Here is a 144,179-nt window from a genome sequence, read left to right on the forward strand (position 1 = left end):
GCAAGCATGTTCCCTTTTGATGCATGAAAGTACATGCAATGGACGAGTAACATGCTACTAATAGCGGTATACCAATCATATCTGTAAGGCAGTTACCGCCATGTTCAATCGACAACGCTAAACATGGTTTCCCTCTTTGAAAAAAAGTAATATTGTATAGAAAGCTGTAATGCAATCACATCAATCACTGGCATACAGTAATTTTTGTTTTTATTATTTATATATTTCGATAGAAGTCTAAGAGACAATTGAAGAATGCCGGCCTATATGGTACTTAGTTGCCCTTCTAAGAGCCATTAAAAAAGGCCAGGCATGGTCTTGTATACATTTCCGAAGGATATTGATTTAATAAGAGAATTGGTTAAATGCTGTGGTTTTCAGGTGGACGAGATTGAAAGTAGAGCCCAGGTTGTCTTGACGGACGTAAGGCCCATTTGATTCCGCATCTGAAGTCGGCACTTTACCAACGATATGTATGACCAATCTGAGTACACAAAAAAGCATTGACCCCGAATTCATCATAAATTGCTTCCACATGCAATTCCACCCAAATGTATGCACACGCTGCCTCTGGTGAATCTTGCGCGATGAATTAACTGTGTTTGTTGTTATGTTGGACCATGGGCTTGATAAATAAGTACTATCCATGATCACTCTTTCTAAATCTGGTTGGGTACTGAAATGGTAACTTCATGAACGGATTTGAGCATTTGGTGTATATTTACTTCAAAAGTGTCTTACTAAGGTTTCCATTGCTAGACGATAGTAATGCATTTTTACTATGCTAGATTTCACTACACTACATCGGTCTTCGCTTACAAATCTAACAATTATGACCATTATAAAACAATGCCATTGTGCCCTTTAAAAGTTGCATTGTGTTTTCGTAATCGGTTGCTTGACATGTTCCTTTTTTTGGCGTAGAGTACAGTGATGGATGCACAGACCCGCACAAGTGAAGAAACCACCTACTTATCCACTCTCCCAATGGTGTGTCCTACTGGCATGCATAAATTGATATTCTCGAGGGTTGGATCTTCCCACACATCTTGGCCCACTTTATGACAATGCTTGGAAAATGAAGGAACAAGATTCTGCATCAATTTCATTTCCAGAGTCAACATCAAGTTTGCTCGCCTATCAAGTAATTTTATTATACTGTGCTTTACGAAAATGTGTTATGCTTGCAATTTAAAATGAAATGAAAATGTTTATGTGTGCTATCGGTTAGTAACACTAAGTGGCATGTATGGGTGTACCTCTATATGTACAATTAGTTGAATCTCATTGTCACAGTTCCATTTTGCTGTTTTCACCCGTACTAAAACAAGTACTGTTTTACAGGTGGATGCTGGAACTTTGGCAACAATCACTTCATCCTTTGCAACTGGTCCGGAGTATGAGGTATGCGTACTTCCTCCCTAATGCAGAATACATTACAAAAAGTTTGAGGGCAACATTACAATAATTATGTTTTGCACAGTGAGCTCTTTTGAAGCTCATGCGCCATCTCTGAACGTTATCAGGTGCAATGTGAAAGGTATATTATGACTGTTTATGAGGGTATGTTCATACAAATGTTCTGTTAGTGTTGCAAGAACAAACCTACTTTGTGTGTAAGTGCACAGTGGGATGAAATATTTTAAATTCCAGTACAATCATTCTGTTCAAGGAATGTACACAAGGGGGATCATTACGGGTATGGCAGTAGGGGCTTAACGGCACCGTTAAGGTTGGCGGTCCCGTTAAGCCCCTACCGCCATATTCTGAGGTCCCTTAGCGGGTCCCAGCAGGAACGGCTGGTTTGACGTTAAGGTTGGCGGTGCCGTTAAGCCCCTACCGCCATATTCTGAGGTCCCTTAGCGGGTCCCAGCAGGAACGGCTGGTTTGACCAGCCGTTCTTTGCGGGACCCGTTAAGGGACCATGGAGCTAATAACGGGCCTGTTTTTAGTGCCTTCCCCATTCCCATTGAGCCGTATGGGGGCTCAAATGGGAATGGGGAATGGTTTACTGAATGGGGACTTACCGGGTCCGCATAGTTCGGAATGTCCCGGTAAGTCCCCATTCAGTGACACCGGACCCAGACCCCGGATTGGGGATAATGACCCCAAAGGTCTAGAAATTGAAGAGGATGCAAATGGACCAGAGGTAAACATAACATAATATTGAATACTATCGGACATCACATTGCATTTGGAATACATTTTAATGTTGTAATGTTTCCTATTCAATCAAGTTGGTTCATTTTGTAGATATGTACATATGTTGGTTTGCGATAAAATGAAATGTACTGGATGTACACCATATTAAAAAGCAATTTTTTTCAGCTTACTGATGTGGTGGAAAAAGAGAATGCCACGGGTTCCAAGAAAACAAAGAAAACAAGGGTAACAAACAAACAAGTTTGCTTTGTAGAACTTTTTAAGCTGTTGATATAAAGTGGTATCTGCTGTATGTGTGCTATACAGTGAACATGTTTCTCAACAAATCTTTTAGAGGCCCAGAAGGAAGCCAAGTATAAAGACACAAACAACAAATGAAACAAAAGATGTCACTTGCCAAACTGATTTCACAATGGAGCAACTACTATTTGCGGCGCAGCGTGGTCCAGTCACTAAGCACACTTGTGATGCTTATGCCCAATTTCCGGAAACTCAATGTAATGTGACCGGCGATCCGTGCAAAGTGTCCATGGACCATTCCTACCATGTGACAACTCAACAAGATGAGACTGCATACAATGAAGATGCATTGCAATTCCTCGTAGACCCCTTGAAACAATCTACACCCGCCAAAAATGTTCCACCAAAGAAACATTAGATTATGTCTGTTTCTCCAATTTGCGTGCAAATATCACAACTTGAAATAACAGAGATTGAATCTTCAACGCAACTGACTGAGGAACTTGCTAAAGATCTCGACTTCAGTTTGCTGAGTTCTTTCGATATGTCCACCACAGCCGAATCACAAACCACATTCATGCTGGATGATTGGCTGATAAAGGAGCAACAATACTTTGTATTTGAGAGCTGCCTGCTAGAGATTGTACAGATACTGAAATGTGTCCATACATTAAGGGGGAACATATGCAGGAGCCATTGGTGAATGTATCTCATGTATTACAAGGCACTAACCTGAAAATCCAAGCCAGCTGTGTCCGCCTCCATAGTACATTTTCATGGTCCACTCAACCAATGCTGGGCAAAGTGCCAGCTGGAAATCTACTATGTTCAGCAGCTTTACTTTTCAGCGGGTATACTTTCGGTAAGATTTCCAGTTTCTGTCAATTTGTGGGAGTTGAGTTCCTTGCTAAAACCCAGTAGTTCAAATATCAAAGGGAATTCTTGTTCCCCTCCATTAGTGAAGCCTGGAAGCTGAACAGATATCAATCCAAAGCACATTATCTGGCAAACGTTTTTGGCTAGCTGGCGACGGACAGTGTGACAGCCCAGGATGTTCAGCAAAGTACTGCATATACCATTTTCAAGACATGGAAAGTAAAAAAAATTTGAGTTCGGATATAGTGCAGGTGTCCGAATGTACATCTTCTGTGGCCATGGAGAAATGTGGTTTCATGAAATCTGACGAATTCTTCAATCGAGGGGGATGTAAATAGAGCTGATAGCCACTGACAGGCATGTTTCGATAGCCAAGGCTATGCAAGAGCAGTTTCCACACATTTGTCATCAATTTGATGTATGGCACGTTGCCAAATCAGTCAATAAATAAATTACCGCTGCTGGTAGTAAAAAGGGTTCTGAAGAAATCTTAAAGTGGTGTCAGTCTATCAGCAACTATTTTTGGTGGAGCTCCAAAACTTGTGATGGGTCTGTAGAAATTCTACTTGAGAAACGGCATTCATTGATGCACCATTGTTCCAACGTACACTCATGGACAGAAAACCAAAATGTTCACAAATGTGCAGATGGACTTTTATCTGAGGAGAAGAAACAAAAAAAGAATTGGTTGGTGCTATGTTCACCTCTACACAAAGATCTTAAGAAGATTGTCTACAATAAAACACTTTCCAGAGACATGAAGGGACGCACAGAATTCTGTCATATGGGAGATTTGGAGGTGTTCTACAATATGTGCCTAAAGTACAGGCCCAAATGGTTGCATTTTGGCATAGACCGTATGGAGGCCAGATCAAGACTAGCTGTACTTGCGCACAACGAGAACGTTGGGAGTGAACAAGCCAAAACTGAAGGACATTTTGGGATGTACCGTTACCTCAAGGCCTTCACATAACAAAGCAAACAATGGGTGGTTAAGCCAATATACCAGGATATGAAATTCAAATTTGTGAAAGATTTGACATTGTGGGGGTAATTCAAGGATTATTTGCGCCGAAAAAAACAGGATTTGTGCGCCATTCTTCCTGCAAATCCCCATTTGTTAAACAGGGATTTGCGGAAAGATTGGCGCACAAATCCCGTTTTTTTCGGCGCAAATAATCCAAGAATTACCCCCTGAATGTGTTGGCCATGCACACTAATGGAATCAATCCAGATTTTGTTCCTAGAAGACATATAGTGCAACAAAACATTTCAAGCAAGTTGACTTCCCGATATAAATAATTAGTAGCTGTCTTCACAATCTGCTTACAATAACATTTTTGAAATGTTCCCCAATGTTTGTACATTGTACATGAACAATTGAATGCTATTACACTAACTTTCGATGCTACAAATGAAGGAGCCCCTAGGGGACCCTCGCGTAGTGGAAACAAGGTAAATCACCACACACGAACTGACACGTCAGACACGAGGTTGTATTCCCAAAAGCTAGGGTTTATTGCAAAGCAAAAAAATCTCAGTTGGCCAACTCGGTCTCACGCCCCGCGACGTATGTCTCCAGACCTCGAGGGATGCAAGAGAGCAAATAACGTAAATCAGTTACATATATACAAAATGGACATCCTGCAATCAGTCATGACATGTTAATTATGCCCATTGTATAGTTTCTTTGAACTGGGTCTGATGATCGACAATTTCGACGAATATGACACCTTCAAACATCTATTTTAGCAACAATATGCAACATTGCGAGTCTAGAGACATATTTCTTTGTTGAACAGAACACAGTGCTTCTATTCTTGCAGGCAAGCTGCGTACGGGGGAAGAGTCACATTCCAGGCCTTGCTATCTCCTATTTGCTATTCGTGTCCTGGGAGTCAGCTCGCTCTGCTGGGTTTAGGAAAGGGGGGCCGTAAGAAAAGCATAATTCAAGCCTTTAGCTGTTTCTTTCTAGCATTTCTACCATATTAACGAGACTGGCTGGCATCAGTGAAATGTTTAAATGCTGTGTTGCTCTCCTCCAAGGCTATATGCAGGAGGGGATTGGGCATTCCTCTCTGGGGCTGTCTACGTTGTTTCAACGAATAACTCCCGGCCCTGCGGCCTTGCTCTTTCGCTTTGATCAACAAGGTAATCAGTGAAGCAGAATAAGCAGAATAGGCAGAATAAGCAGAATAAGCTTTCAGCTAAGCAGTTTTGAACAAAAAGCAATGAGCAAACGTTAGTGAACAAAATGGCAATTCTAGCTACATCAAAATGGCTGCACATTGGTCAAACTTGTGAGTCTGTATTTCTGACGTTTAGTGCATGAGACGGTTGGTCGTCAGCCAATATGATACATTGCCATTGGACGTGAGAGGTATCTATTTTTCTAGACTGACAAACCCCTCCTTTTGGCCGATTGCCAAACGCCTTTTCCATACATTGCATCCTCCTCTGATGATGTGTCTGAATTATCTGAATTTGAAGTTGAACCTGAATCTTCTGCTCTAACACAAAACGTGATTACTGATGTTTTGGATGGTGGAGACAATCTATATCGTCGTACAGGTTTAGGCGTAGGTTTTTGTATTAACATTCGTGCTCTATGAAATATAGAACAGCCTACGGGTCTCATAATTATTTCCTCAAATTCATTCATGTTTGTTTTATCTAATTGACCCGTATCACTCTTATTCCATTTCCCATAAAATAATGCACTCAGTGATGCACTGCATGCAGAACTTAATCATAATTGCTGCACATACCAACCTATACCCTTCCCAGCATGCTGCAGTAAATGGGCGCAAACCCAACAATAATTTTTCTTTAAAATTGCATGTGTCATGTTCATTATGAGCAATAGGGTATTATTCCCATATCCTTCTCTGTGCCTCTCTTCCATTGGGGACAAGGTGTAAGTTATTACATGAACCGGGCTTTCAGTGGTGGAGATATGAATTACCGGCAAGAGCATATTCAATGGGTGCGTTACTTACACGTACCATAGTATCAATGCTGTCATTATTGGTGTTAACATACTCATAACACACATAACTATCGTTAAGATCAGCATACAGTTTTTTCGACAATGCATTTCTTCTAACTTTTCAGTCTTTATACCTAATTTGTTATCAGCAGCGGTGCAGGAGGAGGCTAAAGCTGGTTCTGGCATGCTCTCTCTCACAGTCCTTCTTCTTCCGCAGTGGTCGTCGTGAATATCTCTCCTTGTGGCACTCGTCCGAATGTCAATAAGTTCGATAAATGTCAACAGTTCATTCTGCCAGCTCTTAGCAGCCTGGATTGCTTACTTGTTTAGGCAAGATCATTATGCATTCGCATGTTGCTCAAAAGAACTCCAGAGCAGTTTATCAATTGCCTTTGTACCATGTGCGCCCCACTGTTCACTCGGGTTCCGGACACATGGATTTTTATGATCGCACCGAGGAGCCGCGAGTCTTGAGTTGCCCAATTTGCACAACTCTCACGCTTCTCTCCTCTAGACCACCAGTTCCCTCTCCATCTGTGATGGGAACCAGAGGCAATGATGAAAGATCAATGAAATGCAGATTCGATCACTCCTTCTTTCGAAGCCGCAGATTGTACCATTTAGCTCCTGGTACAGTGTGGTCAATGAATAGTGCCGGTGCACTCCCAGACTCAAACTCAGAGTCTTGTGGTGCAATAATAAGTGGCTGTGGGCGCTGCAGCGGTGATGCAGATTTCGTTTCAGGCAGTGGCACAATGGCAGATGCTGGTGGGCGCCAAAGTGGTACACGCTTTGTGTTGGCCCTCAGTGATGCAGATTCAGCTGACCAACGTTGGGGCACTCTTTGCCCTTTCTCCTTTATAGCAATCCTTCCAGGCTTCGCTTCCAGCTTCACTTTAGGTTTAGGCAGATTCTGTAGTAAGGGACTGGCAACGGTTTCTTTCGATTCTAGAGTTGCTGTTTCTTTCTGGTTGTCTCGGTCAGGCAAGTCTTTCAGCGTCAGTGGGATCTTTTTAGCGTACGTGGTATGGATCCACGCCTTCCTCGCATCGACTTGAATCACCGTTTGCGTTGCCAGAAGTACTTGATAGGGGCCACGCCATCTGGGTGCTAACAATGTCTTTCGTTCAAAGTTTTAAAGTAGCACCCAGTCTCCTGGCTCCAGCGCGTGCCCCGGACCAGTATACCTCACGGGTAAAGCCTCCTGCACCTGCTGATGAATCAAACGCAGTTTCTGTATTAAAAGTCCACAATAAGTGCTAAGCACAGGATGCTCAACTTCGCAAAGTCGCTTAGGCTGAGGTGCGCACCAAACATTCGCCGGCCTCCCCATGACAATTTCATACGTGGAGAGCCCAGTTCTTGCCTGTACTGTCGTGCGCATGAACAATAGCGCTAATGGTAATGCATCCACCCAACTCAACTTGCTTCCTGCACATATCTTACTGATCTTAGATTTTAAGATTCCATTATGGCGTTCAATAAAACCGGCCAAACTCGGATTTCTCGAACTATGGAATTGCTTATCAATCTGGAGACGTGCACATATCTGTAATATCACTGCGCCCACAAAATGTGGACCGTTACCTGGCCATATGACACGGGGCAGGCCGAACTGAGAAAAATATTCCTTTAGCATTACTTTTTCCATGCTCATTACCGTGCAGTCCTTTAAAGGATATGCTTCCACCCATTTGCTGAATGCACATATTACCACTAGAACATATTTCAAGTTTTGGCATCGCTCCATTTCTATGAAATCAAAATGGATTACCTCAAAAGGCATAGAGGGAGGGCCAAAACTTCCTGTCGGAGTCACCGTTCCCTTTCCTACATTGTGCTGTAAGCTCGTGATGCAGTTCTGGACCAACCTCTCTGCATTCTTTTTTATGTTTACATTCTCCCATACTGTAGCTAGATGCTGGATTATTTTATTGGAACATATGTGGGTAGGGCTGTGGGCCATTGTGACCATTGCATTTACATAGGAATTAGGCAACATCCAATTTTTAGTTCTCTTGTCCACCCAACAACCCTCCAAATTTAATTCAGCAGAGCCCCCAGCCCACCCTTGTATCTCATCAGTAGTAGCTTTCGGCCTGCATTTCTTTGACAGTGGAAATCCCTTCTTCTATCATGCGAGGCACTTCCTCAGACTGTGCTGTCATCATTTTGGTATTTAAATCAGTGGCAGTTTGTTTCACAATCCTGTCTGCAAATGCGTTTTCCTCTCCCACTTTACATGTCACTCTTTTATGCGCCTTGCATTTCACTATTGCTAGGTGCTTTGGAAACGTGAGTGCAGACAGCAATCGTACAATCAAAGGGCCATGTTAGATTCTGGCCCCATGTGATGTCAAGAAACCCCTCTCCGCCCAGAGTCGGCCAAAGTTATGAACCACGCCAAAGGCGTACTGGCTATCAGTATATATGTTCACGTTTAAATTCTCAGAAATCTCACAGGCTCTGGTCAAGGATATTATTTCTGTGGCTTGTGCCGAGTTGTAGGGGATTCTTTTGCTTTCTGCAATGCTCTCTATGGTAGTGATAGCGTAGGCGGCATTTGATGTGCCATCAGGTAATTTAAAACAAGAGCCGTCACAAAATAACTCTCCATCTGGCTCTTTCTGTGGGGTGTCACTTAAATCAATTCTCCCATTCGTTTCTTCCTCAGTAAACATTAAACAATCATGGGGAGGTGATTCGTTGTCACCAAGTTCCTCAGTGGGCAGTGGCATTAATTCTGCTGGATTCAAAGCGCTACACCTCATAATTTGGATGTGGGCCGCAAATAAGATGATTTCATATTTAGTCAGTCTAGCAGAGGTGCGGTGTTGCGCCTGTGTTTTATTTAGTAGAACGTCTATGGCATGTGGCACCATCAAAATGAAAGTGTGCCCCAATACCATCCCTTCCGTTTGTTTCACTGACGCAGCAGCTGCTGCAACAGCTCACAAACATCGTGGCAGTGCGTGCGCTACAGGGCCCAGCGCGGAAGAAAAATAGCCGCATGGCCTATTTCTTCCACCTTGTTCTTGTGTCAAAACAGCCAATGCACATCCTTCACTTTCGCATGCAAACAGTCTAAACATCTTCTCATAATTTGGTGTGCCCAAAACTGGAGCAGAACATAATGCAATTTTCAACAACTCAAATGCTCTCTGACATTCTTCATTCCACTGCAAAGGCATCACAGCATCCTTTTTCGTCAATGACACCATTGGTTTCACAATGAATGCAAAGTTTCCAATCCACGGCCGGCAATAAGAAGCCATGTCTATTATGGCTCTGACTCCATTCTGTGTTTTTGGGGAATAGGCATACCAGAAATGCTCTCTATTTGCTCTGGTGTTAGTCTTCTCCCTTCTTTCGAAAGTAAGTAACCCAAATACGCCACTTCCTTTCGACAATACTGACATTTTTCAAGCTGGCTTTGTGACCATGCACTGCTAAGTGTGTTAATAGTAAAATGGTACTTTCTTTACAAATCTTCTCTGTGTCTGCAGCAATCAACAGATCGTCTATATATTGTAGCAATACACAACCTGTTGGTAGCTCTAGCATATCTAGTTGTTCCTTCAATGCCCTGCTGTAAATACTCAGACTTTCCGTGTATCCTTGTGGAATGTGAGTGAATGTGAATGACCGTCCTCCTAAAGTGAACGCAAACACATATCTACTGTCCTTGCTCACTGGAATGCTAAATAAAGCATTCTTTAAGTCAATCACGCTAAAGTATTCTGTTGATGCAGGTATCATTGTCAAAATGGTGGTGACGTCTGGCACTAAGGGAAATTGAGGGTCGACTACCTTGTTTAACGCACGCAGATCAATTATGAAACGATAGGGTACCTCGTTATCTCCTTTCTTGTATACCGGAAGAATGGGGCTGTTGCATGTACTACCTGCAATTTCCTCAATTACCCCTAATTTCACCAAATCTGAAACAATCCTTTTCAATCCTTGCTCTCCGTCAGCTGAAATTCTGGACTGTGGAATATGTGGCAGCATGACCCCTTCTTTCAAAATCACTTTTTCTAGCTCTATCTTTAAGCATCCCACATCATTGTCATTTATTGCCCATATACAGATTGGCACCTTACTCAACTCTCCTGGCAAGGGTTTAGACAAAAATTCAGACACCTGTGCATCTTGTGGCCAAATTGTTAAAAACACACCATCGGGAGTGCAATGAATAACTGCACCTAGTTTTTTCAATAAATTCAATCCCAAAAGGTTTTCTCCACAATTATCTGTTAAGATAAATGGACAATGCTCAGTGAATGGACCTATTGTTACTGGGACTGATTGGGACACTGGGTTAATTACTGGTGTACCTGTGAACCCTACAGAAATATTCTTTTGCCCTGACAGTGGTATATCTGGAACCAAGTGATGATCTCTTGAACACTTCTGCGCTCCCGTATCTACAAGAAAACGGTGCTCTGTATCCCTGACGCTCATCTCTACATAGGGTCCTTTCTGATTCACGGGAATAGACACTGGTTCTGACCCCTGTCTTGGGCTATCCTATTGAGGGAATAACACATCGTCCGATGTGTAATCACTGCTATTGCTGTAATACGCATTTTGTTGTGTATCGAAAATGTTTCCATCCCTTCCTCTAGCTCCCCCATTCTGGTTATTCCCATGTTGTTGATTATTTGGCCCTGACTCTGGTTGGTAGTGTTCTGATGCTGAGCTTGATTCTGACCTCCTTGGTTACTTTGGTGCTGCTGCATATTATTTCTATTCGGTCCATTTGCTCCTGGGTGCCCCCAGTGCTGTCTTCTCTGACCTCCTCCAGTTCTATTTTGCAAATGTGGGCATTGCGCTCTCCAGTGCCCTTCCTCTTTGCAGTATGCACACTGATTCTGCCCCAACGGTCCTCCATGCATATTTGAAATACTCCTTCCTTGTGCGTTCCCCCTCCCTCGGTTGTGTCCAGCTACTTGCTGAAGTAGCACTCTCGTCTTCAAATTTACTCTATCTTTTGCCTCTTTTTCTTTCTCTGCATTTACCCCGTTCTCATAATATTGTGCCATATGTAATACTTCGCCCAGCGTTTTTGCTTGCCACGCACTTTAGGATGTCATTATCAAATTTTGAATTGGAAGAGTTAACCCCCTCACATACTTATCAACAAATAATCTTTTCCCCGCTTCTGAACTCACATCCTACCCACTGAAGTCTGTGAATACTTCCTCAAACCTATTAAAATAATCTGTAGCTAGCTCATCCTTGCCTTGCACACATGCAGTCAACTTATCCCATTGGATTCGTTTCTCTGGAACAATCGCTTTAAATCTTTGTATAATTCATCCTGGTAATGCTACCATGTTCGCCCCTGGGTTCCTCCAACCTCTTTATCCCTGTCTTCTTTTACTAAATCCGCCCAAGTGGCGCCATAGGCCGTTATATCATCCACTTTTCTTATCTGCTTCCATATGTCTGCTGGCAGGATCACTGGGAATATTAAATCTATGTCAACCATGGTAAGCACAGATGATTGCAGACAGGATTCTACTTCTTTGTAAAATCCTGCGGGATTCTTTCTTATATCAGGAATCATCTGTTTTATGTTTTTCACTTCCTGCCTGGAAAAGGGGGCATGTACATATTGGGCAGTATAATGTGCTGGCGTCGCCTGCACCGCTACAGTGCCTGCTGCAGGAATTTCTACTTTGGGCACCTCTCTCATTGGAAATGCCGCACTCACTGTTCCTCCCAATTCCCTCATATGCAATAATATCCCCAAGGCAAGCAACAAAGCTGTTTCCCCTGTCCCTCGTTCCAGTGCCCTCTTATATATCACCATTATTTCGGGGGGCTGACCTTCTTGTCCTTTATATCTTTGTCTATTAAATGTTCAGCCATCGCCTACAGTGCTTTTCTTTTCATGAGCATGGTATATTCATCGAATATGTAATGTATTTCCATTGCAGGAGTACTAGGATCCGACATCCATTTTAGCGCCTCTCGTACACATACTTTTAGTTTATCACCTATCTGTATTGAGGATGACGAATGCCGCTGCTGTATGTAAGGTGATGCTACATTCTTCCTATCCCTCCTGATATCCCTACTCCCGTACTCAGGTGTGGTAAACATTTCAGCATATTCATTATCAAGTTCATTTTTAAGCTCCAAAAGTCCATATACATTTTCGCTTACTTCTTCATCTCTTTCTCTACAACGTGCTAATGCATTTAAATCTAACAATCGTTGTGGCAGTAATTTCCCAATTAACTGTTTCCATCTTCTCACTAAATATTCACCCATGCATTCCAACACTACCTGTCTTTCATTGCTTCTTCGGAAGTCATACATCGAGTCCAATGCTGCCATCCCATCGTTCCCATCTATGTACATCTCTGCCTGACCTTGCAATTCCCGCTTCCTCTCCTTGCTGATCGCACTGCGGGTCACTCTTGTGCATCCACTTCGTACAGTCCCATCTCTCGCCTCCGTAGTTTCAAGTGGGATGGACGGGACTGTGTCTGTTTCTAGGGCGGGAGGTGCGGATGGGATAACAGGAACGGGAAGTGACTGTTGTGGTACTGGCTGGCTAATGGGAGGTGATATGTGCACAGTCTGTGGGTGTGCTAGGATTTGAACAATTGGGAGGGGTGTGGGGGCAACAGGTGGGGGCTGAACAGTGGTTCCTGACGTGTTTGTTTTATTTTCTGGTCTTGGACCCCGCTTTGTATCAGTCAACATTTTTTCTATTAAATCATCTGCTATATGCAGTTCTCGTTGTGGGTATATTCTTTCTATGTTCAACTGTTCGCATCTACCTGTCCTTCTCAGACTCTCAGTCCACTCCTCCTCCTCCTTTTCTTCCGCTTTCTCAGTTTTTGATTTATGCCTGCGCGCATGTTTCTCTCTACTTTTCCAACGAAGAATAGCTTCCCTTCTCCAGTACCTAATGATATTGAATGCTGCGGGATGTGCTTTCTTTCTTATCAACACCTTCTCCAAGTTATCTATTCTCTCAATCTCAAAACTCCCATTAATCGGCCACTGAACATCTTCTTGGTTTCTGGTTCGCTTATGCCAAATCTCACAGAACATTATCGCACCCATACCATGCTTTACATACATCTTGTACGCCGGCGTTCCCCCAGGTGGCGCAACGTGGCCATCTTCCAAAGATTGTCTACCGCAGCGGAAAAACCCTGCTAGGGTGGACAATACCCCAGGCATGTTTTAACCTTACCCTTGGCTAATCAACCTTACACTCGGCGTTTGATTTTGCAAAGTCAACTCTCAACCAATATCAGGGCTATTTTGAATCAGGGTACGACTCACCTGATAAGTCAATTTGTCTTCCAAGACACAATTCGTCCATATACTGACGCAACCAATGACGTTGTGTCTGCGTCTCTTGGCTCAGCCTCGTTTCGGGACCCTCGCCTCCTTGTTCTCTGGCCGGGTACGTCGATCAGGGATCAGATGTGTGCAGATCTGCATAAGAGTCTCATCACTTAAACAGGGGCGCCCCAAACACCTCTTGATCCCGGCTCGATCGTCCCGTCCTCGCCATTCTCTCCGCCTTTCTTATTTTACAACGTACACGATGGAACAAGTGGGGGAGGGTCCCTATTCGGGCGCCATCTTGAAGGGGCCCCTAGGGGACTCTCGCGTAGTGGAAACAAGGCAAATCACCACACACGAACTGACAAGTCAGACACAAGGTTGTAATCCCAAAAATTAGGGTTTATTGCAAAGCAAAACATTCTCAGTTGACCAACTCGGTCTCACGCCCCGCGACGTGTGTCTCCAGACCTCACGGGATGCAAAAGAGCAAATAACGTACATCAGTTACATATATACAAAATGGACATCCTGCAATCAGTCATGACATGTTCATTACGCCCATTGTACAGTTTCTTTGAACTGGGTTTGATGATTGACAATTTCGACGAATATGACACCTTCAAACATCTATTTTAGCAACAATATGCAAAATTGCGAGTCTAGAGACATATTTCTTTGTTGAACAGAACACAGTGCTTCTGTTCTTGCAGGCAAGCTGCGTACGGGGGAAGAGTCGCATTCCAGGCCTTGCTATCTCCTATTTGCTATTCGTGTCCTCAGAGTCAGCTCGCTCTGCTGGGTTTAGGAAAGGGGGGGCCGTAAGAAAAGCATAAATCAAGCCTTTAGCTGTTTCTTTCTAGCATTTCTACCATATTAACGAGACTGGCTGGCATCAGTGAAATGATTAAATGCTGTGTTGCTCTCCTCCAAGGCTATATGCGGGAGGGGATTGGGCATTGCTCTATGGGGCAGTCTACGTTATGTTTCAACGAATAACTCCCGGCCCCGCGGTCTTGCTCTTTCTCTTTGAACAACAAGGTAATCAGTGAAGCAGAATAAGGAGAATAAGCTTTCGCCTAAGCAGTTTTGAACAAAAAGCAATGAGCAAACGTTAGTGAACAAAATGGAGATTCTAGCTACATCAAAATGGCCGCACATTGGTCAAACTTGTGAGTCTGTATTTCTGACGTTTAGTGCATGAGACGGTTGGTCGTCGGCCAATATGATGCATTGCCATTGGTCGTGAGATGTATCTATTTGTCTAGACTGACACAGACAGTATTAAAACATATTTAATTATACAGATTAAATTTGGTGTAGGATTCACTAATGTATTTCATTCACCTTCCCTTCATTTATATTTATGTTCCTCAAATGATAAGACACATGTCTGAGGTTGCTATTCGTGACATATTTGAAAATGGAATTGCCCTAGCACATCGGTGCTGCACTGCCCATTTCAGTTGCCAAAATAATGATGGGCAAAGCAGATATTAGATATCAGTCAATGGGACACTGAGACTTGGTGTCTGTCAAACCCTTAATTCTTGACCCAAACCACATAAACATATGCAGTGCTTGGCACTGGCACTAAAAGCCTACGGTGGATAAGATTTTCATAGCAATGATCAATCGACTGACCTGTGTCAACCCTCTAACTTCCAGAACGTTCTGCCTTAGCAGTTTTAAAATTTTATTAAACACCTCTGTGATTAGGACCCTTTTTACTCTCTCTAATTCTATTTCAGTAGTTTGATGTGTGAATTTTTTGGGTTTCTCCATAGCTCTACATAGCACAATATTGCATCCAAAATATAATTTCCAACAAATGTATCGTCTTTGTCAACATTTTGGCAATTAGTGCCTGCTGTTGCTGTTGCTGGGTTCCCATAGAGTGTGACTCCGTGTTGTGTCCATCCCCTGTGTTTTTCACAGCCCCCCTCCAACACCATTCCTCTTCTTCCCTCTGCCTACCATCTTCCTGGTGATCTCTGTCTCTCCTATCTTTTGTAACTGTTTCTCTATCAACTACCCTGCTCTCCTCACTAAATCTTGTAGGAAAAAGTTTACGAAGGACTTCTTAGTCTTTAAATCATTAATGTTTACTTAATGCCTCTTAATTAAGAAATCTCCTTGTTAAAGTCTCCTTCTTGGAGAATTTAACATCTAACTGGATGCTTCGTGTACTTCCCCAGGACACACAGAAAACTGCTCTCCTGAGCATCCCTGAGTACATGCTTTCCAAACTTGATTCCTTCACCCCCTGTGTCTTCATCTTACTCGATCGCTACTCTGACTTTGACATGGTGAACCCTACCATCCTTTCCAACCATTTCCATGATAACTATGGTTATCACCAATCATGCCCTGGCTTGGCTGACTTCTTTACTCTCCGATCAACCCTTCCTTTTCCAACTTGGGTCCTTCCTCTACTATATCTCTATCTGTTTTTTCTCCCCCTATCCCCTGCTGATCTGTTCACTGAAATTGTGTTGGTTGCCTTGGTACTGTCTGATTTGGCTACACTTTCATCTTGGTGCCAGGTCCCCTCCCTGCTAGTTGCACACCTGCACTGCCCACCTGACAACACTTGCACTCTGGGACTGTTTCTGTATCCCTACAGCACTCTAATAGCAATTGACACCTGCTGTCTGCACTTGTCTCCACTTAACCTTGCACTTTCCACCTGCTTTACGCGCTTTTTATTTATTGGATTGCTTTATTTTTTTGGACTGTTTATCCTGTGCACTCCACTGGCCCCTCCGCCTTTCCCACATCACTTTACCCTTGCCCCACCTTCACTTTTGCGCTTTCGCAATATCAATGTCACCTGGACTAGTAAGATCTTTGTCTCTGTGTTCCCTCTGTCTCCCCTCCCTTGCCTCATCACGCCTTGAAGCACTTGTGAATATGTGCGTTATAAATGCCATATCACATCATCAAATGATATTGTGGTCTGTTTTGTACAGACACAAAAGGAATTCTAGGTTACACAAGGCTTTCAGTGCTTTGTACTATTGGTTTTACTAACCTTCAGTGTAACTGTGATCAAAAACGAATTTGAAGTCATGGCTTCCCCTGCTCTGTGAAATAAAAAGCAACTGTCAATGAATATTAGGCCCCAAGGTCTAATCTCCTTGAATGACAGTTATACAGAATACAATTCATGGTTCTATACCAATTCATAGTTCTATACCATGCCTATTATAGCTATGTGATTTGTTGCTGAGATTCACGGTAAAAAGGATAGAGTTTAGCAAACAAATTCTATGTTGGCTGGGTTGGCCTGCGCTCACCGGCCGTTTTCAGATTTTGAAAACTGATATGCCGTGAAGGGCACACCCTGCTGCAACAGTGGGAACCAATTCTTCATAGCCTCAGGCCCCTTCCTGACTTGCTCTGGCCTTCCCAAGAAGATAAGCTTTTCGCTTGACCGTCGGATTGCGTGACTTCGCGCACTACTGCAATGTTCAGCACAAGGCTACAGACTTCTCAGGTCCGTGTTTGAAATTCAGGTGAAAGAATCTGAAAAATACAGCTGATTGAGACAAGGCATAGTCGGATCATAAATACAACTAACCGGGTATGGGCAAGCAATGTGACCTGTCTCGCTTGAACCTAGACAGGGCTGCCTCAGGTGGCATAGAGAGTGTGAACGGCTGTCCCATGTTACACTCAGAACCTAAATACAAACCTCTCGTGAAAGAAGCAAAGAGATAGGTTGCAGGTTTTCACAAGGTTAACTTTATTCCAAAATTAAATAATAATCAACAAAGGTAGAAGCTGTTTGTGAACGTTGAGACTCCATATCTAATGCTTTTGCCTATGGAAAGGCCACAATGTCGTAAATGACATAACATATAGGTTCATAACACGCACTAGTGATGGATGAGACAGTATTCAAGATCGGGCGCCATGGTGTCAAGGTCAGTTCACGGGCTGATGCTTGTGGTGAAAGAAGAAATACATCAGTTCATACTGCAGCATCTTCTCTGGTACGTTTTAACATTGTGGCATTCATTCTCAAAAATTAAAGCTACCAAACATAAGTGCTGAAAACAAGCTTCAATTGCTATGTGACCTTGGAACGAAGGCAGCAATCGCCAGGCTAGAAGGACAGAAGCTGTGGTATACCTGCAAAAATGATAACATTTACTATTATGAAAGTGGGCATTGCAATATTTAGTTTCAATTTATGCAAACCGTTGTTTAGAGTGGACACTGCATGTTACGCCAAGAGAATGGAACAACCAAACATAATGTAAGTTGAACTATACATGAGATTTTTGCGATGAAAAAAGGGGAAATTGCTCTTTTTGCATATTGTGTCGTATACCGTGCCATATTTAAAATACAGAGTGCGTAACTCACGGTTTATTTATAAGTCTACTAATAATTGTTATTGGTGTTTTTATTAAGTCGGGGTGAGTAAAGGTTGGGATTTGTGGCCTGTATTGATTATTGACATTGTTATGGGTTGTTCGTTGGAGCATATTGTGACGATTACTCATGGACGAGAAAAAAGCACAACCTGTTTGCATGCTAGTGATATCGAAATGACTTTGTCCCATGGAATATCAGGATGTGCAATCAAGGTTGCATTATTGATAGGGCCGGGGTCAGAACATTTTCCAAGGGTAATTGGTTTGCTTTTCTATAGATAACATTCCCAGTTCTGTTATAATTCCATCTGTCTGTTGTCCCGTTTCTGAGTTACTTTATCCATACCTTTGGGAGCTATACCGACTTCTCAATGCTAACCTTTCATGCACATCATAGTCTAAAATAGTCCCCCATGTTGTCTGTGCATGTTCATTGTGTGTGGTTTGTGTTCGTTATTTTGTTTCATCCGTTGCAGAATTACAACATAAATTAGTATAAAGAACGGATACTAAAATATATTTTTATTCTGTTATCTACACGGATATAGTTTACCGTTCTGCGAATGCCATAGTTTCTAGCTGCCGTGGGATGGCTTTTTAAACCAGCAATGGCAGATACACCTAACCGCATCATTCAGGATTACTATAATGTGGGACGATCTTCCGGGACCGATATGCCCTTTGGCGGTACGAGCGACAGTGTATCAAGAATCTGATGCGTCAAATCCACATCTTCTCCCGAAATGAACACCATGTGCGTCATTTAAAACTTTTGCCACTCGAGCCTAAGGTCACAACAACCATTGGTGGTTCATCGTAATCAGTGGATCTCAATGTGGTTTTTGGAGTGTTCTTTGATAAATAAAAGCACTTGCGAAATTGCAGATTAATGATGTTTTCTGCAAAGTTATTGGGAGCAAATTCTATTTGGGACACGCTGTGAGAGTGTGTTGATCTTCTGTGTTTGAGCCAACTGATGCTATAACGTGGGTGAAGACTGGGCACGTATGGCTACGCTGCCCACTAACGTCATGAAAATAGGTGGAGCATTTTGTTTGGAATAGTGATGTCAGCTTCAGGGGCGGGGGATATGAGTTAGTGCTGCAGGGGCACTCGACCTTAGTGCGATGCAGCAACGGATACGATTATTACAAGATGGCCACGCCCAAATCCTTGTTTTTGCAAGTGTAACAGTGAGGAAAACCAAGGTAAGATGCATAGTAAACATTTTTACGATCGATCACTGTGTGCTGAAAAACACATGCCCAAACGATCGGGACAATAATATTTTGTGCGCACTATCCCTTTAAGAGAGCTTAACCCAATTCATAGTGGAGACTCGCAATTGCGAGGGGCATTGGTAGTTACAATACTTTTTTCCACAACCTCCCCTTGAGCTTATCCCAATTGAGCATCCAGAATTGTGGCTCTCCATCCCATAGAGTAAGTCGGAATGATTTTGCCTTTATAAAAGTTAATTAAAGGGAGGATGGAAAATAGGCAATAATTGGTCATTATTGTCCTCATTTGACAACTCAGTTGGTCTACTTTTCCTTTGAATCCTCTCTCCACAAGCAGAAAGTTTGTGTAAGTCATGATTCTAACACCCTGTGTAGGTTGCCTCCTTGCACCAAACCACATCCTGACCATTAAAAACCTGTGGCTTTTTTTAGAAGGATTACTAAATTGAAGGATGTTTGATTTGGACGAATTGATGAGGCGATTGCTTGCATCGGCATAAGTCCCTAGGGCAGAGATAAGACACCCACATAGGCAATCCAAAATACTTTTAGCCCCACGCCCACTTTTGTCTCGGGAGCATAGCTCAGTGGCAATGTGCTCGCCTTGGAAGCAAGACAACATGGAGCAACACAGTTTCAATCCCCGGGTCCGCACTTAGAAACCTCTGGGTATTACGCGCGTTATAAATTACCTATCTTATAATATCATATCATACCCTGCGACTAGCAAAAGCCTGATCTATCAATGCCTCATTTAAATCCGCCAAGTAGAGGTTGAAGAGTCAAGGGGCAAGAATGCTTCCCTGCCTCACTCCTCTTTCAGTGAATATAGGGTTACTCAAATGTCCCTGACCATCCAGCCTGACATGAATTTTCAGGTTCTCATGCAAATGGACGATTATAGATAACAAGTGCGGGGCAACCCCCATTGTTTTAGCATGTTCCACAAGCATCCTCTGTTGATAGTATCAAAGGCTTTCGAAAGGTCTATGAAAGCCCCGTAGAGTGGTAAACTATCCTTTCACCAAGCCTTTGCTCAGAAGATGTTGATAATCAGGCCATTCAAGGAAGTCAACATCCCCTTCCGGAAGCCAATTTGGGCCTTATCCAGGATACCATGGCCACCGGATCAAAGTCGTTTCACTGAACCAACTTCTGTCTGGTGTATGCATATCATAACACACATATCCTTTTCCTTGTTTGTTGAAAATGAATGGCTTGACCCAACACTGCCAGTGAGTGCGGTAATGGTACTTAGAACCTCTATTGGCAAAAGTAAAAGAAGACACAATGGACTTGAAGGTGATCTTATCCAGAGTTAATAGATGTAAGCAAATAAACCAATCTGCCACCAAATGGGCCTCAGAGATGTTCAAGAGCTGGCTCAAGGCACCTGGGCACATCTTATTCTGAAGCCAGAAATCTATATCACCCTGCCAAATGCATCTTCTCAATGCACCAACAAAAGCAAGTGTTCTGCACTCTTCATAATGCCAGAAACCTAGTGATGCAAAGTACTTTAGCCTACCTTCCGTCCACCTCATCCTTCTATGAAACCTCAGCAAGTGCTTCCCTGAGCAACACTGGAGGAACCAGTACTTTTTTCCATAGCCAATTTATTAACAGCAACTTAAATCTTCATGGGAACATTCACTTTAAATTCTACTTATAATAAAGGTTATCCCTTTTATATTTATGCCTGTACCAACATGTTACTATTTCACAAATGAAAATATAGACTCCAACATAGCTGCCATATTTCCTCAGCTTCCTGCTCATGTTTCCCTTTTCTATGACTATTAACGCTGTTATGGTGTTACTAACATCTTTTTGTTATGGTGTTTTTCACATCTTTATAGAGCGACTGTGAGGCATGTAGCCAGTATTACAGTTCCTGTGGCCTTGTTAGTGCTCTTTGCTGTATTAGGCTTTCAACTTGGTCTTGCAGGTTTATAACACCCATTACAGTCCTGACGACAGCATTATAAACCATAATATAATGTTGCTGAAGTGGGAAAATGGAAAAACAGACTCCCCTATTTCCCCTCTCGCGCCTGGCCTAAAGGTTCACGGCCTAAGCACCCGCCACAAGAAGAGTTTGCCCATCTACCAGACGACCAGATACCCTGGTACAGGAACATACGGATGTGTCCATCTGCCTGCCCAGCAGCCCGCCCTGCCCATGCCGATGCCTGCGGCATGGATCAACTGGACTAAAACTATACGTCGTTAGAGATGCCATGACGACCTAGCCAACGGATAGCACACCTGTGCCAACATACACACTGGACACTCCCGCACCAATCTACATGAAGAATATACTCAGTGCTATGACGTAGGCGACAGACATACTCACGGACGTGCATCTTTATTATTTTCCATATAGGCTTTCAGAAATGCAGAAACGCAAGACGCATCATGAACTCATCTAAAGAGCTTGCTTACGCTTCTCCTACACTTAGGTGCCGTAATGAGAATTATAACAAAGACACGATACTGGTCATAAGACAATATGAGACTATAACCTAAAGCGCCTGTGCACCAGACAGTTCCACCTATATACTAGGCCTGAGTAGGCCGCAAGCAAGAGCTCTCGTGGACGATTAACAGAACAAGAATCAGGTTGCTGATCCTGCAGAATGAGCCTGGGGAAAGCAGACAGCCAAGGTCGTAATGTTGCAAACCCACAATCCAAAAGCAGACCATCAAGGGCATGATGTTGCAACCTCGCACGCCGCGCACCAACATCAAAGTCGCACCTGCAATCAAACCAGACACACAGTGGAAAAACAATAATAATTGTGCAGAATTCTGCCCCAAACACGGTCCCATCCCACGTGACCAAGCCGAACCTGACGAGATGCTAAACCCAGGAGGAAGGAGGCGTCTGGATCCCTCGTTACAAGACACAGGCAGATACACTTGAAAGGATCAATGGACATCTGCAACGGTGGGAGTAGTCGGCCGTCCAGCTCATGAATAAGTCTTCACATTGTCTGCATGTACCAATAGTGAAACATTGTTGCAAATTGCAGGTACACCGAGAGCTGGGAACAGCGATGGTCCCAGGCTGGGAAGCTCACGGGCGCACCAATCAGAACATGGGGCTCTTATCACTGACGCCATTAACATCAACCAACCATTAGGGGTCTCCATGTAGCAATTCTCATGTATCTAATTGTAGGGACAACCCAGATATATCACCTGACTAACCCTCGGCCACTCATATTATTCTCTATACGAATGCTATACTAACCCTACCACTGGAGCAACCAATTAAGAGTGGCGATAGGTTTTTTTGTTAATTTTCTAAAGTGACGCAGGTAGCGCGTCATACTACAGTAAAAAGGGCCTGCGAGCCCCACGATTGTGTGTGTGTCAGGTCAGACGCGTATGATCCTTGACCCATCCCTGCCGTTTGTGTTTAATAAACAGCAGAGTCACATTGCTTCTTGTGTGTGTCTCATACTCTATCTCCTTTGGGATATACGGGAGGAGTTGGGGCCTCCCTGCCCGGAGGTCTGCGGACGGCCCGGCCGACCCCGGCAGAATTTCCCCCGACAAGCTGGAGGCACTGCTGAGATCTGTTTAAGATCGGCATTTTTACTTTTACTTTTCCCAGGGACTCCAATTGCGAGAAGGCCCGGCGGCGCGGCCCCCTCTGCCGTCGCCCCCTTCTGAGGACTACAGGACCGTCGCGGAACTGCGAGAAGACCGGACAGCGCAATCCGAATATTGGCCCTCGGGAGCTGGTTGAGAAGTACCCCGCCCGCGGTTGGCGAGTGTCCAGACGTGGTCCAGACGAGGGGAGGTGGCGAGCCGCTTGGAGGGGTGCACGCAGTCGAGTGGGCCCGCATCAGGAGAACTTGGTGAGCATGCCACGCACAACAAACAATGTGAAATTGTGAGGGAGGGGGGAAGAATTAAATACGGGAGGCGGGAGGTGTTGCACAGGTGAACGGCGAAGGTTTGATAGTTTAGTGTTAGAAATAGAATGAATGATAGTTGAACAAGCGCGAGAGCAGTTGGCAACGTAACGCGAGAGAAGGGGGCGGAGTACGAAAACATCACGTACTGCCGCTCGTAGAAACTGATTGGCCTAGGTCGCGACTACGTGTAAGGGTGTGTGTGTGTGTGTGGTTTCCTACGATTTGGCATTTATTGATCAATGAGTAGATGAGGATCCCTATTGTTCGAGCAAGACACTCGATAGGTAGATGACGTTTCCCTGTAGGCGGTAGCTAGTTAAGTTGCCTAAATACGGAAGATAATTGGCTAGTTAAGCCCTCCTGTCGAGGGGCGTATCACACGCGAGGCGACGCAGTGTGCGCAGTCCGATTATACTGTTGATTTGATTACCTTGTTCCAGGAGTGACAGGAAGACAGCTGTGGGGTTAACGGGGGTAGATTGCAGGTGTATTCTGGATTTAAAGAGTATATGAAGAACTTACCAGTAGCTCTACGTGATCGGTGATGTCACCAATAGGGTTTTCATAGGATAGTGCAAACACGAGGCATCCTCGTTGTGAGAGTGTTGAGGAAGAGAACGGTGGTAAGGGAGTAGAAACGGAGATAAACGGTAAAACGAGTTGATCGAGAAAAGGCGAAGCGGGGAACGTGGCTGCGCACGGAGAACGCCGGCCACGGCAAGTGTAGAAGGGGGAGGAGCATGTGAAAACAGGACGACTGTATAAGCACGTAATAAGGGGTACGCAGCCGCAGGGGGCTACGTGCGCCTCGGCCACAGGGGGCCGTAAGGGTGTTGTATAAAGGAAGAAGGGCAGAGGAAAATGTACAAATGTAACATACTATATTTTTATAATTTCCCTTAAGCAGACTATCGTAAGTCCCCAAACTTACGGGGCCAGGTAACGATATAAGGCTGTATATTGTAAACTACTAAGTGGGATAAACTGACACCAGATTAAGGGAGGGTAGCGAGTGGAGCGCTACCATGTCATACGGAACAGGATCGGGAGGGTGGGGGAACACCCTCACCACGCCACTACAATACATATGCACAACACTGCCACCCCATAGGGAGAAACTGATTAAGTATAGCATAGAATGGACCCAGGGGACGGATAACAAAATGCTAACACCGTGGCCGCCTAACGGTAGCTTCGATCCATATGCCCAACATTCACTATTAAATCATCTCCACAATACATAAAAAGGGAAGAAGTTGGCAAGCCACATGGAGGTGTTTAACTTATGGAGGATGTTCCAGGGGTCCCGACCAGGACCAAATGGAATATTCACTATGGGGGAAATACCAGAAGAAACAGAGATTAAGGAGTAATAAGAGAATGGGAAACAGGGGTATGAGGACCCAAAGAACACGGGAAACAGAGGTGAGGGAGGAGAAAAGAATAATAAAGCAGATGAAATAAAAAAGGAACCGAGCAATGATATACCCATAGTAGCGGGAGTAAAAACAGAGGGAGGGGGGTTGTACCCTTTAAGAGAATTGGGAGAAATAGAAAGAGGACAGTTAAGGGCGGCTGAGGGATACTCGAACCCGGCATACAGCCCTCCACCATATGTAGCTCATAGGAAAATGCCAGCAGGGGAAGGGAGGACTGGAGAAGACCAGACTGTGGAGATAGGAAATGATGAATGGGTAGCTGCACAGATATTATTAAAATTACGAGGTTCATTAACGGGAGAAGAGAGGGAGGTAGTGAAGAAAACAGATGAGGATAATACCAGGGAGAGTGAATTGAGGGGGGAAGAGCTGTTAAGACAAAAGGAAGAGATTTTGGAGGAACGATTAGCAAAACTAAGGGATGAACAGAATGAATTGACCAAGCAGCTTGAGAGGGAAGAGAGAGAGAGAGCGAGGAAAAGGAAAGAAGGTAAGAACGAATTGGAAAAAATAAGGGAACGAACTGAGGAGCAAAGGAGAGAAGCTGACAGGGTAAGAGCAGCAGCAGAAAGGGTATCAAGAGTAGTACTGCGGGAAAAGAAAAGGGAAGAAGAAGAAAAAGAAAAAGAAATGGCAATATGGAGGAGGAGGTTACTATCAGAATCAACTAAGAAATACGAAGAAGAGAGGGTGATGGAGAGTATAGTAGAAAAAGAAAGGGCGAAATGGGAGAGGGAGAAAGAGGATGAGAGAATATTAGAACAGATGAGAAGTGACGTGATGGAGGAGTTGAAAAGGAAGAGGGAGGAAAATAATAAGGAGATGGAGGAAAGGTATGAAGGAGAAAGAGGAGATAGGGGAAGAGAGAGTGGAAGATGGGGGAATATATATTATGACACAGAAGTAGCAACAACATCAGCACAAAGGGGAGCGGTTGACAAAAGAGAAAGAGGAGAACTGGACCTAATAGATTTACAAACAGTAACGATCAGGGGGAAAAAGACCGAGTGGGGAGTGCCGTTTATAAATAGCTTTTGTAGTGAGGAAGAGAGAGTGGAAAGTGAAGGGAGGGAGAGTGAAAGGGAAAGCTTAGATAAACTATACATCACCCGGACCAATATGGACTCACCATGGATCAGTAGGAGAAAGGATGAGATGGAGAGAAGCGAGGGGGGAAAGACAGGAGTAGAGGAAAGATGGGCAAATGAGGACGCAACATCACCATCCCCATCATCCCCATCACGCCCCTCCCCTATCGCACCCTACAGGCTCAACCACCTCAGGTTCGTTACGCAAAATAAGACTAGCTCCCTTCACAGACGAACTGACACCCTATACATGGCGGCTTAGAGACCTCCCTAGTCGCAGGCAGGAAAGGGGTGTACACATGCCTACATTAAATACAGAGGAAGATGGAAGAAGGGGAAAAGATGGAGAAGAAAGAGGTATGAGCAGGGGAAATACAAACGAAAGTGTAAATGAGGGAAAAAGAGAAGAGGAGGAAGGGTGTGAGGACTCAATATTATGGAACACAAAGGGTGAAACGGAACATAATTTAATGCCACTGCTGGAGAGAGGTGGGGTTAGACCACAGTATGTTCCTTGGAAGCATACCCATTAAAGAAAATATCAAATGTAGGCTCCCATCATTAAGTGGAGGTGCGGGTAAATGGATATATGAAATGGAAAAACACACCGCAGGACAGAAGCTAGCAGTAGGAGATGTAAAGGGCCTTTTAATATCAATATCAGGGGATAGAGCGGATGACATATGGAAAAGAGCGGGATTTCATGGGGTAACAATAACAAATACATTGCACGATGGGGCACCGTTCGCAAACTGCAGACATGCACTATGGCAGGCATTGAGGGTACAGTACCCAGACACCTCAGATATAGGAGCAATTACATCTCGCAAAATGCATGAGAACGAAGATCCTGTTGATTATATTCAGGAAATCCAAGAGAAGTGGCGCATGGAAACTAGAGAACAATGGGATAAAACACCAGCAATATTTTACCATATACTGGTACAAGGGCTCCCGGAAGGAGTTCAGAAACAACTAAAGAAAGTAGTGGGAATGGAAGCAAAACCATGGCCCGAAATACAACTGACTATAGTGCATCATTGTAGGACATGGCAAGGAAAAATGAAACAAAAGGAAGCGGACAGGAAAACGGAAGAGGCTAAACTAGTACAGAAAAAGCTTACTAAGTACACAATGGGAGGGGCACTAATAACTACACCTCCAACAATGACCCAAAGCCCCACACAAGTAGTGGCTGCACAAGATTCCTCACAAATACCACCTTCACAGATTACGACACAACAGGTGCCGCCACTCCAACCATACACGCCCAACATGGGAGGAGGATACCCAATGCAAGGAGCTGGATATTACAATTATAACAGGGGGAGAGGAGGACTTATGAGGGGGAGAGGGTACGGGTATGGTACCCAACCGCAGGTGGGAGGATTTAGAAATCCCTATCCCACAGGGCAACCAGTATACCAGGACAACACAGGGAGCTTTCCATGGCAGAATAGGGAACCACCGGTGTGTTGGAGCTGTGGACTATTGGGGCACATGTCACGCACGTGTAGAGTTAGACCAGGAACACCATTATGGAGTAATCAGGGACAACCACGGCCCGCACAAGTACAGCAAGGCATACCACAACAGCAGATGTTGCCACAAGGAAATGAACAACAACAACAATTAACACAACAACAGCCCCAAACATTGCCACAACAACAGGTAGCGATCACACAACAACCACAAATACCACAAACGCAATTGGGTAGGGTGACGGTTTTGGGACACAACCCTTATACCGGGAATGGCCAGTCGTTGTACCCCCAATAGGACAGCCCACAGACGGCCTTGGTGTGTCCCATCCTGTCAGTAACTCCTAATAGTGCGGAGGAACCACGCATAGAGGTAACGATAGGTGACAAAAAATTATCATTCCTTGTTGACACCGGGGCGACCCGGTCTTGCATAAGGGAAGGTAAATTTAAGATGTCAGGTGAGACCATGAACACCCAAGGATTCTCTGGGGCTAGAGGGTTGGTTCCCTTTACTGATAACATTCCCTTATCTATTGGAGATTACGATCTGTCAGTTCCACTTTTATATTATAGTGCTTCACCAGTAAATATACTGGGGAGAGATATAATGAACAGGTTGAATATGACGATCTCCTTTACTGAGGACAGCATAATTTGCTCTACTCCAGGGATTAACATGCTCACGGCACGGCAAATTATGCAGGCATATTGTGGACAGACAGCGATTAGGGCGGAGCCAGTAGATGGTGAACTGATCCAGTATGGAACCGACATGGCAATTGCATGGATGCCAGGGATAGAAGGGAAAATATGGAGAAGGCCAGCAGCCTATCTGTTCAGACCAGAAACACCTGTTAATGAACCAGAAGGGAAGGTGGTTTCAATGGATATTGAGAGCATTATTGCAACAACTGATTATATTGCTGTACATGCCCAAGACAAAGAAGGAAGAGCATGGAGGGCAGTGATAGCATTAGCAGAAGGATGTAGGCTCACCCAGGTGTCAGATGAAGAGCTGTTTTCAGATGACAAGGAGGAAGGTGAAATGGTGTTTATGATGAGTGTGGAAATATGGCTAAGAGTGGCCTACAAACAAGTAGCACAGAAAATTGCAATGGCACTTGAGGCACCCACATGCACCCCGGTCCCTTTCTTTAAGGACGATATGTCAAAGGTACCCAAATCATTGTGGACTACTGGCCCCTATGACGTGGGCTGCATAAAAAGTATAGGGGGAGTAAAAATAAAATTGAAAAAAGGTGCAATACTCCCCAGAGTAAAACAGTACCCACTATCAAAAGAGGCAGATGAGGGCATATATGAAACCATAACGGCCCTTATAAATAATGGTATATTGGTCCCCTCAGAATCACCATGTAATACGGCTGTGTACCCAGTGCGCAAGGCTAAAGGAGGGTCTTGATGCTTTATACAGGACCTCAGGCCATTGAACAACATAGTAGAAGCGGAATATCCCGTAGCTGCAAACCCGGCCACAATATTGTGTGGCATTCCAGCAGAAGCATCACGGTTTACAGTGATCGATCTTAAAAATGCTTTTTTCTCAATACCATTACACCCAGACTCACAAGATCTGACGAGCTTCACTTACAGAAACGCTAAGTGGAAGCACACCAGATTACCACAAGGGTATTGTGAATCACCATCAATTTTCAACAGAGTGATACAGATGGATCTGGGTAACATTGAAGTAGAAAGCACGGTGTTGCAGTACGTGGATGACATAATAATTTGCAGTAAAAACGAAAAAACATGCAGAGAGGACTCATTAAAGATGTTGACAATATTGGCTGACAAAGGTTACAAGGTAGACATGGAAAAGATACAGTACTGTCAGGAACAGGTACTTTACATTGGTCAGCTTATATCCCAACATGGAAGAAAGATCGCACCACAAAGAGCACAAGCTATTTCGGCCACTCCAATGCCACAAACTGTAAGGGAACTGCAGCAGTTCCTGGGGCTCTGCAACTACTGTAGAGCTTGAGTATTTGATTACAGTTCATATATAGGGCCCCTGCTTGAGGCGTTACGGGAAGCTAATAAAGGGGAGAACAAATTGGGGTGGACGAGGGAAATGAAAGAAGCTTTTGATGAATTAAAAGATGCGATATCAACTGCTCCGGTGCTGGCATCCCCAGACTATGAGCGGCGATTTTTTATATTTTCACATTGCGACTCAGCAGTAATGAAAGCCGTGTTGGCTCAAAAAACAAGCATGGGCTACAAACCAGTAGCATTTTACAGTGGCCACTTAGATCCTGTAATGTTAGGCCACTTCCCCTGCGAACAAGGTCTCGCCGCAGCCGCTTTTGCGGTGGAGAAAGCATCAACAATAACCATGGGGTGCCCGACTACACTATTTGTGGAACATGCACTTTTTGCAATATTGAATAAACCTAAATCCACTCTAACCACGCAAAGGGCATCAGGTTATGAGATCATTCTATCCAGAGCTGAACTATCAATTGTTAGATGTAGCACGGTCAACCCTGCAAGGTTCCTAGCAGAAGTAATTGAGGAGGGAGACTATGCCCATGACTGTACTGAAACAACTGAAATGTACTCATGTACTAGAAAAGTTGAGGAAAACGCACTAGAGGGGGGTGAGCTGTTATTTATTCATGGGTCATAAACCATCGATCAGGGGGATGGTGTGAGGAGGACTGGGGCAGCAGTGGTGAAAATGATGGAGGTACCGGTGTGTGTGGCAGTGAAATGTGTACAATTACCACAGCATTACTCCACTCAAGCAGCTGAACTGGTCGCACTGATCTTGGCGTTGAAGGAAAGCTTTGACAAACGAGTGACTATATATTCTGACAGCGCATATGTCACATCAACTGTCCACTCAGGGTTGTCGAAATGGAGAAGAAGAGGGTTTAGGAGAGCTGATGGCACCCCAGTGCAACATGCTCTCTTATTGGCTGAACTGATTGAAGTAATAAATGACCCCCAGGAACTAGCTTTAGTAAAATGTACCGCACACACCAATGGTGAAGATCACGTCTCAAAAGGGAATGCAGCAGCAGACGCACATGCGAAGTATGCTGCATACTTTGGTGAGATATGGAACCCCCCAGAGTCACAGAGAGGGAGAGGGAGGGGAATAGCAAAAGAGATGTTGTTAAGAGAAGGGTACACCCATCTCCCAGCCACACAGATTATGGAGCTACAAGCGGCTGCACCAATGGCCGAAAAGGAAATATGGGTAAAAAGAGGATGTACAATGTCCCCAACTGACGCACTATGGCGCCAGGGTAGCACTGGAAAGGTTGTAATACCATTGGCACTTTTGAACACTGCCCTGAGCCAACTACATCATCCAGCCCACACAGGAAAGGAAGTAATTGCAGCACGAATTAGGGAAGACTGGTTCTGCCCCGAGTTAAATTTGCATGTGTCGAATTTTATCAGTAACTGTATCACATGTCAACAGTTTACGGCCGGCCACACTCTAAAGGTGATAAGAGGTACCATACCCCGGCCAGAGGGACCTTTCCGGCATCTCCACATTGACTATGTTGATATGATCAATATATGTCAAGGAAATAGGTATATGATTGTAGTAGTATGCCCATTCTCTAGGTGGATTGAGGCAGGGCCCTGTTCACACCCAGATGCATTTAGAGCAGCCAAGTTTTTAGTGAGGGAGGTCTTCCCCAGGTGGGGAGCGTGCGAGGTGTTAAGGTCAGACTACGGCCCACATTTTGCAAACGAGATGTTTCAGCACATCACATCGCTGCTGAACATTAAACATAAATTTGCATGTGCATACCACCCACAGGCCAACGGTGTATGTGAACGCCTGAATGGCCTATTAAAGGAGGCAATTGCAAAGATACAGCAAACAACAAAGAAGAGTTGGTTATATTGTCTTCCATTAGCATTATTTGAGCTGAGGAATAGGCCAGGGTCCGACCACCACCTCACTCCCCATGAGGTGGTTACCGGACGTCAAATGCGCCTTCCCCTAACGCCAACGTCAAGAGCATTTACCGACCATGAAAGTACTGCAAGTGTTCTGGGTGATGAAATGTACCAATATGTGTCTTCTTTGATTACTAGTGTAGTGTTTGTGTCTCAACAGCTCGAGCGCACACGGGGCGGGTCTAATAGAAGCCAACAAGAAGACGCGGATAAAGAACTGGAAAAGGAAGGACTGTGTAAGATTGCTAAAGGTGACCACGTACTACTTCGCAACTTCAATAGGAGATGGAATGACCCACGCTTTACGGGTCCCCATCTGGTAGAGGAGGTATCAACAAGAGCAGTAAAGTTAAAGGACAAGCGTGCCTGGAACCACCTACACGACGTAAAGATCTACGACAACAGACCCGCCCCAGCGCCACCGACAGGTCCATTGAGAGAACAGCAACAACATCGACAACAGAAGAAGGAAGTTCTACCACAGCCAGCGGCCCAAGTATTACCATACCCTGTCACTCCCCAGACTCCCCAGAGACAATAATTGAAGAAGAAAGGGGTGATCCTGTAAGGATATTTGGCGTGTTACAGTACAGAGTACAGCACTACTGCACAGGTAGCAAACAGCACAGAGTACAGCACTACTACACAGGTAGCAAACAGCACAGAGTACAGCACTACTGCACAGGTAGCAATTTTTTTCGCAGCACCACCACAAGGGTGCGGTGCATTGCTATATGGGTTACCAGATTAACAAGGAAAGACAGGCTATTCAGTCAAAAACGATTTTAACATATAAGATGCAAATCTATTTTTACAGTTAAAAGCACACGTGCTCATTTAAAAATGCACACTATTTTTCACCTGAAATGCCTATGGTGCGAGAGACACATTTGAAAATTAACAGCTAACCTATTAACCATTAACCTGACTAATAAAACCTTATTTAACATAACCCACTAATAAAATGTGTTTTCCACTGCAGAATTAGGCATACTCTGAAAGCCATTTAAATGTGTGTGCAGATTTTTTTCTTCTCTTCTCTGCCTGATTCTCCGTGTTTTTGTGCACAGTAACTGCAGGAAGAAGGAAGTCAGATTTGCAACAATTGCAAATGTATAAGCGAAGCTATTGTTGAGAGTAGGAGGATGAGAGATGATGGATTTCATTGGGACACGTCATACAGAGGGCTGAGATGAAAGTTTTAGTGGGCAGTATCGGGGAAAAAGACAGGCAGACATTTTTCTGCACTACTGGGGAGAAGACCTGGCTGTGGGACTCCTGACTGAATGCAGATTCCTGCGTCCTGCTGCAGTCGAGATTGGGGAGAGCTGAAAGAAGGACCTTTCCACTGGCTGAGGCATTCCTATCTGCAAAAGCTGAGAATTCCAGGCAATGACCCCGGTTTGAGAAGGCAAGCGTTCCTTTTTGCTGGAGTTAATCTTCAAGGGAGTCACATTCACAAAGAGAACAGCCAAAGAGAACAACTAAAAAGATAAGGTAATGAGAAGTGTGGGAGCTGAGTGTGTACGGTAATATGCAGTCAGTGTAGGATTCCTGTGCGTGTCTTAATCAAATACCAATGTTGCAATTTGAGTTCTGTTCTCCGCCACGCTCTTTGCAGTGTGTCATAGACAATGCTTTTACTGTACCATTTTATTTATTTCTGTAAAGAATGAGATCGTGTTTAAATGCAACTTTTATAATACAGAAAAATATTTGAAAACAGACGGGTGGTGTATTTACTATTTACCATTACAATGCCGATGATGTGGGGAGATTTTTAAACAGTGCAATGGTCATTTTAAGACAGATGTGTGCATGTCAGAATCAGTATGAATAATTGTGAGTGACTGTAGCATAGCTCGTTGGAGGTACATGAGCCAACGGGAAGAGAGACTCTCTGAACATAGCTCCCTACCGTATATAAGGTAGTGGAAATTACCACAAGACTACCATATATAGCTCTCTGTCGTAAATAAGTCAGTGAGTTCGCCCATGGTGGCACACCAACACTATCACTGAAAAATGTGGTATTCCTAAAATGTAGGTCTGAGGTCTCTCTAGTGATCACACGAAAAATCTAAGCAAAGATAAGGGATTCTGGACATTGGGGCCACAAATAAAACAAGGGAATTATGCTCACCAAAATACCACCAACCACGTATACCAAATATGCAGGTCTGGGTGCTGAAATAATGCATGTCCATTGTATTATTGTTGCACATGGCCCAATCAGAATACAAGGAGGTATTGTTGCTAAGTTATATTTCGGCGGTAAGAAAATACCGTCAGGCCCCAAATCTCCACAAAATACCCTACATATTTATGGTGCGTTGCAGGCCGGGAAAGTGATCATAGAGTACCTACTGGGCGTGGCAAGTGTGTCTCACACTGCCATTTGCACATTAAAGGGAACCCATTTTATAATAGCAGTGTGCCACTAAAAACGAATTTCAGAATGTCACAAAGGGAAACCACATTCTCAGATCTAGTGCAATATTTAGAGGCAAAGTTATTTGCACATGGGAATTGGTCTTCGAATAGCACGTTAGAATGGAGTAACCGCATTCAGGGTGAGGTGCAGAAAGAAAAACTAGACAATATTTTTGCAGAAGGCAGCATAATTCAGGTCTGCCTTACAAGATTATTGAATGCAGCCGATAAAAGTGCAGAGAAAGACTGTTTAATACGGCTATGCGGCAAAATATGGTTTATTTTAAACAAGTCCCTGCGAATGCAAGAGAATGATACTCAGCTAATTAACAGGTTAAAGACTGAATTAGAGGGGGCAAGTAAAAATCAGGAAATGTTGAGAGCAGAATTGGATGTATGCCAAAAATACATGCAATTAAAATGCAGAGACTTTGATACTCAGTTATCCAAAAGCAAGAAACAATTTGAAGATAGTGAGCAATAATTGGCACACTTAAAAGCCTTAGTGGATCACATTAGGCAGGATAAAGATGAGGTTGTTTCAGAAATGCAGATTTTACAAAAAGAACATTGCGAAAAAGAAGGTGATCTCCAGAGTGCAGAACAAGAAATGATTAAAATGATTCAAGAAAGAGACAAGAGAAATAAAGAGTTCAATGAATGCCAAATGCAAATGTGCGATATGCAGGAGGTGATTAATAAAATGAGTGATGAAAATAATTATTTGCATGATGAAGCCAACAGACTCCTTAAAAAGTGTAAGGACTAAGAACAGCAAATGTGCATTCCCAGGTCCCAGGAGAGGCGGCAGGGTACCACATTCAATGGAGTGGAGGTGAATTCTAGCTCTGCCCAAAGAGCTAGTGCCCCAGTGACTGGGCCGGTGACTGAACTTGGTTGCAGCGCCCTTGGGGGATTTGATACTCCCATTGGGGGCAGCCACCAATCTCATACACCTGAAAACAGGATTGAATCACAAAATAGTGCAATTCCATGCATTGCAACAAGTAGCCCCATAGAAATAATGAAATCCATTAAAGCCCTGATCAAACCATTTAAAAAGGGAGGAGAATGCTGCATTGAGGATCACTTAGAAGCGGTGCATGACATTTTTAAAGCACTCCAGATACCTAGGGAACAGTACAGACAATATTTTCATTTAACTTTAGATGCCCCGACGGCCAGCATCATAAGGGGATTAAATGAACAGCAGAATATGACATGGCTGGAGTTTGAAAAAGAAATTAGGCGTCATTTTTCTCCTTTTCAGTCATTGCAGGAGGCAAAGAAAGTCGCGTACACAATTACTGCTGGACCTAATACATCCCCTCGCCAATTTTTACAAGACTTAAAAAGAGCATTCTCTCGCTTTGATGTATCTTTTGACTCAAATTCCAATGAGTTTAAAACTGCATACTTCTATGGGCTACAGAAAGACATCATATCCCAATTGGTCCGTGAATTTGACCGTGACAAGTCCCTTGAATGGATTGTACATCAAAGCACAAAGCTATATGAGGTACTCTATTGTCAGGGTAGAGAAAGTGATAAAATGAAAGATACCAGGCCTAAATCTAAAGAACCCTCAGCCACAGTAATGGAAATCAGGTCAGCCAAAATGTCCCTTGAGTCTGCTCAAAGCCAAGGTAAAAATAATGTGACACCTGAACAAAGGGGTAATCAACAAAGATCGCCATTTCCTGTACCAATGTTCCAAACACATGATCCTAGTAATAGAGAGAGCTACATCAGCCCTAGGTATTTAGGGGATAGACCCCGGGTAGGATATCGGCCTGATATGGCAGGTATGAACAATAACCAGAGACAAAATCAAGATCAAAGAAATGATGGTCCCTACCAGTCATTGGGGACACAGAGTAGGTTTGATCCCAACACCATGATATATGGTAATCAGGATAGGCCCCGATATGTGGATCGATTTACTGATAATGGAAATCAACATAGGGGCCAGTACTCACAATCTGAGAGACAGGACATGAGGCAAAACGTGAACTACAGTCCACGCCAGTACAATGATTCCCCACCAGGGGACTATAATCAAAGGATGGGTGCAACCCGCTCCCCTCCACAAATGAATCAAGAGTTCAGAAACCATCCCAACCGACATCAATCACCTGAGAGGTATCAGAATAGATCCAATCAGGGGGAAAACAACCAATATCGACCTAGGCCACAGAAAGAGGATCCTAGAGAGATGGAAAGGTTCCAGTGCCTTGAGGCCCAAGTGAAAATGTTAGCTGAGCAAATAGGAAAGCTCTATACAGCGCAAAAACAACCTTCCAAAGAGGGGGCTGATGGCCATAGCAATGACCGGGGGGCTTCCGAAAAGTGACTAAGTACTCATGATAACTGCAGTGCCAAAATGACAGATTGCTCTGATATAATTTTGCATAACGACTCTGAGATGCCTAATGGATTAAAAATGAAAGTACCAGTAAATGAAATTGTAATAGAAAGTGCAAATACTTCTAAAAAAGAGGTACGGTTTAACTTAGAACTAAATAAAACAGTAAAGATTTGCACAAATGAAAAAGAAACATTAGGAATTCCAAAAGAACAAAGGAACAGATTTAAGAAAAATGACTCATGCAAGGGGAATACCAGTGAACAGGGAGTAAGTGGGGATGCCATAGCTCCTTCCCTGGGCAAGCAAAACAATGACCAAACACAGACAGAAAAAGGAAATACTCACAAGGAGGGTACAAGTCAATCACCTGAAGAATTCTTTGAGCCACATATTTTTGAAGAGGCTGAAAGGGCTGGTATTACACTAAATGATCACAAATGCACAGAATTAAAAAATGACAAATTGCTGAATGATGTTGTTACACATGTTCAGTTGGAAGGTTGTAATGTGGTCTCTGATGTTACCCAGATGGATGGGCGAACAGTGGCCACACTCCAAAAAACCTCTGAACATGGAGAAATGAATAAAATATCTCGCACAGAAATGGGTAAAAAGGAGGGAAAAATGTCTTTTCATTTACCAATGTGCTTAGCCAAAAGTGAAAAAGATCTGAGAAAGGTGAGCCCTGAAATCAGTAAGAATTCACATTTCTTATGTGTATTAGAGGAAGTTGAGGACAGATATTATGCACCCATCACTGTAGAAGAAAAATGCCACACCTTCGCTATGATTGACACTGGCGCACAGGCCACAATTATGTCCAAGGAGCTGGTAAAGAGTATCAATGAAGGGAGGCCTCCACAGAGTCAGATCACAGTGAAGGCAAATCAAGGCCCAGTGCATAACTTTAATGGGGAGGAGGTGCCCATCATAGGTGTAACTGAGGTTGACATAAAAATAGGAAAGCACAGAATGAAACAAGAGGTATTGATCACATCTATTTGTGAAATTCCATTTCTGATGGGGACAGATTGCCTGAAAAGATTGTCTCCTCTCATAGATGGGGTGAATGGAGTGCTGTGGTCCTTAACCAAAAAACCATTGAGGCCTAAGAAACTAAAATCACAAAACAGCAATATAAATGAATGTCACACCGTTGCCAAAACAAATGATGCTGTGGAGGTATATCTCCAGAATAGCTGCATACCTAGTGTCACTGTTATATTAATGTGTCAAGACAAAATGCAGAGCGACAATGAAAAACTACCTGTACAAATATACTTGGACCCAAGGAAAGATTGGCAGACTGCCATAGATGAGCACACATTACGTTTCCTTTTAAAAGAGAAAACATGCAAACAGAATATTATTCCTAAAACAGATTCAGAAAAACACATTACCACTCTGGCAGAAATGCACATGGAAGATGAGCAACCATGGGTTCATGTTGGTATAAATGATTAACTTAAAACAATAAAAGCCACTTTAGCACTTGAACATGAAAGGAGTTTCATTAATGAGAAATTGTTGCAAAAAATTATGGAGAGGGAAGAAATCCCGAAATTTAGGATTAAAAACCAATATGTTTCTGGGTTGGACAGTCCAGACTTTGAAAACCGAATTGCAGGCAGATGCATGCTTAAAATTAGCATTGGGCAGAAAACAATTTACCATAATGTATGGATAGTGAGTGGAGCACAAAATGAATTTTACATGGGCAATGACATCATGCACAGAATGTGTATGGTGTTAGATTTCCTTAATCAAAAAATATGGTCACGCCTAGGTGGTCCGGCACCTGAATTTGAAGACAAAAGAAGGGCTTATCATTGTGCACAACTGGTTCCTTATGCAGTCGAATTACAAATAAGGAAAGATACTATTATTCCTGCATTTACAAAACAGTTTGCAATAACACTGAAATGCAAAAATGGGCAGCAGATGAAAGGCTCTGATGCATTTGTATGCCTGAATGAATCCATAAAACAGCAAGGCCTGGATTATGAATACATTCCATTGGTAGACATTGGTGAGGGATCTGTAAAAATCATGGTAAATAATAAAGGTTATCAGGATATTCATTTAGAGGAAAACTCCCCATTAGGAATGGCCATACAAAAGTCACATTATACGGCAGATTTAAATAACATGGTGATTGGGAATATTCCTGAAAAATATGTAGATGCCAAGGGCGAGTTGCCAGAACACCTGGACTCTCAGCCCAAAGGAATATTTAAAATTCATTCTGTGTATCCTTATGATTCAAATAAGACAGTGTGCTGCCATCAAGAGGATTGCATAATATTTAATTTAAATGAAAATGAAACAGGAAATCAGCCCATTGAAGTGGAAGCTGATATGCCCAAATATTTAAAAGTGGCAGCTCTACAAAAAGACACAGCCACACAGTTAGAGGAAAGCGCTGAGATTCCTTTACCAGAAGAGTTTCCAGAATTTTCCAGAATGGTAGAAGAGCAGATCTCCTTAGCGGATGCGTGTGACAGCGATGAGGATAGAAACAATCTGAGGGAGATATTCATGGAGTTTAAGGATGTATTTGCAAAAGATGCTTATGATTGTGGTTTAACTGATTTACATGTGGCCACACTACCAGAAGGTTAGAGCAGAAATCCAGTGTTTGTATGCCAGTATAGACTACCGCTGGCATGTTTAGAATCATTGGCAGAGATTATTAAAAATTTGGAATCACGGGGAATAATCAGGCCCATTCATAGCACATCCAATACGCCTATTTTAGGTGTGTTAAAGCCAAATGGTCAATGGCGGCTGTGTGCAGACTTAAGAGAGTTAAATAAAAGAGTACCAGTATCTAGATGGCCACTACCATTCATTGATCAGGGCCTAGCTCAGATACATGGTTCAAATGTATTTACCACATTAGATCTCACCTCTGGATATTGGTGCGTGCCATTGGCAGAGGAGATACAACACTTATTTTCCTTTACATTTGACAGGACTCAATATGCCTGGCTTAGAGCTCCGTTCGGGTACATCAATAGTGGGAGTGAATTTGGCATATTTTTGAGAAAGGCCATGCCGGATGCAGCGGAAAGAGGAACAATAGTTTATGTGGATGATGTCCTGATAAAAAATGAAAGCCTGAAAAGCCATTTTGATGAAATAAGACATGTACTTGGCCAATTGCAGAAAGCAGGCGCCAAAGTATCTTTGCAAAAAGCACAATGGTGCAAGAAAAAAGTAAAGTGAACTTTCTAGGGCATGAAGTGACTGAACGTGGGCTAAATCCACAAAGGAAGAAAATAGAGGCCATACAAAGATTAAAAGATCCTAAAGATGTGAAAGGAGTAAAAAGTTTATTAGGGATGACAGGCTATAACAGAAAGTTCATTGAGAATTATGCAGAAATCACTCAACCATTGACTAAACTGCTTAAACTAAATACTCCCTGGAGATGGGAAAGAGAGCAGTCTGATGCAGTGGCTAGATTGAAGGAATGTCTTGTAAAGGCACCATGTTTAGCATACCCCATAAAGGACAGGGATTTCTTTATAGAAATAGGTTTTTCTGAACATTGTATGTCAGCAGTGTTATCACAAAAACACGATTTGAATCACAAAACCATTGCATATGCAAGTAAGGCATTTTCCCAAGTTGAAATGAAATTTAATGAATGTGAAAAGGCCCTATTAACCACTGTGTGGGCGCTACAACATTTCCGCCCCATTGTTCAGGGAGAAAAGGTGATTATTGAAACAAATCATCAACCTTTGCAATTTTTAGAGAGTAAAAGAATTAGATCAGGCAATCTAGCACAATCCAGAATCACTTCATGGACGCTGGCATTACAAGGTTTTCCCGTAGAAGTGAGATATGGACAAAATAAAAAGAGCCCAATTGCTCAAGGGTTAGCTGACTTACATGATTGTGCAGCTGAACAAATACCAAATGAAATGGAAGTGGAAACTAGTTTGCAGGAATTTGAACAATCATCACACAAAGCTTTTGATGAAAAAACATGCAAGGATTTGCCAACTGTACATGTGGATGGTTGTGCTTTTCACATTGAAAATGACAGTAATAAACAGTTAGTGGCAGGAATAGGAAATGTCTGGTTGAAATGTGAAGGCGTCCCCAGTATAGGGATGAGGATTGGGGATAGGAGCAGTCAGGTGGCGGAATTGGCAGCCATCTATAAAGCAATTGCTACTGCAGTTGATAAAAAGTTCAGTGAAATTGTCCTGGTGACTGATTCTGACTATGCACGGAATAGCTTTGTGGAGTATTTGCCTGGTTGGAAAGCAAGAGGCATGGTTACATACAACAAAAAGCCACTTAAACATGGAAAAATGATACAAGCCATAGACAAATTGGTGTCAGAAAATAATTTAACAATATACTGGAGAAAAATTTGTGGGCATTTAAAAACACCAGGAGAGGATAAGGAGGGAAATGATAAGGCAGACCATCTGGCTAAGATTGGGGCTGTGATGGGAGAATTGCTACATATTGATTATTTAATGGGTGAAATACAAATTGATGCAGTGACACGTTCTAAAGCACCAAAGGAGGTAGATCAACCGGTGGTGCAGTGGAGTCATGACACGCCAGACCAAGATTTGATTGAGGCACAAAAGAATGATCAAATTTTGGGAATCTATTATAATCATTTGATAGATCCTGAACAAAATCCTTTAACAGAAAAAGATTGTATGGGAAAAGAAGAGTTGAGGGTGTTATTAAAGAACAAAACACGAATTAGATTACAGGATGGACTCATGATTAGAGAGTCCATAACAGGGCAAATACAGTGGGTAGTACCCCTTTCATTCAGAGGACTAATGCTACACCATGCACATGATGCCATAACTGCAGGCCATAGAGGTTCACAAAAAACATTAGAAATACTAAAAGATTATGCTTACTGGCCACATATGTCCCAAGATGTGGAATTATATACTAGAGGATGTCTAGTATGCGCCCAATTTAAACCTGCTTCACCAATGCATAGAGCACCATTGATGAAAAGAGGCCTAACTCTCCCATGGTCAGATTTGCAAATAGACTATGTAGGTCCTTTAAAAAGGTCGAGCAGGGGACACCGTTATATTTTGAGTGTGGTATGTTTGATGTCAAAGTGGATTGAATGCATTCCTGCACCAGATTGTAGTGCGCAAACAGCAGCCACATTGCTGGTGAACCATGTGTTCTCAAGGTTTGGGTTGCCACAAAGAATTGAGTCAGACAGAGGATGTCATTTCACAAGTACTCTAATGAGTAAAGTATGGCAAATACTAGGTGTGAAAAGGAAACTACATATCGCATATCGGGCGGCGTCTTCAGGTACAGTTGAAAGAAGCAATAGGTCTGTTGTGGATATTTTAAAGAAATTTGTGGCAGAAGCAGGTTCCAGCTGGGATTTGCGTTTACCATTGGTTTTGATGGCAATCAGGTCGACTCCTGCCAAAGCAACAGGTGTTAGGCGGCATGAGGTCTTAACAGGTAGGAAAATGGTGTTACCACAACACCTACTATACAGAACACATGAGCAAACCCTTGTGAGTGCATCCACAGTTCATGAATATATTGATGAACTGAGGAGGCATTTGCAACATGCATTTGCTTTTGTGCAGAGAAATCTGGAAAGAGCTGCTGACAGTGCAAAGTCATATTATGATAAAAAGACATCAGCAAAGGAATACAGTGTAGGGGATCAGGTGTACAAGTTTCATTTTGGAAAAAGTAAACAGAAAAATTCTAAATTTCTAGCAGCCTGGCAGGGGCCATTTCGGATTATAGATAAGGTCTCTCCTGTAGTGTATAAAATTTTGAAAAATGAAGGTGAAACAGCAATAGAGCAGTTTGTCCATGTAAATCAAATCAAACCATGCCATCCCAGACATGAGATCAGGCGGCTTGAGCATGTAGAAACAAATAAAATCCCTTGAACACAAAAAGAGAAAATAAATGGGTACAATCAGGAGGCAGTGACAAAGAAGTTAAAAAGTTGATTGTTATGATGGCACATAAACACTGTAGTATATGTAAAATATAATATAAAATAAATATAAATAAATAAATAAATAAATGCACATATAATGGAAGCTCATGGTTGGTGTGCAGAGAGAAAGTGTGTTAAATATTGAATATCTGCTTGTTTTCTTTTAACTTGTGTTTAATTTCAGAAAAAAAAAAAATGAAATATTTTTACAAAGCATGTTTTATTTTTGGCAAAAGGATGAAGTTAGTATTGTGCTATGTACTTAATCTGTTTATTTTCTATTTTGATTTAGACAATTAACATTATTTGGTCGGAGGTTCCGGGATCAGAGGCCACGGGAGACGATGAAGTCCTGGAGTCCCCTGGATGAAGACCAAAAGATGCCTGCCTCCAGGTGGAGGTGAAGACAAAATAACCGGAATGCCAAAAGAGATGACTACTGTGGATTCAAGATTGCCAAGATGAAAGAGTACTCGAATGAACCGAATAACATCGCTGGTTGGGACATACCAAAAGAGACAAAACAAAAGTTCCGGCATATGAAGTTCCACGTATTTATTATTTTAATTATTTATTTTAATTTGTTATATTAATTATTTGTTTTAGTTAGTTGTTTTATTTCGTTGTTTTTAATTGACTTGGAAAATTTAAACTTAAAGTAATGCCACTTCAACTGAGAAGGCAAATGTGGAACATTTTATGAACTGATGGACTCAGATGAAATGTTGATTGCAAATTTTCATTGATGCACATGAATATTCATTTTGTTGGATTGCTATATTGTAAAAAAAAAAAAAGAACAAGTTGTTTTTAGGAATTGGCTTGGATTATAGCCAAGTTCTAAAAACAAAAGGAGGGTATATGTAAGGATATTTGGCGTGTTACAGTACAGAGTACAGCACTACTGCACAGGTAGCAAACAGCACAGAGTACAGCACTACTACACAGGTAGCAAACAGCACAGAGTACAGCACTACTGCACAGGTAGCAATTTTTTTCGCAGCACCACCACAAGGGTGCGGTGCATTGCTATATGGGTTACCAGATTAACAAGGAAAGACAGGCTATTCAGTCAAAAACGATTTTAACATATAAGATGCAAATCTATTTTTACAGTTAAAAGCACACGTGCTCATTTAAAAATGCACACTATTTTTCACCTGAAATGCCTATGGTGCGAGAGACACATTTGAAAATTAACAGCTAACCTATTAACCATTAACCTGACTAATAAAACCTTATTTAACATAACCCACTAATAAAATGTGTTCTCCACTGCAGAATTAGGCATACTCTGAAAGCCATTTAAATGTGTGTGCAGATTTTTTTCTTCTCTTCTCTGCCTGATTCTCCGTGTTTTTGTGCACAGTAACTGCAGGAAGAAGGAAGTCAGATTTGCAACAATTGCAAATGTATAAGCGAAGCTATTGTTGAGAGTAGGAGGATGAGAGATGATGGATTTCATTGGGACACGTCATACAGAGGGCTGAGATGAAAGTTTTAGTGGGCAGTATCTGGGAAAAAGACAGGCAGACATTTTTCTGCACTACTGGGGAGAAGACCTGGCTGTGGGACTCCTGACTGAATGCAGATTCCTGCGTCCTGCTGCAGTCGAGATTGGGGAGAGCTGAAAGAAGGACCTTTCCACTGGCTGAGGCATTCCTATCTGCAAAAGCTGAGAATTCCAGGCAATGACCCCGGTTTGAGAAGGCAAGCGTTCCTTTTTGCTGGAGTTAATCTTCAAGGGAGTCACATTCACAAAGAGAACAACTAAAAAGATAAGGTAATGAGAAGTGTGGGAGCTGAGTGTGTACGGTAATATGCAGTCAGTGTAGGATTCCTGTGCGTGTCTTAATCAAATACCAATGTTGCAATTTAAGTTCTGTTCTCCGCCACGCTCTTTGCAGTGTGTCATAGACAATGCTTTTACTGTACCATTTTATTTATTTCTGTAAAGAATGAGATCGTGTTTAAATGCAACTTTTATAATACAGAAAAATATTTGAAAACAGACGGGTGGTGTATTTACTATTTACCATTACAATGCCGATGATGTGGGGAGATTTTTAAACAGTGCAATGGTCATTTTAAGACATATGTGTGCATGTCAGAATCAGTATGAATAATTGTGAGTGACTGTAGCATAGCTCGTTGGAGGTACATGAGCCAACGGGAAGAGAGACTCTCTGAACATAGCTCCCTACCGTATATAAGGTAGTGGAAATTACCACAAGACTACCATATATAGCTCTCTGTCGTAAATAAGTCAGTGAGTTCGCCCATGGTGGCACACCAACACTATCACTGAAAAATGTGGTATTCCTAAAATGTAGGTCTGAGGTCTCTCTAGTGATCACACGAAAAATCTAAGCAAAGATAAGGGATACTGGACATTGGGGCCACAAATAAAACAAGGGAATTATGCTCACCAAAATACCACCAACCACGTATACCAAATATGCAGGTCTGGGTGCTGAAATAATGCATGTCCATTGTATTATTGTTGCACATGGCCCAATCTGAATACAAGGAGTGATTGTTGCTAAGTTATATTTCGGCGGTAAGAAAATACTGTCAGGCCCCAAATCTCCACAAAATACCCTACAATCCCCATCCAGCCCACCCCATGATCACACGCTCAAAGAGTAAAACAACGCCCACCTGTTGAACCCAAACACCCCCTGCCCACCATCCACTGACCCCCGTACCCATTACAGTAGTAACTGTACTAAAGGACATTGCCTCGCACAAATACACATGTAAACACATGAATGCTCTCTTTTCTTTTCTCTCGCACATGCAGGAACCGCGTATTATTGTATTGCTAAGAAGTAGATAACTAACAAATTCACTGCCCAGGAGTAGATGGTACCCTCAGACGATAACTACCCAGAAGAATTGTCACACCAATTTGTATATGAAATAAAAAGGCCAACGTACCTGAAAAGGAAAAGAGTACGAGTTTACTACAAAGCGTTCCTTTTGGCCATAGAATATTCGATGCCCCACCTCCACCCATACTTACCTGCCCTAAGAGATAGATCGCTCAGAATAGCGTGGGAACAGCTCTTCGCCTGGGCACTGAATGACTATTTGATAGGGAGAGCTTAACAACTAACATTAACCAGCATATTAAGAATTTTCAGGCGGGCAACTCTAACATCGCAAGAATTCGCTGCCGGACTGCAGCAAGGTAAGAGCAAAATGCCGGTGAAATTAGCATATGTAATAAAAGTAATAGGGATTTTGATAATCACCGGGTTCGTGGCTGCCTCTGTACAGCTATGCTACCAATATTATTGCTGTACCCAAACCTAACACACCCCCATCCCCAGCTGCAACAGGTGTTACGTCAGGTGATATTAGCAAAATTGCGCACAAGCAGAATAGAGTACAACGCAGCACATACTCAGATAATAAAGGTATTGACAATTATATACAAGATTCAGCACACGTCTCAAACAACATATGGTATCAACACATGACCCGCATTGGTAAGCAGACAACAGAAGACAGCTGCTACGTTTGCTCATTAATACCATACGCTATGAGCGCTTCTCGAACATTTGTTGCCACAGAAATAGACGAAAAAACGGCACGGTGCATAATATACTTGGCACTGTTCCAAACGAAAGGAAGATTTCAAGGAACAGTGGTGCATATGACGTGGAAAACACGAGACTCATACCCATACGAAAACAACTTCCTCAAGACTTATTTGAGTTACCACAAAAGCAGTTTACATGCTGAAGCATTTAGATACATAACAAGTGGTCCTGCAAAAGGAGAAACAAAGAAAGTAACACTGCAGTATTTATCATGTGATTGGTACGCCACTGAAGTCCCTGGTAAATTAGGATGCTGGGAGAGGCCACTGGTGACGATAACGGGGAAAGTATACTTGGACAACAAATGGGAGATAGGAGTGGTTGGCAGCAACATGATAACAAAAGAAACTATTTCAACTATCGATGCGCACAATCACAGATGTTGGACAACTTGGATCAAATACGTGCCCATGCTCACATGGATAGAAACGGATGAAGACCCGATAACAATACTGCCGTTGACTGCGCCTAAAGTATGCTACCAACATAAAGGAGAGGTGGACGTAGGATATAACACCAATTGTGGAAGCGTGATGGAGTTACCTGAGGGGGGAGCAGGAACAGCAGTGATAATGGACCATTACTGGGCCTGTGGAGAAAAGGCATATCACACGCTGCCCCCTCTGTGGAATGGTGTATGCACGATGGTGCACGTCAATGTACCATCGCTAGTGGTACCCCAGAAGCATGTGAATGTGGCAAACTTTCCCAAAATGGATGAAGGGGACAAGAGAAATAAGAGATCTGCACCGCCTCAGGGGGAGCCAGGGAACAGGACCAACGGCAATGAAACTGTCCTAAACAGACGGAAAAGACAAGGGGAACCTCTGACAGGAAATTACCTATGGGGAAGGTCGGAAACGGCACTCACTTCGATTACGCCAGAACACAGACTATTCAGCAGAGCAGCAATGTTCTTCTCCTCAATAATACATCCAGGATTGCAGGCTTACGCGAACGCAAAATGGCTCCAGATAACTAGATGGGAACTCATGATGACCATCAATTCTACAGTAAACGGATTCAACGCAATAAAAGAAGAGCTGCGAGCAATAAGGATGGTAGCACTGCAGAACAGATATGTATTGGACCTCCTCACTGCCATGGAAGGAGGAGTTTGCGCAAAGATAGGACAATCATGCTGCACATTCATTCCTGCCAATGATGCTGACAACGGTACACTGACAGAAGCAGTTTCACAACTGGCCCAGTTACACTCCAAAATGGTGGATGAAAGTAAGGGTGTGAAAAAGGATGAGAGCTGGTTTTCGCTATTATGGTCATGGATGCCATCTTGGCTGTCAGATGGACTGAAAATTATAGTTGGCTGTATTATTTTGGCTGGAGCTATCCTGATCATAATAAGATTTTGGAAAGCCCGGAAGGCACGCACCACTGATGAGTTGCTTGAAATGGTCGGTATGCACCCACTGATGCCAGCAGATGACGGCCAACACACAGGCATAATAATACAAGAGAGAGAGAAATTGCGCAACCAGATCATCACCAACCATCTGGACCCACCATCGGTGAAGGTCGAGAACCCAAGAAACCCCAGGAGTTACATAGGGAAATGGGTATACTGTACTCCTGGAGGAGCCTGTGAGTATATGTATTGGTCATTTGAAGATCATGTTAACCATTATGGACATTTAGGAGGAATAACTAAAGTGTGGAGAGTAAGAGGAGATAACGAAAAGGATATGTTTGTGGTCGACAAGTCGACCAGAGGGGGGACTGAAGTGGGAAAATGGAAAAACAGACTCCCCTATTTCCCCTCTCGCGCCTGGCCTAAAGGTTCACGGCCTAAGCACCCGCCACGAGAAGAGTTTGCCCATCTACCAGACGACCAGATACCCTGGTACAGGAACATACGGATGTGTCCATCTGCCTGCCCAGCAGCCCGCCCTGCCCATGCCGATGCCTGCGGCATGGATCAACTGGACTAAAACTATACGTCGTTAGAGATGCCATGACGACCTAGCCAACGGATAGCACACCTGTGCCAACATACACACTGGACACTCCCGCACCAATCTACATGAAGAATATACTCAGTGCTATGACGTAGGCGACAGACATACTCACGGACGTGCATCTTTATTATTTTCCATATAGGCTTTCAGAAATGCAGAAACGCAAGACGCATCATGAACTCATCTAAAGAGCTTGCTTACGCTTCTCCTACACTTAGGTGCCGTAATGAGAATTATAACAAAGACACGATACTGGTCATAAGACAATATGAGACTATAACCTAAAGCGCCTGTGCACCAGACGGTTCCACCTATATACTAGGCCTGAGTAGGCCGCAAGCAAGAGCTCTCGTGGACGATTAACAGAACAAGAATCAGGTTGCTGATCCTGCAGAATGAGCCTGGGGAAAGCAGACAGCCAAGGCCGTAATGTTGCAAACCCACAATCCAAAAGCAGACCATCAAGGGCACGATGTTGCAACCTCGCACGCCGCGCACCAACATCAAAGTCGCACCTGCAATCAAACCAGACACACAGTGGAAAAACAATATTAATTGAGCAGAATTCTGCCCCAAACACGGTCCCATCCCACGTGACCAAGCCGAACCTGACGAGATGCCAAACCCAGGAGGAAGGAGGCGTCTGGATCCCTCGTTACAAGACACAGGCAGATACACTTGAAAGGATCAATGGACATCTGCAACGGTGGGAGTAGTCGGCCGTCCAGCTCATGAATAAGTCTTCACATTGTCTGCATGTACCAATAGTGAAACATTGTTGCAAATTGCAGGTACACCGAGAGCTGGGAACAGCGATGGTCCCAGGCTGGGAAGCTCACGGGCGCACCAATCAGAACATGGGGCTCTTATCACTGACGCCATTAACATCAACCAACCATTAGGGGTCTCCATGTAACAATTCTCATGTATCTAATTGTAGGGACAACCCAGATATATCACCTGACTAACCCTCGGCCACTCATATTATTCTCTATACGTATGCTATACTAACCCTACCACTGGAGCAACCAATTAAGAGTGGCGATAGGTTTTTTTGTTAATTTTCTAAAGTGACGCAGGTAGCGCGTCATACTACAGTAAAAAGGGCCTGCGAGCCCCATGATTGTGTGTGTGTCAGGTCAGACGCGTATGATCCTTGACCCATCCCTGCCGTTTGTGTTTAATAAACAGCAGAGTCACATTGCTTCTTGTGTGTGTCTCATACTCTATCTCCTTTGGGATATACGGGAGGAGTTGGGGCCTCCCTGCCCGGAGGTCTGCGGACGGCCCGGCCGACCCCGGCAGAATTTCCCCCGACATTGCCATTAAAACATGGGGTGCAGAAAAAGGATGCCAACTATGGCCGACGTTCTGACACTGAAATAGAGGTGCCGATAGCAACGTACCAGCACCCTTTCCGAACCGCCAAACTGCAAGTTTGCCAGTAGCGGCACGGTGCTCCCAGCAGGCCTAACCTGCTGGGAATTCAGGCCCCTACCAGCACTGTTTTCACTGAAGCACTGGTACTGTTAACAACGGTGCCGGTGTTTCAATGTCCCCATTCCCGGGGAGTCCTAAGGGACTCCCCGGGAATGGGGAATTAGCATTCTGCTGCTGCCCATCATGGGATATCAGGCAGCGGGCACAGTATTACAGGGTTGCCGGTAGCCCACCACCTACCGGCGGGTTTTACTATCGACCTTGTAATGAGGCCCACTGTTGTGCCAAAAATGTTTTAATAATGTCTGTGTGTCCTGTTTACTGCATTTTCAGACTTAAAAGTTGCCTTTGACCAAGTAAAGAGGTAAGCTATGGACTCACTAACAGTGATCCTATTTAATGTATAAGAGCTAAAGTAGGCTTACCATGTTCAGTTGTAGTAGCCATAATTACATTCCTACTGACATATCAAATACATGTCAGGGAATACTTTACTGAAGGAGTAGTAGGACAACAAGTTTTTTTCGCTGAGAAGAAATAAGTGAGATGATATGTTGATATTCGTAGTTTTATTTTGGATTCCAACACATTTTACTATGAACAGCCTATTTCATGTATTTGGCAGAAAAAGAACATCAAGATCAAGTTGACAGAAACAAGAACTCAAGATAATGTACAATATTTGAAGTGCAAAGCAATGGCAGTCGAAGGGTAGTCACACATGTGGATTTAGAAACACATTTATATTCGATATTCTTTACCAGTCATCACAAAAAGTTATTCATATAATTTAGATTAAACACAATAGAGATGAGGGAAGAAAGAGCCTATATCTGAAAGTATCTGTAGAATATTAGATAAAGCAAGGTACTAGAATCACAGCACCATCTCATCATAGCATCTACTGGATTGAAGGTGGAAATACATTGGTGCATTGGTTTATTTGCTATGCCAGAATCTCCAATTGAATCTGAGAATGTTTGGAATAAATGCTTGAGAGGGGTGAAGATATGATCATGCCGAGTTTTATAGCAGTTTTGGAAGACTAAGGCCCTCATTCCAACCCAGGCGTTAAGGGTTTAACGGCGCCGTCGGCTCCGTTAACCCGAAAACGCCTGATTTCCACCTTAACGCCTGCTTTTAGCAGGCGTTAAGTACCAAGGCGCTAAGCGTCCTTGGTGCTAATTACGGCACAGTAATTTACGGTGCCGTAATTAGCGCCTTCTCCACTCCCATTATGCCCTATAGGGCAAAAATGGGAATGGGGAAGGGTAAATGGGGATTGGGGATTTACCGCCCCACTCACCTTGGAATGGGGCGGTAAATCCGCCATCCACCATGGTGTAAACAGAGTTTACACCATGGTGGTAAAGTAGGGAACTTACCACCTGGGTTGGAATGACAAATAAGGTATCCTTTAATGGTATACCATTGTTGGATAAATATAAATATTGTTTTGGCGTATTCCTCCAATTGTGAGTGATGTATCACCTAGAACCCACAAGCATGCTAATGAGACTGCCTGTATGCTTTTTGATATAAATCTGATGTAAATCTGTGAGCTTGTAATGGAAGAATTAAACCAGATCAACCGGCAGAGGCAACGTATGTTGGGCATGCGTGTAGTTCCAGGATATCCTCGTTAGTATTAATGATTGGGAAGCTGTGGCGCATTGTGAGGTTCTAATGTGCACAGAAAGTGTCCATTACTCAATGTACTGTACTATCTGTGAACTGGGTACACTCAGAGATAACAATGTGCACGCAGAGAGAGCTGCCGTCATTAATTCATCCATACAAGCAAGGAGCTGTATAAAATGGTCCAATATTAATCTATCTATTGTCAAGCTTAGCATAGCAAATATGCTCCTGTCGAATCCTTTTTGATCATCATTTACTGTGAGCAAACAGATGGCAACAAGGTACTAGCAGCTAACAATGAGTTGGTTAATTCCTTATTTTCCATATTTACCAAACCAACCAGGATGATAAAGCAAGAAACTATGATGCGCAAAGGTTGGTTCGATGCAGATTGTACAGCCGCCAAAAATATGTTAATATATTATCTCAAGAACTCACCAATTGTTGACAAACAAGAAGTTTGAGAAGTCAGTACGAAGTTTGAGAAGTCAGTACAAGGAAATCATCCAGGTAAAAAAGCTGAGAACCAATGGGCACATTTCATACTAGCCTTCAATTTTAGTGATTGTACAACTTTCTGGAAACTGGTTGCATGCAAAGCATCAAACACAACAGGAATTATACAATGCTCAATTACCCCTAACACATGGCTGTCTCACTTTGGTGAATTATATAGGGGTACATAGGACAATAAAGAACAGGGGTAGCTGAGGGAATTGATGTATTGATAATGGTAGGGGAGGTCCAAGTTGCAATTAAGGAACTGGGTGCTGGAAAAGCCTTAGGTCCAGAAAACATTCTTATCGACCTCTATAAGGATGAGATTTCAAGCTGCGTGCCTAGTCTTTGTCGTGTTTTTAACTCAATCCTTAAAACTGGTGAGATTCTGACAACATGGAGAGAGGCAGATATTGTTCCTATCCACAAAAAAGGCGACAGGATCCATTCCTGGATCTAAAGACCTATTCCCCTGTTAGAATCTTCAGGAAAAGTATTTGCAATGGTGCTGCTTACAGTTGCTAAAGGCTTGGCTTAATTCTTGCTAAATATGTTACTCTTAGCCGTGTCAAAGTCTATGTGATATGTGTTGACCGACGGACAGCTTTTGATTGTGTCCCACAAAGATTATTGTGGGATCTTCTTTCAGCAAAGGGTGCACTAGGGTATTTGTTAAAAAATATTAGATCTCTGTACACAAATAACAAGGCTGCAGTGAGGTGGGGCTTGAGGGTGGTGAGCTGACTGATCCTTTGGCTGTAGAAAGGTAGGTCTGGTGCCCCTCCTATTCTGTCTCGACATTAATGAGATTATCGAAGCATTTGTGGCCCAGAGTTCTGACCCCCAAGGTTGGGATTGGACAGGTTCCCTGTGTTGTTCTTCACGGACGATGAAGTCATCCTGTCCACCTCACCTATGGGCCTAAAACATAATTTAGCCTTGAGTTAACCATAGGCAAGACTAAACATATGGTGTTCAGACACAAACATGCAAAACACCCTAAACTAAATATTGACATTGATGGTCTTGTTTTGGAACAGGTGACGGCATACGATTATCTAGGGATAAGATTCATGGAGTGCCTGGGATGGACCAGTCACCATCCTAAAGCAACAGTAACTTTGGACAATTATTGTGGAGGCATCAGGAGGTTTTTTAACACCCATGGCAGAGGAGCAATTTCTACCACCTTGAATTTATACAGAGCACAAGCACAATCAGCGGTTCCATATGGCAGTGAATTGTGGGGACACATGAGGGCACAGTCCCAAGGTTGACTGGAAATAATTTCTTAAGAGCCCTCCTGATGCTTCCTTCAGGTGTGCCCATGGCTTCCATAAGATGGCAATGCAATATGCACCCCATCGCTGCCACCATGAGAATAAATAAAATCGTTGCTGTATTGGGTACGTATTGGGATGAACCCAAATCTCTCTAGCTATCGTCTTGCCCTGGAAAATGTGCTATCAATGGCGCACAAGCGCTCCCTTGGTTTAGATTTGTGCATACCGAGTGTATAAGATTACATTTAACACAGTTATGGAGCTGCCCAAAATCTATTAGCACTAGTACTAAAGATTTGGTCAAGCAAGTGAGTCACAAAAACAAATACTGGCAAATGCAACTGGAGTGCATGAAGCATAGTACGGGGTATCAATATCTAAGCGTAAAACCAGCTGCAGGTTATGAGGCTTACTTAGATGTGACCGAGCCAGGGTATGTGCGACCCCTTTCTATTCAATTGTGAACTAACTGCTTAAAGGTCAGCTCCTGTACTGCTAAATGGAATATTTTAAGTGACTCTAAGTGCCTGATGTGTGGAGAGTTGGACGGGACAGTTATCCATGTATTATTGTTTTGCTCTGGTTTTGTAGATATGAGAAAGATGTATCTCTTCCCCTTGCTCAGGCTAAGGCATATTAGGAGCATACATATCTCTTCCCCTTGCTCAGGCTGAGGCATATTAGGAGCATACATATCTCTTCCCCTTGCTCAGGCTGAGGCATACTAGGAGCATACATATCTCTTCCCCTTGCTCAGGCTGAGGCATATTAGGAGCATACATATCTCTTCCCCTTGCTCAGGCTGAGGCATATTAGGAGCATACATATCTCTTCCCCTTGCTCAGGCTAAGGCATATTAGGAGCATACATATCTCTTCCCCTTGCTCAGGCTAAGGCATATTAGGAGCATACATATCTCTTCCCCTTGCTCAGGCTGAGGCATATTAGGAGCATACATATCTCTTCCCCTTGCTCAGGCTAAGGCATATTAGGAGCATAAATGCAGCAATGGAATTTTGTAAGAACACTAGCGATTTGAACGCTGTTGTTTACATTGTGAAATGTTTACATGTGTCATGGCTAAGAAGGGCAAAACAGTTATAATCAAGGAGGCACTGTAAACTGTGATCCACTCAATCAGTGCAGTGTGTGTGAAGCTTAAATTTATTGGATGAACATGTTGCAAAATATCACATTCTTTTAGCTGTTGGAGTTTTAAACAGAATATTTGCTAGTATCGTATTTTGTATGATATTATTTGTATCCTTTTATTGTGATGTTTTGATCGTGTTATGAATGTAATGATGCTTTTATGGCAATCGCCAAATAAAGTTATGTCATGTCAATATTGTTTTGTAATGTGTGCTCTCCCCATACTGAGTATGGATCTGTTTTATATTAACTATGAACTTTTTTATGAAGTTTGATTTTTAATACGTCTAATAAGTAATTTCCTGTGCTATCTTTACAGAACTGAATCTATGATTTTGAACAAGAAGTGACATTTTATGTATGTGCTGATTATGTTTTTGATCTTGTTAACTCATTTCTAACTAAAATAAACTATGCTTAAATTGAATAATTAACTCATGTTCAGAGATATGTTATACAATTTACACAATTTAGAAATGTTGTACAGATGCTTGAAGTGCATTACGTTTGAGGTGATATTGTATCAATGTGAATTTTGGGGAATTACTTTTACATGACATAGAATGTATGGAAAGATGCATAATTGGCAACAACTGGCTTAATGCTCTAGCATCAATATTCCTGAAAGATGTCTAGGTAGCAGCACCTAGAACAAACTCAAACTCGGCCCATCTCCTCTTTGAAAACTAATATGATTTGAAAAAAAACAAAATTCCTGTGTAGACTGCCAAGAACGGATAAGGTACATTCTCGATCCAACCGCAATTGAAGATGCATGCACACATCACCCGCATTCGATTCTGCACCTTCTAATTCCAAAATATAATCAGTATCGAATTATCTGGATGTTCACAGGAACATGTTTACAAGGTTAACTTGATCTGAGAAGATACATTGTGGTGTTACATATTTTGTACTTACTATTGTATTAGTCTATTGCTTATAAGTACATTTATTTATTTATTGAATACACATTTAGCAACAAGCTTTGTTTATACAACATATAAAATATACAACCCAAACATTAATCTTGTTAAACTCCATACATTTCATAAAAACATGTTATACTTCATGATTTAAAAATGTTCAGGTATTGCCAAAATCTTTAAGACAATAAAAAGGAAATTAAAAGAACGTAGTCAGTATTGCACATTTTTAAGTCAATATCTTCATGATGTCTGTGCATTTCCAATAAAAGCTTACAATATAAAAATATCAAATTAAAATCACATCCTTTGAGAAATGCAGGCCATAACTCAGTAAGGTCATCTATGCAAATGCTATTATTATACTGGTTTAAGTATTTCTAAATGAGCTGGGTAAGGCTTTCTCAGTCTAAAATCAAGTGTTCAAGATTCTTAAGAGTATAGGTTCCACACAGCCTACAATACTGTCTGCTATGCGGTATCCCAAACTGGGAGCCCTGGGTCAATAAAGCAAGGCTCACTTTAAATGTAAGCCTTATATATTGCCTTGCTATAGCACTGTTTGTGCACGCTGTTAAGTATTGAGGCTTGATGTCTTTCTTCAAATTCCAAAATAAAAGCAATATCGAATTCTGTGGATGTTCACAAGAACATGTTTACAAGGTTAACTTGATCTGGGAAGAAACAATGTGGTTTTAAATATTTTGTACTTACTATTGTATTAGTCTATGGCTTATAAGTACATTAATCAAAGAAAGATCCTTACGTCAACAACATTACTTAAACAAATAATTGAACTATGCTTGTCCTCCAGTTGGCTGTATTGATCACAGGATTATTATAGCCAATACAATAGCCAACATATGTGTCACCCTAGAACGAATACAGTATTTATCAATACATATTAATTCAATGAAAAATGATCATTTGAAAACATTTAAATGACAAAACAAACATAAAAGCAAAAATAAGCAATAGCAAAACAAATGAAAATTAGTACAGTTTGTTTATTTCATAGTGTCGTGAATAATGATAGTAATCAATATATTGATTTAATGAAGTATTAAGAAGCACAAAGTAAATTTAATCTGTGAAAGCAGGAGATGACCTGCAGTGTGCGCTCCTGTCACTGCTGCCGCTTGCTGGCACCAGTCAGCTGCCTGGGCACTTGTGAGGACTCTGTCCCCCTGCCACCAGGCCATCACTGATGGTGACTGTGTTGGCCTCGTCTCCCGTGACGAGCTGAGTAGTCACATGTGGTCACGTAACAGCTACATCAGGAAGCTCTCCTGGACATTGGAGTTGGCGCTCTGTGAGAGCAGGAGAAGACCTGCAGTGTGCATTGCCCTGCACTCACCACTGCTGTACCTGCTGCCACCGGACTTCATCTGCGGTAGAACCTCTGAACATTATCAAACAGTAAATTCTCAAGATGGACCACACTCTAAGCTTCACAGAGGAGCAAATCAGCGACATTATCCATGGTCCCACCCTGTTTAACATGCAAGGGGCAAACCAACTGATCGCTGCCACCACATCAGGGGATGAGTTACTAAAACTAAAGAAAAAATGTTTTAGAACAGAGGTCCATGGGCACTTTCTATGTGAATACCTGAGAATTAACCTAGTACCCATTGGACTGCTAGTCAGGAATGAACGGGCCCTTTTCTTGGATGATGAAGAATATATGCTAGGGTTCAGTACAATTTCCAGTAAAATTTCCACCAAATGTAGCAGGGCCCTAATCATAACAATGGCAAGAAGAATCCACACTAGAATCCAGGAAGAACTTAAGAAGGAGGAAGAAAAGTTCCTTTCAAACACGAGGCTGGATAATGCCAGAGAAAAACTGAAAGAAATCAATGCTGTGATGGACCAATTCACAGCTGAAACCTTGGAAAAAAAGCATAAAAAGTTGGCAAAAGATATTAAGAACTTTAAATTAGAGATCGTATACCCATATCTAAACGCTGACCACAAAGAAAATAAAGAAAAAGAAAGAATGGAAAATACAGCTGCCACATCTAAACAGATAAGGAAATGGGTGTCCTTTTCTGTCACGTCAAGTTCCGGCTCAGGGTCTGGCCCTGATGACCCCAACAATATATTTGGACCACACATGTACAACAGAAACTTTCCCTAACCTCCATCAATACCTCCTCCACCTTTTTTAGGAAGAGGGGGGCCCAGAGGACAACCCTGGGGCTCCCCACCCATGCCCATGTTCCAATATCCCATGTGGAGACCATCCAGAAGGAGGAGATGCAACCGCTGGTAGGAAAAACCAGAAATCAACAAGAAATTCCCATCTGTAATATGTCTAAGACAAACCTCTCAGCAGCAGGACAAACAGTACTATCCAAAGGGCTCTCATATGTACCAACCAACGCAACAGATTGGTTCCAACTTGACAAAGAACTGCACAGCTCCTTCAGACATATGTCTCAAAATACATTTCAAAGACTCAGAATACGATCCCCAAGCAGAAGATACAGTACACTAAGTCAACCTACAGCCCCAATGACAGTGACATACCCACTTCTGTTATAACCTTTGAAAAATATACACAACAAGAGATGAACAAACTACAGAACGGCCCTAAAACACTATGCCATAACCTATCCAACATTGAACGCCAAGCCCTCAAAAATCAGGAAAATAACACCAATCTTGTCATCAAAAGTGCGGATAAAGGAGGCTGGATCATCATCCAGAATATTCACCAATACAGGCAGATGGCAGCAGCACTCCTTAATGATGCCACCAACTATAGTAAATTGAAGAAAGACCTTACTGCTGATATCAAAAACAGCATACAAGAAACACCTTGTATACCCTAGAGCAGGGTTGGATCTCTGAGAAAGAAGAGAGATATCTCAACACCTTGGAGGGCAGAATACCAGCTTTTTACGCCCTCCCGAAGATACACAAAGATGCTACTAATTCCCCAGGGACCCCGAACATATCTGGCTGTGGCTCAATACTAGAACTGATCTGCAAATGTATAGATTTTTTTCTAAAGCCACTGAAAAACGAACCTATTTAAGGGAAACCATGTCCACCATCACCACCTTCGAGAATATACCTTTTGACAAATCTAAGGAATTACTAGTCACCATGGACATTACAGCCCTTTACACCAACATCCCACAAGAAGCTGCCTTAGAATGCATCAGAAATCAACTCACCCACCACTTGACACAAAAGCGAGTCTCGGTGAACTTTATAACTGAAATTCTCGAACTTGCGCTCACCGTGAACTACTTTTCCTTTGATTACACATTCTACTTACAAACCTGTGGAACTGCGATGGGGGCTGCCTTTGCCCCCAGCCTTGCTGTGATATTTATGGCGGAATTTGAAGAAGCCTTCATTCTTTCTACCAAAGATCCATTCTCGAATTACATCATTCACTGGTACCGCTACATAGATGATATCATCTTCATATAGCATGGCGAAATCTCAATACGTAATGGCTTCCATGAATGGATAAACCAACAGACAGCTGAAATCAAATTTACCATGAACAACAGCTCAGATGGCATCAACTTTCTTGAAGATCCACCACAATTCCTTATGGTTTAAAGCATTGCTTATGTTCATGTTGCTTTCAACCTTGTCTATGACCCACCCGTTAAGGTCATCAGGCACGGTTTGGCTAACTGGTGTAACAACATCCAGTCACATATACACCCATTGGACAGCTACATAGATTGCTATATTCAAATGTAAACTGTTACGCTCACCTGACTCCCACGGAGGCGCAGGCCTGGTTTGGAGTGCTGTTGCCTCTTCTATGGTGAAGCGCAGGACTCAGAAGATGGACAGGACCGGACCCTCAAATCTGGCTTGTCTGACTCGCAGAAATATCCTTCTGTGTGTGAAAAGGGAGTATTAACAATCTGCGGGATAATGTGTAAGGCTCCCACTCCCTTCTCACCCTCCACGAAACCCTTCTGCGATTCCCCGTGAAGTCTCACCTTCGGGTCTGAAAGGACGAGCTCTCCATCCTGCTTCTGATGCAGGGGCGCGTTGTAATCCAGTTACTTCACTGGATCATGGATTGTAGAGAGTTCAAGTTTGCTTGACCTTCCGGGTAAAGCACTGTGAGAATTCTGTTAGTAAGTATGAGCCCGAAATAATAATTGTCCGTTGTCTCTATTTCAGGTGCAGAACAAAGATCCGAGATGAGCAATGGAACCGACGAAGGAAACTCAGGTGAGTTGTTTGATGAGAGGTTCCTTTAGTGTCCTTGCATTAATGCACTAATGCTTATGTCTTTTTTCCCCATAGGGGCCGGGGTTCGGGAAATGCCGGAGATATGGCACCGACCTGAAGTGAAAGGTGCAGTTCCAGTAAATACCAGGTAAGTCTTTAATGAGCGTTCAGGTAATGTCTTAGCATTCGCTCACTAACGCTGATGTCTCTTTTTCCCCTTAGGGGCCGGGGTCTGGAAATGCCAGGATGCGGCACCGACCCAAAATGAAGTGGGAATGACCCAACAGGTAAGTCTTATGATGGCAAACTAAGGTTTTCTTATTCTCTTCCCTAGCTCACCTTTGTTCTTGTCTTTTTCTCCCTAGGCGCTGAAATGTGGTTGCGGATCCAGATGGTCGCTGATGAACATGGATGCGCCTAGTAAAGGTGAGTGGAATGCGGCACTGCAGCGATCGATGCGATGTGCTTTTAAAATGAATGTCTTCCTTTTCAGGATCGTCGGCGAAATGTCTCCGGAATGCGGATTTAGCAGGTAAGAACTCTTCTTTCTCCTATTCTCTTCTCTTCTCCCTTTGCAGGTGTTCCAGGATGCTGGCAGGCGTGGCAGAAGTCAGGATGCAGGAGCAGACACGGTGAGCCTCCAGCTGCTAGATGCAGAACAACGCGAATCGTGAGTTGCTGCTTGGGCGTGGCTTAAATAGCCTTCAAAGTAGTTCCAGGTATGTATCCTTCCTCTCAGGTATGTATTCTTCCTCCGGCCACACCCGTGTGGTTAAGTAGTCCCCAAAGAGAAAGTAGTCCCAATCAGGCCTCTAGATGGCCCGGATGTTGCAGCATGGTCTGCATCAGGTAAGTTTACACCAAGCACCTTTAAACACAAAGTCATCTTTTATGAGCCTGGCGCCTATGGCGCCAGAACTGTTGTCCAATATGAGCCTGGCGCCAAAGGCGCCAGGACTGAGTCCAAAGGGCCCCTACTTGGGGCTGCTGAGACTTCCCTCGGGGACATGGTGTCTGCCTCTGGGGTAGCTGGGCCTGGTCTGGCTCCTTGGAGGTAGGCATCATGACATAAACATAACTAATGTGGTTTGCTTGTCTGTATAACACACATTGCGCCTCATTACGAGGTTGGAGGTAGCCTTGCCGGTTTTAGCTTGCATCCAGGTCCGGCACTCATGAATGGGCAATTACTGGGCTATTCCAGCCCAGCAAGACCCGGTAATTGCCCTTTCGCGGGTGCCAGGCCCGGTACATCCCCATTCCCATTTGAGCCCCATAGGGCTCATTGGGATTGGAGACGTCGGATGCACCAGCACCGTTTACAAAGGTGCCGGTGCATCGGACATGCTCTGCTCGCGGGTGCCACACTGCTCGTCAGGTCAGACCTGGTGGGCTGACAGGCACCCGCGAGCACAGCTCGTAGCATGGCGGTACAGTAGCAACGGTGCCAGTAGCACTACCTGCACTGTTGTTGCCTTACCACCATACTTATAATGAGGCCTATTGTGCTTGATAAATATCTGTAATTTCACACAAATGTTATGCGCTAACATCATTTTACAGGAACACCTGCAGACTAGCATCCAAAAATGTTTTAGCAAAGCCTGCATTATTGCCTCTAGCACCTACATGACGAATCCCCCAACACAGGGAGGCGCACCTGCCACCCAGTGCAAGCACGCCTTTCCACGCTGCTAGCTCAACTACATTTGTCTATTTCCACAACTGTCGCTCAACACAGAGGCTAGCATTTACAATCACCAAAACCATCTCTCAGGATGCCCCTGACAGCTATACTAGTTAAGTATATGAGCACACGCAGCCATACACAGGGAACAACATTTTTTTCTTTACTTCATGGATTTCGTCTGTGCTTTGTAACAACTCCTTTTACAGCAACGATAAACTAAATCGTTGCCTTAACTACCGAGGTTTACTTTGCTTATATGCAGAACACACATTGTGCTTGTTATGTGCTAACAACATTTCACAGGAACACCTCCAGGCTAGCCTTCATAAATTGTTTTAGCAAAGCCTGTACCCTTGCCTCCATGCATCTACATGAAATATTCATGAGCACACGCAGCCATTCATACAGCACCAATTTTCTTTTTTTCACCGATGTTCATCTGCGCTTTCATACAACCCCTTTCACAGCAACGAGGGACCAAGGCGTTGCCGTAACAACCAACGTACTCTTTGCTTAGACACATGCACTAGGCATGGTACACTACCGCCGAGCACAAGCGTATTAGCAATCTGAGTGAACAACTCCTTTGGAACACAAACGCTGACTCCTGCGGTGTTGCCGCACAAAGCTTCGTTCCTTCTTCGCGCAGGATTCCAACCTCCAATTCAAGGTAATCGCCTTTGTTATTGCTGCCATGGCCCCACTTACAAGTGGCCCACCACATGCTTTCATCGACCTGCCTTTGTCATCGAGAAGCCTTTCTTTTGCGCACACAGTTTGCCTTATGCTCCCGTGTGCACTATTTTTTAGCACCCGCATGGAGGAACCCGAATTAATGCAGCAAGAACTGCCCGCGCACCAGATTTTCTGGCTCATGCCTGAGGAACTCCACCCTACTTTTACAACTGAGAGCCCCACCAAGGAAACAACATTTTTTCTTCCATTTGTCATCCCTTTTCTGTCTCGCTACTTGGTGTTTATCATTCTCCAGACGTAGCTACTGATTATCTTGAACATCTTGATCTTCTCTTATCTTATCTTCTTCCTTCTTCCTCACCTCTTTTTCTTCTTGGGGACTTTTATTTCCCCTCCTCTAATTCATTTTATTACGTGTTGCTTTCACTCACTGATTCTTACCACCTGCATATCCTTCCTTCTCCCCTTTCACATCATGCAGCCTTGATCTAATCTTCTCTTCACTTCCTTCTTCTTTCCTGTGTCTTCCTGCGCCTTTTATGCTTACGATCATCTCCTTCTTTCTTTTTCTGTTTCTCCTCCTGCCCTGCTTACTTCTTCCACTTCCTCAACCATCTTTACTCATCATAATCTTTTTTCCTTTGGCTCAGGATCTTTTCTTTCTTCTCTGAATTCTTCTCGTCCATCAATCTCCATGTTCTCCTCTGTACTTTGCTCAGTCTTTCCTCTGCGTCCTTCTCCTCCAACTCATAAAGCTCCTCATCCCAGGCTTTCTCCTGTTCTTATTTCCCTCCGAACGGCAATGGAAACATTCTCGATCGACTTCTGATCTTACTCCGATCTCAACTCTACACTCTTCTTTTGATTCTGCTTTACATGCAGCAAGAAACCATACTTCTCTGAACTTACATTTTCCCTCTCCCATCACCCTCAATGGCTTTGTCAACTTCTTCATAATATCTTCTTCATAGTCCTCCAAGCCTTCTGATCCAACTTGTCGGGGGGAAATTCTGCCGGGGTCGGCCGGACCGTCCGCAGACCTCCGGGCAGGGAGGCCCCATCTCCTCCCGTATATCCCAAAAGAGATAGAGTATGAGACACACGCAAGAAGCAAGGTGACTCTGCTGTTTATTAGACAAAACGGCAGGGATGGGTCAAGGAGCGTACGCGTCCGTCCTGACACACACACAATAGTGGGGCTCGCAGGCCCTTTTTACCTTAGTATGACGCGCTACTTGCGTCACTTGGAAAGTTTAGCAAAAAACCTATCTCCACTCTGGATTGGTTACTCGAGTGGTAGGGTTAGTATAGCGCACATATAGAGAACGGTGTTAGTGGCTGAGGGTTAGTCAGGTGGTATACCTGGGCTGTCCCTTCAATTTGATACATGAAAATTGTTACATGAAGACCTCTGAGGATTGGCCAATGTAAATGGCGTCAGTGATAAGAACCCCATGTTCTAATTGGCCCGCTAGTGAGCCTCCCAGTCTGGGACTATCGCTGTTCCCAGCTCGCGGTGCACCTGTCATTTGCAACAATGTTTTAATATGGGTAGGTGTAAACAATGTGAGGATTTATTCATATGTTGGGAGGTCGACTACTCCCACTGCTGCAGATGTCCAACGAGTCTTTTAATTGTATCTGCCTGTGTCTTGAAACGTGGGATTCAGGCGTCTCCTTCCTCCTGGGCTTGGCATCTTGTCAGGTTTGGCTTTGTCACGTGAGGTGGGACCGTGTTTGAGGCAAAATTCAGCACAATTAATATTGTTTTTCCTACTGTGTGCCTGGTTTATCTTGCAGGTGCGACCTTGGCGTTGGCTTGCAGCGTGCGAGATTGCAACATCGTGCCCTTGGCGGTGTGCTTTCGCCGGGCTCATTTTGCAGGGTCAGCAACCCAGTTCTTGCTCATTCAATGTTCGTGGAAGCTTTTGCTTGCGGCCTACTTGGGCCTGGTGCATAGGTGGAACCGTTTGATGCAGGGCGCTTTAGGTTATGGTGTCATATTGCTTTATCCTCAGTATCGTGTCCCCGTTATATTCTTCATTATGGTGCATGGCTCTTAGAAGAAGCGTGAGCAAGCCTTTTTAGATAAGTTCATGATGCGTCTTGCATTTCTGCATTTTGAGAGCCTATGTGGAAAATAATAAAGATGCACGTCCGTGAGTATGTCTGTCGCCTACGTCATAGCACTGATTATATTCTTCGTGTGGATTGGTGTGGGAGTGTCCAGTGTGTATATTTGCACAGGTGTGCTGACCGTTGGCTAGGTCGTCATGGCATCTCTAACAACGTGTAGGTTTAGTCGAGTTGATCCGTGCCGCAGGTGTCTACATGGACAGGGCGGGCTGCTGGGCAGGTAGATGGGCACATCCGTATGTTCCTGTACCAGGGTATTTGGTCGTCTGGTAGATAGGCAAACTCCTCTCGTGGCGGGTGTCTAGGCCGTGATCCTCTAGGCCAGGCGCGAGAGGGGAAGGGCGGGAGCCTGGTCTTCCATTCTCCCACTTCAGTCCCCCCTCTGGTCGACTTGTCGACCACAAACATATACTTTTCTATATCTCCTCTTACTCTCCATATTTTAGTTATTCCTCCCAAATGTCCATAGTGGTTAACGTGGTCTTCAAATGACCAATACATATATTCACAGGTTCCTCCAGGGGTGCAGTATACCCATTTCCCTATGTAGCTCCTTGGGTTTCTTGGGTTTTCGAGCTTCACATATGGTGGGTCCAGGTGATTGGTGATGATCTGATTGCGCAACTTCTCTCTCTCTTTTATGATTGTGCCTGTGTGTTGGCCGTCATCTGTTGGCATCAAGAGGTGTATACCAACCATTTCGATCATCTCGTCTGTGGTGCGTGCCTTCCGGGCTTTCCAAAATCTTATTATGATCAGTGTAGCTCCAGCCAGAATAGTACATCCAACTATAATCTTCAGTCCATCTGACAGCCAAGATGGCATCCATGACCATAATATTGAAAACCAACTCTCATCCTTTTTCACACCTTTACTTTCATCCATCATTTTTGAGTGCATTTGGGCCAATTGTGATACAGCTTCCGTGAGTGTACCATTGTCAGCATCGTTAGCAGGAATGAATGTGCAGCATGATTGTCCTATCTTTGCGCAAACTCCTCCCTCCATTGCGGTGAGGAGGTCCAGTACATATCTGTTCTGTAGTGCAACCATTCTTACTGCTCGCAATTCCTCTTTTATTGCGTTGAATCCATTTACTGTAGAGTTAATTGTCATCATTAGTTCCCACCTAGTTATCTGGAGCCATTTTGCGTTTGCGTAAACCTGCAGTCCAGGATGTATTATTGAGGAGAAGAACATAGCAGCTCTGCTGAATAGTCTGTGTTCCGGCGGGATTGAGGTCAGTGCTGTTTCCGACCTTCCCCACAGGTAATTTCCTGTCAGAGGTTCTCCTTGTCTTTTCCTTCTGTTGAGGACAGTATTGTTGCCGTTGCGTCTGTTCTCTGGCCCTTTCCGAGGCTGTGCAGATCTCTTCTTCCTTTTGTTTCCTTCATCCATCCTGGGGAAATTCGCCATATTCACATGTTTCTGGGGTACCACTAGTGATGGTACATTAACGTGTACTATAGTGCATATACCATTCCACAAAGGGGGCAGTGTGTGATACGCCTTGTCTCCACAGGCCCAGTAATGGTCCATTACTACTGCTGTTCCTGCTCCCCCCTCAGGTAACTCCATCACGCTTTCACAGTTGGTATTGTATCCTACATCCACCTCTCCTTTATGTTGGTAGCATAACTTAGGCGCAGTTAGCGGCAATATTGTTATTGGGTCTTCATCCTTCTCCATCCATGTGAGCATGGGTACGTACTTGATCCAAGTCATCCAACATCTATGGTTATGTCCATCAATAGTTGAAATGTTTTCTCTTGTTACCATGTTGCTGCCAACCACTCCTATGTCCCATTTGTTGTCCATGTACACCTTCCCTGTTATTATTATCAGTGGTCTTTCCCAACATCCGCTTTTACCAGGGACTTCAGTGGCGTACCAATCACATGGTAGGTACTGCAGTGTTACCTTCTTGGTTTCTCCTTTTTCAGGACCACTTGTTATGTATTTGAATCCTTCAGCATGTAAACTGCTCTTGTGGTAACTCAAATAAGTCTTCAGGAAGTTGTTTTCATATGGATATGTATCTCGTGTTTTCCACACCAGGTGCACCACTGTCCCTTGAAATCTTCCTTTCGTCTGGAACAGTGCCAGGTATATTATACATCGTGCTATTTTCCCATCTATCTCCGTGGCAACGAATGTTCGAGAAGCGCTCATAGCGTATGGGATCAATGAGCAAACGTAGCAGCTGTCTTCCGTTGTCTGCTTACCTATGTGGGTCATGTGTTAATACCATATGTTTGAGATGTGTGCTGAATCTTGTACGTAGTTGTCAATGCCTTTATTATCTGAGTATGTGCTGCGTTTGACTCTATCTTCCTTGTGTGGGATTTTACTAGTACCACCTGACATAACACCTGTTGCAGCTGGGGGTGGGGGTGTATTAGGTTTGGGTACAGCAGTAATATTGATAGCATAGCTGTACTGCCATACAGAGGCAGCCAAGAACCCGGTGATCAATAAAATCCCTATCAATTTTATTACAAATGCTAATTTCACCGGCATTTTGCTCTTACCTTGCTGCAGTCCGGCAGCTTATTCTTGCGACGTTACAGTTGCCCGCCTGAAAATTCTTAATATGCTCGTTATTAAGGTTAGTTATTGTTATTAAGCTCTCCCTATCAAGTAGTCATTCAGTGCCCAGGCGAAGAGGTGTTCCCACGCCAATCTAAGCGATCTATCTCTCAGGGCAGGCAAGTATGGTTGGAGGTGGGGCATTGAATGTTCTATGGCCAAGAGGAATGCTGTGTAGTAGACACGTACCCTCCTTCTTTTCAGGTACGTTGGCCTTTTTACTTCATATACAAATTGGTGCGACAATTCTTCCAGGTAATTATCGTCTGAGGGTACCATCTACTCCTGGGCAGTGAATTGGTTAGTTATCTACTTTCTTAACAGTACAATAATACGCTGTACCTGCATGTGCGAGAGAAAAGAAAGAGAACATTCAGGTGTTTACATGTGTATATGTGCAAAACAATGTCCTTCAGTTCAATTGTTACTACAGTGGGCAGGGGGTCAATGGGCAGAGGGTTTGGGCTCAACTGGCGGAAGTCTCTTTACCCTTTGATCGTGTAACCATGGGGTGGGCGGTATGGGGATCACCCCTTTCTTTTCTAATAGTTGTCTCTGGGGAATCTGGGGGGTGGCAGGGTATGGGGACACTTAGGCTGTTAGTTGTGGTAGGAGTCTCTTCCTCCGTTGGTGACGCTGTTGTTGTTCTTCCAGTGGCCCTGTCGGTGCCGCTGGGGCGGGTCTGGAGTTTGTAGATCTTTACGTCGTGTAGGTGGTTCCAAGCACGTTTGTCCTGTAACTTTACTGCTCTCGTTGATACCTCCTCTACCAGATGGGGGCCAGTGAATCGTGGACTGTTCCACTTTCTGTTGAAATTGCGAAGTAGTATGTGGTCACCTTTAGCAACTTTGCACAGACTTTCCTTTTCTAATTCTTTATCCACGTCTTCTTGCTGATCGCTGTTGGACCCGCCCCGCGTGCGCTCGAGCTGTTGAGACACAAACACTACACTAGTAATCAAAGAAGACACATATTGGTACATTTCATCACCAAGAACACTCGCAGTACTCTCGTGGTCAGTAAATGCTCTTGATGTTGGCGTTAGGGGAAGGCGCATTTGACGTCCGGTAACCACCTCGTGAGGGGTGAGGTGGTGGTCGGACCCTGGTCTATTCCTTAGCTCAAATAGGGCTAATGGAAGGCAATATAACCAACTCTTCTTTGTTGTTTGCTGTATCTTTGCAATTGCCTCCTTTAATAGGCCATTCAGGCGTTCACATAGACCGTTGGCCTGTGGGTGGTATGCACATGCAAATTTATGCTTGATGTTCAGCAAGGATGTGATGTGCTGGAACATTTCGTTTGCGAAATGTGGGCCATTGTCTGACCTCAGTACCTCGCACACTCCCCACCTGGGGAAGACCTCACTCACTAGGAATTTAGCTGCTCTAAATGCATCTGGGTGTGAACAGGCCCCTGCTTCAATCCACCTCGAGAATGGGCATACTACTACAATCATATACCTATTTCCTTGACATACGTTGATCATATCAACATAGTCAATATGGAGATGCCGGAAAGGTCCCTCTGGCCGGGATATAGTACCTCTTATCACCTTCAGAGTATGACCGGCCGTAAACTGTTGACATGTGAGACAATTGCTGATAAAATTTGACACATGAGAATTTAACTCGGGGCAGAACCAGTCTTCCCTAATTCGTGCTGCAATTACTTCCTTGCCTGTGTGGGCTGGGTAGTGTAGTTGGCTCAGGGCGGTGTTCAATAGTGCCAGTGGTATTACAATATTTCCAGTGTCACCCTGGCGCCATAGTGCGTCGGTTGGTGACATTGTGCATCCTCTTTTTACCCATATTTCTTTTTCGGCCATTGGTGCAGCCGCTTGTAGCTCCATAATCTGTGTGGCTGGGAGATGGGTGTACCCTTCTCTTATCAACATCTCCTTAGCCATTCCCCTCCCTCTCCCTCTCTGTTACTCTGGGGGGTTCCATATCTCACCAAAGTATACAGCATACTTCGCATGTGCGTCTGCTGCTGCATTCCCTTTTGAGATGTGGTCTTCACCATTGGTGTGTGCGGTGCATTTGACCAAAGCTAATTCTTGGGGGTCATTTATTGCTTCAATTAGTTCAGCTAATAGGAGGGCATGTTGCACTGGAGTGCCATCAGCTCTCCTAAACCCTCTTCTTCTCCATTTCGACAGCCCTGAGTGGACAGTGGATGTAACATATGCGCTGTCGGAATATATGGTCACTCGTTTGTCAAAGCTTTCCTTCAACGCCAAGATCAGTGCAACTAATTCCGCTGCTTGAGCGGAGTAATGCGGTGGTAATTGTACACATTTCATTGCCACACACACCGGTACCTCCATCATTTTTACCACTGCTGCCCCAGTCCTCCTTACACCATCCCTTTGGTCGATAGTTGATGACCCATCAATGAACAAGAGCTCACCTCCCTCTAGTGCGTTTTCTTCAACCTTTCTAGTACATGAGTACATGTCAGTTATTTGCGTACAGTCGTGGGCATAATCTCCCTCCTCAATTACTTCTGCTAGGAACCTTGCAGGGTTGACCGTGCTACATCTAACAATTGATAGTTCAGCTCTGGATAAGATGATCTCATAACCTGATGCCCTTTGTGTGGTTAGGGTGGACTTAGGTTTATTCAATATGGCAAATAGTGCATGTTCCACAAACAGTGTAGTTGGGCACCCCATGGTGATTGCTGATGCTTTCTCTACCGCAAAAGCAGCTGCGGCGAGACCTTGTTCGCAAGGGAAATGACCTAGCATCACAGGATCTAAGTGGCCGCTGTAAAATGCTACTGGTTTGTAGCCCATGCTTGTTTTTTGGGCCAACACTGCTTTCATTACTGCTGAGTCGCAATGTGAAAATATAAAAAAGTGTCGCTCATAGTCTGGGGATGCTAGTACCGGAGCAGTTGTTATTGCATCTTTCAATTCATCAAAAGCCTCTTTCATTTCCATTGTCCACCCCAGCTTTTTCTCCCCTTTATTAGCTTCCTTTAACGACTCAAGCAGGGGTCCTATGTATGAACTGTAATCAAACACCCATGCTCTACAGTAGTTGCACAGCCCCAGGAACTGCTGCAGTTCCCTCACTGTTTGTGGCACTGGTGTGTTTGAAATGGCCTGTGCTCTTTGTGGTGCAATCTTTCTTCCATGTTGGGATATGAGCTGACCAATGTAAAGTACCTGTTCTTGACAGTATTGTAGCTTTTCCATGTCTACCTTGTAACCTTTCTCAGCCAATATTGTCAACATCTTTAATGAGTCCTCTCTGCATGTTCTTTCGTTTGTACTGCAAATTATTATGTCATCCACATATTGCAACACTGTGCTTTCCACTTCAATGTTACCCAAATCCATCTGTATTACTCTGTTGAAAATTGAGGGTGATTCGCAATACCCTTGTGGCAATCTGGTGTGTTTCCACTTTGTGTTTCTGTAAGTGAAGCTTGTCAGATCTTGTGAGTCTGGGTGCAATGGTATTGAGAAGAATGCATTTTTAAGGTCGATCACTGTAAATCGTGATGCTTCTGCTGGAATGCCACACAATATTGTGGCCGGGTTTGCTGCTATGGGGTATTCTGCTTCTACCATGTTGTTCAAGGGCCTGAGATCCTGTATGAAGCGCCAAGAACCCCCTTTAGCCTTGCGCACTGGATATACAGCCGTGTTACATGGTGATTCTGAGGGGACCAATATGCCATTATTTATAAGGGCCGTTATGGTTTCATATATGCCCTCATCTGCCTCTTTTGATAGTGGGTACTGTTTCACTCTGGGGAGTATTGCACCTTTTTTCAATTTTATCCTTACTCCCCCTATACTTTTTATGCACCCCACGTCATAGGGGCTAGTAGTCCACAATGATGTGGGTACCTTGGTCATATCCTCCTTAAAGAAGGGGACTGGGGTGCATGCGGGTGCCTCAAGTGCCATTGCAATTTTCTGTGCTACTTGTTTGTACGCCACTCTTAGCCATATTTCCACACTCATCATAAACACCATTTCACCTTCCTCCTTTTCTTCTGAGAACAGCTCCTCATCTGACACCTGGGTGAGTCTACATCCTTCTGCTAGTGCTATCACTGCCCTCCATGCTCTTCCTTCTCTGTCTTGGGCATGTACAGCAAAGTAATCAGCTGTTGCTATAATGCTCTCAATGTCCACTGGAACCACCTTTCCTTCTGGTTCATTGACTGGTGTTTCTGGTCTAAACAGATAGGCTGCTGGCCTCCTCCAGATTTTTCCCTCTATCCCTGGCATCCATGCAAATGCCATGTCTGTCCCGTACTGGAAGAGTTCGCCATCTACTGGCTCCACCCTAATCGCTGTCTGTCCGCAGTATGCTTGCATAATCTGTCGTGCTGTGAGCATGTTAATCCCTGGAGTAGAGCAAATTATGCCGTCCTCAGTAAAGGAGATCGTCATATTCAACCTGTTCATTAAGTCTCTCCCCAGTATATTTACTGGTGAGGCACTATAATATAGAAGTGGAACTGACAGGTCATAATCTCCTATAGATAAGGGAATGTTATCAGTAAAAGGAACCAACCCTCTAGCCCCAGAGAATCCTTGGGAGTTCATGGCTTCGCCTGACATCTTAAATTTACCTTCCCTTATGCAAGACCGGGTCGCCCCGGTGTCAACAAGGAATGATAACTTTTTGTCACCTATCGTTACCTCTATGCGTGGTTCCTCCGCACTATTAGGTGTTACTGACAGGATGGGACACACCAAGGCCGTCTGTGGGCTGTCCTATTGAGGGTACAACGATTGGCCATTTCCTGTGTAAGGGTTGTGTCCTAGGACCGTCACCCTACCCAGTTGTGTTTGTTGTACTTGGGGTTGTTGTGTTATCGCTACCTGTTGTTGTGGCAGTGAATGTGTCTGTGACTGTTGTTGTGTTATTAGTTGTTGCTGTTCATTTCCCTGTTGCAACGTCTGCTGTTGCTGTATGCCCTGCTGTTCCTGTGTGGGCCTTGGTTGTCCCTGTTCACTCCATGATGGTGTTCCTGGTCTAACTCTACACGTGCGTGACATGTGCCCTAATAATCCACAACTCCAACACACCGGTGGTTTCCTACTCTGCCATGTAAAGCTCCCTGCGTTTTCCTGGTATACTGGTTGCCCTGTGGGGTAGGAATTTCTAAGTCCTCCCACCTGCTGTTGGGTGTTATATCCGTATCCTCTCCCTCTCATAATTCCTCCTCTCCCCCTGTTATAATTATAATACCCAGCTCCTGGCATTGGGTATCCTCCTCCCATGTTGGTCGTGTATGGTTGGAGTGGTGGCACCTGTTGTGTTATAGCCTGTGAAGGTGGTATTTGGGAGGAATCTTGTGCAGCCACTACTTGTGTGGGGCTTTGGGTCATTGTTGTAGGCATAGTTATTAGTGCCCCTTCCATTGTGTATTTAGTAAGCTTTTTCTGCACTAGTTTAGCCTCTTCCGTTTTCCTGTCCTCTTCTTTTTGTTTCATTTTTCCTTGCCATGTCCTGCAATGATGCACTATAGTCAGTTGTATTTCTGGCCATGCTTTTGCTTCCATTCCCACTACTTTCTGTAGTTGTTTCTGAACTCCTTCTGGGAGCCCTTGTACTAGTATATGATAAAATATTGCTGGTGTTTTGTCCCATTGTTCTCTAGTTTCCATGCGCCACTTCTCTTGAATTTCCTGGATATAATCAACAGGATCTTCGTTCTCACGCATTTTGCATGAGGTAATTGCTCCTATGTCTGATGTGTCTGGGTACTGTACCCTCAGTGCCTGCCATAGTGCATGTCTGCAGTTTGCGAATGGTGCCCAATCATGCGATGTGTTTGTTATTGTTACCCCAGGGAATCCCGCTCTCTTCCAAATGTCATCCGCTGCATCCCCTAATACCGATATTAGAAGGCCCTTTACATCTCCTACTGCCAGTTTCTGTCCTGCGGTGTGTTTTTCCATTTCATATATCCACTTACCCGCACCTCCACTTAATGATGGGAGCCTGCATTTTATATTTTCTTTGTCTGTATGCTTCCAAGGGACATACTGTGGTCTAACCCCTCCCCTCTCCAGAAGTGGCATTAAGTTATGTCTCGTTTTACCCTTTGTGTTCCATAAAATCGAGTCCTCACACCCTTCCTCTTCTTCCCTTTCTTCTACGTCGTCAATTTCATCCGTATTTCCCCTGCTCGTAACTCTTTCTTCTCCATCTTTTCCCCTTCTTCCATCATTTCCTGTATTTAATGTGGGCATGTGTATTCGTCCTTCCTGCCTGCGTCTAGGGAGGTCCCTAAGCCGACATGCATAGGGTGTCAGTTCGTCTGTGAAGGGCGCAAGTTTTATTGTGCGTAACGAGCGTGAGGTGGTTGAGCATGTAGGGTGGGATGGGAGAGGGCGTGATGGGGACGGTGCGGCCTCATGTGTCTGTCTTTCCGCTATTCCTTGCTCTCCCTCCTCACTTCTCTCCAGTTCCTCCTTTCTCCTACGGATCCATGGTGAGTCTGTGTTGGTCCGGGTGATGTATAGTTTATCTAGGCTTTCCCTTTCACTGTTTCTTCCTTCCTTCTCCACTCCTTCTTCTTCCTCACAACAAAAGTCAGTCATAAACGGCACCCCCCACTCGGTCTTTTTCCCCTTGATTGTTACTGTTTTTAAGTCTATTAGGTCCAGTTCTCCTTTTTCTCCTTTATCAACCGCTCCCCTTTGCGCTGATGTTGTTGCTACTTCTGTGTCTCTATATACGTCCCCCCATACTTCACTCTCCCCTCTCCTATCTTCTCTTTCTCCTTCATTTCTCTCCTCCATCTCCCTACCATTTTCCTCCCTTTTCCTTTTTAATTCCTCCATTACTTCACTACTCATCTGTTCCAGTATTCTTTCATCCTCTTTCTTCCTTTCCCATCTCACCCTCTCCCTTTCTAATATACTCTCTATCACCCTCCCTTCTTCGTATTTCTTAGTCGTTTCTGATAGTAATCTCTTCTTCCACATTGCCATTTCTCTTTCTTTCTCTTCTTCTTCCCTTTTCTTTTCTCGCAGCACTGCTCTTGATACCCTTTCTGCTGCTGCTTTTACCCTTTCAGCTTCTCTCCTTTGCTCCTCAGTTCGTTCCCTTATTTTTTCCAATTCATTCTTACCTTCTTTCTTTTTCCTCGCTCTTTCTCTTTCCTCCCTCTCGAGCTGTTTAATCAGTTCATTCTGCTCATCCCTTAACTCTTCTAGTCGTTCCTCCAAAATCTCTTCCTTTTGTCGTAACAGCTCTTCCCCCCTCATTTCACTCTCCCTGGTATTATCCTCGTCTGTTTTCCTTACTACCTCCTTCTCTTCTCCTGTTAATGAACCTCGTAATTTTAATAGTATCTGTGCAGCTACCCACTCATCATTTCCTATTTCCACAGTTTGTTCTTCTCCAGTCCTCCCCTCCCCTGCTGGCATCTTCCTATGAGCCACATATGGTGGAGGGCTGTATGCCGGGTTCGAGTACCCCTCAGCCGCCCTTAACTGACCTCTTTCTATTTCTCCTAACTCTCTTAAAGGGTACAACCCTCCTCCCTCTGTTTTCACTCCCTTTGCTAGGGGTATATCGTTGCTCGGTTCCTTTTTTATTTCATTTGATGTATTATTCTTTTCTCCTCCCTCTTGTCCGTTCCCCGTGTTCTTTGGGTCTTCACTCCCCTTTGTCCCATTCTCTCCTTCCTCCTTAATCTCTTTTTCTTCCGGTATTTCCCCCACAGTGAACATTCCATTTGGTCCTGGTCGGGACCCTAGGAACATCCCCCATAAGTTAAACACCTCCACGTGGTTTGCCAACTTCTTCCCTTTGTATGTATTATGCAGATGGTTTAGTAGTGAATGTTGGGCATATGGATCGAAGCTACCATTAGGCGGCCACGGTGTTATCATTTTGTTGTCCGTCCCCTGGGTCCATTCTATGCTATACTTAATCATTTTCTCCCTATGGGGTGACAGTGTGGTACATATGTGTTGTAGTGGGGTAGTGAGGGTGTTCCCCCACCCTCCCGATCCTGTCCCGTATGACATAGTAGCGCTCCACTTGTTACCCTTCCCCTATTTGGTAGCGGTTATCTCACTAGCAGTTTAACATATACAGCCTTATATCGTTACCTGGCCCCGTAAGTTTGGGGACTTGCGATAGTCCGCTTAAGGAAAATTATTAAAATATAGTATTTACATTTGTATGTTTTCTTCTTTCTTTCTTCCTTTACACAACACCCTTACGGCCCCCTGCGGCCGAGGCGCACGTAGCCCCCTGCGGCTGCGCACCCCTTGTGACGTTCTTATACAGTCGCCCTATTTTCACTTGCTCCTCCTCCTTCTTCTACACTTGCTGTAGCCGGCGTACTCCGTGCACCGCCACGTCCCCCCTTTCGCCTTTCCTTGATCAATTCATGACCGTTTATCTCCGTTCCCACTCCCTTACCACAGTTCTCTTCCCCACCACTCTCAGAAGGAAGGATGCCTTGTGCTCGGGATATCCTATGAAAGCCCTATTGGTGACGTCACCGATCTCTTCGAGCTACTGGTAAGTTCTTCATATATTCTTTAAGTTCAAAATACACTTGCAATCTACCACCGTTAACCTTACAGCTGTCTTCCTGTCACTCCTGGAACAAGGTAATCAATAATATAATCGGACTGCGCACACTGCGTCGCCTCGCGTGTGATACGCCCCTCGACAGGAGGGCTTAACCAGCCTATTATCTTCCGTATTGGGCAACTGACTAGCTACCGCCTACAGGGAAACGTCATCTACCTATCGAGTTTCTTGCTCGAACAATAGGGATCCTCATCTACTCATTGATCAATAATTGCCAAATCGTAGGAAACCACACACACACACACCCTTACACGTAGTCGCGACCTAGGCCAATCAGTGTCTACGAGCGGCCGCACGTGATGTTTTCGTGCTCCGCCCCCCTCTCTCGCGTAACGTAGCTCACTGCTCTCGCACTCGTTCGGCTACCATTCATTTCATTGCCTACACTAAATTATCAAAACCTTCGCCGCGCACCTGTGCAACACCTCCCACCTCCCGTATTTAATTCCTCCCCCCTCCCTCACAATTTCACATTGCTTGTTGTGCGTGGCATGCTCACCAAGTTCTCTTGATGCGGGGCCGCTCGACTGCGTGCACCCCTCCAAGCGGCTCGCCACCTCCCCTCGTCTGGACCACGTCTGGACACTCGCCAACCGCGGGCGGGATACTTCTCAACCGGCTCCCGAAGGCCAATATCCGGATTGCGCTGTCCGGTCTTCTCGCAGTTCCGCGATGGTCCTGTAGTCCTCAGAAGGGGGCAACGGCAGAGAGGGCCGCGCCTCCGGGCCTCCTCGCAACAGTAGTAACTGGAAAAAGTAAAAATAAAAGCAGATCTTAAACAGATCTCAGCAGTGCCTCGAACTTGTCGGGGGGAAATTCTGCCGGGGTCGGCCGGACCGTCCGCAGACCTCCGGGCAGGGAGGCCCCAACTCCTCCCGTATATCCCAAAAGAGATAGAGTATGAGACACACGCAAGAAGCAAGGTGACTCTGCTGTTTATTAGACAAAACGGCAGGGATGGGTCAAGGAGCGTACGCGTCCGTCCTGACACACACACAATCGTGGAGCTCGCAGGCCCTTTTTACCTTAGTATGACGCGCTACTTGCGTCACTTGGAAAGTTTAGCAAAAAACCTATCTCCACTCTGGATTGGTTACTCGAGTGGTAGGGTTAGTATAGCGCACATATAGAGAACGGTGTTAGTGGCTGATGGTTAGTCAGGTGGTATACCTGGGCTGTCCCTTCAATTTGATACATGAAAATTGTTACATGAAGACCTCTGAGGATTGGTCAATGTAAATGGGGTCAGTGATAAGAAAACCATGTTCTAATTGGCCCGCTCGCGAGCCTCCCAGTCTGGGACTATCGCTGTTCCCAGCTCGCGGTGCACCTGTCATTTGCAACAATGTTTTAATATGGGTAGGTGTAAACAATGTGAGGATTTATTCATATGTTGGGAGGTCGACTACTCCCACTGCTGCAGATGTCCAACGAGTCTTTTAATTGTATCTCCCTGTGTCTTGAAACGTGGGATTCAGGCGTCTCCTTCCTCCTGGGCTTGGCATCTTGTCAGGTTTGGCTTTGTCACGTGAGGTGGGACCGTGTTTGAGGAAAAATTCAGCACAATTAATATTGTTTTTCCTACTGTGTGCCTGATTTATCTTGCAGGTGCGACCTTGGCGTTGGCTTGCAGCGTGCGAGATTGCAACATCGTGCCCTTGGCGGTGTGCTTTCGTCGGGCTCATTTTGCAGGGTCAGCAACCCAGTTCTTGCTCATTCAATGTTCGTGGAAGCTTTTGCTTGCGGCCTACTTGGGCCTGGTGCATAGGTGGAACCGTTTGATGCAGGGCGCTTTAGGTTATGGTGTCATATTGCTTTATCCTCAGTATCGTGTCCCCGTTATATTCTTCATTATGGTGCATGGCTCTTAGAAGAAGCGTGAGCAAGCCTTTTTAGATAAGTTCATGATGCGTCTTGCGTTTCTGCATTTTGAGAGCCTATGTGGAAAATAATAAAGATGCACGTCCGTGAGTATGTCTGTCGCCTACGTCATAGCACTGAGTATATTCTTCGTGTGGATTGGTGTGGGAGTGTCCAGTGTGTATATTTGCACAGGTGTGCTGACCGTTGGCTAGGTCGTCATGGCATCTCTAACGACGTGTAGGTTTAGTCGAGTTGATCCGTGCCGCAGGTGTCGGCATGGACAGGGCGGGCTGCTGGGCAGGTAGATGGGCACATCCGTATGTTCCTGTACCAGGGTATTTGGTCGTCTGGTAGATAGGCAAACTCCTCTCGTGGCGGGTGTCTAGGCCGTGATCCTCTAGGCCAAGCGCGAGAGGGGAAGGGCGGGAGCCTGGTCTTCCATTCTCCCACTTCAATCTGCTCTCTCATCTCTTTCTTCCTCTGATTTTACCTACTATTTTACATCTAAAGTGGCAAATCTTTACTCAGCCTTCATTCCCTTGCTTATTCTTCATTCTCATCTTTCTCCTAGTCTATTTCCACAATAACTTTCCTTGTTTTCTCCCCTTGCTGATACTGATACTTCTGCTCGTCTTGCCCATCTCCATCCTACTGCTTCTCATACTCTGATCCTCTTCCTTCTCCTCACTATCCCTCAGTTCTATCCCCATCTTCTTCATCATCTTACTTTTCTTATTAAGTCTTCCTTTGCAAATTCCTATTTTCCGGTTGCTTTCAAGCATGCACTTATTCTTCCTATTCTGAAAACATTTACTCTTGACCCATCTACTCCTGCCAACTTTCTGCCTATCTCTCTTCAGCCAGTCCTTTCTAAAATCCACAAGTGGGCCGCTATGCTTAGGTAACTCACCATATAAATATTCACTCTCTTTTCCCACCTCTTCAATCTGGCTTTGATCCTTCTGACTCTACAGATACTGCTCTCTGATCGTCACTCAAAGCTTTCTTCTATTTTATCCTTCTTGATCTTTCTGCAGCATTCAATACTGTTGATCACTCTCTTCTTATATCTTCTCTTTCTACCTTGCGTATTTCTGGGTCTGTTCTCGAATTGTTCTGTTCCTATCTTTCTCAATGGTCCTACTCTGTAACTTGGGCTGGACACTGCTCTTCCTCATTTCCTCTTCTATATGGCATCCCTTAAGGCTCTCTACTTGGTCCTGTACTTTTTTTCTTTTCATACCGACTCCCTCTCTGTTCTTATTTCTTCAACTCTCTGCTATTGGTTGCTCCTGCTGTTATGCACTATTCCACATATGTCGTGCCCTCCCCAATCTTCTCTTCTCTCTGGTCTTTTCTCGCATTGATTATTGTTCATCACTTCTGCTTGGTCTTCCTGCTTCACATCTTCACCCCCTTCATTTGGTGTGTAACTCTTAGATTAATCTTTATACTTCTCTTCCTTCTCATTCCTCTATTACATCTTCCTTACCTTCCATTTTGTTGCTTCCTTTTGAATCATGTCTCCTTTATCAATTGCCTTTAAATGTACCCATGGTCTGGCTCCTCCTTGTCTTATTCGTGTTGTTCAATTAAATCTGAAAACTAGTCTTCTATCTTCTCTTGCCACCTAATCTGTTTGCCGTTGCCCTCTTCTGTTTCAATTATGTTGCATTATCAAATGATTCAGCCGCTTTTTTGATCATTTGTATTCAGCGCCTTTGGTAAAAAAAGTGCTTTATGGATGTAATAAAATGAAAGGGAAAAGGAAAATGAAAAGTAAATGAAGTTGTCTCTTCAGTCTGTTTAATAATTTAGCTTTGATTGGTGCTAATATGTTGAGAAATCTGTAAGCCGACTTATACAAGGTGAGCTTCCCACAACATTGAGATTTCATACCCTCTAAAATACTTGTCTTCAATCATATGTTTAGACACAATTTATTAACAGTGGGACTCAGCAGAACAGAGATAAAGTTCCTAGCAATATTGAATATCAATTAAATTCTTACCATAAATACCTCAATAATGTTACTCTCATGAAGTTATCTTTTCAAAAGCACATTGTTCTACACTTATGTATGTAACACAATGATTTGAGGCTTTTAAGCCAGTCAAATGAATACAAACATCTCTATGGATACATACCTTTTTATTGAAAACACACGTAAAAGAAAAATCAAAAGTTTAGAAAAACCTAAAATCTGCATCCCCAATGTATTAGTCCTCCTAATACATTTAACCTGTTTATTATACTTACAATGTTTCTCTTTTATCAATGGTGCAGTATGGAATCAACGTTTAGTTCTTGATACTGCCATTTGGCCTTGCAATTACTGCCATTCATACGTCAATCATACGTCACATTACTGTCTACCATGATGTTTACAACATCATAATAAAGGGGCTCATGTCCCCCAAACAATGTGACCTATCTCCGCAAATTGTGTGAAAGCTTGTGCAAATTATGCATCAAACCTTCTTCATTTCTGTTCCTGGGTGTTAATGTGTTTAAACTAACATTCCTATATGTCGAAACACCATCTTATTCATAGTTAAAACACGTGAGGATTATTTAATTTTGAATTATCCAACAATGGTGCTGTCATCATTTTGTGTTCATTTACAGTAAACAACCACAGAAAACTGTTTCTAAACTAATTGTCATGATTGGGGCCTCAGTGAACATGCAAAGGGAAAATAACACCTCCAGTCACACGCATAAAACACACTCACCTTGGGCTGCTTCCGTGCGGAAATAGAAGGGGAGAACTGCTGGTAGCCTACGAGTCCTCCAAAACAGCACAGAAGAGCAATACGTCAATATCCTGTCAGAGTATAAGGGCGTGCAAAAACTTAAAACCACAGCAGCCATTCTACTACCTGCATCTACTTAAGCCCACCTTCCGGGACACGTTCTTAACATTGTTTCCTGTTGCACAATCACCAGCTGCAGCACTGAATTCCTTCTTACCTGCGCTTGACCACGGATCTCCTGCATACCTTAGCTGCTTTTGACCAATGGATATACAGAACACAGCCAGAAACAGCTTTGCCACAGCCAGAGAAGTAGCTACCACTTAGCTAATCACCCCGAGTACTTACACAGCTGCGTCTTAGTTGCACCTAAAAAAGAAGAGAGAGCTAAGGATTCAAACAAAGTTGCATCTCCTGCGCCGTCTGAAGGAGAAAAGAGAAACAGAGATTAAAACAAACCTGCATTAAAGATTTGCAAAATTAAAGATAAGAAAACAGAACTTGTTCAGGAATACAGAAGAGTTTAAGGTCAATGACAGTATAACCCTGAATCGCACCAGCAGAAGCCAGCGCAAATCGGACTATGCGTTTGGCCCGTGAGGTTACTAGCCAATGGAGCTTCAGCTGCTTCCAATCACAAGGAGCTTCATCTACACCTCTAATCCCACAACAGGTACGCACCAGGGAATTGGGCAAGGGTGGTATAGAAAGGGTCACTAACACAGTACTCACAGAACCACCATTGCTTTGTACATAGCCTACGTTCTTGTCAAAGTTATCAGCACACCAGGTAAGAACATATATGGACAAACAGTGCTCAGAATGATGATAAGGGGGCATAACACTGTTTAAGGCCTTAATCTGTTTGATCAGCTTCTTCAGAACCTGTAACTGTGGTTTCCTTTTTCTTTGTCTCCTTACTTGGGTCCTTACTTGGGTCCAACTTGATAAAGGCATTCTTTGTGTGTGTATAAGGGGTCCTCTTTTTTTTACTCTTTCCCATTAGTCTTCTGCGTTATGGGCCGCAAATCTTTTCTGAGGGGCTGGATAGTATGGCGTTGCTTCATATTGTCACTGAGAATCAGTGTTTCCTAATCTACCTAGGGGTTCTAGGATATCCTCATAATCCTTTGACTCATATAGGGGCCTTCAGCATACCCTTGTTAGGTTGCGTTATCTGTCTCTCAATGTGGCTGAATGGTCTATTTGTTGGATCATATGCTGTTACTCCTGTTCCCTTAACTCACTTTCATACATTTCTTGACTGGTTATATGTTTGGTAGTACTCTCATTCCCTATCCTGACCATCCCAACATATTATGTGTGTTTCTAGGCGAGTGTAAGAAGGTGAATTTGTGTATCTGGTCCACCCCATGATCTGACTATTGCTAGGTGTGAAGGGGTCACCACTATGTCTCAGAAAAGATGTGGGCATTGGAGAGAAGAATCTCCTTTCTTCCCTGAAAGGTATATATCTCTGAGCTTCAACTGGTGATTCTGAACTCAACTTACTTTCTTTAATTGTACTTGTTAATCTAGCATTTATTATCAATTTCACTCATAATATTTGCTTACTTTGTACCATTTTTTCTCTAGATGTATTGAAACTGGCAAGGCTAGTCTTGAACGCTCTTGTGTTGAAGACTAGTTTGTCTTGCGTGTTTTGTAGCTCAGTCTGCTGCAAGAAATCCTTTTCTTTCTGACAAACATGCATTTTTTACACTGACACTTGATTTATGGACTACCAGGTAGCTAATTCTTTCATCAAGTGTTCAATCTATGACAATTCTTCATTCAGGTCTGCATTAGGCTTTCTGACTTCTCTCTCAACGCCATATTATCTCCAATTATTTGTAGTAGCTCTTTTGAACTCACCTTACACTGATCATCCTGTGTTTGTGCCTGTGTCTTTAGCAAGGTGTGCCTATGTAATTACTGAATAGCAGTGTCTTTACCTGAGCTAGCTGTGCCCTTTTCTGTTTGATTATTTTTATATCATGATATAATTGATGGAATATAGCTTGCAAATTAACATGCAAATGAACAACCTTTACGATACATTTTGTGCCTATTTCCATACCCTCTTTGAGTTGGATTTTTATAGTTACAATATCATCTAACAAGACCATTGGAATGAGCAATGTGGTCATTTAACTAAGCCTTTAATTTGTTATGTGTCCTAAACCCTGGTTATTAATAGCATTATTGTTTAAAAGTTCTCCTATTGAGCATTGTTTGGGCTCCCTGCACACTTTGAATTCATATTGTCTGGCTTTAGAGACTCACTTAAGTGTCTAATTTCTTACTGCCACTGATCAGTAACTTGCTGCAGTACTGTTAATTAAGCTGATGTCTAAATCTTTTGAGCAGGTTGTATGATTTGGTGCAAATCATTTTCTTTTTCAGACAATCTTTCCTCCACCAACTTGAGGTGGAAGACAGGATGAGCATAACGATTCGCAGATGCATCTGCTTTTTCTCTCTTGAAGTGGAGGTCATATATCTTTGTTGGAATGCTTCATCTAGCCGGCTTTCTTCTTCACAAATATCTTCTCTTACACTGTCCACTTCCTTTATTTTTTCTTTCCATGAATCAATATGTGTTGTCACCCATTGCCCAAGTAGGAACTATCTACGTAAAACATTGTTAAAAGCCCCGTTTAAATTGGCCCTGGCATCCTATGATGTCATTGCTAGATTGTATATTTGATAGAAATATGGATCAATATACATGACTTGCCAATCTTAATCTTATAAACAGTCCATTTGAATTATTTGTGTTATTTCACAACTCTGCTATTCTTTCAAAGCACAATTCCACTAAAAATAGATCATTTTTTCAATGTTTTTTATTTTTATTACACAAACAACCTGCATACTCAAATGAGACTATGCAACAGGGACCATATAATTCAACACAATAACACAATAATGCAACTTCACCTGCATATTCAGTGATGTCAACTCCCTAGTATATATGGTACTATGGACATGCTTGAAAAACACAACTCATGTTAGGTTGCATTACAATTCTACAGGCTTGGGTTTTAAGGATGCAGTGTTTTCATTTTAGAACACACAGAATACTTGTTCATATAGACAACCTAGGAACATTGTTTTATAATGATCTGCACAGTCAATGCTAGGTCATCATTGCACATTAACAGCACCCTCACCCATGCAGAAAATGAACAGCATGTGGTTAACAGCAGATATATTCCCACCTGCTCAGTTTGCATTAAAACAACCAAAGAGAAAACTGTGGGCAGTTCATCTTGCAAACTCCAAAGACCCCTCCTGTGTCCTTCCCACTGATAAATGGATATCTGCAATTTGTCTGGGCAGCTGACAGACTGCCTTTGAATTTTAATCACTGCAAGTGATGATTTCAACATTTGTAGGTTGCCCGAGGCTTCGGGATAGCATTTATGTAAAGAAAATCCAATGAGTCCCGCTGCCTTTTGTCCTCCTCTCTGGAAATGTGGGGAGGAGACTCCACCTATTGTCTCTAGTTCCTACAAACCTACATTAATGTCATTTGAGAATGTGTGGGAAAGAAGATGAGCCTAAATTAACACCCGCGATGGGGGAACAACCCATCATGTTGCTTGGATTGTGGGCTGAATCCCACAATCCTAGCACATCTTCCAAGCAACCTGATGGCTGCTTCCCCTGCCCAGCTATCTCCCCCCACCCTCCCTTCCCTTCTCCTATGTTTGCATGTCCCTCCCACACCCAGCCCCACTTACCTGTTTCCTTCGCCGCTCCATGTTCCTGCCAGCCGCCATGGAAATGGAAGAAGGGCTCCACTTGGAGCCCCATCTTCCACCTCTGTTGCGGCCCTCTTGTGTAAATATTCTGTATGAATGAACGGGATGCCGTGAGGCATTCCGTTCATTCCTACAAAAAGATTGCTGTCAGTAGTCCCGGTTACCGGATTGGCAACCCGTGTTGCTAATAGAAATAATACCCAATCTGGCATTCAGGATCAGGTGGTAATGGCACCAGAACTATCATTTAGGCCCTAGCTGCCCTCAGGCGTGTATATTGGGGGCCCAGGCCATTACGACTCCAGATGGCCCTCTGGGTCAGGAATTATTGCTAAATAGAGGGACTTGTTACAGCCAAAGTATATGCTGTAATCAAATAAACTTCTCAATAGAAGGGTGCCATAAAGGTTGATCTGTTTACATCCAATGCTGAATGGATTCCTTGAAGTCAAGGTTGGGCAGTAATATTTATCGAATGTACAAAAAGATTTTTTGTAAACATAGACAGAACTAAAGATGCTTTTAATCTACAATTGCAAGGCCAGAACCATTGGCTTTGCCAATGCTTGTTCCTTAGGAATCACCAATGTGTGCCAGCGTGTTCCTTTCAGAGAGAGGGTTGGCTAATGTGTTTGTTAAAATGCACAAGATTGGTCCCCTTCTGTAATGGAACAGATTAGATAAATATTCATGGAATATGAAGCTGCCATGGTTCATTCCCTTTGGTTTTTGCTTATTAGGGTCAGCATATCCATCGGATTTGTGTTCTCTTCGGAGACAAAGACTGCAACACCCTTAACAGTTTTTCATTAACAAATCTGCATTGCCTTCTTTTTCATCGTGCACTAGAAACATTAACTCTCTTTAATTCACATGCCACTGTTTATTTTATTTAGCAGCAGATTTGAATATGCTATTTAATTGCACTTCTGAAAACAGGCCTGCATGCTTGGCCCACTAACAAAGAAGCAATATAAGAACATTTGGCTCCTTGTTCTATTGTTTTCCCTCACATCAAACACTGGGGGCGAATCATCAGAGTATGGCAGGAACACGTCTAATGCAAAACTGAAGAGTGATGGATGGAAGGATGAGAAAGAATCACAGAACCAGTGGCATCATCCTAGGCACCCATCCAAACCCTCGTTTTCAGCCTGCTGAGCCATTACAGAAGGGAAACACATACACAAATCAGGCGTGATCACTCCTGAAAAGGGGGTAGTTCAGGCTGAATTGCAAAAGACCATAAGAAACCACAGCCATGTTTCTACCTCAATGAGCTTCATCAGTTTTCTGTAGCTTTGACCTCTAGGCAGAGAACGTTCAGGAACCATATTGCAAGTATCATTCCTGAATCTGAGTTGTCTGGATTTATGCATGTAGAAATATATATGCAGACCGCAGGCCAATCTTGCCAGCTCTTCTGTGCAGATACTTGTACAGAGTTCTACCCATATGTGAGGAATCACGCCCTCCACAATGTATTTTCATATGTCAGTGTGGTGCTTGACAAACTATGATTAAGAATGACTGCTTAATGCACACAACTACCAACAGCAATCTATATCAAGGCTACTAAACGGCTAACGTATACTGAAAAAACAGCTGTCAGTTATTATTACTTTTCAGTTTGGGACATGCGCTCTGCAAATCTTTTTTGTTGTTGGTTTCACTGTTTTAAGTATTGTGATAATAGCTTTTATTGTGCAGACTATGACCGCACACTCTGATTGTATTTCCCTGTTTCATCCTGTGTGTTAGTTGTAGAAGCAGTGGAGGAAGAAGAGAATCAGTGTAACACATAAGCAAGCTGTGCATTCAGATAGTGTCATCCAGAAGTGCAGCATCAAACCAGGATCAATTTTGCAAAATGCACAGCAGAATTTTCCATAATTAAAGAAGTGCCGTGATCAAGAGAATGGACTAGTTAGGTGGCATGGCACTGGGTGGGCCGTGATCGGCAGGTCATAGTGTGGTATTAGTGAATAGGCATGTCCCAGGGTCAGGAAGCTACATCAAATATCAAACCAAGGTCTCACGAATATAGTACCAAATTGATCAGGTAAATGTTATGATAAGATAATGAATTTGACTACCACTAGACAATTTCCAATTAAAGACAATTTTGACAAACATTGCAACAGCTCTATTGTCACATTTATTTTTGGTGAAGTGCCTAGGATCAAAGGTTGGTTGGGTTTATGAGCCGAAATATGGATGCATGAATCTCAAATATGTAGAGCATTTTGAACTATAATGATTTCCGTGGATAGGGATATGTGCATTGCTCAGGAAGTCAGAGGATTTTCTATGGCTTATTATTTAAGAAGAAAAAGATGTTGAGTCACGATTTCACAGTATTAAGGCAATGTGATATTGTAATGTACTTTAACACTTTTACAAACATAAAAATACACATAATCCAAAGTCAATCACTTGATAAATTGAAAATACAACTTTATACGTAATGTAAAGATCCCAAATTCTCTTAGATTGGCAATTAATTCACTATAAAAGCTAATTCATTATAAATGACATATAGTAGCAGTTACAGCTAATATTCCACAAGAAAATATTAGCAACCAAAAGAGATTGTGTGGAATATTTCCTACATCATGTATTATATTTTCATATCCCTTCATATATTCTACTTTCAAGGCAGGGAAAGAGGTACAAATGTGGCGACAAGTTTCCTCTTCGGCTTTGCAGCATCTGCATCTTCATGTTTGTGAATTTTATTCCAAGCTAACAATCGATAATTTGTGGGCAACTGGTTAAAACGTGGTTTCATTGGAAAATGCCTTGGTTTAGTGTTGTGTATAACCACAATATATGTATATGGTCGATTTAGCGCACCCCCTTGTCTTACATAAAACTTCAAAGTCGATTTTTCAAAAAGCTTACTGAAGTTGTTATTGCCGTCCCATACTGCAGCTTTGCTTTTCAATTCTTTACATTCTATAACCACATTAATTGGTAAAATGAACTCATGTTCTACTGTAGCGAAGAACTCTTTAATATTATTTATCCAAACAGCATATATTGTTTGTCACATATAACTGTTAAAAACCCTATTCAAATTTGCCAAACATGACATGTATTCTTTGTCTTGTATTAAGCATTTTAAATACCATATAGCACTGGCTATCCTCCATTTGATAAGAAGAGGGATTGATCCTGATTCAAGGAAAATGGTTTCATGAGGAGTACACTTAGATATACCCAATACATTATGCCACAATTTACCCTCCAAGACATTTAACCAAAATACTTCTTTAGTTTGTAGAACTTCTAAGCCATAAAACACACTGGGGACAATACTAGTTCTGTAGATAGTCAATAGACCTTCAATTGAATAGCCCCCTCCTTTGGTAACAAACTATTGTATAGCTGTAAACCTTTTTTTAACACTAGTACAATTATCATTAGCTAAGGAATTTGCCTTCAGGGTGTTGTATATAGGGATGCCCAAATACATATTTGTGCACGATTTCAAGAGGGGTGTTCTCAATATTCCAGACATATCCGTTGCCCCTCTTTATTCTGCATCTTATGACCATAACTTGTATCTTATTTAACTTGATTTTTAATTGATTTCAGCAAATTGATGCAAAGCTGTAATGCTACACTTTAACCCAACTTGGGTGCATTCCAGCCAAAGCGTGCCATCAGCAAAGAAAAGCAAGCTCCCCAAGCGCTGGTCAATTCTAAGCGGGAGGAAGTATCCACATAGAGTTCATGAATAAGATCTGTCGCTGATCTATCTAATCCCCATCTTTCCATTTTCTGTCAGAGTATATTTCTGTCTACCGTATTGAATGCCCCAGTAAAATGAACAAAACTAATTTATAAAGGTTAAATGAGGTTACAAAGATTTGTCATTGTATTTACTCCTTTATAAACCCATTTTCTCATTAATAAGAAGGTTACATTGTGCAATCCAGTGGTTTAGTTTTTCAAGAAGCATATACGAGAAGATCTTTGAGAGAGAGTCAACCATCACCAATAAACAATTGTTCCCAGGAAGATTTCAGGAACCCTTTTTAAAGATTGGTATTAAGATGGAAGATTTCCAAGAAGGCGGGAACACAGCCCTAGAAACAATTTGTAAAAATAATCTATGGCAAATCTGTGCCCATGATTCTGGGACCTGTTTTATAATAACAGTAGCCAAACCATCATGCCAAGGAAAATTCCAGACTTCGGCAGTCACACTCCAAAACGTTTATTAGAAATGTCATGATGATCTTTACAAAAATAAAGGCTTAGGACATAATCAAACCAATCTCTTTCGGAGGTATAGGTCACGGGTGATATTATGTAACAGTAATTAAATATAATGCATACCAAGGATGATATAGACCCAGGGCTGGGGTACGGGAAACACTGAACTATTGCCATATTGGAAGTAAGGCCTTGGATTTTATTTTCCCTGTTGGAGGTGTAGCAGCGTGGCACAATGAAGAGTTCAAATCATTTTCCCTTTCCCAAACGCCAGTAGTGAAGCTGAGAATAATGGCCCTTAGCCGAACAGATAATGGTTTACTTGTATCATGCTATAGGCCTGCAAGACCATAATGGAATGTGAACGGCAGATCAAAAGGAGGGCTCTGCCCGTCCTGAAGGATAAACCCATTGGAGCCAGGTTAGAGGTCTTGAGCTGCCAAAAAGTTCAGTCCCCACAGAACAATGGCTGTCCTCTTTGGATTACCAGATGGCTTATTGACGGCCATGGAAGGGGGCCTGTGCAAGAAGATAGAGTTATCATGTTGCATATATAGCCTCCCAAAGGATGCAGGCAATGGGCCCTTATCCCACCTAATAGGGGCTCCACACAAGATGATATCCATTATGGAGACAGAAGCAGGAGTGGAAGCTGAAGGCTGGTTCAGTGCCATGTTCACCTGGGCCCCAACTTGGCTAGGAATAGTGGTGAAGATATTGGTCCCTATCATGGTGTTCCTGCTGCTAATATCCTGCCAATTGTTTTTCTGATATTGCACCAAGACTCTCCCAAACAGTACCATGATGATGGTCTCGATAAGGGCATCACAAAACACCGGTTTACACAAACAGATAGTCCAAATAGAGCACGCATGATAAGAGTCAAACATCCTATAGATCCCCCGGGAACATTAACTTTACCTCCAAAAGAACAAGAAAAATATGTAGAACACTGGGTCAACTTAGCTAGGGATATGGATTCCCTTTATCTTACCTGTGCTCCATAAAAACATGCCCAAGATGGGGGATGCTTACGTTATTCAGGTTTAGAAAAATCTATTAGCACACAATAAAGTGAATGTGTGCGGTTGCAGGGGGGTGGAGCGTGCAGATGGGAATAACAAATGTATTTGTTTTACAGTAGTCAAAGAAGCATAGGTAGGCCCGGGTATAGGGCACAGGTGATAGTATGTAACAGTGGTGAAACATAATGTGTACCAATGATGATATAGACCCTGGGCCGTGGTGCAGGGAACACTGAAGCAGTGCCATATTCCAAGTAAGGACTAGCATTTTGCATTCCATGTTGGAGTCATAGCAGCATGGCACAATGAAGAGTTCAAATCACTTTCCCTTTCCCAAACCCCAGTAGTAAAGCTGAGAATAATGGTCTTCTCTCCAAACAGATAATGGCTTAATTGTATCAAGCTGCGGCCCTGCAAAACCGGAATGGAATGTGAACAGCCGAGCAAGAGCAGGGATGTGCCCATCCTGAAGTATAAACCAATGGCAGCCAGGTTCGAGGTCTTGAGCTGCCAAAATGCTCAGTCTAGATTTAGGGCATTAGCGCCACCCCAGAACAATGGCCGTCCTCTTTGAACTACCAGACGGTTTGAAAACAGAGTACATAAATCCATCAGAATTAGACCTACAAATGTGGTCCTCAAGAGAGCTAGATGGTGGAGTGGGAGGAGCAAAGCATTCCGTGATTTGTGATACGAGGGGGAAGAGGTGATGCCAACAAATCTAATCCTGCACCAATGAGGCATTGCTAGGGCACCGACCTGTCTGTTATGAAGAGAAGAATACTATTATTTCAAAGGGCCAATTTGATCTCAGAGTTGTCCACTGAGCTCATGCGAACTACCAGGTGCATGCCACGGGACTAGTCCGATGAGTTGGGTAATCTTCCAGGTAACTCGCCAATCCAGTAGATGGGAGCCAAACTGATGGAATATGGGGACCATGTGTTAGAGGGTAGGGGTAGATTAGGATGGGGCCAATCGATCAAGGGACTATAGAGGACTGGTAGTATGTATATAGCGGGTAGCCAATGATGGTGGGTGATTAAAACTGCATATTGTTTACATCATGAGTGACAATTTCTTCCCTTAAAACCTTGCACTAAACTAACGGAGAGATCTGTGTCAGTTTGGTTCTATTGTACCTTCTGTCACCTTTTTCCTTTATGTATACAAAATAAATCTGGTTTTCCTTGAACAGAGATGCACCGATTCTTTTTCCTTAGAGGAGTGTGTTTTTTTTATTGTCTGGTTGTCTGGATGTCTTGCCTTACATCACATACCCCCAGCCAAGTGCAGTATTCAGTCTCCAGAGCCCACCAAATGGTCTGATTCTTCAAGATACCATTACAGGTTCTGGTATTGAGGTGCAGCATTCCAAGTAACAGGTCATAAGAGAATGTAAAATATGTGAAGTCAGGGTTCTTAAACTAAGGAGTAGATCAAGGGAGATGTGTGGAGTCAGGATTTAAACTCAGATACAAGTTAGCCATGATTTTGGTTTAAGACTTTTATTGAAAATAAAAGGGGTTGGGAAAATGTCTCCCTGACCCTGTTCTAAGAGGAATTTCCCGACCTAATCCCAAACTAAGGATCTATCTGTGTCAGAATGTCCAACCAAAACTGTCCTGCATCCAAAGTTCTATTCTGACCCTCACTTATAAGGTAAAGATGGAAATGTCATTAACCTTGGGTGGTTTACAAACGTTTTGTCAAGGATAAAGGTCTTTGCTCCATAGGGTGGTTCCCTTCACCTGGATTCCTCTTCATTCACAAGTGTTTGAGAAACAACAGTTCCTTGTGCCTTGGCCAACAACAACACTTGTACACAAAGCTGTCTGGCTTTGTAATGTTGTCTCTTTCAGGGTTCCTGATAAACGTTATTGCCAGGTTTTCGTTCCTCTTATCATGGTTAACTCTTTATTACTGATTAGCACAGTCATTTTCCAAGTCCTGATATTTCCTCTCAGGACTTCTATGGATGTTGTATATTTCTTGTTACTGCCAGGTGTACTCTACTGCCAGGGCTTCTTGTATTCACACACTTGCAATTGCCTGATATACTCTCTGGCCAGGGCCTCTTGTATTCACACACTTGTCATTGGCTGGTATACTTTCCTGTCCGGACATCTTGTTCTCACACACTTGTAAATTCCTGGTAAACCTGGTAAACTCGCCTGCCAGCAATTCGCGTTCTCACACACTTGTAATTGCCTAATATACTCTCTGCCGGGGCTTCTTGTACTCGCACACTCTAATTCAAAGAGTTGCACATATCCTTTGTTGAATAACGTTTACTCCTGATATATTATCCTGTCTGGGTTTCTAATGTACTTGCACTATATGCATTCCCATATTTGTAAGGGTTTTGTTTGCAGTTCAATTCCCCGTTTAACAATGTATTTTTGCTGTTTCTCCCTCAGTTATGCTGTTCACAATTATTTGCTTTTGGCATAATCACTAGTAAACACAGGTGTCACTGCTGTCTCACTGGCTCTTTTTGGCATTCCTGGAGTCCCACGCGGTCATCCAGTTAAGGGTTTCCATTTGCTTCCTTCTTGCAACCACTTTCTCTTCATTCTTCCATCTCTGACGGCTTCCACTTAACACATCTGCTTCATTCTTGTTTCCAGTAAGTACATTGCTGCCTTCTATCGCCTGCAAATGCCCAGGAGTCTCCTGGCGGTTCCTGGCATGTCTGCCTTGTAAAACGTATGAAACCACCTTCTCCAGTTCCATCTATCAACCATTCAGAACTGACTTGCCATTTAAAAGCTTTGAAAACATTTCCAAGTTCTTTGATTCAATTGTCAACAATGGACTTCCTTTCCCAGAATACTAAAAATACTAGGAAGAAGGATCGACAAATGCAGAGCGAAGGAGGCAACACGCGCAGGGAGGGCTCTAGTTGTTGCTCGCATACACCTGTGTCCAGGAAATTTAAAGAGCTGAAGCAGAGTGTCGAGGTCCACTGATGAGGCTGCTGGCGGGAGAGAGCTGTACACCTTGTGAGGTCAAGACACAGACAGGCTGGGACCAGCGTGGTAGAGCCAGAGTCTCACTGACAAAGAAGAAAGAAGCTGCTGCACAAGGTCACAGTGCGGTAATGCCAGGAGCCAGCAAGAAACTCCTGGGTGTTTGTAGGTGACAGAAGCACTGAACTATAAGAGCGCACAAAGAGCTTACCAGCACTCAGCAAAGGAAAGTATCCCAGGAATGCTGGATGTTCTAAAAGAGGGATTTTCTCGCCTGACAAAGGGTTAGTGTTTGGTGTCACCTGATTGTGCTGGAACACCACTCATTGTTGTGGACGGGCAGGGGTGGGAGAAGGGAGGGCCGATAGTGAGAGGAAGCAGGGCCTGGCAGGTCCAACGTGGGAGCGCTTGATGCAGAATTAGACCAGGGAGAGGGAAGAAAGTGGAGAAAAGTGCCAAAGTCCCAGAACATAAGAGCACGAAAAGAGTCTACTAGCGCTTGGCACAGCCAAGTATCCCAGAGCAGGATGGATGCTCTGAAAGCAAGCAAGGTACTAAACTCTCAATCCCATTGTTAAGATCAATTGCTAGAATCTGGCCGGGTGGACAGATTTTAGGAGGCCACTCTAGTTATAGCAAGAAGGGGAACTCAGAGAGGTTAGCCAAAACCCAATCAAGGTAGTAATGGAGAGCTGTCAAGGCTATTCACAGGAAAGTGTACGTGGGGTCAGGGGTCCACAATGAGTCCACACAGTGAAGCACACAATAATTCAATTAAGACAGGAATGTATAAACATACACATGTTTATTCTAGGCCTCCAATACACTAAATAATGAAACAAGCAGGTGATATTGCACAATACTCAATGATATATATACAGTCACCATAGGTTCTTAACATGCATTCAATAACTTAAATCAATAAAAGGAGGTAAGTGATGCAGTAAAATGGAACCAAGTCACCAGAAATATGCCCTAGCTTCAGACGTCCAATACCTAAGAGTGAGGTCCTGTGCCCAAAGATTCACAATGCTTCACCCCAGAATGTATCTGATCCAGGTAAAGTACTTGTTTTGGTGATTGTTCAAGAGATGAGATGCACCAGAGTTACTGGTAAGTAAAAATATGTTCTTATCTTTCAGGTTTTACTGCTCAAGTGAGCTGACCAAAAAGCAGTGGAATGGAAGGATACAGAGACTGGTTCTCAATGTTATCCTATTGATGACAGGGGAGACAAATGCTTTGCGTTTACTTATGCCTGACTCCGATTTTCACAGAGCACTAAATGGGTTTAATGGTGGGTGGGCGGAGAAGTTGGAGGTTGGATTTCCTGTTGTTGGTTCCAGTGAGAAGTGCCCAGAGGCTGCAGGTGCATGGATTCTTCTAGTCGGGTCCAAAATCGCCTAAATTCATCTTTAGGCCTATTCAGGAAGGAGACTAGATAAAAATCCTACAATCTATGAAACCATTCACATGTGTCGGAGAAACCCTCCCTGCGAAAGTTATCCTTGCAAATAAAGAGCTTTTCACCCCATTTTTAGTCCGTCTCACCGATGCATCCTTTAAAGATAGCAAGTGTTAAGGATTCTAATCAGGCGTCACACACCAGTCCAGGATTCTTGCCACCAGCCTAAGATGCAGCGCACAATTAGAATACGTTTGCTTAATTTCCTAGAATTCGGATTGAGCTGGCACCCAACCCGTCTCACACCCTCTTTTACAAATACCCCAGGTCACAATGGACCATGAACCAGGCCAGTGGGTGGTAATACAATAGTTATTTATTTTAAATTCAAAGAAAATCACACAAATTTAATATTGGGGAGCAATCACCAATGGGGTAATAATTACAAGGTAAAATGATGAAATACACTTAGTTTGACCTTCTATTACAACATATCCAAAGCACAAATGAATGGGAGCAATATTACTGTTCAGGTAGATAGCACCTGAGTTAAGATTTCCCCCTGCAATGCTTCCGCAAACCCCTATTAATCGAATTTTGAGTGGATAGAAATGAGCTGCAAGGAGTCAGGTATACTAGACAGTAAACAGAATTAAAATCCGACCTGGATTAAAAACCTTAGAAATTATATAAAATAGCACTCGGAATTACTAAATATTTAATTTGAATGTGCCTTTCAATGAATGAGGTAAATATGAGTTATAACAGTATCAGGGATTTAATGACACTAACAAACCACAAGGCAAGGTACTAACAACATCATACAGTTCAAATAATCTACTTGGACGTGCAGTCAAATGACACAGGTAGGAATTGCATTTGCTAATTTACACAGGTTTAAATGTCAAAACGGTTTGAAAAATGTGTGAAATAGACAGAATCGGAATGTAGTTTTTATGCTGAATGACAGATGCACATCACAGGGATACTATTAAAGTGAAAGAGTGACTGTAACTTAATGACAGGATGAGATTCTCAAGGAGAAAGGAAATTCGGTTTTACAAATAAAAGTAGTTAACAGAGAATCGGTTTGGAAAGGAATGGACAAGTTTTACTTAAACTAGATATAGTGGCTAGAAAAGAGAAAAACCACCTGTGAATAGAAAGGTTATGCTGCAGTTGTAACCCTTCATACAGTGTGCCTGTTTTTAGGGAGAATTAATCTATTTATTCAAAACATAGTACTAAAGACATACAAATGGCCGAAATTAGTGGAAGAATGGCACTAACACTAGGAAATAAAGGACAGGATGCACAGATAATTCTCACAGTTTTAAACAGGTTATCAAGGTATTGATGGGATTACTTAGAAGGTTGAACCACAACAAGGTATCAAGGTATCAAGATGGGGTATGCTATGTCTTGCTATGGGATGGGGTGATACTCACAATCAGCACTTGAGTTTGGGATTTGGGACAGCCAACCTGGTTTCTGGACTCAAAGAATCTGGTCACGGCACAACTGCGGGCTCTCCTAGGAGGGGATAGCTGGGCCTGGTCTGGTCACTGGATAGCGAGGGTATAGCTGGCATGCAGGTAGTGGGGCAAAAAGCCGGTCTGCTCACAGGATACTCTCAAAAAGGGTACCATAGATGTTCCCCCTTTCTCCCTGAGTTATAGGGATTTTTTTAATGGTTTTTCCTTCTGGATCAATGGTCCTGCCTGGATAGGGTAAGCTATGCTATGGCCTGGCAGTGGAATCTGGAATCTGGCAGGGTGAAGATGGAATATCAGGATATGCAGGAGCTGGAAAATTCAGAAGAGAGTGTGTGTCCTTTGTCTCTGTGAGCCTCTACTTTTTATAAGGCGGGTGACATCACAGGATTTACTGTGGAGCAGAACTAAGCTAGACCTACCCCATATAATCATATAGGTCAGCATATGTTATGTCACCTCCTCCCTAGAAGCATATTGGACTGAAGGAGGGGACTCAGTTTTATGGGGTTGTGTTTTAATGAGGTACAGAGCCAGCCCACAGTCATTTTTGCCAAAAATCAGTTATGACATAAATCGCACATTTTTACAATTGTGGCACTTTTGCAAATCACATAGGCAAATGACATATTCCACACAGAGCATAACATTCCAACTCCCAGGTCTGTACGACATTGTTTCATACTTCTAATAATATTTCGCAATTTTTGGTGGGAAATATTTCACCTACAATTCTACAACTTTATACATGTGTACATATTATCATAAAGCATGCTTGCATTGATTTCCAAAGTTGCAACATGGATACTTTTCCCATGATTTACCTTTTTCTGCAGTTTGCGTTCCCCACATGCTAGGGGAATCAACAATGTCTTGTTTTAATGCCAGCAAAATTACATTTAAACTGTTAAACGGTAGCATTTATGTGTCTTCCTGTTGCAGAGATAAACGTCGTAAAGTTTATTAATTCAGAACAGTCTTTTGACCCAGATGGGCTAGCTGGAGTATTGCCACAGAGTCTGAAGAGTGTGTTACGTCCACCACCCTTTCCTATTCAGATGCCTCAGGGGCTGTCCACTTGAAGGGAGGCAAAATGCTGTTCCCACGAAGCCAAGTCCTTTGAAGCCAGGGCCTGAAAAAAACCTGTCCTGCTGGTTTCACACTAGATTTACAATTTGTTTTTTCTTTCCTGAACCAGAAAGCAAGTCTGTTGGTATTACATATCCTACATATGTTTTGAAACAACCCCCCCTCACATCTTCATGAAAGGACAGGGCCTTAATTCAACAATTTACTTTTAGCAACCATTTTTATATGTGGTTAATTTCCCGTGGCTGTCACTTCACAATGGGGTTTTCTCTTCCATCTAGATCCTAAACATTATTTGCAGCACTAGTCAATTTCTCATACACAGATATCTGTTCAAGGCAAAGGTCCACTGACACTAACATAAGCACAGAGAAATAGGGCTTCTTAGGAAGAGTGCAGCTGGGATATTTTTTTGCAAAGTAAAGCATTTTTCTGTGTGGCTGGGAGTAAAGTTCTTCGTGATTTCACAGATCTTGCCTGACACAGCCTGTCATTCAGTGAGAAATGCCCCCTTTTTCTGGAGGACAACCTGAATATGGATAAACATAGCTGGGTCTCACTGGATCAGAACTGTGTACTGTTGAACAGATGAAAAAGAGCATCAGGGCACAGTCATTTTAAATGTAAAATAGTTCCTTTGTTTCAATGGGAAATGTTGAGCTAGCAGAAAAGCAGTGCTGCTTTTCAATTATTTTCTTTGGTGCACATAAGGAAAACACTGGCAGCCATTCTCGGGGTGTTCCATGTTCCCTCTTGCCCCATATGTGGTTGGCGAAGACAGCGCAGCCATCATTTTTGTAGCTGCAAAACGCGAGGCAATTGTGCTCAAAGGAGCCAGTGCAGCCCTTCTGCTGCTACTGCTGAATTGCAGCTTGGTGATGGAGGGGAAGTCTTCTGGATTGGTATATGTACCCCACACAAGGTCCCTGATTCCTTGAAGAAGGTAGCTGTGACTCGTCTGATAAAAAAAATGGGGTTGGACCCCAAAGACTATCCCAATCTGAGACCTATCTCCAATATACCATTCTTATTGAAGGTAATTGACTACTGCACAACTCCAGGTTGATTTTGAAGACTCTGAGTTATTGCACCCTAAGCAATCTGGCTTCAGGGTTCACCATGGCACAGAAAGTGCCTTGGTGGACCTGTAGACGGAAATGCTACTTCTCATGCAGAATAGTAAGGCGGGCTGCTGATGTTACTTGACCTCTCAGCAGCCTTCGACCTGGTGGACAATGTGATGCTTATAAACAGGCTGAAAAATATCGGCAGTTGTTTGGGGGAAGCACCTGCATGGATTGAATCATTTCTGGACAATAAGGTGTCCAGAGTCATCTGGGGTAATGGAAGCTCACCTGCCAAAATTCTGAGTGGCAGTGTGCCTCAGGGCGTATGTCTCTGGCCATCCTTGTTCAATATATTCTGTCAACCCCTATGTGTCCAATTGGATGAATTGTGCTAATGACACACAGCTGATGGTCGAGCTGTGTGGAATATATGAGCATGATGCTGAGAGGGTATCACTAATTTACAATTCAATTTAGAATTGGATGGCCAATAACGGAATGTGCCTGAATGCAGCCATGACAGAGCTGTTCCTCTTTGGCTCCTCTCAGGCCTGAGGGATACTCTGGGATCGCTACACCGGTTTCACCATTGACAATCATTCCATTCCCATCGTTGCCAAGGTAAAAACATTGGTAATTATCTTTGAAGCGTGATTACGCTCAGATGCCCACATTCAAAACATGGTTAATAAAACCCAATATCACCTCAGACTACTGTGATTAGTAAAACCCTATGTCACGGAAGCCAACTGCACTACCTTGGTGAGAGCACTGATCATGCCTAGGATAGATGATTGTAGTGCACAACATATTGGCGCTAGTAAGGGAGGCTTAGGACGCTTGCAGGTGTTACAAAATGATGCAGTCCGCATCGTGAAAAACGTGTGCAGAAATGGGCCTGTGTCGGTGCGCAGAAAAAGCCTGCACTTGCTCACAGTGGAAGCCAGGACCATCTTCAAGGCACTCACTATTTTCCATAGATGCCAATATGGACAGGCCCCAGCTTGTCTAAAAGCCCATATAAAAGTGCACACTCCTAGGAGAGCTACCAAATCCTGCGATGGTACATGCATGGTGGTTCCCAGAAGTAATGGGGCGATCTTTTCCTGTTCAGGCTACTCTAGCCTGGAACAATCTCCCTTAAGATCTACGTGCAGACCCTAATGTCTTGAGTTTTAGAAAGCGTTTGAAAATGATCCTACTTGAATAATTAGACTCTGACACTGTTTCTCCATCCCTAATCTTTTTTCTGCGTCCTGATGCCTGCAGGCTCCGGCGCATTATAAACAGACAAAAAAGAGAAGAAAATAAAAGTGGTTCTGGCATAAAATTCCTTACAGAGCTAAAACAGAGCTTCACTAGATCTGTAGTAAGTGCTGAAGAATGTAGGTAGCCAGAGCAAACAACAATCTCTAATTGTGAGGATGGAGGTGCAGGATTGGAGAAAGGAGGCGGGTGGAGTAAAATGAAATAGTGAAATGAGGAGGTGGCAAATTTGAGAAATGGTGCGAATACTTGGAGAAAGGAAGAGGGCAAGTAATAGAACAGTGGAGAACGTTGTATAGAGTGGAGTAAAGTGGATACATGAAATTGAAGTTCGAAAGTTAGGAAGAGAAAAGAAAGACCTGGAGAGGATATTTTAAGGGTGCTAAGGGAGTGGAAAAGCTGGAGTAGAGGGAAGTGGTAAGACTCTGGGAGAGGGACTACACCAGCATTGGAGGCAGTGTAGAGAGCTAGGAAGAGGAGTAGTAAACAAGGGAAGTAAGAACATGAGCAGTACAAAGAGAAAGAGTAAAGAAGGGTGAGTAATCTGAACCATCCCAAGCGTACCAGATGTGAAAGAAGTAGTGAAGATGAAGTAGGACATAGAATCAGCTAAAGTGAAGGATTTCCAGGCAGCTGATATATTGGATGATGGAGGGAGTGGCAGAGAGAGAAGTTAAAAGAGTAAATTAACTGAAAGGGAAGGCTGAAAGGGCTGAATCACTGTGGGATGATATGGAGGAAACTAGAGGAGGCAAAAGAGAGAGTGGTATGTGGAAGACGAACAATGGATTAAGAGACACACCAGGGTATTCTGGGAGTTGAGTTAGGCTCCTGAACACCCATGTCTGCTAACAACTGTGGCAGAGTCTTCAATGGCTAGTAAGACCCAGTGAGATTTGACAAAGGTCAACAAGGGTGTGGCACCGTTTGGGCTCATTGAGCTTGGCAGGTGGAAAGGACCATTTAGAAACTCAGCATTGTGAACAGGTAAACAACCAAGAAACACAAACACCCAGCATAGAAAATGCATTGCACACTTAAAATGCAAGTGACTGTTTGAGCCCCAGAAAGCGGATGCCAAGGGAACTGAGGGGGGAAAGGGAGTAGACTCACTGACTATGGTCCTAAAGCAAACTGAAATGGCTAAATGTGTATTTTTCTGCAAGACACACATTCATGTATCCAGTCCAGTCCCAGGCCAAGGCCACTTGTTGCTGGTTATTAAACTTAGCATTGCATTACCTCCAGGACAGTGAGTTGGCCTCTTGTTGATCCTACCTTCTTTAGACCTGGATTCTCACTATAAGGTACTTGTGTTTGCTGAGGTCTTACAACAGCCGCCAAGGTCTGGGCCAATGCAACATCATCTGACCTAAATCTTAGGTTCTGGTTCTTAATCCATTTTAGGGGATATTGTAGCCTGACTCACTTCACCTCCAATGTGGATGTAGCATCGTCACCTCCTTTGCTTCCCATTTCTAGACACTGTCAGTTGCTGGGCCCAGGTTCTCATCAGGCATCTTATACTAGCCCAAAGTCTCAACCTGGCCTCCCAAACACTGTGGCTTACTTGGTCCAATCACCTCTCTCTATCTCGATCTTTCTCTAATTGGCCCTCCAGACCTGATCAACACAGCTCTTTACTCAATGGCACCTGTTCTCTGACTTTCTCGCTGTCTAACCACTCTCCCTATGGAATACCTCCCTAACCCCCTCAAGGTCAGGAGGTGTGTGCCTTCTTTTATTCAGTGGATTATGGATTATTGGGACAGTAAGTGTTCTGATTAGTAGCTCTGTTGCCTCTTAGGCTTCCTAGGCTGTGATTGGTGTTGCTCCCAGCGTCCACCTTTTTATGTCCAGTTATGGAGCGTTTTCCAATGGTTTAGTTCAGTCCCTGTCTAGGCCCATCATGTTAGGTTCAGGCGGAAGGATCATGGGAGCTTTTCGAGTCAGCATACACCTACTTCATTCTTGAGGAATCGGCCCTCTCCTCTATCAGCATTTCGAAGGTAAAACTTCAGTTGACTGTGTCCGTCCCCTAAGTCCAACAGTTCATTCCCTGTGTTTCCTCTGTTCCGAAAATGAATTCGCTTTTAGCTCTGTTTGTCTAGATTTTGTTCATCCAACACGTTCTGGTTTGGAACCCACCTCTTTGCATGGAAATGCAATCTGAGCCGAAAAGATTTGCTGAGTATCTCATTTGCTCATCAACTCTCTGCATTCTTCTTAGTGCTTAGTCCTCTCACAGGCCTGATGTCCCCTGTACTGTATATCAGTCCTTCTCTGAAAGAATATAGGATGTACATTGCTCTCAATGGACAGATGGACAGAGAGAGTCCTTCCCTGGTGGAGATGGTTTTTGACTCTGACCTTTAGCTAAAGGAACATTGAGGAAGTTCTGTGGGATTCCCCACTTACGGCCTCCAAGGATAGCATCTTGGAGCAGTTATTTTGTGAACTACTAGTGTGCTCAAGCTCAAGTAAAGACACCAGCTGAGCACCTGGTGTTTTTTGTGGGGTTGCCTTTTTCCTCAGGTTATGGCCACTCTTCCTTGGTACCAGTCTGCCATGAGGTGTTGTTCACGGCTTTTGGCATTGTGGATTCTTAGAAAGACAGGCTTTTCCTCACTGCATATTCACACCGACTGCAAGAAATAGTAAAGCCTGTCACTGACATACCAAGGAACAACGGTTTAATTCCCCTCCTCCCCCAATCAGTTTTTGTGGTCTGGACTGATCTAATGGGCAATGATCCAAGACACTTGAATCTAATAAGGTTCTTCAGGGAAAAGGCATTCATGTACACTGTTTACGTCATTTTTTAATGTAGATTGATACAAGGAATAATCTTCGGAATAGTTAATGGAGCTAAAGAGGATAACCTGAAGTTTAAACTTTGGAAGCATCACAGATAATGTTTGAAAAAGTGGCTTACCCTGAGGAAACACCTGGACTGGGTTTATAGGTCTAGCCTCACATTTCTGAGACTCAGATCCAAACTCTAAGAGTTCCTTACTATTTTGGAAGGATATAATAAGATTCTACAATCCATCATGATTCTCAATAGAGCATGCAAAAAGCCAATCCCCAAGACCTCTCTAAATTGGGATCCATTCTATTCCCACCATATTGCCCTTTCACAGTCAGAACTTTAGAAGCAGCCCAATTCAGAAGCTGCCCCAATGGTGAGAATGAGCAGTGCTTATACCTGTATGATATGCCATTATCTGATGCCCACCCCATTGAGCGGTTTTACACACTGGCAAGCCACCACAAATCACAAATCATTGTAATCAAACAGAAAATGAAATACAGTGGCTCACTTTTCTTTAATAGGTTTCCTTATGAAAAATCCAAAATTGCATTTCTGACAATTCTGTGAATATACCTTACATTCTAATAGCACCTGAAATGTAAGCAATCTCATCACGTTTTTCGTTGTCACGATTTCCACCCATCTCCGATGGTATTGTCAGAAGAAATGTATTCTGAGAAACATTAAAATAAATGAAATTGTACAGTTCCTATTAATTTTCTTTTCATAGTGTCCATTCATGCCATGTTTGAAATGTCATGCAGACTTTGATGTTACAGAATCATTATTTGGACTGTCGTGTACAAATGATCGAATAAATTGCTTTGACAGCCAGTTATTAAAATTAATCTTGTACCGATAACACATGTCCAATTGTGTTTATTAAAATGTCGATTTAACGGCCTGATACCAGTGGGATAGTGTTCATGTATATATGTATTCCATGGAAGTGTGCAAATTGTAAACCCAGAGAGGGGCATGCAACTAATCTTGCTATTAATATTAACAATACGTTATATTTTCATAGCACTTGTAACCAAACTCTTGCGGGTTCGGATCACTGTAAACAACTATGTTATAATAAAAATGTAGCATTTATATAGCGCTACGAACCCTCACGCATCTGAGCGCTGCTTTTTATTACCCATGGTGTGTGGCGCTCATTTATTGACCTCGGAAGCGTGAAGGCTGAGTTTTGCCCCGCCGGGATTCGAACCTGCATCAGCCGGCTCTGCACGGATGTCAAAGCGAGCGCTCTACTCGCTGTGCTATCAGGCCGGCTAAAACATATGTCTTATTCAGTGTGCTGCTAGGGACTGCAATGCTTTACAGTATTTACCCAGTAACTGCACATATCTCAAAATGTGGAGCCTGAGAAAGAGGAGAGAGGATGAGGTTTAGTGGAGGGTCCTTCTGTGAGTGTTGGGCTACGCTTTTTGCAAAATAATAAGAGGATCTGGCTATGATGCGGAAACATGTAGTGGTAATTTTGTTACTTCACTTTTCTGGGCGGTAACGGAATTACTGCCCTTTTTCCTGCACTGTCTAATTATGTATACGGAAGTAAAGTGGTGGATTTTCCTCTACCAAAAAAGCTGGAGGGAAATCCACCATTTATCCTCCAAACAGCTGCAGATTTATTGTAAGGCAATTCCTTCAGCTGTAAATGAGCCCAAAATCCCCATGGAGTCCTATGTACTCCAGAAATGTGGAATTGCCACCACTTGTAATCCCGTGGTAAACCCACAGGACCACATGGCAGTAACAGTGATCAGGTTTGGCGGTAATTCAGCAGATTTACTGCCAAATTACCACCAAACCCGAAATGAAGCCCATGCCTCACAGAACATTTAGTTTTGCTCATTTGATGATGTCCTCTGCCTAACCTTGGGGATAGAAGGTGGGATGGTCAAAGGACCTGAGGCCACCTAAGCTAGGTGATTCTGGACCCAGAGAAAGTATATGGGGGATCACCAGGCCATGCCACCTGCATCCCTGCACTATGATAGGGAACAGTCATAGGAAGTGCCACCCTTTTCCACCCTTATATGGGAGCAGGAAAAAACAAGGAGGCAGACCCAGGAAAGCGCAATAACACATAGGTAATACAGCTGGGCTGGGACCCAAGGGAGGAACAGACACAGGAACATGCCCGCCCCAAACTACCTGTATATATATATATACGAAGGATCTTGGAAGGGGGTATTCCCATAATGGCCCTAGCCTTAATGCTGAGCAGAGCAGGGAAAGGGGATACCCCTCACCCTTAAAGAAACCTCTTTCAACAAGGTGAATAGTTGCATAGAATACTCCAAGCTCCCTAGCCAGACCCAGAACTCTAGCATTGGAAAGGAAGCCTCTCCTATGTAAGACATGTATTTCCGCTGCAACGTGGGTGGCCATGGAAACCAGACTGTGTTGTTACTCCTGCTCATCCTTGCCAAGGGAGTCCAGCAGTTACAAAGTTGCACCAGAGCAATGCAATACTGAGCCACAAGGAACCTGTGAAAAGGGGAATTAACACACAGGCTTCTCTCCATGCTGTGGAGGTTACAAACGTCCCAATTCCCCATGATAAAGGAGAATTAAATATAATGAACAGCCTCCCCTGCTTACTGAGAGGCTTTCTGACATCAGAATGACATGCTGAGGAGGCCACCATGGGGCGCAGGCAAGATGGCCGCCTGAGCCGATAGCTCCGCACCCAGCCCCGGGAAACTTGCGGAGTTGAGCAGGAAGAAGGAGCCCATCCCTCACAAGCCCCTTAAAAAAGGCTGTGTGAACCCTTGTCCCCCCAGTGTGTCCACACCAGGAGTCTCTATGACACCCACGGGCCGAGTTCGGCCGCCTGAAGTCCCCATGGCCCCTCTCCCCGCGGTCCCGAGCAACACACAGGCGGCGCACGCCAAGGCCGCAGCAGAAAGCAGGAGCGGGGAAACACTGCGGGCGCCTGCGATGGGTGTATCCACCTGGAGCAAGGAGAAGCCGGGGGCAGAGGACCAGGGAGCCATGCTGAGGAGTGCCAGGCGGCCCGGCCCCCCCCGTCGGATTTCACCGGAGCGGTCCTCCCGTGCCCCGAGGCCTCTGGCTCTCCGCTCCCAGGCCGATGAAACAGTGCGGGCCGACGTGAGGACACTGAACGGAGATGCCTGAGGAGCTGAACACGGACCCACTTCGCCCCAGCAAGAATCAAAGCACCCCGGCACACCACTCATCCACAGGCGGAGTTGAATGGGCCCGCCTACCCTCACACTAGAGCTCCCCAGTCCGGGCCGTCGTGGGAGCGCGCCCACACTATATCCGACTGTGGGGCATTGGAGACGGTACGTTCCAGGTGAGAGGCCCTTGGGCCAGGACTTTATGAACTAGCCCCCACGAGCGCCGCTTGACTAAAGGGTCCCCCCATACCCCACCACAGAGGAACCCACCAACCACGACCAGCCATCCAGTGGTTTCCCTAACCACGGGGGGGGGATAAACCCGCTCTCCCACTGGTGCTGAAGCGCTAGAGTTACTCGGCCGGCACATCCATAGACAGTCACTCCGAAGGCACCTCCCCACTGTGGATAGCTCTGGTTTCTCCTCCTACATGGGTCCTACCGCGGCCCTGGGCCCCACGGTGGACAGTTGTCACACTCTGCCGCAACCAGCACCCCATGAGTTGGAAGGAGGCCCTTTCCAAGTACCAGTTTGTGGCCGGAAGGGACAAAATGGCCACCGGGTGCCCATCAGTGCCTCCTCCCGACCTGGGAGCCATCCAAAATAATATCCAGATGATCTTGGAGGAATTAAGTGGGATTCGGACCGACATGGGAGTTAAGCTGGCCGACCTTACCACTAAAGTCATCACCCTGGAAGACCGCGTGGAGGGAGTCGAGAACAACCATCTCTCTACGGCGATCCTGAAGACGCAAATGGGGGCCAGGTTTCAAGAGGTACATCGTAGGAAGGAGGAATTACGGTTCAAGGTGGATGACATGGAAAACAGGGAAAGGAGGAACAATTTGCGTATTTTTGGCCTAGTGGAATCAGAAGGGGAGAGCCCATAGGGACTGGAAGGCACGGTTCACGATATCATAAGAATCGTCATGGGGGCGGAGGCCGACACCGAGATTAACCTCGACAGGGTGCACTGCGCTGGTGGAGGAGGCAGGAGCCCGAGGTCGGTGCTGGCCTGACTGCATTACTACAAGGACAAAGCCAAGATCCTGGAGAAAGCGAGGAACTTTGGTGATATCCAATATGTAGACTCTAAGGTGGCAATCTATCAGGACCTCTCAGCCCTCACCCTCACAATGAGAAAGAAATGCGGTGCCCTTACCAGATGGTTGCAGGGTAAGGGGGTCAGGTATCGCTGGGGGCACCCCTTCTACTTGTTATTCGAGTGGTCGGGGAAAGACACCACCTGGTGATGGAAGAGGACATTCTGCGGGCCACTGGTGACCTGGTGGGTGACCGTGCCGGCCCATCCGGAGGATCAGGGGGAGAGACCAGGAACCCCCCACGGGGCCCCGACAGACTGGGACAACCCAGTGGCAAGAGCAGGGTCAAGGGGGCGCACAAGTTCCAAAAAACCAGGCACCCATCATCGGCCTCTGAGGACCACCTGAAATGACAGCAAAATCACTTCATCACTTGAGCATGAGATTTCCCAGTGACTAAGGTCGCTGGGTGCTACGCCGATGGCTCTCTAGGGCCGGTGGTCACATGGAGGAGCGCCACGTTGGCGCCAAGTTGGGCCCGCGGGGTTTTGGGTCTGGTTACTGTTCTTTCACAATGTTTATTGACTTGTTCGACAGACCCGCACATGGGGGTCCGTGCCTGGGGACACAGGGGGAGGTGGGGGACCTCGAATGCAAGGTCACGCCCCACATATTTGTTTAAAGGTTCATACACGTACATTCTGAATTGAAGGGCATGGGTTATCCACACGTTTACACTACCCGGGGCTGGGGTAGAGTCCTTGGTGGTTCGTTGACCGTCCCCGAAGGATATCGGGAGACATGGACGAGCACCTCACGATGGAGGGGAGGGGAGAGGGGGAAAGGGACGCAGAAAAGGCCTTCGACAGGGTGAGTTGGGCTTTCATGGAGGAGGTTCTCTCGGCAATAGGGATGGGCCAGAGGTGGTTGGGATGGATGGCGGCACTATACTCTGCCCCCACAGCCATGGTGGCCGCCAATGGGATGGAATCAGAGGCCTTCCCCTTGGGGCGAGGAACGAGACAGGGTTGTCCACTATCTCCCCTGATATACGCCCTCGTCATGGAACCCTGGGCGATCGCGGTGCACAACAATGAGGCTATCACTGGAGTACAGATGGGCAGCTCCCACTGTAACATCAGTTTGTTCACCGATGACGTTCTCCTCTATGTCACTAAACCGTCACAGACGATCCCCCATGTGTTGCGGGCATTGGAGCGCTATGGGGTCCTCTCGGGGTACAAGGTTAACCTGGGCAAATTGGTGGCTTTCATGGGGGGTCGACTGCCGGAAACCGAGAAGGAGTATGTGGAGGGTCTCCCCTTCCAATTGCAGAGAGAGGGGTTCTGACACCTGGGAATCCAAATCACACCTAACCCAACAGACCTCTTCCCGAGCAACTTCACCCCTTTGTGGACAGAGGTCAAGAGAGATATAGAGAGGTGGACGGTCTCGGGGTTCTCATGGATGGCACCAATTTCTGTTCCTCTCTGGGGGTGCTCCCCTCTCAGGTGCCTACCACGTTCCTACATTCAATGAAACGCACCTTGCCCAGGTTCCTCTGGGCGGGAAAGAAGCAAAGGATCTCCTACGATGTCCTGACGAGGCCCAAGGAAGACGGAGGGGTGGGATTCCAGATTTTGACACATACTACAGGGCTTCCCAGTTGAGGATTCTGGTTGACCACTTCAACCCTGGGTCAGAAAAGCAATGGGTGGCACTGGATAATAGGCTACTCGCCCCGGTCACTCTCGACGAGTGGCTATGGGTCCATAGAGCACATATCCCCAGGCGGGTTCTGGACCACCCGGTACTGGGTGTTCTATGGTCCGTCTGGAAGGAAGGGAGCTACTACAGATGGCTCACAACCTGGCCCTCTCTGTTGAGTTGTATTTGGGTGCCACCATTCCTGGCCAAAGTAGCGGAGCCTGCCGCCTATCAGAGGTGGTACGAAGCAGACCTCATTAGGGCCTGCCACTTGTGGGTGGGTGGGTCCTTCATGCCCCTTCTGGATCTTGAGGAAGCCGTGGGGCTGGGTAAGTTATCACCTTTCCGCTACCTTCAACTGAAGGGAGTTCTCTCCGAACCCTCATGGGGGGACACCCTCAGGAGGGACCTCACGGACTTCGAGAAAATGATCATCTCCACTCGAGGCTCCAGGGGGGTCATATCCCGTTTGTACAAGCTCCTCTTGCTCTCGATACCTAGTGATCCCCCACCAGCACGGACACAATGGGAAAAAGACCTGGGCATGGCAATAGATGACAAAAGGTGGACTAAAATGTGCATCCGGGCCCACCGCTCAACGACCTCCCCCCAGTACAGACACCAAGCTCTAAAGGTTTTACACAGATGGCACTACCCTCCACAGCTGAGAGCCAGAATGAGCCCGGGTTACGACCCTCACTGTTGGAAATGTCGAAAGGAAAAATGGGACTACATGCACATGTGGTGGTCTTGCCCAAGGGTGCAGTCATATTGGGGAGAGGTCTTGTCCTGGATCAAGGGGGTGGGTGGAGTTACTAGACCCCTGTGCCCCTGGTTACTTCTCTTTGGCATTGAGGTGGGAGATGACCAGGAGGACACCCAGGGCCACATGCTACAGGTCATGCTTGTGGCGGCCAGGAGCTTCTTGGCCCAGAAGTGGAGGAACCCGCACATGCCCGAGGAGAAGGAATGAGTTGCAAAGGTTCGGGCGATATACAACATGGCGTTCCTAACCCATGTCGTGGATGAATCCAGATCTAACATTGAGGAACTCTGGCTCCCCTTCTTTGAAAAATACAAAAGGCCGACCTGAATGGTGAACCCTTGATCCGCTGACCTGTCCAGGTTCCAGGCCAGGATGAGTTTGGAGACTTTATAGGTACCTGTTGTATGAGGCACGCGCCCCCTCATGGGGTGCCACTAAATTGAGCCCTAGACTATGTGTGCACCAGACTATTCGACAGTCCGAACTTAAAAATGCACAATGCACCCTGCAAGACAAGTTTGAAATCGATACCTGTTCACTGGCGAGGGGTGTGGGGGGTGGGAAAGGGTTATTGAATGAACGTTTTTTCTGGGAATGGAATCGAATTGAAATGATATGTTTGTTGTAATAACCTAAAACATGCCAAGAAAAATTATATTTAAAAAAAAAGAATGACACGCTGAGAGTATCGAAGGGCTAAGACTCAGAAATGCAACAACAACTGGGCTCCTAAGAGAGGGGGGGAACATTCCCAGAGCTCTCCTGAAACCTCAGATGTCAGCAGACATTCTTGTAGACTCTGCCCATGCTCCTTACAAACAATGCTACCCTCAACCCAAGACCCATTTCCAACCAAGAACAGCCCTCAACACACATGTGTCTGCGTTACAGGTAAGCAACACCCCAGGGGAAGAGTGAACCTACTGAATAGAGCAGCCATCTGAATCTGGCAGCATCACGTATTTGAGTAGGATTAGTAGGAGAGGGGTAGGAGAGAGGACTACTGAGAAGAAAGCACAAGGAGAGAGTTGGAGGGTGGAGAGAGAGTATGGGGAGGTTGAAGCACGAGAGAGCTGTCATCATGAGGAAGCAAGGATGGCGGAGGTTGGAGCACAAGGGGGGCATCATAACAGAAAGCAGATCTGTTGTGTATTTGAAGAGATTGAGGGCCAAAATAGTTATCATCAGAGAGAAGTGATATTGGCAAGCACTCAAACAATCAGAGAAGAAGGGCAGAATTGGGAAGTGATTGGAGGAGTTATAGTTGGTCAGTTGGAGTCAGAAGGTTACCTCAAAGAGAAGGGGTGTTGCTCTCAGTTAGAAGAAGGTTATGAGGAGTTTGGAGGGTGGCTGTCCATTTCAAAAGGAAATGAGAGTGGGGAGGGTGAAGGTGAGATGAAGTCTCATGCGAGGCAAGGTCCAGAGAGGGGAAGTTGCGGGGGAGGTAGAGCTTCAAGATGGAAGAGGTGGGAGGAGAACAGTTACCGCTAACAGGAAAGATACTGCTAGAAGTTACTTAGGAGGTTCCATCCAGTCAAGCTATTCCAGGGCACAAATTCGAAGCAGTAGGAGGAGGTACAGGATGGTGAAATCTCACCCGGGTTCAAGGATCATATATTGTATGTATGGGTCAGCAGGAGATACAATGTGGGCCAGACCATCAGTGTATGTAGCTGAACCTCAGATGGGGACCTCGCTGAGTGAGTCTTCCTCTGAGATCCCAACCAAGAGAACACAAATGAAAGATGTGCCATTGCTTCCTCCTCCGGGAGGATTTCTTTCAGAGCTCTCCCAGTCCAAGACATGTTGACCACTGAGGCTGAGAGTAATTACTCTACTGACAAGTGTTCAGGAACCCTGCAAAACCCCTAATTTTTTCAAGAGGACTCGGGAACAGTTCCTAGCAGCGTCAAGCTAGTTTAAGTAATGCATTTATTTATTTTCTGTTCTGACACCAAACTTACACTTGATTTTTTCCTCACACTTTCCTTCCTTGCACTTCATTAGTGCACTATGCTTCTGGTTAATAACACATTCCAGGTAACTTTCCAGACTGGTTTTGTACAGGTAAACCTTGGCTGTTGATTTCTTTATTCTGCAATTTCTCTTTCCTGGTCCCTGGCCTCCAGAAAACGTTTCCCTGGCACTTATTTCCAGAGCACTTAGTGTATTCATAAACAAGTGCAAATACCACAACTTTGTCAGCTCCTTTTAAATGTACATGAGCCAAGTACACTTTGAGTTTGTGACTGAGTGCAATACATCTTGTACCAACAAATAGGTTAATTCCAAATTGTGTTATACCCAAGCAAATCCAATAAGCTAAAGGATTCACTGCAACCTTGTCTTCTATATAATTTAAGGCCGTTTCCCTGTGCAGCGGCTAGGGCAGGAAGCTCTGAGGAAGTCCCATTATCATGCCCAGAATTTGATATTGTTTAATCTGCAATGATACTGGTCTGCAGTAACCCCAAAGGAAAGAACCATTAGTCTCTACTGCTGCAGATTTAGCTTTATAAATAGGGATTGCATACGCTGCTGGAATACCACTTAAATTATTCCCAAATCTTAGAAGGGCTCCATTCCCTATACGACCTGTGATGAATCAGAGTTGATTTCCCCAGAAAACCTATCCTGGGACCCTTCCAATGTGGCCAGTGAAAGGCAGACACTTCCTGATTCTGACCTTCGGGGTGGTGTCCTGCGGGAGAATCACATTGGGGGATCAGGCCAGGGGGAAGTGGAGCCCACCATAGATATGTTTCCTGAGAACCTACAATTTTACTGGCATATTGTAAAGTTGAAATTGTAGAAGGAAAATGTAATTTGAGCATTGTGGACTTCAAGTCCCACACTACCCAAAATACTGGGACGAGGAACAGTGATGCAAAGGCACTGGACTTCAAGATGCAGCCTTACAGAGTTATTGACCCACACCTGAGTGGGACTAAAGAGTATAAAGGATGCCCTGAAGTGCAGGCCAGGAGAAGTAGAAGAAGATTAACTAATTATTGTGACCACGTTGCAGTGGCAGCAGAAGTTGAAAGGGAGCAGAGCAGCTGGAGCCGCAGCTAACTGTGAAGTGGATAGCAGTTTTGTGTCGGTCTCTAACCTTGGTCACCCTGTATGCAGAGGCTGCACAGCAGGAAGCATTGTTTCGCAAGCTTTCCCTATGATGGCCATGATTGCAGAGGTTGCGGGGTGGCCAGCATGAATTTGAAAAGCTTTCCCCAAAGTAATATGTGCCCCGGTGCAGGCGAGCACCGGAACACTTGTGGAGTGAGGAACGCTCCTTTCCCAACTGGCGATGGCTGCTGGAAGTAGAAGGAAAGTCTTACTTTACAGTGGGAAGCAGAGGAGGCCGAAGGCAGAGTGGCAACAGAGCGAATGGACACGTATGCAGCACCCGGTGAGTTCACTAGCAGTATGTGACCCCGGAACGCTCTGTAATCACCCTCTGGCCACTGTTACATATATTGAATACCGAAATGTCTTAAAGAAGCAAGACTAAGAATAATTATGCATACCTAACTGATACAAAACAATCAAAGCAGCAGACTAAGATCCTATCCTTGGGAACATCCAAGAAGGTTACACATATAATTATAAAAATCAAAGCCATTGCCAAAGCCAAGAGAGAGCAATATTAAGGAAGATTAATAATAACAAATATTGCCAAAGCCAAGGAAGGGCAAATGTGAAACAAACTAATTGTGCACCCTATTGCCAGACAGAGGAGGAGGCAATTGTTAATAAAGAACCAAACACACATTTTCTAAACTGAAGGAGAATACGTGTGGTAAAAGGGGTATGCAGTATGCAGTGATAAAATTGCGTCAAAAAATCTCCTGTACAAAAAATCACGGCAAAAATGCTGTGGTTTGACCCGTTAAAGATGCACCCCATTACACCATTTAAGGGGAGCGGAGGTTGCAGGGGTGTCCCCCGCTCCCCTTAAATGGTATAATGGGTCCAGGGGTTGCGGGGGTGTGCCCCGCATCCTTTAAATGGATTGCAGAGTCAAAACCACAGCATTTTTGCAGCAATGTTCTGTGTTCACAGCCATTTTTGCCACGATTTTAACACATGGAACCGTAAAAGGCCATAATCAGAGTTTGGTTGATGCAAGAGGGAGCAATCAAAAGTGGCAGAAGAGCTGCCCTCCTGACAGGAGATATTCAGGAGGAAAGGAGCATAATCTGCATTAGTGTTTCATATATTTTCTGTTGAAGTGAACTTTACCACTGCAGTACTTGTAGTAGCATCAGAAGCGTTTTAGTACTGGCAGGTGAGTATACCTGGGAAAGGGACTTTGTAGTAGTAGACCTGGCAGGTGAGTGGAACACGTACAAGTTGTTGAAGTACTGTGTTGTGGTTAAAGACTGTGAAGAAGAAGAGTGGCAAGACCACTGCATTATCTTGTGGAATCATCCTGACAAAAACACGTTGCTGTTGCTCTGGATGAACTGTGGAAGTGTTTTTGGTTTCATAAGAAGTTGTGTTGAACTCTTTGTTGCCAGTGGAAAGACAAGGAGTCATCATTTCTTTAGAACTGTTGGAAAGTCCAAGTGAATGACTTTTTGGAGTAAGAAGTACCTTATCCTCAGAACTTTGTGGTAACACAGAACTTTCCTATTTTGACTGTTAACTGAAATGCCTGTTTGAAACCTGGGGAAGGGACCATTACACAGGCCACAAGGAGAAACAATCATTAAGTTTATGTTGGACACAACTGTGATTTTGTTATATTTGAATTGCCATATATTTCCTTCACGTTTGTTGTATGTATAAGTGTGAGGGACAGATTCATTTTGTTATAGAGTGTTTCCTTTAGTTTATTTTGATAGGCAGGAAAGTGTTCTTTAGGGTAGGGATAGTGAGGCGTTTATCAAACCCTTCAATTTAATAAAATGCCATCTCATGAAAAACCTTCACAAAGTTATCCGCCTCACATTTCTGACCCCTCACAATACCATTGTGTCCTGATTTCTAATATGAGCAAGTTAATCTAATGGTTACACCTATGTAATAGAAAACAGTAGTCCATTTGAGTCTCCGTACCCTCTATTACCACCACTGGACACAATGCGCCTCTCAACTTTCCTACAAATATCACCTTTGAGTTTGCTGCATATATTTTTAGGTCCCGCCTATTGATGTAATCCTCATAACCTATAACAATCGTTTGTAAGATTCTGTGCATCTTTCTAACTAGGACCACATCAGCAGTGTAAGGGTGATTTCCCGGGGGCCGGCAGAGCCGTCCGCGGACCTCCGGGGCAGGGAAGGCCACAACTCCTCCCGCGTCCCAAAGGGAGTATGAGGCACACACAAGAGCAAGGTAGTTACTGCTGATTATTATAGTAACGGCAGGGATACTCTCAGCCCGTATGCATCCGGAGAGACTCTCAACACTAGTTAGGCTCGCAGGCCCTTTTTACCGTAGTATGACGTGCTACTTGCGTCACCTGGGAAAATTGTCCCAAAACCTAACGCCACTTCGGGTTGGCTCCCCGAGTGGTAGGGTCAGTATAGTTACCTATAGCAGAAAGGATTATTGGATAAGGACGGGTCAGGTGGTACACTTGGGTTGTCCCTAACAGTTGCTACACCGAATTTGTTACAAGGGACCATTTGGTGATTGGCTAGCTAGAAGGGTGTCAGTGGTGAGCCCCTCGTATTCTGATTGGTTTACCCGCGAGCCCCCAAGTCTGGGACCATTGCTGTTCCCAGCTCGCGGTGTACCTGGTGCTGGCAACAATGTGCAACCATGTGTTAGTGGTGGACAATGGACAGGTCTGGCTAGTGGCTGCTATGCATGTCTTTCCCATCTCTGTAGGTGTCCACCTTGTCGCTTCGTTGTTGCAGATCGTGTCCCTGACGTGGGACCCCCGCGACTTTCTGACTCGTAAGCTTAGCATCTTTTCAGTTCGGCTTGGTCACGTGTGGAGAGACCGTGGCTGGAGCATAATTATGACCATTTGATTTGTATTTCGGCTCTGGGGAGCGTTTGGCATTGGCAGGTGTAACCTTGGCGCGGAGAGCACGGCATGTGAATGGCAACATCGCAGCCTCGGCTGTGGGCTCTCGTTGCGGCTCGTCCTGCGTGGTCAGCACTTGCATTTTCATCTGAGAGGATGTTCGTCTGAGAGGCTCCTGCCTGGGGACACTTGCTTTGTGGCCTACCTTGGCCTAGTTTCTGGGTGGTGGTACATAATCCATAATATGGGGGTTGTGAGGAGCGACAGAGTGTCACAAGCAGCAGTAGATATATATAGGGTGGCACCTTCATAGGGATAGGTGGTGAAAAAGCATCTGAGAGCATATATACACAAGCTCTTCAGGCGTCTTGCATTTCTGTGGTGCTGTAGAAGGCCTATGTGAAAAATAACAACGATGCGTGTCTGTGGGTGTATCAGTACGCTGCATCATAGCACTGAGTATGTTTTTCATGCGGGTTGGTGTGTGAGTGACGAGTGTGCATTTTCGCACGTGTGTTCTCGTCTGTTGGCTATGTCGTCATGGCATCTCTAACGATGATGGTATTTGTGGCTATTGTCTAATTGAGTTGGTCCATGAGGCTGACGTCAGCGGTTCCTGGACGTGTTAGTGGGCAGGCTCCCTGGGCGTGTGGGCAGTGGACACAGGGGACCTGGGTGTCTGGTGAGGAAGTGAATGGGTCGAACTCCTCTCACGGGGGGTGCTTTAGTCTTGATGTCCTGGGCCATGGTCTAGATGAGACTGGGGGAGGCTATTTTCCCATTTTCCCATTTCAGTCCCCCCTCTGGTCGACTTGTCGACCACAAAATTATCCGCTCTCTTGTCTCTGCGTACTCTCCATACTTTCGTTATTCCCACCAGGTGTCCATACTCATTCACGTGATCTTCAAATGACCAGTATATGTATATGCATCCACCGCCAGGCTTGCAATAAACCCACTTTCCAACGTAACTCTTCGGGTTCCTTGGGTTTTCTACCTTCACTGATGGTGGATATAAGTCGGCTTCCATTATCTGCTGGCGTAACCGTTCTCGTTCCTTTATGATGATGTCTGTGTGTTTGTCGTCTTCAGCTGACATTAGGGTGTGCATGCCAATCATTTCTATCATTTCATCAGTAGTACGTGCTGACCTTGCTTTCCATAACCTCATTCCCAACGGGGCGGCCATTCCCAATATTATGCATCCTGCTATAATTTTGAGACCATCTGACAGCCACAATGGCATCCATGACCACAGTAGGAAAACCAGCTGCCATCTCTCTTCACTCCCTTTGCTTCTTCTTCCATCTTGGTGTGCTTCTTGGCGAGTTGTGATACTGCCTCAAAAAGCGTGCCATTGTCTGCGTCGTTGGCAGGGATAAATGTGCAACACAAGCTCCCAATTTTTGCACAAACTCCTCCTTGCATTGCGGTTAGGAGATCCAACACATATCTGTTCTGGAGTGCCACCATTCGTACTGCCATCAGTTCTTCTTTTATTGCGTTGAATCCATTGATGGTGGAGTTGTCATCATCAGTTCCCATCTTGTAATCTGGAGCCACTTCGCATTTGCATACGCCTGCATCCCTGGATGTATTATGGAGGAGAAAAATATTGCCGCTCTGCTGAACAGTCTGTGTTCTGGTGGGATGTCACTCAGAGCTGTTTCTGATCTTCCCCACAGGTAGTTCCACGTCAGTGTTTCTCCATGTCTTTTTACTCTTGACAGGCTTGCCCTGCTTTCTTGTCCCTTCCTCCTCCTATCTTTACTGACCTTTTCTTCCTTTTGTTCCCTTCATCCATCTTAGGGAAGTTCCCCAGGTTGACGTGTTTCTGCGGTACTACCAGGGATGATATGTTGATGTGTACCATAGTGCATATCCCATTCCATGATGGTGGCAAGCTGTGGTATGCTTTTTCTCCACAGGCCCAATAGTGGTCCATCAGAACTGCTGTACAAGCACCCCACTCAGCAATCATTATTGTTCTTTTGCAGTTGCTGTTTCTTCCAACATCGACATTCCCATCGTGCTGATAACATAGTGTAGGTGCAGTTAGTAGAAGTATGGTTATTGGTTCCTCATCCTTTTCTAGTCATGTTACTAGGGCTGCGCTCCTTGTCCATCCATTGTAACATTTATTGTTTTCTTCATTTACTGTTACTACTGTTGCCTTTGCCAATGTCACAATATTGCTGCCTACAACCCCGTCCACCCATCCTTCCTTTGTATACCTTTCCATATATTAATATCAGTGGTCTTTCCCAGCAGTCTGGTATCCCAGCACCTTCTCTGGCGTGCCATTCGCAGGGTAGGTAGTTCAATGTTACTTTCTTTGTCTCTCCTTTGTCTGGTTCATCCGCCACATATTGGAACCCTTGTGTATGCTGCCAGTAGTTGTCGCACATGGGTAGAGTTTTAATGAAGTTATTTCCATCTCAGAGTGGCTAGTTTCCCCTGAAATCACCCTCTTGTTTGGAACAAGGCCAGGTATAGAACGCACTCCACTGATGTTGCAGGTACCTCAGTTGACACAAATGTTCTGGATGTGCTCATGGCGTATGGGATCAATGAGCACACATAGCAGTTGTCCTTAGTTGTCCCCTTACCAATTTTGGACATGTGCTGGTACCACATGTTATTTGAGACGTGTGCGGACTCTGTAAGATATGTGTCTACCCTGTGGTTATCAATAGAAACACTACATTTATCCCTCTTCCCATTTCCTCTTGGGTTACTTGTACCACTCGACACCGTACCTGTTGCAGCCGTGGTGGGGGGGTTGTTAGTAGAAGTTGCAGCCATGACACAGGAAGCATAGTGTGCCTGCCAGACAGCGGCAGCAAGTAGACCAGTGATGAAGAATATTCCTATTGTCTTTATTACAATTGCTAATATCACTGGCATGGTTCTCTTACCTTTACTGCTGTCCTGCAGCTTGTTTACTTTTGATGATATAGATGCCCGCCTGAAAAGTTCTCAAAATATGTGTTATTTTGTTAGTGTTTTTATTTTTCAAGCTCTCCCTATCATATAATCGCTCAAAGCCCAGGCAAAAAGCTGTTCCCATGCTTTCTTTACCGTCCTATCTCTTAGGGCTGGTAAGTGCTCGTGGAGATGTGGGAAGGATTGTTCTATGATCAAAAGGAACGTGTTATAATACACACGTATTTTTCTTTTATTTAAGTGTTTTGGTCTTTTTATAACGTATTAGGGTTTGGGGCCTGGGCTGCGTTGCTGTTGTTATTGGTTGTTGCTGCTTCTGCGTTGGCTCTTTCGTTGACGCAAGGGCGGCTCTGTGCTTTGTAGGGCTTGATGTCATGCAGGTGGATCCAAACGTGTTTATCCCTAAGTTTCATGGCTCTAGGAGCTGTTTTCTCCACCTGGTAGGGCACAGTGAACCGGGGGCTGTTCCACCGGCGGTTAAAGTTCTGTAGAAGGACGTGGTCCCCCTCTTTTACTGTTCACTGTGCTTGTTCCTGTTATTCGTTGTTTTTTTCTTCTTGTTGGGTGTTCTTCGACCCGACCCGCGTCCGTTCGATCTGTTGAGAGATAAAGGCGACACTAGTAACCAAGGAAGAGACGTATTCATACATTTCTTAACCAAAGACATTTTGCAAGGCATGGCAATCTGTTATAGCTCTTGATGGTGTTGTGAGTGGAAGGTGCATTTGGCGTCCAGTCACCACCTCGTGGGGTGTGAGGTGGTGGTCCGACCCTGGCCTGTTTCTTAACTTGAATAGGGCCAAGGGGAGCCAGTAAAGCCAACTCTTTTTGGTTGTTTGCTGAATCTTGGCTATCTCTTCTTTCAGGAGGCCGTTGAGGCATTCACAGACGCCATTAGCCTGTGGGTGGTATGCGCATGCGAACTTATGCTTGATACCAAGGAGGGCAGTTATGTGTTGGAACATTTCATTGGCAAAGTGTGGGCCATTGTCAGACTGCAGCACTTTGCATATCCCCCACCTCTGGAACACCTCCCTTACTAGGAACTTCGCTGCTCTGAAGGCGTCTGCATGGGAGCATGGACCAGCCTCGATCCACCTTGAGAATGGGCATACTACTACAATCATGTATCTGTATCCTTGACATACATTGATCATGTCAACGTAGTCAATATGTAGGTGCAGAAAGGGTCCTTCTGGCCGGGGTATAGTACCTTTGATCACTTGGAGCGTGTGATCGGCCGTAAATTGTTGACAAGTGAGACAATTGCTAATAAAGTTTATTCGTGCTGCAATCACCTCTTTTCCTGTGTCTTTGGGGTTGTGTAGTTGTGCCAAAGCTGTTTTCAACAAGGCTAGGGGCATCACTATTTTGCCTGTGTTATTCTGTCACGATAATGCGTCTGTGGGAGACATGGTGCATCCTCTTTTGACCCATAGTTCTTTTTCTGCCATAGGTGCTGCTGCCTGTGTACCCATCCTTATCAACATCTGTATTGCCCCTGCCCCCCCTTATCTTTTGGTTTTTCTGGAAGGGTTCAAATCTTGCCAAAATACGCAGCATGTTTAGCATGTGTGTCTGCTGTTTCGTTACCTTTTGAAATTGGATCGTCCACGTTTGTATGGGCCTGACACTTCACCCGGGTTATTTCTCTAGGGTCTTCAATTACTTCAATTAGTTCAGCAAGTAGTAGAGCATGCTGCACCGGGGTGCCGTCTGCTCTTCTGAACCCTCTTCGTTGCCACTTAATTAAACCTGAGTGTACTGTTGATGTGACGTATGCACTGTCAGAATATATGGTCACTCTTTTGTCATTGCTCTCCTTTAGTGCTAAAATTAGGGCCACTAGTTCTGCTGCTTGAGCTGAATAGTTTTGTGGTAACTGAACACATTTTACTGGGACATAGGTCCAATCATCTCTCAGTCGTACCACTGCTGCTCCTGTCCTTTGTACCCCATCACTCTGGTCAATTGTTGAGGATCCATCAATGTACATTATTTCCCCCCTCCTCTATGGCATTTTCCTCAACTTTTCTTGCGCTGGAGTAAATTTCAATGACCTGTGTACAATCATGGGCGTAGTTGCCATCTTCTACTACCTCTGCTATAAACCTTGCTAGGTTCACGTTGCTGCATCTCACAATTTTTAATTCTGGTCTGGACAAAGTTATTTCGTACCCTGATGCCCTTTGGGTGGTCAATGTTGATTTTGGTTTATTCAGTATTGCAAAAAGGCATGTTCCACGTACAGTGTGGTGGGGCACCCCATTGTTATTGAGGATGATTTTTCTACCGCAAAAGCTGCGGCGGCTAGGCTCTGTTCGCACAAGAAGTGACCTAACATTACAGGGTCCAGGTGTCCACTGTAAAATGCTACTGGCTTGTGTCCCATGATAGTTTGTTGTGTCAGTACTGCCTTCATTACTGCTGAGTCACAATGTGAAAAGATGAAAAAATGTTCTTCATAATTTGGAGTGGCCAGTATTGGCACTGTTGATATGGCATGTTTTAATTCCTCAAATACCTCTGTCATTTCTCTTGTCCATCCCAACTTCTTCTCCCCCCTCTGTGCTTCTCTTTGGGACTCAAGCAGTGGAACCCATGCCCTGCAGTAGTTGCATAGGCCCAAAAACCGCTGCAGTTCTCTCACTGTCTGTTGCCGTGGTGTGTTTGTTATGGCCTGTGCCCTTTGCGGTGCAATGTTCCTTCATGTTGTGAAATGAGAGCACTTATTCTTGGCAGTACTGCAACTTCTCTTTGTCTACCTTGTACCCTTTTTCGGCTAGCAATGTGAGCATCTTTCCAGAGTCTTTCCTGCACCTCTCCTCTGCGGTGCTGCAGATGATGATGTCATCTACATATTGAAGCACCGTGCTTTCAATGTCAATGCTGCCCAAATCCATTTGTATCACTCTGTTGAAGATGGATGGTGATTCGCAGTACCCTTGGGGCAGCCTTGTGTGTTTCCATTTTGTGTTGCGGTATGCGAAACTTGTCAGATCTTGAGAATCAGGGTGCAGAGGTATTGAGAAAAATGCATTTTTGAGGTCAATCACAGTAAATCGTGATGCCTCTGCTGGTATTCCACATAGTATAGTGGCTGGATTAGCCGCTATAGGGTATTCTGCTTCTACAATGTGGTTGAGGGATCTTAAGTCCTGGATGAAATGTCAAGACCCTCCCTTTGCTTTGCGTACAGTGTCATAAATCTCCCCCCGTCTCACCTGTGATCGGAATCTCACTTGTTCGGCCGCAGGACTCTTCCTGTGGATGGTTCGGGTCTTGAATAGGCTCGCCCAAGCCTCGTCAGGTTGCAGGGCGCGTTCAGAGTTCCGGGATGTTCGTGGTTCCAGGGTATCCAGGATTAGCGATAAACGAGCAAGTAGGGGGGGAAATCCAGGAACAGGAAAATAGGCAAGGAAGGAAGTAAGAGGATCAAGGAAACCAATGTAGAGAGCAAACACACGTCGGGTCACTACCGAAGATAGCATTGAGACGCGTGGACCCGCAGGGGCGTGACCAATTTATAGTACGTGCCACGACGTGAAGGCTAGTGCGTAGCACAGAGCTTGGTATGGCCATGTTGGGAGGAACAAGGAGTACAAGCCCTTCGTGACAATAACCATGAGGTCCAGAAGGGGCAATTTCGCCGGGTCATGACAGCATGCCCCCTCCGAAGACTGGTTCCTCCAGGCTTGCCTGGGTGAATAAGATGGAATATTCTGAGCAAACGAGGGGTCTTTAAATTAGAAACTGGTTCCCATGTTCTCTCGCTAGGGGGGTAGCCTTTCCACTCAACCAGATATTGTAGTCGACGCCTCCTATACCTGGAATCACATTTACTGGACACCTCATATTCCAACTGGTCGTCCACAACAACAGGTGTGGGTTTGAAGGGTTTTCGAGTAGAACTAACGTAGGGTTTCAACAGGGAAGTATGGAAGACTGGATGTATCTTCTTCCAGGAATCCGGGAGCTTAAGTCGGAAGGAGACAGGATTGATGATCTCCTTTATAGAAAATGGACCATAATAGCGAGGAGCCAATTTGTTTGGTCGTAGATGTTGAGGTAACATTTTCGAGGCTAACCAGACTTGATCGCCAACTGAATAGGAAGGTGATGGTCTTCTCTTAGAGTCCGCATATCTTTTAGTTCGAGTCTGGGCCTGTTCTATTTGATCCTTGGCCTCTCTTTGTAAGTCGATCAGCGTCTGAATCCAAGATTCAAGGGTAGGTACCGGAGTAGATTCTGGAAGAACTGATGGTAAAACAGATGGATGATAACCTTGACTGCAATAGAAAGGGCTGATCTTGAGAGCTGAATGATCTGAGTTATTGTAGGAGAATTCGGCTAAAGGTATAAGGAGAGACCAATCGTCTTGAACCTTGGTAGCAAAACAACGAAGATATTGTTGCAGGGTTTGATTTACTCGTTCCGTTGCCCCATTGGTTTGTGGATGATAGCCTGAAGAAAGGGCACGTTGGATTCCTAGAACACGACAGAGATGTTTCCAGAATTGTGAAATATACTGAGGTCCCCGATCCGAAATAATCTTGGAAGGAAGGCCATGAAGACGAAAAATATGTTCCAGGAAAATTCCAGCAAGTTCAGAGGAAGATGGTAGTTTATACAATGATATAAAATGAGCTAGATGAGTGAACAAGTCAATGGTTACCATGATGGTTGTATATCCTCGGGAAGGTGGTAATTCAACAATGAAGTCAGTGGCAATAACTTCCCAGGGTCTGGTTGGCAACGTAGGTTGTAGAAGCAGACCCGTCGGCCTCTGATTATTGTATTTGTTGTGACTACATATAGCACAGGTCTTGATGTATTGAACTACATCCCTGGCCACCAGAACTGTCTTTGTATAAGACAGAAGGTGTTGGTTACTCCTCGATTGGCCGGAGTGAAGAGTATCATGGCATAGATTCATTACCTTCTGTTGAAGTTCTTTTGTCGGAATGACCACTGAATTGTTCTTGAATAAATATCCTTCCTTGATTGTCAGATGCCAGGGATTTTTCTCGGATATGTTATTCCAGAGTTCAGATGATTGAGTCTGTACTCTGATTTCTTCCAGGAGATTGATCGCTTGAGCTACAAAGATTGTAGGTGGAAACATTTTAGGATAGATCTTATCCTCCAAGGGAACGTAGTCAGGACGCCGAGAAAGAGCATCGGCAATCATGTTTTGAGATCCAGGAATATGTGAAATTTGAAATTGATATTGAGCAAAGAAGTAGGCCCATCGAGCTTGTCTACTGTTCCTGCACTCCATGGATTGTAGGACCTGAAGATTTCGATGATCAGTACGGACTTGAACTGGATATTTAGCACCCAGGAGTAGATGTCTCCATTCAGTGAATGCATGACGAATGGCCAATAACTCCTTCTCCAGAACTGAGTAGTGAGTCTCGCTGGTGGTCAGGGTCCATGAGAGGTAAGCAATGGGATGTTCCAACTTATCATCGGATTCTTGTTTTAAAACTGCTCCTATGGTGTAATTGGAGGCATCAGTTTCCACTAGAAAAGGACGATTTATGTCAGGTTGGGTCAGGATGGGAGCCTGAGTGAATTCTTCTTTCAAGCGTTGGAATGCCTTGTCTTGTGGTATAGACCAGTTGAATGGAACGTCGTTCTTCAGGAGATTAACAGTGGGTTGAACAATCTCGGAAAAGGTGGGAATGAATTTCCGGTAGAAGTTGGCAAGCCTCAGGAAGGATTGTATTTGCTTTACAGATGTTGGGGCGGGCCAAGCCAGTATGGCCTTCACCTTTGAAGGGTCCATACTAATTCCTTCTGAAATAAGGACAAATCCCAGATAGTGAACTGATGTAACATGAAACAAATATTTTTCTGGTTTGGCTAAGAGTTGATTTTCACGGAGACGTTGAAGTACTGCCTTTACATGTTCTTCATGTTTCAAGGAATCCTTGGAGAAGATCAATATGTCATCCAAGTAGACGATAACATTGAGAAATAACATGTCAGAGAACACCCTATCCATAAAACGCCGGAAGACTGCGGGAGCATTAGTCAGACCAAAGGGCATGACTAGGTATTCAAAGTGACCAAAGGGTGTTCTAAAGGCTGTTTTCCATTCGTCTCCTTCCCGGATACGGATCAAATGTTAAGCACCTCGGAGATCCAGTTTCGTGAATATCACTGCAACTCTCACAGCTTCGAGGATATCCGAAATCAGGGGTAGTGGGTATCTGTCTTTCAGGGTGTGTTGATTTAGGCCCCGATAGTCCAGGCAAGGTCTGAGCTCTTTGGTATCCTTTTTTGGAACGAAGAACAATGAAGCACCAGCTAGTGATTTTGAAGGTCTTATGGTGCCGTTCTCAAGATTAGTGTCTAGGTATTCCCAGAGGGCTCTCTTTTCGGGTTCTGAAAGGATAAACATCCTGCCAAAGGGAATCACTGCTGGGGGTTCAGTATCTATGGCACAGTCTTCGGGTCTATGTGGAGGTAAGGCTTGAACGATGGCAGTAGAGAATACATCAGCATACCCTTGATAGATCTCTGGAACTTGTACAATATTGGAAACCATGAGTGGTGTCTCTGGACACCTTGGTAGACTTATAGGGGCTGTGACTGAGGTATCCAGGTTTAAACAATGGTTCATACAGAACTCCGAGCCCAGGAATAAGGATCCGGCTGTCCAGTTGATATATGGATTGTGCCTTTGTAACCAGGGCATGCCCAGAACCAAGGGGTAATGGTCTGATTTTATAATGTCAAACACAATTCTTTCTTGATGATGATTTATGGAAAGATGGATCTCCCTTGTTTGCAGACTTATGGGTCCTGAGGAAAGAGGTCTTCCGTCAATTGCTTCCACTGGCTGTGAAAAACTTCTTGCTTCATATGGAATGTTATGACTTCTGACCCAATCTTGATCAATGAAGACTCCCATTGCTCCGCAATCCACCAAGGCCAGTATGGGGTAGACCTTGTCCTTGGATGGCGATAAAAAGGCCTGTAGTATCACCAATTTGTTTTGTCCAGGAGAGTTCAAGGATGGAATTGATGTGGAGCAAACATCACTCTCCCGAAACCTTGCTCCATTTAGGATCGGGAGCTGGCGTTTCTCGAGCGTCGGGGAGGAGCCAGAGGACAATCTTTAACTACATGTTTATCTGAGGCACAATACATGCATAAGCCTGTGTGTATCCTTCTTAACCTTTCCTGCGGGGAAATTGGTCCAAGAAAGGCTCCAAGTTGCATGGGTTCAGAATCATGCTCGGACTCTTGGCAGATTCTGTCCTTGTAGTATGCTCTAGGGAGTTTCTTTGAATTGATACTTTATTCTTTTTCTTTTCGGCCTTTCTTTCTTGGATTCTGAAGTCTATTTGCATAGACAAGTCCAGGAGGGGCTGGAATGAACTAGGACGTGCCACCCTGGCTAACTCGTCCTTAATCTCTTCATTTAGACCTCTGCGAAACAAGGTAAAACTGGCTTCCAGGGGCCAGTCCGCCTCTTTGGCTAGCTGTTTGAATCTGGTAACATAGGTCAAGATGTCTTGGGATCCTTGTTGGAAGTCAAGTAACTTTTCTTGAGCACTGTGAACCAGCTCTGGTCGTTCGAACATGGTCTTGAGTTCCGCGATGAACCCTTCATAATCATCCAGGAGAGCATCCCCTGAATTGAGTAAAGGAGTGGCCCATGTAAGGGCATTACCGGAAAGATGCGATATTATGAAGCCCACCTTAGCCCTAGGAGTTGTGAAATAGTAGGGCTTGAAGGTAAAATGTACCAAACAAGAATCCAGGAATCCACGTAAGGTCTTTGTTGAACCGTCGTATTTATCAACCACTCCTCCCAATAATACGCTGTCCTTGTTCGCGGAGTCACGTGACAAGACGAGCTGTCTTAGCGCCGCATTCTCAGCTTTTAAATTCTGCATCTCTGTGGAAAGTTCTTGCATTCCGCGCATCAGGTCCTGAATAGCATTCTCCATGGTAGAATCCGTATTGATCGTTTGGCGTCTCAAACTGTCGTAAATCCCCCCCCGTCTCACCTGTGATCAGGATCTCACTTGTTCGGCCGCAGGACTCTTCCTGTGGATGGTTCGGGTCTTGAATAGGCTCGCCCAAGCCTCGTCAGGTTGCAGGGCGCGTTCAGAGTTCTGGGATGTTCGTGGTTCCAGGGTATCCAGGATTAGCGATAAACGAGCAAGTAGGGGGGGAAATCCAGGAACAGGAAAATAGGCAAGAAAGGAAGTAAGAGGATCAAGGAAACCAATGTAGAGAGCAAACACACGTCAGGTCACTACCGAAGATAGCATTGAGACGCGCGGACCCGCAGGGGCGTGACCAATTTATAGTACGTGCCACGACATGAAGGCTAGTGCTTAGCACAGAGCTTGGAACGGCCATGTTGGGAGGAACAAGGAGTACAAGCCCTTCGTGACAATGACCATGAGGTCCAGAAGGGGCAATTTCGCCGGGTCATGACATACAGGGTACAGAGCAGTGTTGCATGGGGACTCTGATGGTACTAGTATACCTCTATTTATTAGAGCTGTTATTGTTTCATATATCCCCTCATCTGCTTCCTTCGATAGTGGGTATTGCTTTACTCTTGGCAGCATAGCTCCTTTTTTCAATTTTATTTTTACTCCTCCAATGCTTTTTATGCAGCCCACATCATATGGACTGGTGGTCCATGGAGATGTGGGTACTGCTGCCAGATCCTCCTCGTAGAATGGCACTGCTGTAGTGGCAGGTGCCTCTAGTGCCATCGAATCTTCTGTGCTACTTCTTTGTATGTCACTCTCAACCAAATGTTAAGGCTCATCTCAAACACCATTTCCCCCTCTCCATTATCGTCTGAGAAGAGCTCCTCATCTGATACCTGTGTTAGTCGGCACTCCTCCGCTAGTGCTATTACTGCTCTCCATGCTCTCCCTTCCCTGTCCTGGGCATGTACTGCAATGTAGTCTGGTGTTGCCACAAAGCTTTCAATGCTCACTGATATCATTGTCCCTTCCTTTTCACTAGCTGGTGTTTCTGGTCTGAAAGGTAAGCTGCTGGTCTCTTCCAAATGCTGCCCTCAATTCCTGGTAGCCATGCTATTGCCATGTCTGTTCCATATTGGAAGATGTCTCCATCTACTGCTTCTGCCCTGGCCATTGTTTTGCCACAATAAGCCTGCAGTATTTGTTGTGCTGTGAGCATGGTAATGCCTGGTGTGGAACAAACTATGCCCTTTTAAGTGAAGGAGATGGTCATTTTCAATCTGCTCATGATGTCTCTCCCTAGTATATTTACTGGTGATTGCTTTGAATACAACAGCGGAAGAGACATGTTGTGATCTCCTATAGATAAGGCGATGTTAGCAGTGATGGGAACCAACCCTCTAGCCCCAGAAAATCCTTGAGTGTTCATAGCTTCACCTGACAAGTTAAACTTTCTCTCCCTTATGCATGACCTAGTGGCTCCTGTGTCAACTAGGGAGAAAAATGTGTTGTCACCTATTGCCACCTGTATGCGTGGTTCCTCCTCAGGGTTAGGTGTTACTGATAGGATGGGACACATCAAAGACATCTGTGGGCTGTCCTATTGTGGGTATAGTGACTGTCCACTCCTTGTGTAAGGTTTGTGACCCAATATTGTCATCCTCCCCAGCTGTGTCTGTTTTACAGGTGTGTCAGTCGATGATATTGCATTGTCCTGTATTTGTGTGAGCTGCTGCACTGTTTGGACCTGTTGTTGTTGTGTTGCAATCGCCTGCTGTTGTGGTTGTGTGTATGTCTGCATTTGTAGTTGTGGTTGCTGTTGTGTTTGCTGTGCCTTTTGTTGTGGTTGTTGTGGCATTTGTGGTTGTTGTGTGTACGCTTGTATTTGTAGCTGGGGCTGTTGCATTGGTGCTTGTTGTAGTGGTAGTGGTTGCTGCGTTTCTTGCTGTTGTTGGTAAACTTGTTGTTCCCCAATAGGCCCGTGCTGCCCTTGCTCTCCCCAAGCTGCTTGTGCTGGTCTCATTCTGCAAGTGCGTGACATGTGTCCCAGCATTCCACATATCCAGCATGTCGGTGGTTCCCGTGCTTGCCATGGAAAGCCCCCCGTGTTGTCTTGGTACCCCTACTGTCCATTTTAATTGTAACCCCGGAACCCTCCCCCTTGCTGTTGTGCGGGTGGGCCATAGCCCCTCCCTCTCATTTGGCCACCCTTCCTCTGTAGTTAGTTGAGTACTCATTTCCCATTTGCATATAACCTCCTCCTGCGTGTGCTGCGTATGGTGGGGGTGGAGGCATCTGTTGTGTAATTATCTGTGCTTGCTGTAACGGTGCTACCTTTTGTTGGGTTGTGTCTTGTGTCACTGTGGCCTGCGTGGGCATGGGTGCTGTTATCAGTGCTCCTTCCATGGCATATTTAGTTTCTTTTGGACCAATTTCGCTTCCTCTGTCTTTCTATCTTACTCCTTTTGTTTCATCTTTTCTTGCCACATCCTGCAGTGGTGCAATATTGTCAGTTGTATTTCTGGCCATGCCTTTGCTTCCATTCACACTAATTTCTTCAACTGCCTCTATACTTGTTCCAGGAGCCCTTGAATTAGTATGTGGTAAAAAATTGCTAGTGTTTTGTCCCAAGGTTTCCCACGTTTCCAGGCGCCACTTCTCCTGAATCTCCTGGATGTAATCAACAGGATCTTCATTCTCACGCATCTTGCATGAGGTTATTGCTCCTATGTCTGATGTGTCTGGGTATTGGACCCGCAATGCCTGCCAGAGCGCATGCCTACAGTTGGCGAACGGTGCTCCATCATGTGACGTGTCGCTTATTGTTATTCCTGGGAATCCCGCCCTCTTCCAAATGTCATCTGCAGCATCCCCCAGTATTGAAATTAGCAGCCCCTTCACATCCTCTACTGCTAACTTTTGCCCCGCAGTGTGATTTTCAATCTCATATATCCACTTCCAAGCTCCTCCACTTAGGGATGGAAGTCTGCATTTGATATTTTCTTTATCGGCATGTTTCCAGGCGACATATTGTGGTCTAGATCCATCCCCTCTCTAGTAGTGGCATTCAATTGTACTCTCTCACCTCCCCGGTGTCCGCCTGTGTGGGGTTATGTTAGTATATTCATCATCTTCCTCCATATATGGTAACTCTTCAATACTATCAATGTTACAGCAGTTTATTCTATCACCTCCTATGTTCTTCCTTCCCCTCCTGCTACTCTCTTGCCCCACCATGGGTGTGTTTGCTCACTCTTCCTGCCTGCGTCCTGGGAGGTCCCTAAGTCTGCCGACATATGTAGTGTGTACAGGTGTTGGTGTTAGTGGTCGTGGTGTTTTTCTGTTTACTTCTCTGCTTTTCATTTCCTCTGTGTTTTGTTTTCCTTGTGTGCCGCATGCCCATGGTGACTCGCAGTTAGTGCGCGTTATGTATAATTTATCTAAACTCTCCCTATTCCGTCTCTTCCACCTTCGCACGACCCTTCCTCTTCCTCGCTGCAAAATCCATCAGGAAATGTCAATCCCCACTCTGTGCATTTTCCTCCCACTGTTACTGTCCTTAAATCTATTAGGTCCACGTCTGTGTACTCACCTCCCTTATCCGCGGCTCCCTGCGTTGATGTCGTCGCCACTTCCTTATCCTGGCACGTATACTTTTTTTGCTCCATGTTCCACTCTCCTGTCTCCCCTTTCTTCATTCTTCTTTTTCACTACCTCGCCACCTATTTCCGCTCATTTCCTATAAAGCTCTTCCATTACTTCTTCGCTCACCTTTTCTAATATCCTCTCCTCTTCTTATTTTCTCCCCCATATTCCCCCTTCCCTTTTTAGTATGTTTTCTATAACCTTTCCTTCTTCATATTTCTGCGCACTTTCTGATATAATCTTCTTTTTCCACAGTCCCATTTCCGTCATTTTCTTCCCGCTCCTCCTCCTTTCTCCTCATCTCCCTTTGCTCCGCGCGCGCCTCTCTTTCTGCTATTGCCCGTATGCACGCTTCTTCCTTCTTCCTTTCTTCTGTTTGCTCCTTCATCCTCACCTTCTCTTCCTTATTTGCTTTCTTTTCTTCCTTTCTTTCCTGTGTTTCCTGCTCGAACTGTCTGATCAGTGCGCTTCGTACGTCCCTCAATTCTCCCAACCTTTCCTCCAGCATCTCTTGCTCTTCTTGTGAAAGTCACCCTTCTTTCCCTTTACTTACCTCATGTCCTGTCTGTATGTGATCCATCTATTCCTTGCTGACCTTCCTCACTGCGCCCTCCTCCTCCCCTATTAGTGTCCCCTGGAAATTCAGAGTATCCATTCACCTGGCCCTATGTTTGCGAAGTTTCCCAGGACCCTCATCCTGTCCCCCGTTCCTGCCGGCTTTGTGGTTGAATCTACCATGCCCGTTGCCACCATCCCCTTTTGGCAGCTATCTATTGGTGCGTATGGTGGAGGGCTGTATGCGGGGTTTGAATACCCCTCAGCAGCCGTCAGTTGCTGTCGGGCGGCTTCTCTTAGTTCTGTTAGTGGATACAACCCCCCTCCTCCTTCTTCACTACCTTTGCCATTGGCATGTCCTCTGCCCCTTCCTTTTTCACCTTTGCCTCTGATACCGCCTCCTCCTCGCTCTCTTCAGTATTGGGTGGGTTTTTGGGCGCCGTACCCCCACCCCCTCCTTTCACCTTCTCCTCTTTTACCTCCTTCTCTTCCCTTATCCCCTTCTCCTCCTTTACTCCCTGTACTGCGAACATTCCCAGGGCTCCTGGTGTACCTCCCTGGAACATCTTCCAGAGATCAAAAAACCTCTAAAAGGCTTGCTAACTTTTTCCCTTTGTATGCATTATGTAGATATGTCAGCATGTAGTGTTGGGTAAACGTGTCGAAGCTGCCATTGGTCGACCACAGTACCCTTATTTTGTTGTCTATTCCTTGTGTCCATTCAATGCTGTATTTTATAATGTTCTCTTTGTGTGCTGACAATGCCGTGCAGATGTGCTGGAGTGGTGTAGTTAAAGCACTTTTCCTGAATCCCAACCCTGCGCCTGCCCCCGACCCATAGTATGTGGCCATGTTCCAATTTTACTTTTCTCAACGTCAACCTTTTACCTGGCCCCGTAAGCTGGTGACTTCCGACCGTCTGCTGAAAAGGAAGGCAATTTCAATTTTACAGTGCTTTGCTTTTGCTGTTCTTTCTTCCTGATGTTACAACTATGGCCCCCTTTGGCTGTGGCGCACAAAGCCCCCTGCGGCTATGTGCCCTGTGCGGCGTGCCTTTGAGCTGCCCCATCTTCCTGTGCTGCCCGTACTTGGCACACCTTCAAGTTACTTCCTCCTCCTCCACGTCCCACTGTCTACTCAGCCCCTCCCTCTTCTGGTGCAACCCCCTTGTCGAGCACGGCCGGTGTTCTCCGTGCGTGGCCACCTCTCCTCCTTTGCCCCTCCCTGTTCAAGCGTGGCCGGCGTTCTCTGTGCGTGGCCACCTCTTCCCCTTCGCCCCTGCCCTTCCATACCTCCTGCCCTCGATCACCCCTGGATGAACACGGTATGGTCGTTGTGTCCTATACAAGCCCTATGGGTGACGTCACCAACCTCTACAAGATTTTACAAGTACGTACAATTTCAGAACCAATGAACACGTGCTATCTTTGACACTTTTATTCCCCGTTAACCCCACTGCTGTCTTCCCACTATATCTGGAGTGGAGTATGCAACAATCAATTACCTAGTACAATCGGACTGCGCTCGCTGCATCGCCTCGTGTGTGATACACCACCTCCCCAGGGGAGCTTGACCAGCCAATTATCTTTCGCACTCTGGAAATGATCTATCTACTTCCTGCGGGAAAACATCATCTACCTAACGAGCTTCAACACTCAATTAGTAGGGATCCTCATCTAATCATTGATCTACAACGTCAATTCATAGGAAAGCCACACCTCCCTTACACAGGTGTCTGTGATCTTCACCAATCAGCGCAATCTGCCAGTCATACGTGGGTGCTTGAAGCCCCACCCAGTCCACTTCGTGACGCTGCAGCGGACGGCCCTTGTGTATGTACCACTACACCTCACACATATGTTGCCGCTTATTAATCGAAATCAGTTTCCACACACTGTAACAACCACCCACCACCCTCGTTACAATCCCTCCCCCAGCCCGCACAACATTACATTGCTGGTTGGGTGTGCCATACTCACATCAAGTCCTCGTGAGCCGGGGCTGCTCGACAGCGGGCACCCCTCCAAAGCGGCTCGCCACCTCCCCTCATCTGGACCACGTCTGGACACTCGCCAACCACGGGCGGGATACTTCTCAAGTCGGCTCCCGATGGCCAATGTCCAGATTGCACTGTCCGGTCTTCTCGCAGTTCCGCAATGGTCCTGTAGTCCTCAAAAGGGGGCAACGGCAGAGGGGGCCGCGCTGCTGGGCTATCTCATAGCAAGAGGCCTTGTGGTTGTGCCCTTAGGTTAGGTGGACCTCAAACAGATCTCAGTAGTGCCTCCAACTTGTCGGGGTGATTTCCCGGGGCCGGCAGAGCCGTCCGCAGACCTCCGGGGCTGGGGAGGCCCCAACTCCTCCCGTGTCCCAAAAGGAGTATGAAGCACAGACAAGAGCAAGGTAGTTACTACTGTTTATTAAAGTAATGGCAGGGATACTCTCAGCCCGTATGCATCTGGAGAGACTCTCAGCACTAGTTAGGCTCGTAGGCCCTTGTTACCGTAGTATGACACGCTACTTGCGTCACCTGGCAAAATTGTCCCATAACCTAACGCCACTTCAGGTTGGCTCCCCGAGTGGTAGGGTCAGTATAGTTAACTCTAGCAGAAAGGATTATTGGATAAGGACGGGTCAGGTGGTACACTTGGGTTGTACCTAACAGTTGATACACCAAATTTGTTACAAGGGGACATTTGGTGATTGGCTAGCTAGAATGGCGTCAGTGGTGAGCCCCTCGTATTCTGATTGGTTCATCCGCGAGCCCCCAAGCTTGGGACCATCGCTGTCCCCAGCTCGCGGTGTACCTGGTGCTGGCAACAATGTTCATCTATGTGTTAGTGGCGTACGATGGACAGGTCTGGCTAGTGGCTGATGTGCATGTCTTTCCCATTGCTGTAGGTGTCCAACTTGTCGCTTCGTTGTTGCAGACCGTGCCCCAGACACGGGACCCCCGCGACTTTCTGTCTCGTAAGCTTGGCATCTTTTCAGTTCGGCGTGGTCACGTGTGGAGAGACCGTGGCTGGAGCAAAAGTATGAGCATTTGATTTGTATTTCAGCTCTGGGGAGCGTTTGGCATTGGCAGGTGTAACCTTGGTGCAGAGAGCGCGGCATTTGAATGGCAACATCGCGGCCTTGGCTGTGGGCTCTCGTTGGGGCTGCGTGGTCAGCACTTGCATTTTCGTCTGAGAGGATTTTCGTCTGAGAGGCTCCTGCCTGGGGACTCTTGCTTTGCAGCCTACCTTGGCCTAGTTTCTGGGTGGCGGTGCATAATCCATAAAATGGGGGTCGTGAGGGGCGACAGAGTGTCACAAGCAGTAGTAGATATATATAGGGTGGCACCTTCATAGGGATAGGTGGCAAAAAAGCATCTGCAAGCATATATACACAAGCTCTTCAGGCGTCTTGCTTTTCTGCGGTGCTGTAGGAGGCCTATGTGAAAAATAACAACAATGCATGTCTGTGGGTGTATCAGTCTGCTGCGTCATAGCACTGAGTATGTTCTTCGTGTGGGTTGGTGTGTGAGTGACCAGTCTGAATTTTTGCACATGTGTTCTCGTCTGTTGGCTATGTCATCATGGCATCTCTAACGATGATGGTGTTTGTAGCTATTGTCTAATGGAGTTGGTCCATGAGGCTGATGTCGGCGGTTCCCGGACGTGGTAGTGGGCAGGCTCCCCGGGCGTGTGGGCCGTGGACACATGGGACCTGGGCGTCTGGTGAGAAAGTGAATGGGTCGAACTCCTCTCGTGGGGGGTGCTTGGGTCTTGATGTCCTGGGCCATGGTCTGGATGAGACAGGGGGGAGGGTATTTTCCCATTTTCCCACTTCAGCAGCATATGCTAAGGCACAATTATTTTGGCCCCCAATTTTCTTAATTCTTCAAAGTGTGAAATAACATATACATTACAAAGCAAAGTTGCCAAAACACATGTCTTTCCCCTTTTCTAGATGTAAATCTAGAAGTAAGGTCACCCATATGCCTTTACCAAACTCTAGCTGGGAGGCCAACCCATTTTATTTCCCGCAGGAGAATTCATGTTTCCTATGGCCATGTGGCACGGTATAAGCAATGAATAATAATAACAATATCACACTTCCTCTGATTTCCTGTGTGTTTGTTTCTTTGTATTGTTTTTTGTTCGTCCTGAGGCCTATGGGCATGTGGCACGATATAAGCAATAAATAATATTAATAATAATAATAAAAACAGTAATACAAATCCTTTGATTCTTCAATTTGAACTTATAAACCTGAAGGATTTAAAGTGCGGGCCCTGCAAGAAATGGAATGAGAAAGTGCATCATCTCTGAAATAGGTACGCTTAAAAACATGCTACAGACAGTAGTCTGTATATGCATGGGGCGGTCATCAGTCAATCAACAGCGACCTCACATTCTGAGGCTCAACTTTTCATGTAGTCTACTTGGGGATCATAGATCCCAAGGGTGGCCTAAATCCTATGAGCTAAATCTGTCAGGCATTAGGCTTGGATCACAGACATAGAAAAAAAGCTACACTGTGCTCTTATCAATTAGGAAAACATTCCTAATATTATTGTCAGCTCAGTAGTAATTACTCCTCAATTACAATTGATCAACAAATATTGAATTCACTGCCCAACTAATGGATCTGCATTTGTCAAGTTGGAATTGTATCTTTTTTATCTTATTTTATCACAATCTCTTGAGCAGAAGTTTAGAAAAGAGAGAAAAGAAATTTCACAATACCACAACCTAATGCACTATCTGTATTCATGCATTTATCAAATGTATTAATTTGGTGGGATCCATCCTGTTGTGGGGTTCATTTACCACCCCTAACAGCAATTCCCTTCAGCACAACCGAACATTTCAACATTTCACCGAAAAAAAGCTGTGTTGTGTTCTGCTTGGCACATGTTTAATGAGCTTTGAACACTGTCACTCCAGAGAGAGAATGGCTGTATTTGCTTTAAATCAAGCACAAGAAAAATGACCTGCATTTAAGACGGCATTGCAAATTGTCCTCCTTTCATTTTAAACACCACAAAGTTGTGTTCCATTAAATACAGCCCTGCTGTGTATTTCATCTGATTGCCATGAAGTAAGGCAACACCTTCCAGAACAGCATTATTTTCACTGAGAAAGTACATGCAGAGCAAGAATTCTGTTTCAGTCAACACGGCTATGATTTCCTTTTGAAATAGACCAGTACACTCAAATTACTGCAAAGGAAAGCAGTAGCGGCTCTCTCTCTTGTCCAATGTCAATTTCAAAGAAATGTTTTGCAGTATATCTCTCTGTGTCCAGAAACTGACCGTATCTGTAAAATCCCTCCAGAACATTAATTAACCAGAAACTGTGTGTGGCAGAAACCGCATTCGTAAACTTGACATAAAAGAAAAATGAACCCATGTGTAAAATTGTACTTTTACAAATCAAGAGAATGCCTTTTAAAAGTGAAATACAATTACAGCCTGTGATCACACAGAAATGGGATTGAATATGTGGGGATGGGGGTTTTGCTTTAAAATGTACATTATTTGTATTCCCAAAAAGACTTGGTTTCTGTTGAAAGAAAATAAAAAACTTTGAAACCAGCAGAACAGGTTTGGCCCAGCACTTACTTCAAATGTGTCCTGCCTCCAATGGGAAAATAATTACCTCCACAAGTGAACCAGCCCCCATGGGCATATGAAAAGTGCAAAGTGTGGACGTTCGTGGCCTCATCAGACTGGCCGGCGTCACTATGGAAAGGAACAAAAGACCCAAGGGGAACCAGCATTTTCACCAAGAGGTGTGATTTTCTTTTACACCCCTCCACAACCCCAACTGCATGGCTTCAAAGGGCGTCATGGAAAGCCTTTGTTCAGAGTGACCCAGGGGAAGACAATTTGGCTGTGGGTGTTTTCTACACATGCGACTATCCAGCCCATTGACTTTAAAATAACTTTTTATATTAAGACATTTGTCCCAATGCTCTGAATAAGCAATAATGTTATATTATGCCAGCATTTTATGTGAGTTATGGACAATCCCAAAGCACATGTTTTTTGCACCTGGGGAACTGGAATGGCAGGAACAATGCATTTCGGGGTGAAGTATAAATGATACAGACATAAAACCTGGTGAAAATATGTGAAATAGTAGTGGGCATATGTGGAGCCATTTGCAGAATTTTAAATATTATGTTTCTCACACAGAGTTTGTGATCGGACTGTCCGATTCCCTGTGAAATATGGAATCTGCATATCTGTTTTTTATGATCGGGACTAGTATAGATTTGAAGTTTTGCTCCATAACTTATTTTTTGTAAAAAGTAACTTTGGGTAAACAAAGGAAGTCCTACATGCACACACATAAAATGATGTCATTTCCCCTGAACCAATCAGCCTGGAGGGAGGAGGGAACACCAGAAGCCTGGCCTATCCCAGTAGAGGGGTAAGTCCAGAGTACTTCTCCCCAGATTGTAAAATTCTATGATGTCACTCTGTCTATATAAGCCGGAGACAGAGAAACACAGGGATATTCAAGATATTCAAAAACTCAAAAACCTGATCCAGAGGCCGCTGATTTCATCCAGGCAGAACCACCCCTCCAGATCCAGCCATACCCAATTATCCAGGGAGAAAGGCAGCTGATCCCTTCTAGGAGGGCCCATTGACCAGACCTTGCCCAGCTGATCCCATCCAGGAGAGGCCAGCTGTCCCAGTGACCAGATCTCTTGACCCCACTGTCCTAGTGACCAGATCCTTGGCCCCACTGTCCAGAGGCCTTGCTGGCTGTCAAATTACCAAACTCAAGCTTGTAAGTATCACATCACCCAGTACCCACAAACTGCATATCCGGCTTTTTTACCCTTGCATCATATTCATATCCTATCAAAATCCCATACAAAATCCCAAATTGCCAGTACCATCTATTCATGTTTCCATAGAAGAATCTGTGTTAGTCCATATCTGTTAGCGTATTCCTTTTATAATTATTTCAGTTATCTCTGTAAGTCCTTAGTACCATTTTGAAATTAATTGATTAATTCCCCTATAAGGAGGTACGTAGTGCAAGCTGGTTAAAATTCGAAATTAACCCCCTTGCACACAGTGGGCCTCATTACGACCCTCGGGGTAGGGGTTAACGGCGCCGGTAGAACTGCCGGCGCCGTTAACCCCCTACCGCCTCATTACGAGGTCCGCTCCCGGGGCCCTCTACAGATGCTTGGTTTTACCAGACGTCCTTAGAGGGTCCTGAGAGCGGTCCAGCATGCTAACAACGGGCCCGTCATTAACGGGCCCATTGTTCACATGCTCCCCATTCCCATTGAGCCCTATGGGGGCTCAAATGGGAATGGGGATGTACCGGGTCCGGGTTCCCTGAATGGGGAAATACCGGGCCCTCCAAGGTCGGAATGGCCCGGTATTTCCCCATTCAGGGAACCCGGACCCGGTACCCAGTATGGAGGTAGCCATGCCGCTAAGATTGGCATGGCTACCTCCATACTTGTAATGAGGCCCAGTGTTTTTCTTTTATAATATAGCCATTAAAATATAGCCTCAGTAAAACATGTCATTGTACAACCAAAACCAAATTTGCCCATGTATCATGCTTTTCTCTAATTTCCAATTTGCCTTTTTCCCATTACAAAAACCAAACATAATCCCATTAAGAATATTCCCTTTCCCTCAGAATCATGTCTGTTATGTGCCTTTGTTTCTCATCCAAAAAACGATTTTTCCGATTTTGACAGCTACGCCCCTTTTCTTAGCTGCTTGTCATTTTAAAGCCTGCGTAAAATAAGAGTTGCAATTCTGCCGCGTGTGTTTTCTTCTGCATTGTTTGCCCTTCAAAATCGATTTTCTTACCTGTGTCATGTTGCTTTGGTACCCTGCTCAGTAGTCTGTAAGCTCCTTGTCTCTTAAGTGCAGCCACACGAATTTCTGTCATAGCTACCCTACCGCAACTATAAACTGAGATACAAGTAACAAGTAACATTTGAGAATGCCATTTTCCTCGTTTTGAAGGTTTTCATTTTAATTTCTGGCTTCCCATCCTGGGGTGATGGGCAGAAGTTTAAATCTGATTGTTTCCTCTTCTTTCTAACCCCTTGCCACTGCTTTACATCCACAAAGAATTTAGTCAGCAGGTGTTTGGGGGAAGTGTTGCAGGGGGAGTGCTTAACCTGTGTGCTATCTGAATTTTGGGCACAGAAAAGTAATTTTGTTTCCATTTCTATTAAATGTTATGTATTTTATGTTAGGAGTGTGAAGTTACTGTATTGTGGGATTATTGCATGTATACAGCCACACAGTGGTGGCTGCTATCCTAATTTTGATTTGCTTGATTTGCTTTGAAGTCTAAAAATTAATAAATATTTCGTTTTTACACACCGGCCTGGTTCATAGTCCATTGCGACACAGGGTATTTGTTAGGGTGGTTGAGAGATGGTTTGGGTGCCTACTCAAACCAAGGACCCAGGATTAAAATAAAAATATAAAAAAATGTATTGTTCGCACACATTCATTGTCAGTGCAAGAAGTCCCTGGCGGGAGTGTGCTGTGTCATAAAATCGGTTACACTGTAGAGACAATATGGAAAATTGAAGTATAAAAAACAGTGAGAGTTGTGAGAAAATTACAAATGACAAATTAATTGAATGGAAACACATGTCTATGTTTGTTTGAGAAATAGACTCAGATAAGGCCTCACTCAGATTTTTTGGGGCTTCCAAATAATACGTGTTCTGTCTTGTACAAGCTTCGGTAACACCAAAAATATTCATCAAATTACTAATACTAATTGTTCAGTTGTGTGGGTTTATAAACAAGGCAAGAGATTAACTTGTAGTCCTGCCTCCAAGTGCACCACACGTTGGTTATTGAGATGAATGCTGAGGCGTATTCTCACGTATATCACATTCTCTGTAGCATGAGATTGTGACAGTGGCAGAACCTGAGAGGGCAGACCTTTGCAAACGTCAATTTTTTATGTCAAAAGAGCCTGACGTCTTACCGAAAATCCATGAAAGGATTGAAACCATTTCTATTTTTATTTCTAAAGCCGTTAATATGAAGGTGCAGGCTTATTCATGGGTTGAGTGCTTATCGCACCTCATGGCCTGCATTGCCATGAGTGGGGCTCTAACGCTTTTAGCAACTGCCGTGCTGCTGGACGGCAGCCCCCTAGAAATGGAGCAGAGGGACAGAAAAAGTCGAAATGCAGCAGCAGGGGCAGAACTATGCACCGAGGCAATGTGACAGGTTTGCATACGCACCAGGGATGTCATTTAGGGGTCCCCAGAGGTTGCAACTGCTACCTCTGAGGTCTCCCTTGCAACCTCTGTGGTCTCCCTTGCGACCTCTAAAGAAAAAAAAAAAGAAAAAAAGAAACACTTTTTTTTTGTTGTTGTAATGCAAGCTCCTGGACTGTGGCCAGCACCATGTGGCTCTTTACTTCTGGGGTGGCTGGCTTTCTTGTTCAGGCCACTTAAAAAAAGAAGAAAAATAAGAACAAAGAACAGGAGGGCCAAAAGTCTAACACTTTTAGCACTGACCATAAATAAGAACGAATAGGAATACCAAATAATGTGTCTTTCTGGAATTCTATACAATAATTGCTAGACTCATTAAAGGTTTATTTCAGGCACACTTCAGGGGGTGAGTCACTAGTCTGTTCTTAAATGCCTCAACTCAGCCTTTCATCCTTCTGAGGTCGATAAATGAGTAGCAACACAGGTTGGGTATTATTGGGTGTATATTCTTTCTATATAAAGCGCTAAAGCGTAAGTGCTATATAATAACACATCATTATCATTTGGTCATGGACGTCTGCTTGCATTCACAGTAATTTGGTAATATGGCCCTATACATACTGATCTGAACGATACATATGGCGATCCATTCTTGCATGAGATGGACATCACATTATAGTGATATCGTAACCATATTTTTCGTAGTTTACAATGCTATGTGATGCCACTTCCTGTTTTGTCAACGGGTGAAAGGTCGTTTTCCATCACTACCCGCGATATCACTACGGGGTGGGGGTCAAATGACATCACTTCCTGTGATGTCATCAGAGGGTCAAGGGTCATGTGATGTCACTTCCTCTACCCCTGGCATTTTGGTGAAATGACGCCCCTGACACGCACCACCCCAAAACCTATCAGGTGTGACCTGGGTGGTTCACAGAGGCAGAGGGGAGACACACAAGTCTTAAGAAGTTATACAGGGGCAAACAGTACACTTAACGCACGATTTAAAATCGATTTGACTCCCCAGGTACGAAAACTCAACTCCCTATGTTAGGCTGCTCCATAGGGTGCATAGGACAGACACCTTTTCAGTGTTCCTGAGCTTCTTGCATTTCATAGGCCACACCAGATGCTTCTAAGGCCGCCCTGCCCAATCACTGTTTTGCAGCTCGTTAGCGCCGCCCCCTCAGTTTTCTAACCCACTATAACCTCGTGCAGTAGCTCAAACGAGGCCTTAGTTGCTGTGCATCTAATAGACATTTTAAAATACTCTACTTTTTTTTCCATAGATGGAATATTTGCACTATTTAATTTTTTATATATTAAATATTAACACTCTTAAGCTCAAGCACCAGGAACAAACACATGCTCGATATCTTTCTTTCAGAACCTCTTGACTAACTCTAAAAGAAAGTCGACTTGAATGTCTCTTTCACCGGACTTTTCTCTGCATCACTGACTCTCAGAAGGAAGCGGCCTCAGCCGCTCACTAGGTGAATTATGTCGCGTGAAAAGGTTTCCAGACTAAATATAAACAGACCGGTTCTTCTTTGGCTCGTGGGCCGTGGCAATCTGAAAGTAGCGGGCTTTGCATGTTTACATTCTGTGCTATGGAATTATGGGGAGGCCGCAGCCATGCGGTAATGCTTCACTGAGGGGAAGGAAGCACATGGAAGCACTGCACAGGTTTCTAGTAGAAATGTGAGATTCACAGACGTATAATACACTTTGCGATCAGCAGCTTCTGTAACATGGATGGACTAAAAGATGATAAGACAATCCCTGCCTTCCAGGGATTGCAATAGTATTCCAGGGAGAATATGAAGGGTATTTTTTGTTTTACTCAAGAGTTGGAATGGGTCTAGTCTGCAGTGGCCTCCAGAGAAGTGTCAGAGGTTTAGATTCATTCAAAAGCTTCCAGTCATCATTCTTCTGTGGGCCAAGGCCAGCCTGAGATGCTATGCACAGATGTGTATCCAAGGCTTTCTGTTTCAAGAGACCAATCAGACACCTAACTGATGCACACAGTGAGGCTGAAACATGTCTGTGGTTGCTGGTGGTATGCTAAAGAAGGGATGTGACCTAGCACTTCGGCTGGGCTGACCCCTTTTTGGGTTCAACCAAGCGTGATCTTCATGGTCTTCACCTGATGTAATGGCATAGCAGGGCTGCGAACAATGGTATGGATTAGTATTGGGAACAATTTAAGAGCAATAACAGAGGTTTAGAATTATTTGAAAACATTCAGCCATCACATCTCAAACTATACCACCATCATGGCTCAAGTCTATAATTATACCAATCTTCAAGAAAAGAGATCACCAGCAACCAAGCAATTATCGGCCAATTGCACTTCTGGACACTCCTAGCAAACTATTTGCCAGGCTGATCTTAAGAGATTTCACCACTTGGATCACCACTAAGAACTTGCAGGGTCCCTATCAGAGTGGGTTTATTACTGGACTAGAAACACCAATCAACCTTATGGCCATCAGTGCAATAAAGATGCATGGTCTCCAGGTGAAGCAGGCAATTTATATGGCCTTCATTGATTTTAAGTCTACTTACGACTCACTAACCAGAGAATTGCTTATTGCCAAATTGTCCAAAGCAGACTGCCCAAGCCCGATTCTAACTCTAATTAGCCAATTGCACACTAATACATCGATACAAATTCAGCTGGCATGAGTTGGTCAACTAGGCCCCCCTATTCCAACCTTTCGAGGATTGAAACAAGGCTGCATTTTAGCATCTGCTTTGTTTAATTGTTTTCATCTGAGACATGAAATACAAGCTTAGATCAGTGATTTCGGACTCCATGAAATTGGGACTGAAAACTATTCCCTGGCTTCTCTATCTAGACGACCCGGTTCTCTTCTGCCAAAAGTTCTACAGAATCTATTGTCTGCATTAGAGAACGATGCCACTAATAACTACCTATAAATAAATACAGAAGTTATGCAATGTGGCTATAGGCACAATACCACAAACACTCCTACAAATGTTCTCTGCATGGAACTAAACTGGAAGTAATCAATGAATATCAGTATTTAGGTGTAAACATAAACAACTATACCTCAGATCTCCCTTACTATGTAGAAATCAAGAGAAAAATGATGGCTGCAACTTCACAAACATAAGCATAATTCACAATAAATAAGGAACATTTTCGTTCTCCCCCTAATTACCTTTTACAACCAGAACGTTGTTCCGACAGTTCTGTACGGTGTAGAGACCAAACCCTACAGATCAAAACACTTTTGGCTTCAATTAGAAGGCTTATTTTGGAAGCGTGTTCTCATGTTGCCACTGTCACAACCAATTTGCATAATTAGACACAAGTTAGGCCTAATTTAGTTGTACGGTCTATATGCGTGGAAACTTTGTTCCCCTTATAGGATGTGCCTGACAGACTCCAAGGCAGGATCGATAATGCAAATAATATCTATGTATTTACAGACCTCGGATAACTGCTTTGCCACAAAATGTATATGACAAGTCACTAAGATCATGGTCAGAGCGGACATTTCATCTGACCTTCTACTAAAGAACAGATCACATGCTAAGAAATATTTTGGGAAAATGATTGGATAAGTACTTGAGAGTCATGTCTAATGTACAAAACATTTAAAACTAATCCGCAACAATTGAAGAAAATGTGAGTACCTGAATCGTACTTGATAAAATTTCCCTCACCAGTTTACACAAATGCTTTTTTGCAGTTTCGGCTAAACCTATGCCAAACAAGAGACCTACTGGCACCACGAAAGATTATATCCAGAGATGAAAATGTCTGTAGATTTTGCGGGGTGACAACTGAACCTGAAACTGTTAAACACTTATTAACACTGTGTACCAAGCTAGCAACTAAAAAAGCAATCTTTTTTAAATCGTACTTCAAAGAATTAAGGATTGCAAATGCTGTTGTATTGTGGAACGAGATAATTCATAATAAATGCCTCACACTAAGAATCACAATTGTCAAATTTCTTAATTTTTTAAATCTTATCATGCCCAACTATATAGGATAAATGCTAAATTGTCATGAACAAGATTTGTATTTCTGCTAACATAACTTGATTCTGATCCCACACACCGATTCAATTGACATGTCATATAATCATGCATGCAAGCTTTTGATGCAAATCTGACTGATGTTGAAACCTCTTATCTTGTTTTATTATCATTATCAAGTTGCACTCACTTTTAAAGCTTTATTATATATTGCTCATGTTATTGAAATTGAAAGGTTGATATTTTGTCTTCTTCAACCAAATCAATAAAAGAAATAAAAGAAATATACCAAATCAGTTCCACGTGATTTGTATGTTTTATGACAGTGTGTAAGTAAGATTGCCATGAGGATTTTAGACCAAATCCACCTCTCAATATACGCCTTCACTCTTCCTGTTTTACCATCCCACAATTATGCTGCTCCAGTTTTGTGATGTACAAAAATTAGGTTCTCCAGTACACTGAGCAGCTTTTCCAAAGTTATTTGCGCTACTGCTACCTCTTCATATAACTAGGCAACTCAAGTTCAGGGAAGTGTTTGGAAAGGGGTAGCAGTGGGAATTTGAAGAAGTGGTTGTGCATGGTGAGGGGAGGTGGTAGCAGAAATGCTACAGAGAACGTGGCTGAAAACATTGAAGGTTTTTTCATGGGGTGAAAAGGGGTAGCGACGGAGGCACAATAGTAGGCAGGTGCAATAGTCAATATGACTGAGTGCAAGTCAGGAGATGAGAGTGTTTACTAGATTAAGTCATGATGAAGTAGCAGTTGATGTTATGAATTGTTAGAGCCTCTGGTCATTCTCGAAGAAGACCCCAAGGTTTCAAAGTTTTGGAAGTTAAGCCTTATAGAGTAACGATGCATGCAAGGTAGTGTTTGAATTGTGGACTGGGGGGCACGATAAAGTCCTTATGCTTTGCCAATGGAGAAAGCCTTAGTGGGAACAAGGAGACAGGACTGGATTTTTGACAAGTATGTTATCATAAAGCCTGGCTTGAATTTACATTTGGTGGTTAAGGAGGAAGGAGTAAGTGACAGAATAAAATGAATTGAAAGTGAATGAGATGGTTAGGTGGGAATGTAGGATTTTTTAATCGGGAGACTTCTAATTTGGGGGAATTTTCCATTCACCCCAATTCAGACATGCATAATTTTCACTTATTTCAAAAGTAATTTTTTAATGAAACGTTCTTTATTGAAAGTAGATACATCAACCCTTACTCAATTGACAAGTCAGAATTTCAAACAACGTCCTAGATAACTCAATTGAAATACTGGCTACTTGACATTCCCGCATGTAAACCGCTTGTAAAGAGTAACATGTCTGCTTTACATACCTGTTCGCAAGACTCCCTTTAATGGTGCTTCTATTGCATTACTGTGTAAAAGTGTACCTTCCTTATTTTCAGAGGACATCTTACAAATGGGAAAAGGGGCACCACCCTTTCCTTTCTGTCTTGAGCTGCTCAGCACTAATAACAGGATTCGGCTTTATGATGTCATTGAAATTACTTCAGTTACATTATGTTTCTAGTTATGCACACAGTGAGATATCCTTCTGACTTCCAGAATACGTCTTCTGTTTTTGATTATGATACATGTAAGGATGCAGGGGATCTCCCAGTATACACACCATAGGGCACATACGGCACATACACTTCTGAAACATGTATTACTTTCTCAGGATGTATAGTCAATTTATCCACACCACCTCCTCAGCACTTTCACTAATAAAAAGGACTGGGATTTAATCTAGTCCCTTTTAGAGTATTTCTTCCCTTAGGAATATGTCCCCTTAAATTATAGTTGCATATGAATTTCTTTTGGCTTTCTCATACACTCATGGGTACACTGATGGGCACCCTCTTCCTGGCGCAACTCTCCCCTTCTATGAACGGGTGGGCTTCATTCAGAAAGATGGGACCAACTTCCCTTCATAGTCTAGTTTCCCTCTTTCTCTTTTAGGCATGGCTGCTGCCCTTTACATTGACAAAGGCATAGATCTTTAATTCCAGCTAGGGCTCTCTTTCAGTGTGCTACTTGCAATCCTCAAATGGGTCCAAAAGAAAAGCAATCTATTCCCTTCCACCCTGCTGTTGTTATACATTCTCCTTTATCTTCTTCTTCCCCGCCATTAGCCAGCAAGTTAGTGAGTGAGTGCCTGAGTGAATATCCCCCACCAGAAACTAAGGGTTTGCACTTTAAAATATTAAAAACAATTCCCTTCAGATGTGTGTATAATTGATATAATTAATGTGTGATTGGGCAGTGTTCCAAAAGTGACATCACACAGTCTTGTTGAAGTGACTTCAATACACAGTTCCCCTCCCTTTGGATGAGATTTCATCTTGGAGATGTCTACATTAAATAATTGCAATATTCTGAAACACCACATTCCTCACATTCGATCATGTTACTAATCAGTTCAGATTACTCTCACTCAGGTGAATCAGATAATGCTGGTATGATCTTGGCATGAGGAGTGAAGTATTTCTTATGAATTTTGACTTTTTACACACTGATACTTTCACCAGATTTGATTTTTTTCATCTCAGAATACAAGATCAGATGGACGCACTGTAGGATATATGGGATATATGATTCAATTTCGCATGCCGTTTCTGCATGAAAAAATACACTATCACCTAATTTACATGATTAACATAATGGGAAAAACATATTGCTTTACATTTAGCTTATAGTACTTTTTCACCCTGAACAATTAAAAGAAAAGTCACTAGGACATTTCCTTCAAAACGTACAATGCACATTTCCAAATGTAAGAGCCTGGCCATTTATGACTCCTGAGGAGGCTGGTCATCATGTTGGAAGTTCTTTAAAGTTAGGCTGCTGACAAGGAGCATTTATGACCTCTAAGCACCCCTTTGAATGATTCCAGCATCTTCTTGTCCTCTTGTCTGACATCAAGAGGGTAATTCATAGAATTCAGCGCACAAGTGGCGCACGCGGCTGGCGCACAGTGTGCGCGTGCGAATCCCTGCGCCAGCCGCGTGCGCTAAAATCCATTTCCACGCACAGCGTATTCATGGATTCCAGCCACCAAAACCAGCCGTGGCGCACAGTGGCGCAGCGACCCTG

Source organism: Ambystoma mexicanum, chromosome 8, assembly GCF_040938575.1.
Source record: "Ambystoma mexicanum isolate Mex_15411 chromosome 8, UKY_AmexF1_1, whole genome shotgun sequence".
In the NCBI taxonomy this organism is placed as follows: domain Eukaryota; kingdom Metazoa; phylum Chordata; class Amphibia; order Caudata; family Ambystomatidae; genus Ambystoma; species Ambystoma mexicanum.